Genomic DNA, 144179 nt, shown 5'->3' on the forward strand with positions numbered 1-144179 from the left:
TCAGGAGGTGGGTCCTTCTCTCTGCCTTCTCCAGGCATGTCTTAGCTTTCAATAAATAGCCCTGGTTGTTCTCGGCAAAGTGCACTGGATTTACTGCCTCGCTTGGTGCTTTTTTGTCATTTGTCTATTCCCACAAAGTGAATGTCTCTTCTGCGTCATTGTACATCATTGAGAGGAGAACATGAATCTCCCTAGGTGCCTCTGCTGATTGGCATGGTAAATTAATGAGAAGGGAAAGTTAATAGCATATTTATTTTTTGACCATAGGAATAAGGGTGTTAAATAGAGTCAAACTTTGAACCTAACAGGGAAATTGATGGAGAGAGGAGAATGGCTTACCTTAAAGGAAATGCCTCTCTTTAGCAAGAATATTAGACATAGAAATTAAACTACTAGATGAGGTCACTGTTCTTTCCAGTCCAAAAGGAAGGAGAAGTTACCCAATGGGACCCACACATTCACAAAAGAAATTTAAGAAAGGTACAACAAGCAACACACTCAAAAAAGGCATGGCAAGAGAACACTGAGAAAAAAGAAAGAATAAAAATGCAGAAATTTTGCAACATACAATAACTTAGAATTCAGGGAGAAATGGGCAAAAACGTTAAGAATTACTCTTTTTTTCTATCTATCTAATTAGATCATAGAATATAAGGGACTTCAAGAGGTCATTGAGTCCAACCCCCTGCTCAAGCAGGACCAATCCATAGAAAGATTTTTACCCCAGTTTGCTACATGGCCCCTTTAAGGTTGAACTCACAACCCTGAGTTTAGCAGACCAAGGCTCAAGCCACTGAGATATCCCTCCCCCTGTACCCATAGTATCTGAGATCTCAAAGTGCTTTACAAAGAAGAAAGTGTGGCGGGAATTAAACCTCCCAAAATCACATGACCGGTACAAGTCCATGCCACAGGTTTAGACCCCCACCCCTTTCTGGGATGTCACCTGATGTACTGGGGTTTCACTGAGCCACTTCTGATCCACCAGCCTGGATTCCCTCTCCCTGTTTTGCTGAATTAGGCTCTCTGGCCTCTTGCAGCACACACACAAAGGTAGGACCACACCCAGCTGCAGACGCAGACTGAAGTCAGCTCTGTGTGAGACGATTCACCCAGCACTCACGTGCACACCTCCTTTGGGGAATAAACCTAAAATAATACTGTACTGCGCTGTTTAGAAAGATCTGCACAGCACAAGCTCATAAAAAATTGCCTTCTCCCTCAATGTGAAGAGAAATATGCACAACTTCTTGCCCTCCCAGTCAGAAATTGCACAAACTGAGTTTCATAATAAAGAAAACAAATTTATTAACTATAAAAGGCAGATTTTAAGTGATTATAAGGGATAGCAAACAGACCAAAACAGATTACTGAGCAAATAAAACAAAACATGCTTGCTAAGCTTAATATTTTAAAGACTCTGGTTTCAAGAAGTAATTTCTCACCCTAAATGTTATTTTAGGCAATTTGCAGAGTTTAGGCAAGTAGCTTAGAGTTCCAGTTATTTCTTCTTACAAACTGGACTCTTGTCTCAGTCTGGACTCACCCCTGCTTTTCCCTTCAGGTTAGTTCCTTTGTCCCTTCAGGTACTTTCAGCAGTCTTTCTTCTTGGGAAGGCAATGGAGGAAAGCCAAGATTAACCCTCTCCCCAGCCTTAAAAAGGATTTACCTAAGGCAGGAAACCTTTGTTTGATCCCTATCCCCCTACAGAGGAAAAGCACCAGCAGTGTCCAAGGTGGTATTTTGTATCAGATGATCTTATCACCTGATCTTGCAGTGTCAAAATTACTATGAAACCAGGTTTATTTGCAATGTCCACAGGAAGGAAATCCAGGCAGATGGGAGATCCACATCATCAAAGATTCATTGTCTTTTTCTAATGGCCCCTTAAGGCTGTTTTATTACTGTCCAGTGGGCTTTTCCCAAGTATACACACAGATGTAATTATTACATAGTCAATATGCCTAACTTTAGATACAGAAATGGTAAATGCATACAAATTAGATAATCACATTCAGTAAATCATAACTTTTCCAATGATATCTTACATGAGCCATCTTGCATAAAATACATATTAGATATGCCATATTCATATCATAACAATATCTCTCTGAAGTATACAGAGCATCATGTCAGGGTTGTTGGTTCTTCACTGAATCCCTGCCCCAGATGACTGCTAAAAACACCTAAGACTGATCTGGGGAAGAAGGACAGAATCCAGGCTAGAAGGCGTATAGCCTGTAAAAGGAATACCTGGAGTTCTAAGTTGCAAGCAAGAGCAGTTTGTCTTCAAGAAACTCTTCAACCTGCTTAAAACAACATTTAGGGTGAGAAATTGATGCTTGTAGCCAGTTTCCTTAGTGTATTAAGGTTAGTTTCCATGTATCCTTTGTAGTTAATAAAGTGGTTTTCGTCTTTTCTAAACCAGTTTGTGCAATTCATAACTGGGGGGCAAAAACCTGTGCATATCTTTCTCCACATTCAGAGAGGGGGTGATTTTCATTAGCTTACACTGTACAGTTCTCTGTGCAATGCAAGACAATACGATTTTGTGTTTGCACCCCAGAGGGGGTGTGCACTTGATTGCTGGGCAATTCCTTAGCTGATTGTTCCCATGCAGAGCTGATTTCAGTGTCTGTGTCTTTCTGAAGCTGGGAGCATCCTTACCCTTGTGTGTGCTAGAGGAGGCTTGAGGGCCTGGCTCAACATAACAGAGCAAGGGAGTCCAGGCTGGTGGAACGGGCAGGCTCAGTGGTACCCCCAGTACATCAGGTGGCACCCCAGAGTGGGGCGGCAACACATCGCAATTCCCCCCTGAATTACTCTGAAGACCCAGTTTATCTTATAGATACAAGAATTCTTGTAGCGGGTCTTCCCACAGACTTAAGCTGTTTGGTGAAGTTGGAAGCTGAACATTTTGGTTACAAAGTATTTTTTGAAAAAGAAACAGTCTTTAGTGTGGTTCTTCTGATGCACCATTCCCGCACTAGCTTTCACTCACCATGTTAAAATAAAGTTAAAGGTTTAAACTCTGCTCTCATCCACCTTTGTGTAAATCTGGCATCCCAATGAATTCTCGTCTCACTCATCTCCATGTAAATTTGGAGTAACCCTTATTTAGGTCAGTGGGACTCATTCTACATACATATGCTCACCAGGGCATATGTAGCAGTCATCTGGGGCAGGGATGCTCACTGTGTTAATCAGGAGAAGCTGCACTGGGGATGATGGATTCTCTTTTCACTTAAACTAGTGTTAATTATTTTTTCTTGTACCTTCCTCTGACTCTTTGTCTGATACCCACCTCCTGAACTCTCACCATAGGGCCTTCACATAGAGAGGAGGATTCCGTGAGTGTAACTTTAAAGAGAGGGAGTTTCCTTCAAGTCCCCCAAAAAAGGAACTGAAGAAATGGAAAATAATCCAACAGACTGCTGCTCAGTGAAGCGCTGGAGATGGGTCCTTTCCACTCCCCCACTGCAAATCAGTAGCAACTCCACTGAACTCAGAGCACCTGATTTTCCTCTCCTTTAATCCCACGTAAACAGAAGTAAGTCAATATGGCTAATTATCTTTTTACTCACTCCAGTGTAAACCAGGAGTAACGCCACTGAAATCAAAATGGGCATCTTTAGTCTTGAGAAAATTCTCTGGCCTGTGCAATACAGAATGTCAGAGTAGGTGGTCATAATGGCTCCTTCTGTCCTTAGAAATTGATGAATTCTTCTTTAGTAGTTGTGTTGCTAGTTGTACAACTTTAGGCCTCAACTGTGTCCTAGGGTAGCTCTACACTACGAAATTACTCCAATTTTACAGAAGTCGATTTTTGGGAACAGATTGTATAAAGTCAAGTGCACGCATCCACACTAAGCACATTAATTAGGTGGTGTGCGTCCATAGAACAGAAGAAAGCATCAGCTTTCGGAGTGGTGCACTGTGGTAGCTATCTCACAGTTCCCACAGCCCCCGCTGCCCATTGGAATTCTGAGTTGAGCTCCCAATGCCTGATGGGGCCAAAAATTTGTCACGAGTGGTTATGGGTAAATGGCGTCAGTCACCACCCACCCCCTCCATGAAAGCAAAGGCAGACAATCATTTCACGCCGTTTTCCCTGGATTGCCTGACCAGACACCATGGCACGTCAAGCATGGAGCCCGTTCAGGCTTTTTTCACTGTCACCGTATGTCTACTGGATGCTGCTGACAGATGCGGTACTACAGTGTTACACAGCAGCACCTGCAGCTCCTTGCCTCTGCAAGTTAGCAAAGATGGTGTCATAGGTTTATTCCCCACTTTGAACTTTAGCGTTCACAAGATGGGGACCTGCATGGATTCCTCTAAACTAAAATCCTAGTTTAGATCTGGTTCTCGCTGCCACCAGTCAAGTTTTAAGTGTCTGACACACTCCCTGTTCCCCCAAAAACTTTCCCTGGGGAACACAGATCCCAACTTCCTTGGATCTTAACACAAAGGGAAATAATTCATTCCCCCCACCTTCTTCCCCCTCCCCTTGTCCTTGGGAGAGATATCTTGATTCAAACTCCTTGAATCAAAACAAAGAGGGATTCACTTTTCCCCCTCCCCTTCCCCTGAAAATCCAAACAAGGGAAGAAATCACTCAGGTTCTAAAAGAAAATATTTTATTAAAGAGAGAAAAAAAAGTACACTATCTCTGTATTACCAGGATGCAAAAATACAGGGTCTAACTTAGAAGCCTGGAGAGGCTTCCCCCCCCCCACCTTCCTCAGAAGAATCAAAGTAACAGCAAACAGCAATAAAGATATTTCTCCAGCAACCACACAATTGCAAATGCAGACATTAATTAGAAGATTAATTCGCCTTTCTAATACTCACTATACTGGATAGTAGGAAATACTCCAGGAGAACTTGGAGACATATCTGGCCTCTCTTAGATCCAAAGAGAGCACGGCAATTCAAACAAAGGACACAGACAAAAACTTCCCTCCACAGAGATTTGAAATTATCCTGTCCCTTGATTGGTCCTCTGGTCAGGTGTTCATCAGGTTACTGAGCTTGTTAACCCTTTACAGGTAAAAGAGACTTTAACCCTTAACTATCTGTTTATGACAGATGGTTACCAGTCATACTGTACCATCTGCTACTTTGCAAGTTGGCAAAGACAGTTACCAGTCATACTGTACCGTCTGCTGCTGTCATGGGTGCTGCTGGCCAGCCTCCGTGAGGTCGGTCGGGGGGCACCTAGGCAAAAATGGGAATGACTTCCCAGGTCATTCTCTTCTTTAAGTTTTGTCTAATGGAGATTCAGTGCTGCCTAGAATATCAGGCAAGCCTACTAAAGAACCACAGTGGCCGCTCCAGGTCAGAGCAAAGACATCCCGCAGAAATGATGAGCTGCATGCCATTCTAGGGTGTACAACAACCCCACCCATTGCTTCCCTCCTCCCCCACCCCTCCCAGGCTACCTTGGCAGTTATCCCCCCATTTGTGTGATGAAGTAATAAAGAATGCATGAATTTGAAACAACAACTTTATTGCCTCTGCAAACAGAGATCAAAGGGGGGAGGGGAGGGCGGTTGGCTTACAGGGAAGTAGAGTGAACCACCATTCTGCACTTGCTCAGCCTATAGTTAGACTGCTCCTTACTAATGTCCAGGCTTCATGAGCCATGGGAGCAAGGGGTAGGCGTGACTGCACGGTGCTGCTGACTGCGAGAGCAGCCTGAGGCAGAAGCCTCCAGCTCACATGATATTCCAGGCAGGACTGAATCTCCATTACACAGAAGTTAAAGAGAGAATGACCTGAAGTCATTCCCTTTTTTTTCCAGGCGCCCCTGACCAACCTTACCGAGGCCAGGCAGAAGCACCCATGGGACGACGATGACAGATACCAGTCGTACTGCACCATCTGCCGTCTGCAAGGCAAGGCAAAGGGATGCTGCAGTACCACGTCTGCCAGCAGCATCCAGTAGACATACAGTGACAGTGAAAAAAGGCGAGAAATGATTTTTTCCTGTTGCTTTCATGGGGCGGGGGTGACAACATGTACCCAGAACCACCCACAACAATGTTTTTGCCACATCAGGCATTGGGAGCTCAACCCAGAATTCAAAGGTTTGGTGGACACTGTGGGAACTGTTGGATAGCTACATCGTCAGTTGCCCCTCCTTCTGAAAAAGCAACTGCAGACAATCGTTTCGTGCCTTTTTTCCAGGCAGACGCCATAGCACGGCAAGCATGGAGCCTGTTCAGCTCACCGCAGCAGTTATGAGCATTGTAAACACCTCATGCAGTATCGTGCAGTTTATGCAGAACCAGAACCTGCCAAAGCAAAACCAGGCGAGGAGGCGATGGCCACGCGGTGACAAGAGTGATGAGGGCATGGACACAGACTTATCTCAAAGTGCGGACCCTGGCAATGTGGACATCATGGAACGCTGATTCTGGGCCCAGGAAACAAGCACAGACTGGTGGGACCGCATAGTGTTGCAGGTCTGGGACGATTCCCAGTGACTCCAAAACTTTCGCATGCGTAAGGGCACTTTCATGGAACTTTGTGACTTGCTTTCCCCTTCCCTGAAGCACAAGAATACCAAGATGAAAGCAGCCCTCACAGTTCACAAGCGAGTGGCCATAGCCCTCTGGAAGCTTGCATCACCTGACAGCTACCAAACTGGCTGCTTTCCTGTCCTGTGCTATTGTTTCCCTCCAGCTTTTCTGATGAGCTCTTTCAGTGCGGGTGGCCTGCATGAGCTCAGAGAACATTTCATCGCACGTGCATTTTTTGTCGCCTTATCTGAGATAGCCTTTGGGACAGAGGAGGGAGGCTTGAAACATTTGCAGCTGCAGGAGGAAAAAAAGGGAGAGAAGTATTTTAAAAGAAACATTTTACAGAACAATGAGTATACTCTTTCATGGTGAACAACACTATTCACATTACATAGCACTGTGATTTCAGTACAAATTCTCCCCCTCCCCATCCTTTTCTCTGGAATGACCACTTTAATCCTCCCCCCACCACACCGTGTGGCTGGTATCAGGGAAGATCCCTGCTAGCCAAATGTGAACAGCTCAGCATGAAGCGCCCCCGCCATCCTTTTCTCTGTGATAATCGCTTTAACCCTTCCCCAGCCACGTGGCTGGTATCAGGGAAGATCCCTGCTAACCAAACGCGAACAACTCAGCACCAATGCCTTCCGCCCCTCCCCCCCCAACAGCTTGGCTAACTGCGGGGAGGATTTCTTTCCAGCCACAGGCAAACAGCCCAGTAGGAACAGCCACCTATGAATGTCCCCTTAATTAAATTAACATATTTCAACCAGGTTACCATGAATGATATCACTCTCCTGAGGATAACATAGAGAGATAAGGAATGGATGTTGCTTGAATGCAAGCAAACACTGGGACTATACGCTGCCAGGCTTTGTCATGCAATGATATCAGATTACTTGCTACTAGCATGGCGTGGTCAAGTGTCCTACCATGGAGGACGGAATAAGGCTGCTCTCCCCAGAAACCTTCTGCAAAGGCTTTTAGAGTACCTCCAGGAGAGCTTCATGGAGGATTTCTGCTCCATCCCCAGACACGTTAACAGACTTTTCCAATAGCTGTACTGGCCGTGAATGCATCCCAAGTCCTCAGAGCAAATTAATCATTAAAAAATGCTTGCTTTTAAACCATGTTTTATATTTACAAAGGTACACTCACCAGAGGTCCCTTCTCCAGCATCATGGTCCGGGATACCACCTTGGGAGGGTTGGGAGGATATTTCAGTCAGGCTGAGAAAAAGATCCTGGCTGTTGGGGAGAATGGTGTGCTGTGTGGTCTCCTCAACCTCGTCCTCCTCATCATCATCAACTTCCCCATCCGCAAAATCCTCAGCCAGTCTCCTCCCTTTGACAGAGCCATATCCTCCTCCCCCGGTGGAGTGATAGCAATCCTCTGGAGCTGGATAGCATCCTCAGCCTTGGATGTCTCCGTGTGAATACTCTTGAGGAATTGCTTGTGGGCACGCATGTTCCTCAGCTTAGCCACCTCCTCCTGTAGCTCTCCCACTTGCTTCCTGAGAGATTGCATCAGGAGGCACCTTTCACACTGGAAGGTCCCCCCAGCCTGGCTTTTTGAGAGTAGGAAATGCAGGCCACAATCTCTGCAAATCCATACCAGGATCTGCAGAGAGCCATCCATGGTCAGGTTGTCTGTCTGGTGAAGATGCTGGTGGAGGAGACAGGAGCAGTGTTGGCATTGGCAATGCAGCCTTTCCTAACCATAGCGATTATATTAAAACTCCCTTTTACAAACCCCTTCTCAAACTCTCCTGTTTGTGGTCCACTCTTCACTAGTTCCCCTTTGTTGCTTAGCCTCTGGCTTTTAAGGCCTTCTCTCCTAGGTCAGCCTTACTCCTTCATTAATGACACAAGGGAGGATGGTCACAAGGCTGATCAAGGCAAAATGATATGCATAACCCTGTTATCTCAAGTGGAGGTTTCCAAAGACTTCAGTCCAACCACACTGGTTCAGATAAAACAATAAAATAAATGTATTAACTACAGAAAAATAGATTTTAAATGATCACAAGTAATGAGGCATAAAAGTCAAAATTGGTTACAAAGAAAAGAAAAAGATAAAACAAGAATGAATACCTAACTTAGCAAGGTACATGGATTCAAAGCAAAGATTTTTCTCATCACTTGCTCTTTACAGACTTTGCTGGCTGCCTTCAAACCACAATTCCTCCCTCAGTTTGGTGTTTTTTCAGGCATTGTTGCAGCCATCAGCAGAGAGGAGTGGAGGAGAGCAAGATGATCTTTGGTTTTTTCTCCATTCTTATACTATTCTCCACTCTTTGAGGATTATTTCCAGCTGGGGTTCAGCCAATAGCCAGTCTTTTTAAATAGGGACCCCCAGCTGTTTTCCATTGCCAATATAGAAAGTTCTTGCTTACCCCCTCCTTCATGCCAAAGAACAGCCAGTTAACTCAGTGATAGTCCACATGACTTTGTTGACCCCTGGCTTAGGTGTTGCTTTGTCTCTTGATTCTGAGAAACTGGTTTGTGCCTGCTTTTTTAAATGTGGAGCATGTTGCAGCAATGTTATGCAGCAGAATCTTGTAACTTTACACACAATGTAGACACATATATTTTACCAGGACAGTAATGTTCAGCAGATTATGAGTTTTCCCCAGCTAGAGATGTGTGTGCGTGTTGCCCCCTGCTGGAGGGCATGAGTACTGCTCAATGTGTGTGTGTGCATGCACGTGTGCCACTCTGTGGGAGGAAAAGGTGCAGACTCATGTCTGATTGCTGTATCCGTGTGTGTGATAGAACAAGCAGAGAGTTACCAATAAGCAAACACCCAGGCAAGACACAGATGTGTTGTCATGCAGGTGATTCCAGAAGGGAAAATAGGGACAAACACAAGAGTTTATAGCTGAATCTGGCCTGATCTGTACCAGTGCTGGCTGCCGACAAGCCCACTCTGGCTACTGGGAGCTGTGGGATCTTTCTTCAGTCACTCCAGGTCAGGACGGTGTAGCTATTGGGTTTAATTTTAAAACCAGGGGGTATGTTAGAATTTACCTTCAAAGACTTCCTAATTAAACCCAGAGAACCTAAGGGATTGTGTCCCAGGAGGCTCAGAATGCAGGTGAAATACCCCTACTCTACCACATACAAGGAATATACAGGCACCCTGGCTTGCTGCAAAGGTAAGTCTGTTGCTGTTTGAATTTCTTATATATGCAAGGGATCCGTTCTGCTCCTGGTTACATCTGTTTCACTTGGGTAGGATTTTGCTCTTCCCCCGTGGAACTGAGAGAATGCCATTGAAAACAAACAGAATTCAGACAAAAAGGGTCTTAGTTATTCCAAGGCAATTGTTGAGTAACAATGTTGAAATCAAATGTCTTCTTCCAGATTTACACGGCTGAACTCTGAATTGTGGTGTTCTGTTTGTATTTTATTTTTAAAATAGATTTGATAGATACAGGAATGTGTATGGAGATAGATAGATAGATAGATAGATAGATAGATAGATAGATAGATAGATAGATAGATAGATAGATAGATAGATAGATAGATAGATAGATAGATAGATGAGTGTGCATTTGGATGGATGGATGGATGGATATTGATGTGAATTGGCTAAGCTTAATTAAAGTCAGTGTGGCTACATCAACTCATACCAGCTGATGAAAATAAAAAGAGTAACAGAGCTTGTAGTTTTTAGCCTAGAAAAATGCAGGCTGAGAAGGATCTGGTTGCCCTCAATAAATACATCAAGAAGGTAAACTCCAGGGAGAGAGACAAGCTATTGAAGCTAAGGAACAAAGTTGCCGCAAGAACACATAGGCAGGGAACAGCTTCCCCATCAGAGGAGTGGGGGGCAGACAACCTATCCAGTTAGAAACTGGAGCTGGGTCAGTTTACGAATGGGATGATATGACAGGGCTGCCTGCAGTAACCAGGACTGGATTGGATTGGACTACACTGAATGACCCAGAGGGTCCCTTCCAGTCCTGTGTCCCTATGAGCTGGCCCATAATGCCCACATGCAAAATATTTTTTCCTCTTCCTTCTTCAGATGAGCTATATCAGTGAAACTGCACAGGGGAATCACAGCATGGTGACCCAATTCATTTTCCTCAGCTTCTCCCAGGATCCAGTGATGCGAGCAATACTTTGTGTAGGTTTCTCCATTATCTACACCATCTCCCTGATGGGCAACAGCATCATCATCCTCATTACAATGCTGGACTCGGCTCTCCACAGCCCCATGTATTTCTTCCTCTGGAATCTGTCCTTCCTGGAGAGCTGCTACATCTCTGTCACCATCCCCAAGATGCTGGTCAACTTTGTCTCTGAGGAGAGAACCATCTCCTTCACTGGGTGTGCCATCCAGATGCACTTCATCCTTTCTCTTGGGACAGCAGAGTGCTACCTGCTGGCTGCGATGGCCTATGACCGCTACAGGGCCATCTGCTCCCCTCTGCACTACCCCACCATTATGAATCCCAGAGCCTGTGCCAAGATGGCCACTGCCTGCTGGCTCTGTGGAATCCTGATGCCCATGGGCAAAGTGATTTGGATCTTCTCCTTGCCCTACTGTGGGCCCAACGAGATCAACCACTTCTTCTGCGACATCCACCCTGTGCTGAAGCTGGCCTGTGGGGACACCTCCAGGAGCGAGGTCTTCATTGTACTAATCAGCCTAATAATCACTGTCATCCCCTTCCTGATGGTGCTGGTGTCCTATGCCTGCATCCTCTACACCATCCTGAAGACGACTTCATCCGAGGGAAGGCACAAAGTTTTCTCCACCTGCTCCTCCCACCTCACTGTGGTCATCTTGTTCTACGGCTCAGCCTGCGCTATGTACCTGCGGCCCAAGTCCAGCCACATAGCGGACGTGGACAGAGTGGTGGCCCTGTTTTATACTGTCGTCACCCCCACGTTAAACCCCATGATCTACAGCCTAAGGAACCAGGAGGTGAAGGCTGCTCTGAGGAGACTAATGCGGAGGAAAAGGTTTTCATGAAAGATTTAAAATCTTTGGGGCTGTCCAGTTCAAATTAGGACTTTTTATCAAAATAAAGTATAATTACCAAACAGTTTCTTCTGCCTGGGTTTTCACATTGCAGCATCTTTTCTCTCCTCTCTTGTCTATGATTCTGTTATATGAGCACCTGTCTGAAAACTAAAGCCAGGCAGCTGAACAACTTTCTTTCTTTCTTTCTTTCATACAGATGCTTAGGAATAATTTACTGATGCCAATGTTGACACTCTGGGGGATTGTCCGCATGGGGATACTCAAGAAAGTTAATCCAAATTAACAAAAGGTGGAAATTAAAAGTAGATTAGCTAAACTGCATTAAACCCTTCTGTGGACACTTCCATTCAGAATTAAAGTGGCCTTACTTTGGTTTAGCTTAACTCACTTTGGAAATGGAATTAAACTGACCTAAATTCTGGCCATATTAATTTTGAATGAGAGTGTCCACACATGGGTTTAATGCAGTTTAACTAAACCTCTTTTAATACACATTTGGGCCTGCTCTATATGAAAAAGTTAGATTGACCTAGCTTTATTGGTTGGTTTTGGTGATCTGAGTGAAATGGAATGTTGGCTTGGAGGTGGAGGGGTTCTTATGGGCGGCTAGTTCAGAATAGAGCTGAGTGCAATTTTTTGGCTAACTAGTTTATTCACTGAAAAATGCTGTTTTGGGTCAACCTAAACTATTTGTGAATTTGGGCTGAATTTGCTGAATAGTTTTGTGCAAACCAACAGTCTTTTTTGTTCTGTTTTGACCTCCTGGCATTTTGACAAAAGCAAAGCAAAGGATTCCAACTCAGCCCAGAGAAGGGGGTGCACCATAATAACCTTTAGCCTACAGGTAGAGGACTTCCCTGAGTTGTGGGAGACCCAGGTTCAATTCCCCCTTCTGTCAGATGTGTAGTAGTGATTCAAACAGCAATCATTTGCACTGCCTGTGAATGCCCTGGCTGTGAGGATATTCTTGTATGGGTCTTTCACAATCTCTCCTCTTCTAGCTGTTCCTCTTTGTATAAATAATTAAATGGTCATTAGAGCAAGGACTTGAACTTGGGTATCAAAGATTAACATACCACAATGCAGAAAGAAAAGCACACTTCACCAGACACATTGCAACTGGTGATGCAATATCAGCTTGGTCTCTTCCTACTTAACTCCCCAAAACTCTTTCCTTTGATAGGGAGTAGGACTGTTGGGGACCAGACCATCTCGGAACAGTTGTTCCCTGAAAACTGTGCTGCTAGGCAACCAGTGAGCCCAGCTGCACTGCCTGCAAATTCAGAGTGGCCACAGCCCCTGACTGGCAGCTGGTTTAGCAATCCTGCTCATAAGCCTGGTCAACAGCAGATCAGTGGCTGCTCACTGAATACCATGCCTGCAGCTGTGCTCAACCTTGTCCTAGTCCCTGCTTCAGCCGGCTTCCAGCCCCAGCTCCTGCTTTGTTCATTTGTGGGAAAGAAAAAACCTGGCATTTGGCTTCTGTTTCTCCAATGCTGTCTGTAGCTCCACCTCTGGCTTATGAAACCAGTTTAACCCCCAGATCAGTCATTTGGCTTCTGTGCCTCCAGTACTGACCCTCAGCTGATTCCTTGGACTCTGCTCAACCTGGAGACAACTCTAACTGGTAAGCTGAACTCTCACTTCCATCACTAAGCCGGACCACCCACAGTCCAGTCAGCTACAGGGACAAAGAAATGGCTGTGTGGGGAAGGAGAAACTACCTTCCAACCACTGATCCCACTATGTGTTCTGTTTCCAGTATCCCAATTTACCTGTTTACTTATGGAACTTCCTTTATAGTATCTCATTTTACATGATTGATAAACTAAAGGGAGTTTTAACCCAGACATTATTACAAAGACCATCTGTGGCAACAAGCAATTCCCAATGAGTTAAAAACACCTTTTATCTCACAATCTACAGAAAATATCTGCAACAACCGATTTCCTGATAGCGCAAGGTATCAAGATGGAATGTGTTGGTGCTCCATTTGCCCCATTGCCCCCGTGCAGTATAGTGCCCTGCACCATCTCTTGTACGGGCATACTGCACATATATACCAACTAGTGATTCAGAGTCCCCATAGTGATGGACCGATAAAGTTGGGTCCGTGTTATCTGTTACACTTCGGTGGAAGGCCTATTATATTACTTATACGTTACAATTAGTGGTTGTGCTTTATGTATCTCTGCCCCCCTGAACCATCACACTATACATTGTAGGATTAGTATAGTCAATGATAAGCCAACAGCCACAATGACCCACAGTAACATTGACAGCCCTGACCACTGTCATATGGTCCAACATCTAGGACACCACCAAAAGCACTGCTTCTCTTCCTTCAACAGGGTTGAGATTCTTTTAACACCATTCTGGAGAATATATTTTAAATGTGTCCAATTGTAGGCAGTTACATCGAGCTGTTCCTGCAATTTTTGCATGTTTTTGTCCATATCATAAGTCCACTGGATATTCACAGAAAAATGGGGGATTGTCCAAACTAGTTCGACCACTTGGTATGAAATCTGGTAGTATCTGCTGGTTCGATCACTCACAATACTCAGTTCCACACATCCATTCATGCAACATAGTCCTGAAAGCAGTATATAGATGTGTGTAACTTGGCCATGTGCTGGTGTAATTGAGCCCCCTATGTATATACCCCATATACATTACATCAAACCACACTCCTTTGCCAAAAGCCACTAATCATGCTCTTCTATGGCCATGGGGGAGGGACACATTCAAATATTTTCCCTGGACAAACAATTGCTTAACTTAATAATTGACCAATTTACCCCATTCCACTCTCCCCTTTTATCTCCCAATGGTTCCCAGCAAACTCCTTCCTTTCTCATTATTCCCTTTGGACTCATGGGGAGCATCTTAGTTACCATCCCATTCCAAGGTACCACGGTAACTATTACACAGGTGCTAGCCCCACAGGTCAGGGATGTTATTTTCCATGTGAATGGATATGTTTTTGCAAATATGGATTAATATGGGTGAGCTTCACTATTTAAAGCCACACATAACATTTATTAACATGGTTAGTTGCGCACTGTGTATTCCCATACACACCTCCTCCCAGGTTAGCCTTCTGAAGCCATCCCCCACCCACATCACGAGGTTTCCTGTCCTTGGAGTTAGCCGTAGGTTCACCTCTGATGCCCTTTTCCACCCCCTCGTGATTGCAGACAGCTGCTGTGCCAGTAGTTTATTAACTTGTTGTTGAAGTTTCACATTTTGGCTTATCAATTCCTTAGTTACCCAACTGTCCCCCAGGTTCCATGCACCCAACCCTGTGTTCCCTGCTGCCCACAGATCCCTTTTCAGGTGACGATGCCATCGGTGTGCCCTCACCCACCAATTAAATTGTTGCTTCAAAGGGGATGGGGGGGGGGGGGGATCTTCGGGGAGCAGGGGGAGCCGCCCTGACTGCCCCTGTGCTGGTTCAGCAGCGGGTCAGTAATTCGGTGGGGTCCCCCGTCCGTGGTCCCTCGGGGGCGCGCGGGCGCGGTCCCCCGGCCGCCCCACCCCCCCCCCCAGGCGAGACCGGCGAGGGAAGCGAGGAGTTTCGGGGCCCCCTGGAGGAGTGAAGGACCCTGCCAGGGTCCCCAAAATTTTTGTGGGGCCCCTGTGGGTGGGGGGGTCTGGGGCAAATTGCCCCACTTTCCCCCCCCCCTCCCATGCGGCTCTGTGCTTCAACCCTTCTATGTATGAACTGTAGTTGGGATGTACTCGGTCCACCCACCATTCTTTGGGGTGTACCACCCTTGTAATAGACTGAAAGCACACACTGAAGAGTGCTGGTTGCACCTGCTCCCACAATGGCTCCCACATGTTCACCTTTTGGGGAATATTTCCAGCTCCAGGCTGCAGCCAACTCAAATTCGGATTTTCCCAGCTTGGCAACCTGTAGGGTTACCTTCTGCAAAGTGGTTAAATTATCATATACCCAGCGTCCCAGGTGAGATGTTATGCCCAACATGATATGTACATAACTGCACACTCAGGGATTTTCCTCTTTGTAGGTACCATTCTCATTACACTCGGTAACATCACATCCTAATTGTGGGACCCCATAACCCAAAGGAGGTTCATACACCCTAGGATACCAGAGGGTTATGTTTTTAGACCATCCACAACAAACCACATGTCTGGATGACTGTATTTCCACTGTCATTGACCATGGCATAGCCTAGGGAATACCACACAATATTTCCTGATAAATGTTATATTCTCCACCAAGCTGGGACCCTCGCTTCCAATCCGTGCACCACTTATATTGATACTGCCAAATTCCCATGGTAGGATCAGTGGTACAGTTTTCTATGAGTAAATCCTTTAAGTCCCCATTTGCCTCATTACCACAACTCGTGGGTTTAGTAGTTCATGTTTCCTCCTTTTGCCACCTCACATTGCAGGATCTGGGTAGGGCTTATGTAGCAGATCGAGCACTCACCGACCATGGTGCCTCCTGCTGGCCGCCTCAGAAATTAGCTCTTTCAGCCCCAGAGCACCCTCTGCAGGCCGGTGTCTCACCTGCCTCAGGCCCCCATGTTCCTCCCAGACCCTAGTGTCCTTGAGGTTCTGCTCCAGCAGTACCCCCACACTCTGGATCTCCCCTCCCAGGGGAACTCCCAACCCTCTATACCCACCTTGCCTCAGTGGCTACTGTCAGTGATCATCTGGCACCCTTTCTCAGGGGCAAACTGCAGTCTGTAATGGCCACTCATCATTGGCAAGGGGGTTGGACCAGCTGCCTCTGCCTATCCCCGGGCTGCACCTCTGCAGCCCCAGTGCCTCCTTAGGCACTTAACAAGGCCTCAGCCTGGGGAGATGCCAAGTTGGAGCTCCCCAGCTCTTCTTGCCTTTCCCCAGCACTGCTCTGCTTCAGGTACCATGTGCTCTCAGGCAGCTAAATCCTTTCAACTCCAAGGGGAGCAGGGTGACTGCCCTGCTACAGCTTACAATAGCAATAGTTGTGATTAGCATCAATGATTGTTCCCTTCCAGGTCAGGGGGTCTTTGGTTTCCTTCGTGGGAGCACCTATAAGATGCATGCAATACAATATATATGTCCTTTTTCTGAACTCCCATTCTGTGCCTTTTTATTTGTGTGCAATGAACCCAGTCCCACCCTCCATTCTCTGTTCCCGGCAGCAGCAGGCTGGGCTCTAATCAATCAAGGACTAGATAAGAGCTCCTTCCTTTAGGAGCTGGGAATGGATGGTGTTCTCTTGGAATCCGGTACATCACGTAATCTCCCACTTTGAGTAGATCATGCTCCCCAGGGGGGTCATATCCTGCTCTGACCTTTGCTGCTCCTTATTTATTTCACCAAGCCACTGCCTGCTGTACTTGCCTTAAATGGGTAGTCAGTGTCTTTAATTCCTTTTTAAATGGTATTACTTATGGAGCCCTACCAGGATTATTTTATTAAACAACACATATAATTTCATAATAAAATGTACATTGTGTATTATTACTTAACTTTTACCTTACATTAACTATAATAGTACATTCATTATACTAATTATTTATTACAAAAAATTATTTGAATTTAATATGTTAAACCAGGCTTCTTGTGCACTTCTCTCCTGCTGTTGTTTCAGAGTGCATGATCCTTTCCTTTGAGGAAACCTTTAGGGAGGTTGTTTGGCCCTGGCAGTATTACAGGTGACAAAGAGGTCTACATGTGTTAACTCTCCTTGTATAATATCCCCCAAAATAACAGTGATAACAAGACAAACACAAAACACACAACACAATCTTTGTCGTGGGAGTACACCCCCGATGTTCTGGATTGTTTTCCCGTTGGCGCCAGCTTCTCTATACTGTGTTTGAAAAACAAAATAAATATTTCCTAGCCCCCCGGTGGAGACAGATTATTGCTTAAAACATCCTTTCCATGATTTCAGCTGCGGGGAATGGAACCATTTTAGCTATGGCTTGTTTTGTTTGCCAGCCCTAATTGTACCTGATATACTGTTGGGCTGGCTCGTTTCATAATGGTCACTCAGCCTTTCCATACGAGCCTAATGGGGGAGAATCCTGCACCTTTTAATTCCTCGGCTCTTATTGGCATTAAGACAAATGGCAATAATGGTGACTAGTTTCTTCCCTGCCATTTCCACCCCCTTCTTTAGTTTACTTTTGATGCTGTGGCTCATGCACTCTACCTGCCCAGCAGCCTGCAGGTGATAGGCAATATGGAACAAATGTGTCATTCTGGTGAGCTCAGTGATGTCCCCCATCAGGATTGACCAGAAAGTGGCTCCTTGGTCACAGTCAATTACCTGTGGGACCCCCCAGCGAGTGATAACCTCATTTTCCAGTTAGGGTTTTACAAACCGGGAGTTTTGGTTTATGATTTTTTAAAAGGAACATTATATAATTACACACACATATATCCACATATACATTTAAAATAAAAAAATTACTTAATATCCCTTGCAATACTCCAATTAATTTTATAGAAGTGTACACAGATGACATTTCCATTTTATGCAATCAAGTCAAGTTCCAGTGGAAACCCCTTATATTCTTTTAGTCATTTTGATTAAATTGTCCAATTGTCAAATAATTTAAACCAGATTGTCTCGCGGAATTGATTAGCTACAGAGCACTTCAGTGGGGAAAGGGCCCATTTTCCTTCAGAATAGCTGTAAAGGCTTCTGGGGATAAAACTGAGTTGCGCTCGCAGTGGCTACCTGACCCCTTTGTATAATTTGTTTAGCTACCAGGTTCCACCCAATGTGAATGTACCGAGTTGCACATAGAGTTACATTTACATAACTGGGTTTTATTATCACACCAAGAATTCCCTTCTTATATTACCACAAGTGTTACCTTTTAACATTTCCATAACTCCCAAGTGTTTACTTCTCTCCAACCTCTGCAGTACTATTTTCTGCAAAAGCTGCTTTTAACTCTTCACTCTCTTTCTTTAAATCACTTACTTCCACATTCAGTTTATCACATCTGAGCTTTATTATATTAGCCTTTGCTGCCGTGGCTTTTAAAGTTTCACTGCCAGCATGGTTTTGTGAACTTAAACCCTCCAGTCTCTCACTCAGTGCTGTGTTTATCAGCTGCTGTTTCTGCAGCATCACTGAGTTCATTCTTATGCTTTTTGCTTAAAGTGGTGCAGTCTGCTGATAAAGACTAAGCCACCAAGTACAATCCCGGCAACACAGCTGCCTTAGTCTGTGCTTTCTTTACCTTGGGATTGTTCAAAACGGCAGAAAAACATTTGTCTCTATGGTCGCCCATGCGTCTTTTACTCTATTTCAGTGGAATACAGCAGATCCCTGTCATGCTTTGTCCACAAAACCATTTCACATAAGTATCCAAAGTACACTCCATTAAAATGTCAGAAAAACCAAAGTGCAAAAGGGGGGTGGGGTGGAAAGCGACCAATTAACCCAGTGAGGTTGTTTTAAAGTATAGGCTAACAAAGGCAAATTTAGCAAACTGAAAAGAAGAAGAAGAAAATAACCTATTTCTTTTGGGAGGTCAGCTTCAGTGGTAGGGGGATGTCACAGTAGAAATGGTTAATCTCATGGGATCTGCGGAAGTGTATGGTGAACACCATGCTGGTCAGACCAAAGCACAAGAGGAGACCAGTGAACCAGGATGTGGCACCCAGTCCCATGGACACCTTCCTGCTCATGTCCACTGGATAATGCAGCGGTTGCATATTGCAACATAGCGATTGTAGGCCATGGACTCCAGGAGAAAGCACTCTGACCACCAAGGAAGAAAGAGAAATAGTTTTTCACAGCACAGCCAATGAAAGAGATGGTCTGATCTTCCGAGAAAAGGATGGCCAACATTTTAGGAACGACATGTACCAGATCCAGAGGTGGAACTACAGGGGCCCTAGGGCCAGGCAGCCCAGCACCATCCAGCACCCCCTACAGGGCGGACTGCTGCCGGGGCAGAAGCTGTTGAGGAGAGCAGGGAGGGAGCTGTTTAAGAGCCGTGCTGGAGGCACAGCGTCCAGTCTGTTCTCCCGGCTGGTAAGCTGGGCTTCTGCTGCCTCCTGGGGCTCCTGCTGCTGGCTGGCGCTGGTGGCCAGGTGAGGCAGGTAGGTGAGGGGCTGGCTGGGGGTGTGCTGTAGGGGAGGCGTCCGTGTAAGCCTGTCTTGCTGCCCTGCTCCTCTGGATGCCGGGCAGCACAGGTGCATTCCCTGGCGTGCATTACTGCTGGTGGCGCCTGGAAAAAGGCCAGATGAAGGAAGCGGCAGGCCAGAGGGTCTCAGCTCTCACATGCTGCTGTCGCCACAGCTCCGTTTGGCAGTGAACAGGAGCAGTGGCGGGGCAGGGATGCATCCACCAGCCAGTTAGGTAAGGTAACCCAGCGGCCATGACTGCGACTGCCCCAGCCCCTCCCTTCTCCTCCTCCCGTGCACTGCCCCTTCACACACACCCGTCCCCAACTCCCTGCCCTGAGCCTGTCCTGTCTTTAAAAAGTTTCCATGCAGCGTTCTGGGATTTCACTTTTAGTGCTGTACCTTTTAATTTCACTAACATCCTCATTTTTGTGTAGTTCCCCTTTCTGAAATTAAATGCTTCAGTGTTGGGCCGCTGTGGTGTTTTCCCCACCACAGGGTTGTTAAATTTAATTATATTATGGTCACTATTACCAAGCGGGCCAGCTATAGTCACCTCTTGAACCAGACCCTGTGCTTCACTTAGGACTACATGAAGAATTTCCTCTCCTCTTGTGGATTCCAGCAGTAGCTGCTCCAAGCACAGGGGTGGCTCCAGGCACCAGTACGCCAAGCGCGTGCCTGGGGCGGCAAGCCACGGGGGGGGGCTCTGCCGATCGCCGCGAGGGCGGCAGGCAGGTTGCCTTCGGCGGCTTGCCTGCGGAGAGTCTGCTGGTCCTGCGGCTTTGGCGGACCTCCCGCAGGCTGCTGCCGAATCTGCGGGACCGGGGACCTCCCGCAGGCAAGTCGCCAAAGGCAGCCTGCCTGCCGTGCTTGGGGCGGCAAAATACCTAGAGCCGCCCCTGTCCAAGCAGCAGTTATTTAAGGGGTAAAGCAACTTCATCTCTGCATCTTGTCCTGAGGTGATATGTACCCAGTCAATATGGGGATAGTTGAAATCCCCCATGATTATTGAGTTTTTTTATTTTAATAACCTCTCTAATCTCCCTCAGCATTTCACAGTCACTATCACCATCCTGGTCAGGTGGTCAGTAATATATCCCTACTGCTATATTCTTATAACTTGGGCATGGAATTACTATCCATACAGATTCAATGGTACAGTTTGGTTCATTTAAGATTTTTACTTCATTTGATTCTATGCTTTGTTTCACATATAGTGCCACTCCCCCACCAGCACCACCTGTTCTGTCCTTTCGATATATTTTGTACCCTGGTATTACTGTGTCCTATTGATTAGCCTCATTCCACCAAGTTTCTATGATGCATGTTATATTAATATCCTCCTTTAATACAAGGCACTCTAGTTCACCCATCTTATTACTTAGACTTCTAGCACTGGTATTTAAGCACTTTAAAAACTTGTCACTAGTTAGCTGTCTGCCATTACCTGATGTAATTGAATGGGACTTTTTTTCATTTGACTGTTTCTTGTCAGATCCTACCTGTTTTTTATCATCTTTCATCCTCTCCTCCTTATTAGGACACAGAGAATCTCCATTAGTAGATTCTATTCTAAGGCTTGTCTCTATCCTAACCATGTGCTCCTCTGCACCAGTCAACTTTCTCCTAGCCCTTAATTTAAAAACTGCTCAACAACTTTTTTTTATTTTAAGTGCCAGCAATCTGGTTCCATTTTGGTTTAGGTGGAGCCCATCCTTCCTGTATAGGCTCCCCCTTTCCCAGAAGTTTCCCCAGTTCCTAATAAATCAAAAAACTCTTTCTCCCTGCACCATTGTCTCATCCACGCATTGAGACCCTGCAATTCTGCCTGTATAACTGGCCCTGCCTGTGGAACTGGAAGCATTTCAGAGAATGCCTCCATGGAGGTCCTGGACTTCATTCTCTTACCTAGCACCCTAAATTTTGCCTCCAGGACAGCTCTCCTATCCTACCCCATGCCATTGGTACCTAAATGTTCCATGACCACCGGATCCTCCCCAGCACTACACATAAGTCTATCTAGATGTCTCCAGAAATCCGTAACCTTCACACCAAGCACACAAGTCACCATGCAGTTATCTCAGTCATCGCAAACCCAGCTATCTATGTTTTTAATGATCAAATCACCCGTTATTAATACCTGTCTCTTCCTAATAACTGGAGTTCCCTCCTCTGGAGAGGTATCCTCAGTGCGAGAGGATCAGGGCCAGCTCAAGGCACCAGTGGAGGAAGCACGTTCCTGGGGCAGCACATGATAAGAGGCGGCATTCCATCCATTCTTGGGGCGACTCAGTCTGGGCGCTGTTGTTGTTTTTTTTGCTTCGGCAGTTTGGGCGTCTCTTTTTTTTTCCGCTTGGGGTGACCAAAATGGTAGAGCCAGCCCTGGAGAGGATACTACACCATCATCTGGAAGGAGGGGATCATTTTCCTCTGCTCCAGTTGGATGTTCTCCTTCCCTGAGGGTAGGTTTACACTTACCTTCCGGGTCAACGCGGTGAGTTCGACTTCTCGGAGTTCGAACTATTGCGTCTGATCTAGACGCGATAGTTCGAACTCCGGAAGCGCTGCGGTCGACTCCGGTACTCCACCACTGCAAACGGCGGTGGTGGAGTCGACGGGGGAGCCGCGGAGTTCGACCCCGCCGTGTCTGGACGGGTGAGTAGGTCGAACTAGGGTACTTCGAATTCAGCTACGCTATTCACGTAGCTGAATTTGCATACCCTAGTTCGACCCCCCATTCTTAGTGTAGACCAGGCCTGAGACTTTCATCCTCCTTAACAGTACAGAGGCTGTCAGACTGCGGGTGGGACCATTCTACTGTGTCCCGGAAAGTCTCATCTATGTACTTCTCTGTCTCCCTCAGCTCCTCCAGTTCAGCCACTCTGGTCTCCAAAGCCTGTACATGGTCTCTGAGGGACAGGAGCCCCTAGCAGCGAATGCACACATTCACCGCCTGCCCATAGGGCAGGTAATCATACATGCTGCATTGGGTGCAATAAACGGGGTAGCCCCCACTCTGTTGCTGATCTTCTGCCAGCATTCTCCTTTTACTCCTGCAGCTCGTTCCTTTGTTGATGTTTTGTTTTTATCGGGGGTGTTTGGGGCTTTCAGTTTAAATTATGCTAAGTGTATCTAGCCCCCCTCAGACTCATCCTCTAAATTCACTCGCAAAACTCCCCTGATAGCCACTCCTGTTCGCTAGCTCCTCTGGTCGCTTAGGAGTGGCCTTCTTAAAGCTGTTGACTTCCTGAGTAGCCTCGCCCCCTTGGTTAAAAGTTGATGGGTGCTAAAGGCCTAAACCACTCCAAACTCCTGAGGAGGAATAGTAAGGGGTATTTTGCAGTTTGGAGTGCTCTAGAACCTGCTGTTTTTGTGTGTGCTTGAGAGTAGATAAAGCAGTGACTAAGTACAGCCATTCTGTTGGGAGTACAAGGAATTAAATAAAGTACTGGCTTTAAGTGAAAGCACATGGTTTTAATTTTTTTGTGCCAGCCATATAGCAGATGGAAGTGCTGCATCTCCCTTGGTTTGTCGTGATACTGAATCTCAGAGAGTAAAGTTACCATGAGCTTGGGGTTCGGTGGAACCTCGGGTAACAAGGGTTACCAAGAGCTTTGGATTCAAGGGGAACCCCAGGTAACATCACAGTGCCTCATGGGAGTTGAAGTACAGGTGCCAGCCTCACACCCGGTCTCAGGTACGTTGCCTCATGAATTCCAGTTGCTTATCACCCTGCAGGCACAGCTGGGGAATCAGGCTTCTATGTTTGCTCCCTTTAGGAACCTGGGGCCAGTCATATCGTGGCCTAAACACAGACTTGATTTAATCTGATCTTACCTTTCACTACAAGCTGAGTTAGACTGACTTTAGAGTTGAGTGGAAAAACCACAAGATTCCACCCTGAGACAGGTCAGGGCGAAAGGCCCGAAGCGGTGCACCCAGAGAGATCAGAAATGGGACAGAGGTGCAGCTAGCCCTATAATGATGACACCCTAGCTGTTCTGTAGCACATACATTCTCCCGCAGCACCCTTGGTTCTCTGGCACTCAGGTGCATCAGGCCGGAGGGTTGAAAGTGAATCGATGTTTTTGGATTAACTATGGAGAATGAACAATGAAATCAGCACAGTATCCCAAATGTGATTTTCTTGGATATTAAACACAGTCTATTGAGTTCTAACCTCCAGATGTTCAGGTTTTAACATACAGGAGACTCATGTGTTGACAACGCAAAATTGCATTATAGAATATCTAGCCAGGTGTTCACTAGAGCATCTGAATATCTTGAACAGAGTTTTATCAATGGGATGGGATAACAATAGAAATCATCAATTTCATTCAGGCCACAGAATACTGACAATGACATGAAGAATATAAAGATAGTAACAGCTAAACAATCATTTATCCATGTTCCAGCTGCCAGTCAGCGGCAAAAGATGGTATTTATAAGAGCTGAATAATGAAAGGGTTTATATATCGCTAAATACAAATCTTAAGACATGGCTGCTAGGCGAGAGCATTCTGTAGCTGCCAGAACACCAAAGAAATAAATTTGTGTCATGCAGCCACTGACGGAGATGGTTCTGTCCCCAGTCAGGAGACTGGCCACTATCCTGGGCAGGATGATGGAGCTGTAGCAGGTCTCCAAGCAGGATAAATTCCCCAGGAAGAGGTAGATGTGCATGTGCGTGTGCTGATCAGTCACAATTAGCGCCATGATGAGGCTGTTCCCAGACACAGTTGCAGGAAGAGAAGAATTTGTAGGTCAGGGAGATCCCCGAATCCCAGGAGGATGAATTCTGTGAAGGTTTGGTTTCCCCAGTCTCTGTCTGCCATGGCTTGAGTCTAGGACCAAGAAAACAAGCTGTGCAATCAAATTGGTAGAACTTAGAGCTGAAAGTTAATCAAGTGTCAGGAATTCATTCCATATATTTTCAAAAACTCCTCTCCCTCTTCTGGTTACCCCCTTAAATATATAAGGCTAAATATAGATTTCAGAGCAAAGTGCCAGGAGTCTCAGTCTGAGAACAGATCTTTGGTATCCCTGCAGACTCACCCTCTGCTATATCAGAGCAATAAGTATGATAACAATAGCCCATTTCCCTGGTAGCCCAATTAGTGATGTGACTGATCAGACCCCTTCTTCATCCGCTGTCATATCTTGTCTGTTGACATACTGGGACTTAACAACAATACTTCAAAGCGGCATTGCACTGGTGGCCATGGACAGAATCATGTCATGTCTTAGGAGGAGTCAAAATCAATGAGTCCATAAACTCAAACCTTGGACTGAGATTTTCAATAACATCTAGTGTCCTTAGGCACCGATCTTCTGTTAGAATTTTTGGAAGTTAATTTAATAATCGATCTTGGTAAAATCAGAATTTTAGTGTCCTGCAAGGAAAAGGAATATTTATTTTCACACACACACACCCAAGATATCAGTTTATGTCATAAATTATGAAATGGAGTCAGTTGTTCCTTACTTCATGTAATGATAATGATGGTGGTGGTGGTGGTGGTGGTGACATGATGAGGGACTGGCAATGCCTTTTCTGTTTCACATTCGCATTTCCTGTGTTAACTCTCAAGCAATAATGACACACAGCTCTCTTCATGGTGGATTTTAGGAAAGGGCAAAACCAGGCTGATCTGCAACCCTAACTGGGGAGGGACTCTCCGCACTGCGTAACGACTGAGGGCTGATAACACAGGAATGAGCAGGGCACTGGGGAACAAAGATGCTGCCCCTGAACTCAGAAACAATCTGTCATGTGCTAAATGGGATCTAGGCTAGTAACATTTTATCACCACTTCTCCCCCAGGGGAACTCACGCTGAGCCAGACCCCCCATTGATGTCAATCGGCCATAGCTCAATTGGAGTCAATGGGCCAGTTCCCCAGCTGAGGACCGTTGAGAAGACATGATCTCCTTACTATATGGTCCATTCTATGCATCTGATGAAGTGGGCTGTAGCCCACAAAAGCTTAATCTCAAAAAAAATTGTTAGTTTCTAAGGTGCCACAAGTACTCCTGTTTTTTTTAAGGGAGGGAAGTGTCCTGTTGGAATTTTGTGGTTCCCAAATGAGTCAGATGCCGGGCAGAATGAAGGATCTTCGATTTGATTTGATTCAATTTGATTTGATTCAATTCAAATCAACAAGGCTTTATTCAATGTGCACAAAGGTAGAGCCCCTGGTACAAAAATCAGGCAGAGTCCCTCCAGCAACGAGCCCCTCCCATTGCTATTTTACAGCACATGGCAGTTACATAACAAGTTACATAACACAAACCTCTAACCAATCATATTTAACCTTTCTATATATGGATTTGTTCATCACATGCTTATACTTCTCCACTCCACATGTTGAGCTCACCCCTCTTCCCTTGGCCTTTTCTAGAATGTTCCTAGGGTGGTGAGCCACAGCAAGCTTCCCTATGCATAAGTACCTTCTAAATCACACAAGCATACCCTTCAGCTCCCCCATTTGGTTTTGGGGCTAAGAACAATTCTTAGATCCCACTAACACCACTTCCTTGTATTTATTAGGAGCAATAAGTAACCTTATTAACACTTAATTAACTGCAATTTTGGTAACAGAATTAAATAATGCATAATAACATAATAATAATAATTAATAATAAATGTCCATACCCATTGTGAGAACACAACCCAAATCCATCTCCATGGAATCTTTCTTCCCACAATAGCAAACCCTTTTATCCACTGAATCACTGTAATTGCCCTACCACGTCTTTTGTAATATTTTCTAATAGGCTTAACCCAATAGAAAGAACGAGATGTTTAAGCAAGGCTTGCCTGCCAAAGTTAATCACCCACATCCACACCAGATAGTGGTGTTGGTAGTGGCCAAGGGAATGCTGGGAAATGTAGTTCTTTCCCTGCTCCAGGGCTGGCTCTATAGGCAGGGAGCTAACCAAGGAACTACAGCTCCCAGGGCCCCCTGTTGGTTCTCAGCTCCCAGGCTCGATTCCTGCTAGCAGCCGCCCCTGCAAATGGGCTGCCCCAAGCAGCTGCTTGCCTTGCTGGTGCCTAGAGTCGCCCCTGTGAAGGAGTTACCAAGAGAACATTGTGAGGCCCAGTCCAGGCTGATTCAAAGGTTTATTTTCTCACCCGCATCCTCTTCGCTGGCCTTTGGGTCTGGTTCAGTTCGGGGGTCCTGTGAGACACACTGAGATAACAATTTGCAATATTCAGCAAGCTGGTCACCCATGACATACAATTCACCCCCTCCAATGCACAGATGTCCTGACATCCTCATCGCCCATCCTCATCGCCTGTCAGCAGTTCAAAAGGAGATAAAGAATGTGGATTAGTAGGACTGTCTCTCATAGACATGAGAACCACTTGTAGGTTGATGACCCACTCTTTCCCTGTAACAGAACACATCTGTTTGATTAGTTTGTTTTTAATGCTCTTTCTACTAATCCCGAACTCTGGGGATGGTAGGGACAGTGGAATTTCTGTTTGATCCCCAGTGCCCTGCATACTGTGGGAGAGGTAACAAGGGAGAGGTTGAAAAAGAATTGCGTTAAAGAGGATAGATACATTTATGGAACACCCTTTCCAATTGTCATCCCTACAATCTCTCAGGCACTTTGTGGGTACAGATTTCCGAACTCCTGAGCAACCCTTCAGGGGAACATTGGCCAAATCTAAGAGACCAGAAAACATAAGATATTTACTTTAAAACAGGGTTTCCCAAAAAGGGAGCACTGTGCATAACTCTGGTAACCTCAGGAGAATCCTGCACTTTTCCTTTCCCAGTTCAAATAATTTATTTTCTGTTCCTTTGGGAGAGGCAGGAATCTCTCCAAAATGAGAATCCAACAGAGAGAAATGATCAAGCAACCCATACGGCTCACTCCAGGAACAGCACTGGAACTAGAGGCTATCCCAATACCTATTAGCAAACTGACCACCAGAGGGCATCTCATCGGAAACATGTTGAACATTTAATTCAAACAACCTCATTAGAACTGAGCTTCCAGCTACACTCCTCAGGCAGGTGCCAGGCAATCCAGAGGCGAATCTTGCCTTGTCCTTGTCCAGCTTCCACTCACTGGGGATGACCCAACTTTCAACCTTAGTTTAGTATAGAAACTCCCCAATATAATAACCTCTTGAGATATCAATGATGTGAGATACTGACCTTGGCAAATAATGCATTTTAGAAATCTTGGCCTACTAAGAAACATATTTATATACGTTTGCCAGTCACAAATCTAGCATTCTCAAGCAAAGTCACTAAAACATAGTCCAATGCTCTAGCCACTGTTATTCGTCGTGCCCCCATTCACTCTACTGCTCCATCCTCAATGGCCCTGCACCGTCACCTTCTGCTGACACCTGCCACTGTGACCTCTGCAAGTCGGTCTCTCGAGGTTCCACCCAGCTCTCAGTGATTTCAGCTCTCAGTATGGGAACGACACTGCTAGCGCAGTGGGCTGTCTCCTCCACAGAAACACTGTCCAGTAGCAGGTGTAAGCACTTAGATCTGATTATCGGTGATTTCAGCTCTAGTGATCGCTTAACAAACCAAAAGACTATCTATGGAGCCTAATCACCTCTATCTTGAAACAGGCGAGAGGGACAGATCAAATAGTGCTTGTGACTCTTAGGCAGAGCCCACACCACCAAGCAAAACACCTGTGCCCCACCCTCTCTCTCTTCACTAGGATCTGGCAGCCAAACCTCCTGCTTAGCGAGTGCAGTTCAGTTGCAGGTGACCCATGCTTAATTTGTAATGAAAGAGGTGCCGAGGCTCAAGCAAGTTTGTTACTTTCATAACTGATGTGGCAAGTCCAGAGGTCCCAGGGCTATGAACTGTCGCGCCTAGAGGTGCTGGAGTAGTATAAGGGCCTTACCATCAATCAAGTATTAATTCCGCCCTTGACCCCTTAAGCGCTGCCCACAGGAAATCCCACCCCATGGGGTATTACTTCCAGGGTCAAGCTGGACACATGACTGGAAGCAAGGTGTGTCATGTGATCCCTCTAAGACCTCCTCCCACCGCGGTCTACCAATCAGGATGGCTTTTGCCCCAGTATGACAGCCCCAAGAGGAGATTTGACCAACTGGGGGGAGTTCTGGGGTGGAGTGACCCATCCAGAAGTGGGTCATGTGACCCCTCTAACAACTCCTCCCACTGCCCTCTACAAATCAGGATGGGTTTTGGCCTCAGAGGACCACCCCGAGAGGACATTTGACCAATCGGGGAGAGTTCGGGGATGGGGTGACCCATCCAGAAGTGGGTCATGTTACTCCTCTAAGAACTCCTCCCACCAACCTCTACCAATCGTGATGGGGTTTGGCTGCAGAGGACTGCCCTGAAAGAAGATGTGACCAAAATAGGGCAGGGTCTGGGATGGGATGAACTGCCCAGAAAAGGGTCATGTGACCCCTCTAAGAACTCCTCCCATTGCCCTTTGCCAATCAGAGTGCAGCACCATCACCCCATAAGTCCCAGCACTGGCCAGAAGAGGCACGCGTGTTTTAGAAATCATGGAAAGGCTGAGAGGAAACATGGACTCCTTCACCACCCCTGTGAGAACTTTGGACTTTGTTTTAGCCCCAAGAGTCTTTGACCATCCTCGGAGAAAGCACTATATCAGCGACAGTTCCAAGGAGGAGGAGGGAGTGGCAGAGGGGAACCCTTTGCCCAGCTGTTGATAGATATGCCAGAACCCAAACCTGATGAGTGTGGTGGACTCTCGTCGTCCACCTCCCTGGAGGAGGAAGGTGAACACAGCTTGGGGGAGTCACCGGTGGACAAGGTGAATGGAAAAGACATCACTCAGGTAAATGAATTATTCAGAAGTGACGGTCGATGATGGGGTGTAATGGGGTTAGGAACCAGGGTTGTGTAAATCTAAAAACAAGCAGTGGGAACTTGCACTTGTTTATTGTCTGAAAATCTCTCGACAGCTCAACGATGCCTTTCTAGAGGACCTGGAGGCCCAGGACAGCATTGCACCAAGCAGCGAAGATGAACCGAGCCAGCCTTGTTTTTCCTCAATGCCGATACAAATTGTTGAAGAGGACTCAGAGGATGATGGCTATGAGGAGTTTAGGAGGAGGCTTGGCATGGAACTAACTTGTTGCCAAGAAAGCTAATGGCATTTTGGGCTTTATAAGTAGGGGCATTGCCAGCAGATCGAGGGAAATGATCATTCCCCTCTATTCGGCATTGGTGAGGCCTCATTTGGAGTACTGAGTCCAGTTTTGGGCCCCACACTACAAGAAGGATGTGGAAAAATTGGAAAGAATCCAGCGGAGGGCAACAAAAATTATTAGGGGGCTGGAGCACATGACTTATGAGGAGAGGCTGAGGGAACTGAGATTTTTTTAGTCTGCAGAAGAGAAGAATGAGGGGGGATTTGATACCTGCTTTCAACTACCTGAAAGGGGGTCCAAAGAGGATAGATCTAGATAGTTCTCAGTGGTTGTAGATGACAGAACAATGAGTAAGGGTCTCAAGTTGCAGTGAGGGAGGTTTAGGTTGGCTATTAGGAAAATCTTTTTCACTAGGAGGGTGGTGAAGCACTGGAATGGGTTACCTAGGGAGGTGGTGGAATTTCCTTCCTTAGAGGTTTTTAAGGCCTGGCTTGACAAAGCACTGGCTGGGATGATTTAGTTGGGAATTAGTCCTGCTTTGAGCAGGGAGTTGGACTAGATGACCTCCTGAGGTCCCTTCCAACCCTGATATTCTATGATTCTATGATAACTGAGCCAGTGTTATGTCAAGAGTGTAAAGTCATGCAGCTATTGTATGCATTGCTGTTTATGCTGTCCTTAATCACTGTCTTAGGGAAAAGCTTTTCAAAGATTGTGAGGGCTATGTCATCAGATGTGCCAGCCCAATGGCACCATGACTGTGTGACTTGGACTTCAGTGGATATAAACTGCAAGCTCCGGGGCCTGTGTGCTGAGCTGTATTTGAAAGCTTATTATACACTGTTATTGCCATAGGTTATGCTATGCAATGTCTGTGCCTAACCCAAGAACATTTAGCACAACGGGTGACCTTGATAAATGTTGTGCAATTCAGTGGAGACCCTGACTGTGTTTTAAAGAAAATGACCAAACCGGAAGATGCCTGCTTACAGCGTTACATTGACTGTCTGGTCCGCACAAAACGTTACAGGACCCTGCTTAAGAAAAAGACTATTTGTAAGAAATCTAAAAGGATTAAGATAGAGAATGGTGAGGGGACAAAGAGGTAGATTTTAAGTGAGGACAAGTGTTTAAAGTCAATAATGTTTATAAGAGAAATGAAGATAAAATACTTTCTAGTAACCTAACAAACTAGACTTGGTTCAAGGTGACATTCTAACCAAATGTTTCCAGCAACAGAGTGGACCAAATTCTCAGCTTAGAACCCCTCCAAAGTCCAAAGCCTAGTTATAGCCCTGTCCACACCCCGGGTTTGTCATGTCTATTTAAATTGGATGCTCTCTGAGACTGTCTCTCATTCTGTGTTTAGACATGGCAGAGCACAATGGGGACAGGTTCCCGGATTGTTCTATTATGGAAAAAATAATTAAAACAACAATGTTGCTTTGTCAATATTCATGAAACTGCATTTAAGAGGGCATTTATCAGAATTACTGCTCCTCCCAAGTGCTCATTATACAGCATTGCCACCCCTTCCCCACCCCTTACCACCTGCTGTCCCTAGTGCCCATTATACAGTATAGCCAATCTTTTCCATCCCTCACCCTCCACCAGGGTAGCCATTATACAACACAGCATCCATCATCAGTTGCCTCGTTCACCATCCAATGGCTCTTGCAGAGAATAAATGACTGTTTCTCAACCTCTCCGTCTTGATCAGAAGGATGATGCTGTGATAGGACACTGGACCATGATGTAGGACTCCTAGATTCCATTCCCTGCTCAGCCACAGACCTTCTGTGTGGGTCTGGGAGTGTGACATAATCTGCCTTGCACAATATGGGGATACTCCTCCCCTACATTCTGCCAGTAATTGTGAGGTGTCCTGTCATTTTTTTTTTTGTGATTCAATTTTATAAATCTTTGGAGGGAAACAGCCAATAAACATTGTGGCAGCCTGTCCATCGTAACCACTACCATGCATTTCATAGAATAGGGAATAGAATTATGCCATTATGCAACTTTACCTCTTGTCAAAGACGCAAGAGAAGAGAATACAAAATTAGACAAACACTGCACATATGAGGGTGGGGGTAACAATACTAAAAAAAGACACAAATTGGCAATAAGAGGAGGTAGGAAAAATGGGGGATAAGTGCAAAGGAAAAAGCAGAGGTCGGGTGGAATGGAAGCCTGACATTATTTCCACATTCTTTCTACCAATGTTTCAAAAAACAGGGTCCGAATTTCTTCAAATTCACATAGTTGCTTTCTGTGTTGATAAGCTATTCTTTCTTGAGGTATCTCATTGTTAATGACTGTGGGTTGTTCAGTTAGTATTTTGGTGAGGACCTGGTACTGTAGCTAGATAGGGTGACATTAACATTTCTCACCATTGAAAACACAACAGGTTATGAAAATTCTGTGCACTCTGAAAAATCTTGGTGTATCAAGTGGGGCTACACAATCGCTGAGATATTGAAAAATAAATGTATACTTTCAAATATTTTGTCATTCAGCTGGATTTTCAAGGAATTTAAGGGAGTTGGGTAACTAAGTCCCATTGAAAACTGCACAACTAATCGTCTGAGAATCCTTTGAAAATCTGAGCATAAATAGTTCTTTTCTACTATATTCTCATATGGGCTTAATGTATGGAGGGGGCAGGCAAAAAAGTGCTTACAAACATTCTCAAAGTCAGCATGGAGAAGTGCTATGTTGACATAAACCCAAAGGAAACCCAAGCCCTTGATCGATCAAAATAGAAAAGGATTTTTGTGGTAAGGGTGCCAGTATTTTGAGATCCAATGGAGACAAAGAACCAGGAAATGAGGAAAGAACATGCTGCAGCCTGATTTACCAATCCAGATCCGCCCCTTCCATTGGGAACTGTCTGCCCCAACTCTGACAAGCTCTGTTAATCCTGGATAGCCCTCATTAGTCCACCATCAATAACCGGCTATCATTTTATTGGAAAACAATCATCCTCAAACTCCCAGGGATTGACGACGAGTATATGGAATTTCCTAACTCAAAACAGGTATTATAAAATAAAGATCCTGGCATTCACTGATATTACCATTCCAGATCATTGCATGTCCTAAAATATGACAGCAGCACATTCCCAAAGACCTAGCTAGCACTAGGGACCACACAGGATCTATCTCAATAAAACAATGAATCAGCTGTGCATCTCACCATTTTCACTTTCTACAGAAAGAAAAAAACCCTCGGGATTGCTGATTTCTTGTAAAATCTAGACATTTACTATTTTTCTTATACTCTCCTTCACTTCTGTGTTTCTCAGGCTGTATATGAATGGGTTGGCCATAGAAGTCAGAACTGTGTAGAAGACAGAGAACACTTTGTTAAGGGCTCTCAGTGTGTTGGTTTTTGATAACTTGTAGAGAATCATTATGGTCCCATAGAAAACTGTCAGTATGATGAGGTGAGAGGAGCAGGTGGAAAAGGCCTTTTGCCAACCAATCAGGATGCTGATGACGACACATACGTAGGGATTCCACCACCTCCCTAGGTAACCCATTCCAGTGCTTCACCACGCTCCTAGTGAAATAGTTTTCCTAGGGCATGTCTACACTTACCTCCAGAGCAATCGATCCAGCAGCACTCTCCCGTTGACTCTGGAACTCCACCGGAGCGATAGGCGCAGGCGGAGTTGAAGGGGGAGCATCAGCAGTCAACTTACCGCAGTGAAGACACCGCAATAAGTAGATCTAAGTATGTTGACTTACAGCTACATTATTTAAATAGCTGAAGTTGCGTAATTTAGATCGATCCCCCTCCCCAGTGTAGATCAGGCCCTAATATCCAACCTAGACCTCCCCCACTGCAACTTGAGACCATTGCTCCTTGTTCTGCCATCTGCCATCACTGAAAACAGCCGAGAGCCATCCTCTTTGGAAACCCCCTTCAGGTAGTTGAAGGCTGCTGTCAAATCTTCCCTCACTCTTTTTTTCTGCAGACTAAATAACCCCAGTTCCCTCTCCTCGTAAGTCATGTACCACAGCTCCCACAGCTTGAGTTGGTGAACTCCTGTTTCTCAGTGTTTGGGGGACAGGACTCAGGTTCCACTGAGGTTCTTGTCTTTCATCATTCTACAGAAACTGGATCTTCTCAGTAAAGAGACCAGCATCTACCATTGATGTCTTCATGCTTTTTACTAGGGTCCTGCTTCAGCCATTCTCCCACTTGGTTAATTTTGTTTCTCCAAAGCTTTGGGGCTAACAATGCCCAATGGGACCTGAATAATAGGACTTGCAGACAATGCTCCTTGTATAATTTCAGCTTATTTTAAGTCTATTGATCCTATGGGGAAAATATTTTAGATGATGATTAAACGCCAGCTTACATTTTTTGGAAGATACCTGTCCCAGGAGATGGGCTGTTCTACTGTACTTGCACTGCCCCTTTATTAAAAGTCAATAGATGCTGCCATCTAGTGGGCATTTCAGAGAATACTAGCCCACATTTAATTCTTGCACTATGCTGCCACCTAGTGAACATTTTATGGATGGTTTATTGGCTACTGAAATCCATTGGTCACTGTTTACTATTTCTGACCTCTCATTTTTGCTACTCAGCCACCATCTAGGGTTGATTTCACAACACGACAGCCTGTTACGCTCTTTTGACCATCTGCTCTCCTCAAGTGGATTCTTCTTCTTCTTCTTGTTATAGATGCCTCCTTCTAAATCTTCCCTCTCTTGTGCCCCCTCCTGCCCATTATTCAGTATAACAGCCCATTTCTCCTTCCTTAACATCTGCTACTATGCACCATTCATTAGTTAGCATCGAGGTCCTGTTGTCTTCAGGGCCTTTTCCTTGACACTTATACACCATTCTACAGCTTCACCTCCCTTTCCACTTCCCTCCATTGGTCATTAGGCAGCATGACTTCTCCAGTCTTACACTTCCATTTCAGTCGGTATCCATTGGGCAGCACCCTCACACCTATCCCATTCCTCTGCCCTCTAGTGGCCCTAGACAGCATAATCACATCTTTCCTCACTTCTTACCTACTGCTAGGTGTGTGCTGTTATAAAGTATAGCCACTGGAAATGAAATCACACACAACAGCATGATTGCAAAATATGGCCCCTGGACTTCAGAAAAGCAGACTTTGATTCCCTTAGGGAACTGATGGACAGGATCCCTTGAGAGGCTAATAGGAGGGGAAAAGGAGTCCAGGTGAGCTGGCTGTATTTTAAGGAAGCCTTATTGAGGGCGCAGGAACAAACCATCCCAGTGTGCAGAAAGAATAGCAAATATGGCAGGTGACCAGCTTGGCTTAACAGTGAAATCTTTGGTGAGCTTAAAGTAAAAAATGAAGGTTACAAGAAGTGGAAATTTGGAAAGATGACTAAGGATGAGAATAAAAATATTGCTAGAGCAGGCAGGGGTGTAATCAGGAAGGCCAAGGCACAATTGGAGTTGCAGCTAGCAAGAAATGTGAAGGGTAAAAATAAGGGTGTCTACAGGTATGTTAGCAAAAAGAAGAAGGTCAGGGAAAGTATGGGACCCTTACTGAATGGGGAAGGCAACCTAGGGTACGTCCATACTTACGGCCGGGTCGATGGGTAGCGTTCGACTTCTCGGAGTTCGAACCATCACGTCTAATCTAGACGTGATAGTTCAAACTCCGAACGCACTCCCGTCGACTCCGGAACTACAGCACCGCGAACGGCGGTGGCGGAGTCGACGGGGGAGCCGCGGACTTCGATCCCGCGGCGTCTGGACAGGTAAGAAGTTCGAACTAAGGTAGTTCGACTTCAGCTACGCTATTCGCGTAGCTGAAGTCGCGTACCTTAGTTCGACCCCCCACCCTAATGTAGACCAGGTCCTAGTGAGAGATGATGTACTCTGAAGTACTCAATGCTATTTTTGCCTCTGTCTTCACAGACAAGGTCAGCTCCCAGACTGTTGCACTGGGCAACACAGTATGGGGAGGAGGTGAGCAGCCCTCAGTGTTGAAAGAACAGGTTAAGGACTATTTAGAAAAGCTGGACACGCACAAGTCCATGGGTCCAGATCTAATGCATCCAAGTGTGCTGAGGGAGTTGTCTGATTTCATTGCAGAGCCATTGGCCATCTCTGAAAACTCGTGGCAATCGGGGGAGGTCCTCGACAATTGGAAAAAGGCAAATATAGTGCCCATATTTTAAAAAAGGAAGAAGAAGAACCTGGGGAACTACAGACTTGTCAGCCTCACTTCAGTCCACAGCAAAATCATGGAGCAGGTCCTCAAGGAATCCATTTCGAAGCACTTGGACGAGAGGAAAGTGATCAGGAACAGTCAACATGGATTCACCAAGGTCAAGTCATGCCTGACTAACCTGATTGCCTTCTATGATGAGATAACTGGCTCTGTGGATATGGGGAAAGTGGTGGATGTGATATATCTTGACTTTAGCAAAGCTTTCAATACTGTCTCCCACAGTATTCTTGCCAGCAAGTTGAAGAAGTATGGATTGGATGAATGGACTATAAGTAGGATTGAAAACTGGCTAGATTGTTGGGCTCAACGAATAATGATCAACAGCTCGATGTCTAGTTGGCAGCCAGTATTAAGCAGAGTGCCCCACAGGTCGGTCCTGGGGCCGGTTTTGTTCAACATGTTTATTAATGATCTTGATGATGTGATGAATTGCACTCTCAGCAAGTTTGCAGATGACACTAAGCTGGGGGGAGAGGTAGGTATGCTGGAGGGTAGGGATAGGGTCCAGAGTGACCTAGACAAATTGGAAAATTGGGCCAAAAGAAATCTGATGAGCTTCAACAAGGACAAGTGCAGAGTCCTGCACTTAGGAAGGAAGAATCCCATGCACTGTTACAGGCTGGGGACCGACTGGCTAAGCAGCAGTTCTGCAGAAAAGGACCTGGGGATTACAGAGGATGAGAAGCTGGATATGAGTCAGCAATGTGCCCTTGTTGCCAAGAAGGCCAATGGCATATTGGGCTGTATTAGTAGGACCATTGACAGCAGATCAAGGTAAGTGATTTTTCCCCTTTATTTGGCACTGGTGAGTCCACACCTGGAGTATTGCATCCAGTTTTGGTTCCCCCACTACAGAAGGGATGTGGATAAACTGGAGAGAGTCCAGCGGAGAGCAACGAAAATGATTAGGGAGCTGTGGTACATGACTTATGAGGAGAGGCTGAGGGAACTGGGGTTATTTAGTCTGCAGAAAAAAAGAGTGAGGGAAGATTTGACAGCAGCCTTCAACTACCTGAAGGGGGTTTCCAAAGAGGATGGATCTCGGCTGTTTTCAGTGATGGCAGATGGCAGAACAAGGAGCAATGGTCTCAAGTTGCAGTGGGGGAGGTCTAGGTTGGATATTAGGGCCTGATCTACACTGGGGAGGGGGATCGATCTAAATTACGCAACTTCAGCTATTTAAATAATGTAGCTGAAGTCAACGTACTTAGATCTACTTATTGCGGTGTCTTCACTGCGGTAAGTTGACTGCTGATGCTCCCCCTTCAACTCCGCCTGCGCCTATCGCTCCGGTGGAGTTCCAGAGTCAACGGGAGAGTGCTGCTGGATCGATTGCTCTGGAGGTAAGTGTAGACATGCCCTAGGAAATCTATTTCACTAGGAGCGTGGTGAAGCACTGGAATGGGTTACCTAGGGAGGTGGTGGAATCTCCATCCTTACAGGTTTTAAAGGCCCGGGTTGACAAAGCCCTGGCTGGGATGATTTAGTTGGTGTTGGTCCTGCTTAGAGCAGGAGGTTGGACTAGATGACCTCCTGAGGTCTCTTCCAACCCTAATCTTCTATGATTGCAACATTGGTGGCAACAACAGCAGATACAACAAGAGCAGCAGTTCTCAGACGTTTAGCCAGGATTTCCCATCAGTCTAGTGCATTCCTTATGATGAGGGGGTCTGTGTTAGTGATGGTAATATAGTATTTAGGCCTGTCTGTGAGCCTGAGATATAATTTGGGGGTTTGTTTGCCCATTCGACTTTTGATATTTTTTATATCCTTACTAACATGTGTGAACAAAGAACAAAGACACTGTGTTTTGCTTCTGCCCAGCCAGATGGGTTTTTTTAGAATAATGAGAAAAGATAAGAAATAGAGTTAAAATGTTGCTGGATATGGTAAGCGTTTGATATATGAATGTAAAACTCCTTTCCCAAGAGTAGGTCAAGCAACTAGTCAGGAGGAGAAAAGGGGGTCGGGTGTATAAGAAACACTAAAAGCCAAAGAAAAGGTGGCCTTGGCCTGAAGCAGCGATTGCTGCTCTGAGCCAATGGGAGCTGTTGGAAGCAGCAGCCAGTAAGTCCCTCAACCCGCACTATCCTCAGGTCCAGCCAATCGCGGCTCCCACTGGCTGCTGATCACTGCTCCGGGCCAATGGGAGCTGCTGGAAGGGGTGTGTGGGGTTTTCTTTGGGATGGAGGTGGGGCCTTGGGTTGCCCACGGTGATAGGGTTTTGTTTTGAGTTGCCCCTTCTTATATTCGCTCCAAGTGCTACCAGTTTTTTTCTTTTCTGCCACCTCCACCCATTTGGTTCCAATCTCCCCCTCCTCGATTACAGTTTTGGGCTTCCGATCTAGGATGTACCTTTCAATTTCCTCAGGAACACCCTCTAAGAATGGCTCCATTTTCATTAGGAAGGGCAACTCTTCTGGAGATTTAACACTTGCTCCTGATATCCAGGCATCCCAATTTTTCACAATGTGGTAGGCGTGTCGGGTAAATGACATGTCTGGTTTCCACCTTAGGGCTCTGAACTGCCAATGGGCATGCTCGAGTGTTAGGTTTCCCCAGCTTACCCCCGAACTGTGAAGGGGGATTCTGTGGACTCTGGCCGCTAGGCCGTGCTACCCCGCCTGTGAAGGGGGATTGTATGGACTCTGGCCCCTAGGCTGCACTACCCCACCTGTGAAGGGGGTGTGTATGGACTCTGGCCGCTAGGCCGTGCTACCCCGCCTGTGAAGGGGGATTGTATGGACTCTGGCCCCTAGGCCGCACTACCCCACCTGCAAAGGGGGTGTGTATGGACTCTGGCTCCTAGGCCACGCTACCCCGCCTGTGAAGGGGGATTGTATGCACTCTAGCCGCTAGGCCACGCTTCCCCACCAGACAGAGGTGGTAGAGAGGAAGAAGGACAAGGGGCTGTAACCGATCGCCCGTAGAGAGGCGAACGCAAGGACTGGAGAGTGGTGAGGCGCCGACACCCCATCCTACCCCTGCCACAAAGGGGCGCTGTGGTGCCAAGCCCGCCACAGGGGGTATAAGAAATAATTTGGAAAAACAAATCTTATGATACTGTCACTCTCTGTGTTTTATTTGTATTAGGCTGTCAGAATTTGATTACCAGATTTCATTGGCTAAAACAGAGAAACAATGAACAACAGGGGATCTACACAGAGATTTGCTTTGATATTTAGTGGAGTTTGTGCCTTACACAATGTGACAGCTCAGTATTATCAGATGTGATAAACCCTCCTCACCCGGGGTGAATGTGCAACTAACACCATGGAGAAAATATCAGCATCTTGTATGTATAAGTGCTGCACTGCTGAACAGTAGGTTAAAACAGGTTAAAGAACTGTACACAAAACTCATGTTCCTATATGTTACATGGACACAGTGCGGGACCATAAACACTCTGCCTCAGTCACTCCATGCAGATTATGTCCATTTCTTTTTCACATCAGTGCTGACATATTCAATGGGAATTTTCAACTTAGTTGCAGTGGGGGCTGTTTGCCTAAATCACTTGGGCAGCTGTGAACATCTCAGCCTCAGTGATTGATCTAGGAATCTCTGCAGATTTTTCTGAATGCCACACATTTACTGTATGTTTTGCTCAAGGCTTCCCTGACCTCTCTGTTTCTCAGGCTGTAGATGAGGGGGTTCACCAGGGGAGTCAGGACCGTGTAGCAAAGACAGAGCACTTTCTTTAGCACACTCAGTGTATCAAGTGTTGGTAGCATGGAGACACTCACTATGGTCCCATAGTAAATTGTCACCACAATGAGGTGAGAGGAGCAGGTGGAAAAGGCCTTCTGCCTCCCGGTGGTGGAAGAGATTCTCAGGATGGTGTTGATGATACAAACATAGGATGTCAGGGTTAGTAAGAACGGAGGCAGGGTGAATACACCTGCTAGGATAAAATCCAGCAACACCATCAGACGTGTGTCACTGCAGGCGAGTTTAATCACTGGGATGACATCACAGTAGAAATTGTCTATTTCATTCGGGCCACAGAATATTAACTGTGACATGAATAATATGAAGATGGTTGTAGCTAAACAACCATTTAACCAGGACCCAGCCACCAAGTGGAGGCAAAACCTGGCATTCATCAGAGCTGAATAGTGCAGGGGTTTACATATAGCTAAATACCGATCATAAGACATTGCTGCTAGCAGATAGCATTCTGTAGCTGCCAGAACACCAAAGAAGTAAATTTGTGTGATACAGCCACTGACTGAGATGGTTCTGTCCCCAGTCAGGAGATGGGCCAGCATCCTGGGCAGGATGGTGGAGCTGTAGCAAATCTCCAAGCAGGACAAGTTCCCCAGGAAGAAGTACATGGAGGTGTGAAGGTGCTGATCAGCCACAATGAGCACTGTGACAAGGATGTTTCCTGCCACCGTTGCAATGTAGATCACTAGGAACAGCAGGAAGAGAAAAAATTGCAGGTCAGGAATATCCCTGAATCCCAGGAGGATGAATATTGTGATGGCTGTTTGGTTTCCCCAGCCTGTGTCAGCCATGGGTTGAGTCTAGGAACAATAAAATGAACTGTGCAATCAAATCAGTAGAACATCAAGTGTCAGGAATTCATTTAATAAATTTTCAAAAACTCCTCCCCTGCTTCTGGTTACCCGCTGAAATGTTAAGGCTAAATAGAAACTCAAGAGCAAAGTGCCTGGAGTCTCAGTCCAAGAACAGAACTTTGGTCTCCCTGCTGACTCACCCTTGCTGTATCAGAGCAATAAATACGATAACAACAGCCCATTTCTCTGGTAGCCCAATTAGTGATGTGACTGGTCAGTCCTGTTCTTGATCTGCTGTCATATCCCATCTACTGACATACTGGGGTTTAACAATGATCCTTTAAAGCAGTGTTCCACTTATGGCCATGACCAGAATCATGTCATGTCTGGAGGAGTCAAAATCAAAAACTCCATCAGTGCAAATCTTGGAGTGTGGTTTTCAATACCATCTAGAGTCTGTTAGAATTTATGGGAGTTAATCTAATAATAGATCTTGGCATACTGAGCATTTCAGTGTCCTATAAGAAAAGGAATAACTATTTTCATCCCCGCACAAGAGATCAGTTTGTCATAAATTATGAAGTGGTGTCAGTTCTTCCTTACTTCATGTAATAATAATAATGAAGAGGAGGCAATGCAGAGGGACTGGCAATGCATTTTGTGTTTTCTATTCGAGTTCCCTGTGTTGCCTATGAAGCAATAATAATATACAGCTCTCTTCAGGGTGGCTTTCAGGACAGGGCAAACCAGGCTGATCTGCAGTTCTAACTGGGGAGTGACTCTCCGCACTGCATAAGGACTGAGGGCTGATAATACAGGAACAAGAAGGGCACTGGGCTAGAGAGATGCTGTCTCTGAACTCAGAAACCATCTGACATGTGCTACCCTGGGATCTTGGCTACTCACATTTTATCACCACTCGCCACCCCCACTCCACCATTGGGACTCACACTGAGCCAGATCCCAGCTGGAGTCAATTGGCTGTAGCTCCATTGGAGTCAATGGGCCAGATCCCTGGCTGAGGACCTTTCACAAGACATGTATCTCAATTTCCCCATTGTTAAATGGTTCTATTAACATGGACTGGCACTGCTGTGGGAAGTTAAGGCCAAAACTCTTAATATTTCACAAAACACATTCATGCCCCGGTTTCGAAGGTGATATAGAAAGGTAGTCAGGAAACTAACCTGGATGGCTCAAGCATGAAGCAATGAGCTCGTATGTCTCTAGGTTTAGCTGCCAGAACTCAGGTTCTTCAGCTGCGGTTTTTGTCTCATCATTCTGCAGAATCTGGATCTTCTCAGTCGAGAGACCTGCATGGACATGAACGGACAAACAGCTGCCGTGATCTGTCTTAGCACAGGCTCTTCCCCCTCAATGTACAAAATGCAGACGTCTCCTCAGACTTGTATCCTTCTCCATGGCAGGCTCCGTCTCCCTTGAGTCCACCTCTGAAGGGCTGAGCCTGGGGAGTTAGCTCTGTGTTTTCTGTGCAGACAGTACAAACAACTGTCCTGATGCAACCAACCTCCCACAACTCAGAATAATTGACTTTCTGCTTTCAGTCATTCAGAGATCATTGCTCTGAATGACTGAAATGTAACACAGAGCTCATGGTGTGCATGACCCTGCAGAGACTGACTCTGCTCTGTAATCTTTACTCATATCAGTTGTCCCATAACCTTCAATGGCAAAAAAGTGCATGAATAACAATGGCTAAAATCAGTCAGGTCTAGCAGACTGGGTGTTAAAGCTGTGAAGTTTAACGAAAGCACAGGAAACTGAATGTAAATTAAATTTAATCTGTAGTTTAAAATAGAAATATTTGGATGAAAGGAAATCTCTCGCTCTCGCTCTCATTCTATCACACACAGACAGACACACAAACGCAACTGAAATTTTTCTCCCAAGGAAGTAGGATGTGATTAGTAATTACTACTGTATACTTATTTATTTAACAATATTGTCTCCCTTCTGCTAAGAAGAAGTGGAATTCCAGGCCTTCCAGTGAATTATGGCCCATTGTCCATCACTTCTTGTTATAGGATACTAAAGTGAGCAAAAGTGCATTTCTGTTCGTCAATTACACTGTGACGTGTTATGTCTTTCAGTACATTATTATTAGTCTGGAGAAGAGAAGACAAAGAGGGGACATGATAATAGTTTTCAAGTCAGTAAAAGGTTGTTACGAGGAGGAGGGAGAAAAATTGTTCTCCTTAACCTCTGAGAACAGGAAAAGAAGCAATGGATTAAATTGCAGTAAGGGTGGTTTAGATTGGACATTAGGAAAAACACTGAAATAAATTTACCAAGGAGGTTGTGGAATCTCCATCATTTGAGATTTTTAAGAGCAGGTTAGACAAACACCTGTCAGGGATGGTCTAGATAATACTTAGTCCTGCCAAGAGTGCAGGGGATTGGACCAGATGACCTCTCAAGATCCCTTCCAGTCCTACACTTCTATGATTCTATGTTTTCTATATAGCCAGAAAAATAGTCCACTATCACCAGGTAATGATTTCCTCTGCATACACATAAACGTGCAGCTACAAGGGCTCTTTGGTAGAGATATTTGTACAGTGTCTTGTTCAGCATTGTTTCTCAATTTGATTTTTACTGGATTGCCTTTCAAAAGTCCAGTATCATTAAATCCTCTCTTGAGTTCTTCCACCTTTCTCACTAGGCCTGTCATGACTGCCTTGCTGCAGCTGACAAGGTTGTTGGTCCTTGATCCTTGATTACATGCACTCTGAATGCATAGGCTTCTGTCTTTGTGAGTTGTTTCTGTGGTAAATTGCCCATAAAGATCAGAATACCTCCAGGGCTAGTCAGAGCTGTGTCAGGTGACCTCTGTGACACTGCACACCATATTCGTCATAGTTGTATAGTTATGATATGATTATGACATAATTACGATACATCTTGTACAAAACATGTTTTGTGAGGTGTCTATGGAAAAGTTATAATTTGATGAGTATGAGTATCCTATTTGTGCGCATGTGTCATTTTAATATCTGGAGTTATGAGTATTGACTAGGTATCTGTATTTCAAATGTACTTATTCTGGGTAACATACATAGCTACACCTTCAGGTATAACAATGAAGAAGCTAGACAGTGTTGATGGCTAAGCATTAAAGACAATGGACCATGGAACAGCTTAGCCTTCCTGTAAATGTTTCAGCCAGCCGGTAAGTAATGGGTGCTATGAGCCAGCAAGGCATTCAAGGGCATGTGACCAAAGCACTTGACACTGAACTCCATTTTGGTACCTGTATTTTTCCACAAATTAGACTGGGAACTGAGTTTGAAACAAAGGGTTCCTGTCTTATGGAAAAGCTATGGAAGGTGGGTTGTGACATCGTCTCTTGGCCTCACTCCCAACACAAGAAGAACTCCTGGAAACATCTGAGGAACAAAGACTGAACTGGAGGAAGTGCTGGCCTATCTATCCTGGATTTCTATCCTGTATATGGAAACTTGGAGGACTGCTTGTATCATCAGTCAGGGTGAGAAATTGCTAATTCAAGCCCTATCCTTCTAGTATGTTATGCTTAGTTTGTATTTTTGTTTATTTGTTAGGTAATCTGCTTTGATCTGTTTGTTATCACTTATACTCACTTAAGATCTATCTTTCTGTAGTCAATAAACCTGTTTTATGTTTTTTCTTTACAAGTGAGTTTCAAGTGAAGTGTCTGGGGAAAATCTCACCTTGTTGTGCATATCTTTACCACATCAAGAGGAAAGCAAACTATATTAATGAGCTTACATTGTACAGATCCCTGTGCAGTGTAAAATGGTATAATTCTGGGTTTATACTCCAGTGGGAGTGCATGGCTGGGGAGCTGTGAAATTGGCTGTCTGTCCTTGAGTGGCTTAGGTAAAGCACTCAGGTATCTTAGTTGGGTTGTGGCACCATCTGCTGTTGTGATGGGTGATAGGGCTTGGAGAGGCTGTGTGTGTGTCACCAGAAGAGCAGTATAAGAGTGGCCAGCCCACCTGGATGGCTAGAGGGCACAGTGGTTCCACCAGCTCCTAGACTTCACTCCAAGGGTGAAAACCCACCACAACCTCATTCTGCAATGACTGTGGTGCTGACTCCTGAGTAATTTATAAAGTCATAGCCTTGCCTTGAATATTCATTTTCACTGTCCAGGCAGACTCTGTGTCATAACAGGTGACAGATCCCATAAACAATGGCTCATGATTGTCTGTGATATGAGTCAACTCCCTGACTGCCTGGGTGAGGCAAATGGCTGCAAAATGTACATATTTCATGCATTTATTACACCATTCCCTCAAGTTCCTGTTTACAGTTTATAACCTAAATACAGTTTTTTCAAATTGATCCTTGATACTGTTAAGTAAATAGGTATACATTAGCAGTTAGTAATCACATCAAGTTCCTTGGGATAAATATATTCATTGCGTTTGTGGGTTTCTGGGTGAGAAAGAGAGAGTGAGATGCAGAGAGCAATTTACTTCATCCAGATGTTTCAATTGCAAACTACAGCTTATATTTACTCTAAATTCAGTTTCCAGCGTCTTTGTTAAACTGCACATCTTCAACACCTAATCTGGTGAGCCTGACTCATCTTAGCTATTGCTATTCATGGAATTTTTCCATTGAAGGCAAAGGGAGAGTTGCAATGAGTAAAGATTACTGAGCAGACTCAGTCTCTGCAGGACACTGTGTTACATTTTAGCCATGCAGAACAATGACTTCATATAGCAGGGAGCAGAAAGGCAATTCCTCTGGGTGTGGAAGGTTGATTTCATCAGGACAGTTGTTTGTACTGTCTGCACAGAAACCACAGTGCTAACTCCCCAGGCGCAGCCTTTTCAGAGGTGGAATCAAGGGAGACGCAGCTTGCCATGGAGAAGGATACAAGTATGAGGAGGCACTTTGTAAACAGAGGACTAAAAAGGGGTTCAAAACAGATTGTGGCAGAAGTCCGTCCATTAAAATAAATACAGGTCTCCGTACTGATTAAATGTAGTTTCTGCAGAATGATGAGAGACAAGAAATTGAGCATTGGATCCTGGGACCTGGCAGGCAAACTCTGAGACATATGAGCTCATCGCTTCAAGCTTCTGCTGTGGTTACAGGTGAGCTCCATCTTCCTGACTGCATTTCTATAGCACCTTCCAGACAGGGCATGAGTGTGCTTTGTGAATATTAGCAAGGCAAGATGGGTGAGGTGATATCTTTAAGTTATCTAACTTCTGGCGATGAGACAGACAAGCTTTTGAGCCACAGAGAGCTCTTCTTCAGGTCTATTACCTCACCCACCTTGCATCTCTAATATCCTAAGACTGACATGGCTACAACAGCACTGCATACAAGTTTCTAATATTAGCAGTTTCTGCCTCACCATTCCACAGCAGAGCCAGTCAGGGTTAATAGCAACATTTAACATTGAGGAAATTTAGATACATGTCTTGTAAAAGGTCCTCAACTGGGGAACTGGCTCATTGACTCCAATTGAGCTATGGCCAATTGACATCAATGGGGGATCTGGCTCAGTGTGAGTCCTCATGGGGGGCAAGTGGTAATGAAATGTTACTAGCCTAGATCACATTTAGCACATGGTAGATTGTTTCTGAGATCAGAGGCAGCATCTTTCTTTCCCAGTGCTTTTCTTATTCCTGTATTATAAGCTCTCTGATATTATGCAGTGCAAAGAGTCACACCCCAATTAGAATTGCACATCAGCCTGGTTTTCCTCTTTCCTAAAATCCAGCCTCAAGAGAGCTGTATGTTATTATTGCTTAATAGTTAACACAGGAAATGCAAATCTGAAACAGAAAAGGCATTGCCATTCCCTCAGCATGTCACCACCACCACCATCAATCATCATCATCATTATCATTACATGAAGTAAGGAAGACCTGACTCCACTTCATAATTTATGACATAAACTGATCTCTTCTGGGAATGAGAATGTTCATTCCTTTCCCTGTAGGACCCTAAAATTCAGAATTTACCAAGATCTATTATTAGATTAACTCCCATAAATTCTAACAGAAGATCGGTGCCTAAGGAAACTAGATGTTACTGAAAAATCTCAGTCGAAGATTTGAGTTTATGGACTCGTTGATTTTGACTCATCCTAAGACAAAACATGATTCTGGCCATGGCCACCAGTGCAATGCTGCTTTGAAGAATCATTTTTAAGCCCCAGTGTGTCCGTAGATGAAATATGACAGCAGATCAAGAAGGGGTCTGATCAGTCACATCACTTATTGGGCTACCAGAGAAATGGGCTGTTGTAATCATAATGAGTGCTCTGATACAGCAGAAGGTGAATCTGCAGGGATACCAAAGATCTTTTCTCACACTGCGACTCTAGGGAATTTGCTCTGAAAGCTATATTTAGCCTTAACATTTCAGTGGGTAAGAGGAAGCGGCGGGGGGAGTTTTTGAAAATTTATGGAATGAATTCCTGACACTCGATTAACTTTCAGCTCTCTGTTCTACCAATTCGATTGCACAGCTTGTTTTGTGGTTCCTAGACTCAACCCATGGCAGACACGGACTGGGGAAACCAAATGGCCATCATAGAATTCATTCTCTTGGGATTTGAGGAGATTCCTGACCTGCAAATTCTTCTCTTTCTGCTATTCCTAGTGATCTACATGGCAACTGTGGCCAGGATCAGGCTCATCATGGTGCTAATAGTGGCTGATCAGCACCTGCACACCTCCATGATGTCCTTATTCACGGGGAACTTGTCCTGCTTGGAGATCTGCTACACATCCACAATCCTGCCCAGGATACTGGACAGCCTCCTGACTGAGGACAGAACCATCTCAGTCAGTGGCTGCATCACACAATGTACTTCTTTGGTGTTCTGGCAGCTACAGAATGCTATCTGCTAGCAGCAATGTCTTATGATCGGTATTTAGCGATATGTAAACCCCTGCACTATCCAGCATTTATGAATGCCAGGTTTTGCCTCCAAGTGGCTGCTGTAACCTGGATAAATGGCTGTTTGCCTGTTGCTATCTTTATATTCTTCATCTCACAGTTAGTATTCAGCTTGAAACTGGCATCAACATAATGGATAAAAATCAAAATATATATACACTTTAGGTGTATTTCAGGTGCCCAACACATTGGTAACTGAGCACTTTGATAGCTACCTGATGTAATGGCACTATGGACTTTTATTACAATAACATTATTGATCTGTAGTTTTTATCAATTGATCTCTTCAAAATGAAGCTCTGCTGATCAGCTAACAATGAAAGGATGTTCATGTTAATGGGTCCCATGGGGCATTATTAAAAAGTCTTTTACAATGATCATGAAAAATGTTCCAACTTCAAACAGGTTTCAGAGAGGATTGTTAAAATTCAGAGGGCTCAATTGGTGTAGCACCACTGGAGTGCACAATGTTACATTCAGGATGAATTTGGCCCATTGCACTAAATGCATAGAGATAGGAGGTGCTTACGGACTTCTCTAAGAGAAGTCTGCCACCACCTGGGACCCCCGATCAATTCAAGCTTCATGGAGTGATGAGAAACCATCTCTCTCTCTCTCTCTCTCTCTCTCTCTCTCTCTCTCTCTCGTTAAGGCTAAAATGAAATTGATGTTAATTTACAGCAATTAAATGAGACTGTGTGGTAGTGATCAAACAGGACGAACAAAACTTGCTGGGCCAGATTCTCAGCTGGTGTAAAAATTGGCCTCACCCCATACAAGTCAATGGAGCTATGTTGACTTTCATCACTGATGCGCTGGTTCCATTATGTGTAGCAGAATTGATGTATGACTTCATTCTAATGAAAGAAATATCCCCAACACTCATCCCCACTGGGCCCCAGAGAAGCAAATGGTAGAAATGTCTTTGGGGCTAAGGCAATGCTTCCTCAGGAGAGACAAAACAGCTATTAACTCCAAAGGGCATTGAGGTGAATCCAGCTAGTTCTATGTAAACATCAGGAGGTCAGATTTGACACCAGAGTAACTCCACTCTAGGCAGTGGAATTACACCATGGGTTTGCTTGGTCCATGTGCTATTAGCAGAACCATGAGAACAGTTAAGGGCTCCACAGCTCCGGGAATGGGATGCAGATTGTGTTTCAAGCTCATGTCACACTGGTTAAAATCTGGCACCTAGGGTGCTAGTGACCAGTGCTTGGCCATCTTACCCCCTTGGTCACATTAATGAATAGTTACACACACAAATAATCCCACTGAATTCAATGGAGCTATGAGTGACAGTAACTGATTTCCAGTATAAGGGAAGAAATCACAATCTAGACTTAACAAAGCACTCCAACCGCTGCCAATTTAAAGGCCCAATTCTTCCTTGCTCACTCACATGGGGCAGTACCTTATTCTATGACTAGTCCCCTTGATTTAGAATCATAGAAGATTAGGGTTGGAAGAGAACTCAGGAGGTCATCTAGTCAAACCCCCTGCTCAAAACAGGACCAACCCCAACTAAATCATCCCAGCCAGGGCTTTGTCAAGCTTGGCCTTAAAAGCCTCTAAGGAAGGAGATTCCACCACCTCCCTAGGTAACCCATTCCAGTGCTTCACCACTCTCCTAGTGAAATAGCTTTTCCTAATATCCAACCTAGACCTCCCCCACTGCAACTTGAGACCATTACTCCTTGTTCTGTCATCTGTCACCACTGAGAACAGCCGAGCTCCATCCTCTTTGGAACCTCCCTTCAGGTAGTTGAAGGCTGCTATCAAATCCTCCCCTCCCCCCAACTCTTCTCTTCTGCAGACTAAATAAGGCCAGTTCCCTCAGCCTCTCCTCCTAAGTCATGTGCTCCAGCCCCCTAACCATTTTCATTGCCCTCCACTAGAATCTCTTCAATTTATCCACATCCTTTCTGTAGTGGGGGCCCAAAACTGTATGCAATACTCCAGATGTGGCCTCACCAGTGCCGAATAGAGGGGCATAATCACTTCCCTCGATCTGCTGGCAATGCTCCTACTAATGCAGTCTAATATGCTGTTAGCCTTCTTGGCAACAAGGACACACTGCTGACTCGTATACAGCTTCTCATCCACTGTAATCACCAGGTCTTTTTCTTCAGAACTGCCGCTTATCCAGTCAGTCCCCAGCCTGTAGCAATGCAAGGGGTTCTTCTATCCTAAGTGCTAGACTCCGTACTTGTGCTTGTTGAACCTCATCAGATTTCTTTTGGCCCAGCCCTGCAATTTGTCTAGGTCACTCTGGACCCTATCCCTACCCTCCAGCGTATCTACATCTTCCCCCAGCTTAGTGTCATCTGCGAACTTGCTGAGGGTGCAATTTATCCCATCATCCAGATCATTAATGAAGAAATTGAACAAAACTGGCACCAGGACCGACTCTTGGGGCACTCCGCTTTAACTTACTGGCAAGAATACTGTGGGAGCCTTCATCGAAAGGTTTGCTAAAGTCAAGATATATCACATCCTCCGCTTTCCCCATATCCACAGAGCCAGTTATCTCATCATAGAAAGCAATCAGGTTGGTCAGGCATGATTTGACCTTGGTGAATACATGTTGACTGTTCCTGATCACTTTCCTCTCGTCCAAGTGCTTCAAAATGGATTCCTTGAGGACCTGCTCCATGATTTTGCTGTGGACTGAAGTGAGGCTGACAAGTCTGTAGTTCCCCAGGTTCTTCTTCTTCCTTTTTTAAAATATGGGCACTATATTTGCCTTTTTCCAATCATCAAGGACTTCCCCTGATTGCCACAAGTTTTCAAAGATAATGGCCAGTGGTGTACAATCACATCAACCAATTCCCTCAGCACCCTCGGATGCATTGCATCCAGCCTCATGGACTTGTACATGTCCAGCTTTTCTAAATAGTCTTTAACCTGTTCTTTCACCACTGAGTGCTGCGCACCTCCTCCCCATACTGTGCTGCCCAGTGCAGCAGTCTGGAAGCTGACCTTGTCTGTGAAGGCAGAGGCAAAAAAAGCATTGAGTACTTCAGCTTTTTCCAAATCATCTTTCACTAGGTTGCCTCCCCCATTCAGTAAGGGTCCCACACTTTCCCTGACCTTCTTCTTGTTGATAACATACCTGTAGAAACCCTTCTAGTTACCCTTCACATCCCTTGCTAGCTGCAACTCCAACTGTGCTTTGGCCTTCCTGATTACACCCCTGCATACTTGAGCAATATTTTATACCCCTCCCTAATCATATGTCCAAGTTTCCACTTCTTGTAAGATTCCTTTTTGTGTTTAAGCTCACCAAAGATTTCTCTCTTAAGTGTTACCTAGCAGCTCTGTGTTCTTGGGGAACCAGGGTGCAGTACCCAGCCTGTCTGACTCACGAAAGCCCCTTCCCCCCAGAGCCTCTGCTTGAACCAAATATGCATCAGAAGAAAGACTTACAAAAAGCAATGAAAAGGTAGTGGGAGACACAGCTAAACCCATGGGATAAGGATGATAATGAACCCACACCTGCACACACCCAGCTCAGTAGTTATCAGACCAATTCTAGTAATAAATCCTTTATTGGTATCCAAACTGATGAAGCTCCCTAATTGCATTGTGAGCTCCCTCCAAGGAACACCGTCCATAGCCAGGAATGAGCAGCTCCCATGGTCTAGCCTGAACAAAACAACTTTGGTATCTCCCTTGTTTACACATAAACAAATCTAGTGTTCTCCCTTGAACCATTGTTGTTTCTCTATAAAACTCCCTACTCATGTTCAAGTAAGTGTTCTGATGCCTGGATCCAAAATCTCCATCAGTTCCACTGGGCTGCATTGGTGGTATAATGGTGAGCATAGCTGATTGCCAAGCCATTAATCTGGGTTCATTTCCCAGTCAATGCAGTCATGTAACATTTGGGGTAGGAGGGATAGCACAGTGGTTTGCACATTGACCTGCTCAACCCAAGGCTCTGAGTTCAGCCCTTGATGGGGCCATTTAGGGAACTGGTGTAAAGATCTCTCTGGGGGTTGGCCCTGCTTTGAGCAAGGGATGGGACTCAAAGACTTCCTGAGGTCCCTTCCAGTTTTCATATTCTATTACTTCATCTTCTGATTGATCCTGCTGCCTGTTTCCAGACCTGCCCTGCTCTCTTCCCCCCTTGGGGATGTGTTTTTTGGTTTCCTCATTCACTCTGCAGCAACGCTCCTCATACCTAAGCTAAAAGATTCCTGCAGTGCCCGAAATTCCTGTGGGGTTTGCTCATCAAGTGGGTTACTAGCAGAGCAATTGTAACGTGAAAGCAGGGATAGGGACATGCTGAATCTGGGACATACGAGGGTGGCAGCTGTGAAGTGCTGCTCGACCAAATCTGTTGATTCCAGGGCCCTATGAGGGTGGCAGATTTAAACTGCTGCTCGACCTTGACTACTGAGTCCAGGGACACATAAGGGGTCAGCTTGGGAATGCTGATTAACCCAGTCCTCTCAGATGCATTCTGTTAATGTGTTCGTGTGTGTGCTCATCTGATTGTGGGACTGGAAGAACCCAGCCCTGGGGAACCTGGGTCCTGCAGGATAGCTCCATTGGGAGGGAACTTGCAGCAGGGAGAAGTAGAGCTCCACATGAGAACACACGTAACAGAAGCAGTACGTTGATAGAAGTACAGGAACCCCCACCCCCAAAAAAGTAACACTAATAAATGAGCATACCCCAAAGTAATGGGCAAAGCTGGTAACACTTTGGAACCCCCATTCAGGTAGCTGAAGGCTGCTATCAAATCACCCCCTCACTCTTCTCTTCTGCAGACTAAATAACCCCAGTTCCCTCAGCTTCTCCACATGCTCTACTCTGCGCTGGTTAGGCCCCAACTGGAGTATTGTGTCCAGTTCTGGGCACCGCATTTCAAGAAAGATGTGGAGAAATTGGAGAGGGTCCAGAGAAGAGCAACAAGAATGATTAACGGTCTTGAGAACATGACCTACGAAGGAAGGCTGAAAGAATTGGGTTTGTTTAGTTTGGAAAAGAGAAGACTGAGAGGGGACATGATAGCAGTTTTCAGGTATCTAAAAGGGTGTCATCAGGAGGAGGGAGAAAACTTGTTCACCTTAGCCTCTAATGATAGAACAAAAAGCAATGGCTTGAACTGCAGCAAGGGAGGTTTAGGTTGGACATTAGGAAAAAGTTCCTAACTGTCAGGGTAGTTAAACACTGGAATAAATTGCCTAGGGAGGTTGTGGAATCTCCATCTCTGGAGATATTTAAGAGTAGGTTAGATAAATGTATATCAGGGATGGTCTAGACAGTATTTGGTCCTGCCATGAGGGCAAGGGACTCGACTCGATGACCTCTCAAGGTCCCTTCCAGTACTAGAGTCTATGAATCTATGAATCTATGAAAGTCATATACTCCAGCCCCCTCATCATTTTCATTGCCCTCCAGTGGACTCTCTCCAATTTGTCCACATCCCTTCTGAAGTAGGGGGGCGGGGGGGTTAGGTGTGTCTCCCACTGCCTTTTCATTGCTTTTTGTAAGTCTTTCTTCTGATCATTTTTGGTTCAATCAGAGGCTGGCAGGGTGGCGGGGGAGTATTTTCTGAGTCAGACATGCCGGGTACTGCATCCTGGTTCCCCAAGAACACAGAGCTGATAGGTAACAAAAGAGGGTGAAGTTAGGGTGCTCTCAGTGGTGGCAGATGACAGAACAAGAAGCAGTGGTCTCAAGTTACAGTGGGGGAGGACAAGGTTGGATATTAGGAAATACTATTTCACTGCTTTGATCAAGGGGTTGGACTAGATGACCTCCAGAGGTCTCTTCCAACCCTAACCTTCTATGATTCTAAATCAATGGGACTAGTCACAGAATAAGGTACTGCCCCATGTGAGTGAGCAAGGAAGAATTGGGCCTTTAAATTGGCAGTGGCTGGAGTGCTTTGTAAAGGCTAGATTGTGATTTCTTCACAATATTTGAAAGCATGTATTTATTTTTGTGTGTCTCAGCCATTGGGTAGCCCAACTTAAGACAGCTAGATTTTTCAGAGTGCACAGAATTTTCATAACCTGTTGTATTTTCAATGGTGGGAAATGGTCAGTTAATGTCACCCTATCTAGCTCCATTACCAGGTCCTCACCAAAATACTAACTTAACAACCCACAGTCATTAATAATGGGATACCTCAAGAAAGAATAGTGCATTGTCGTACAGAGGAGCTATGTGAATATGAAGAAATTTGAACCCTGTTCTTGAAAATATTTGGATAAAGAATGCGGAAATAATTACAGACTTCCATTCCACCTGACCTCTGCTTTTTCCCTTGCACTTCTCTCCCATTTTCCCCACCTTCTCTTATTCACAATCTGTCTGTCTTTTTTTTTTTAGTATTGTTACCCCCCACCCTCACATGTGCAATATTTGTCTGATTTTGTATTCTCTCCTCTTGCATCTTTGACAAGAGGTAAAGCTGCATAATGGCATAATTCTATTCCCTATCCTAAGAAATCCGTGGTACTGGTTACCACAGACAGGTTATCACAATGTTTATTGCTTGTTTCCCTCTGAAAATTAATAAAATTGAATCACAAAAATTAAATGACAGGACACCTCACAATTACTGGCAGAAGGTAAGGGAGGAATATCACACATCTATTTTCTTCAAAAATGGGTTTGTGCTGAGAATAAAAAAATGGTGAAAATTATGTCTCCCTCCACCCCCAGTTAAAAACTCCATGATGCGACCATGATTATGGTCACCTCCTTCTCTGGCCCTTCCACTTAGATGGAAAACACTGACCTCCAGTCTGTCCTTGGGGGCACAAGAAATGATTTACAGCAACAAACCTTCTGATACTGTCACCCACACTGTTTTATTTGCATTAGGCTGCTGGAATTTAATTACCAGATGTTATTGTCGAACACAGAGTAACAATGAACAACAGGGAATATACACAGGGATTTGCACTTTTATTTAGTGGAGTTTGTGCCTTACATGACAAGACAGCTCTGTGCATTATCAGATGCCATCAACACTCCTCACATAAGGTGAATGTTAAGCCAACACCATGCAGGAAAAAAAGGAATCTTGTATGTGTCAGTGCTGCGCTGCTGGACATGAGAGGGGGATAGAATTCTCCACAACCTCATGTTCCTCTTTGTTACATGGACACAGCAGGGGACCATAAACACCCTGCCTCAGTAACTTCATGCAGATCGTCTCCATTGCTTCACCCCATCAGCCCTGACATATTCAATGGGAGTTTTCAACTTGATATCAGTGGGGGCTCTTTGCCTAAATCAGCAGGGCAGCTTTGAAAACCTCGGCTTCAGTAACAATCTAGGAGTCTCTGCATGTTTTTTTGAAAGCCACATATTGACTGAGTGCTTTGCTCAAGGCTTCCCTGACCTCTCTGTTTCTAAGGCTGTAGATGAGGGGGTTCACCAGGGGAGTCAGGACCGTGTAGCAAAGAGAGAGCACTTTCTTTAGCACTCTCAGTGTATCGAGTGTTGGTAGCATGGAGACACTCATTAGAGTTCCATAGAAAATTGTTACCACAATGAGGTGGGAGGAGCAGGTGGAAAAGGCTTTGTGCCTCCCAGTGGTGGAAGGGATTCTCAGGATGGTGGTGATGATGCACACGTAGGATGTCAGGGTTAGCAGGAACGGAGGCAGGGTGAATACACAGGCTAGGATGAAATTCAACAACATGATCAGGAGTGTGTCTCCACAGGAAAGTTTTATCAGTGGGACGGGATCACAATACAAATGGTCAATTTCATTCGGGCCACAGAATACTGACTGTAACATGAGTAATGTAACGATGGTAATAGCCAAACAACCGTTGAACCATGACCCAGCTGCCAACTGGAGGCAAAACCTGGTATTCATCAGAGTTGAATAGTGCAGGGGGTTACATATCGCTAAATACCGATCATAAGACATCACTGCTAGCAGATAGCATTCCGTACCTACCAGACCACCAAAGAAATACAGTTGTGTGATGCAGCCACTGACTGAGATAGTTTTGTCCCCAGTCAGGAGACTGGCCAGGATCCTGGGCAGGATGGTGGAGGAATAGCAGATCTCTAAGCAGGATAGGTTCCCCAGGAAGAAGTACATGGGGGTGTGAAGGTGCTGATCAGCCACAACTAGCACAACCATGAGGGTGTTTCCAGCCACAGTTGCGATGTAGATCACTAGGAACAGCAGGAAGAGAAGAATTTGCAGCTCAGGGAGATCCCCGAATCCCAGGAGGATGAATTCTGTGATGGCCGTTTGGTTTCCCCGGTCTCTGTCTGCCATGGGTTGAGTTTAGGAACCAGAAAACAAGCCGTGCCAGTGAATTGGAAGAACATAGAGCTGAAAGTTAATCAAGTGTCAGGAATTCATTCCATGAACTTTCAAAAACTCCTCCCCCACTTCCAGTTACCCACTGAAATGTTAAGGCTAAATATAGATTTCAGAGTAAAGTGCCAGGAGTCTCAGTCTGAGAACAGAACTGTGGTATCCCTGCAGACTCACCCTCTGCTATATCAGAGCCATAACTACGATAACAACAGCCTATTTCTCTGGTAGCCCAATTAGTGATGTGACTGATCAGACCCCTTCTTGATCTGCTGTCATATCTTGTCCACTGACACACTACAGCTTAACAATGATACTTCAAAGCAGCATTGCACTGGTGGCCATGGCCAGAATTATGTCATGTCTTAGGAGAAGTCAAAATCAATGAGTCCATAAACTCAAACCTTCAAATGAGATTTTCAATACTTCCCAGTATCCTTAGGCTCCGGTCTCCTGTTAGAATTTATGGGAGTTAATTTAATAATCGACCTCGATAAAATCAGAATTTTAGTGTCCTACAGGAAAAGGAATAATTATTTTTACCTCCACAAGAGATCAGTTTATGTCATAAATTATGAAATGGAGTCAGTTCTTCCTTACTTCATGTAATGATGATGGTGGTGGTGGTGGTGGTGACATGATGAGGGACTGGCAATGCCTTTTCTGTTTCATAGTCACATTCCCTGTGTTGACTCTGAAGCAATAATGACACACAGCTCTCTTCAGGGTGGATTTTAGGAAAGGGCAAAACCAGGCTGATCTGCAACCCTAACTGGGGTGTGACTCTCGCGCTGCGTAATGATTGAGGGCTGATAATACAGGAACGAGAAGGGAACTGGGGAACAAAGATGCTGCCCCTGAAGTCAGAGCGCATCTGGCATGTGCTAAATGTGATCTGGGGACTCACACTGTCCCAGATCCCAGTCAATCGACCCTAGCTCCATTGGAGTCAATGGGCCAGATCCCCAGCTGAGGACCTTTCACAAGACATATATCTTAATTTCCCCATTGTTAAATGGCGCGGTTAACATCAACTGGCTCTGCCATGAGAAGCTGCAGCCAAAAGGGCTAAAATTCAAAAGTTGTATGCAGGTTTATTGTCGCCAGTTCAGTCCTAGGATATTAGAAATGCAAGGTGGGTGAAGTAATGGAGCTGAAGGAGAGCTCTGTTTGCCTCAAAAGCTTGTCTCTCTCACCACCAGAAGTTGGTCCAAGAAAAGATATCACCTCACCCGCCTTGTCTTGCTAATATTCACAAAGCACACACATGCCCTGTCTGGAAGGTGCTATAGAAATGCTGTCAGGAAGATGGAGCTCACCTGTAACCACAGGAGAAGCTTGAAGGATGAGTTCTGATATCTCAGGGTTCAGCCGCCAGGACTCAGGCTGGATCTTCTCAGTAAATAGACCTGCACCTACCTGAATGGACGAACAGCTGCCATGACCTGTCTTAGAACATGCTCTTCCCCCTTCGTTTACAAAGTGCAGATGTCTCCTTATACTTGTATCCTTCTCCATGGCAGGCTGCATCTCCCTTGAGTCCACCTCCGAAGGGGCTGAGACTGGGGAGTTAATGCTATGTTTTCTGCGCAGACAGTACAAACAACTTTCCTGATGCAACCAACCTCCCACAGCCAGAGGAATTGCCTTTCTGCTCCCTGCTCTATGAGGTCATTGCTGTTCATGTCAGAAATATAACACAGTGCCCATGAAGTGTATGGCCCTGCAGAGACTGCCTCTGCTCAGTAACCTTCACTCATGTAAATTGTCCCATTGCTTTCAACAGAACAAGTGCATGAATAATAATGGATGAAATCAGACAGGTGTGCCAGATTGGGTGTTGAAGCTGTGCAGTTTAACAAACACACAGAAGACTGAATGTAAAGTAAATTTAATCCGTACTTTGCAAATGAAAGATTTGCATGACAGGAAATCTTTCTCTCCCGCTCTCTTTTCCTCTTTCACACACAGACACACACACACAAACCTAATGGAAATATTTCTCCCCCAGAACTTGGATGTGATTAGTGCCTGCTAACGTTTGTTTATTTATTTCCCAATATTGTCTCCCTTTTGCTGAGCAGCAGCAGAAATCAGGGCCTTGCAGATTGGTTTGCCATGGGAGGAGAATCTAGTGATCTGGAGTCTGGTAATTCCTTAGTGTAACTTGTTTATTGACACTATGTGCACCAGTCCTGGAGCAGAGATGGTCACAAAATACCATGCAGGGAATCCCATCTTTAAGGAATCTCATCTCCATGCTTCAGGAGCAGGGCTAGCCTGCAGGACCTTCCCCAACACAATAAGTTCAGCCAAGAACCATAAGGGTGAATGCTGGGTCATCCCAATAAGTGGGAGCTGGACAAGGGCAGGGTACAATCCCCCTCTGGATTGCACAGCACCTGCCTGAGGAGTAGCTTAAAGCTCAGCTCTAATGCTGTTGCTTGAACTAAATGTTTACATACAGAAGTACCTCAGAGTTACGAACACCAGAGTTATGGACTGACCAGTCAACTGCACACCTCATTTGGAATCGGAAGTACGCAATCAGGTAGAAGTAGATTTTAGATGTGCAGATTCACCCCTGTGGCGCCTCCTGCTGGTGACTTCCAGGAATTAGCTCATTCCAGCCCTGGAGCACCCTCTGCAGGCCGGTGATCCGCCTGTCCTCTGGCCCCCCTGTCCCTCCCTGGAGCCCAGTGCCTCTTTAACTGAGGTGCTGCCCCCTGGCAGTACCCCACCAATCTGTGTCTCCCCTCCATGGGTAACCCCCAACCCACTATCCCCACTTCGCCTCAGTTTTGGCTACTGCCCAGTCTCCATCTAGCCCCCATTCACTGGGGCTGACTGCAGTATCAGCCACTCATCATAGGCAAAGGGGTCTGGACTGGCTGCCTTTACCCACCCTCAGGCTGCCCTTCTGCAAGCCCAATGCCTAGGTGAGCCTAGAACTAGGCCCTGCATCCTGGGGAGTTGCTGGCCTAGGGCTTCCCAGCTCCCAAGGCCTTTCCCCAGCCCTGCCTCACTCTAGGGCTCCTGGGTGAGTTCCCCAGCAGCCAGGCCTGTCTCCCTCTCCAGTCAGAGAGAGACTGAGGGCTTGGCTACACTTACAAATTTGCAGCGCGCAGCAGCAGGGTGAAAACACACCCTGCAGCGCTGCAAAACGCGCGCAAAGCGCGCCAGTGTAGTCAGCCCCCCGCGCTGGAGCGCGCCGCCGCCAGCCGCTCCCGCCCCCCGCCCAGGAGGAGAGCTGGAGAGACGCTGAGAGGTTTTCCCTTTGCGCTGCTGGCACTTGACTACACTTAGCGCGGCAGCGCTGCGCGCAGCAGCGCTGCATTGCTGATTCTTCTGGCATCCCAGGCCTTCTTATAAGGCCCTGCTGCTCAGTTTGGGGCATGGCCCCAGCTGCAGCCACTTCCCCCAATCAGCCAGGGTTTTACCTTGCCCAGCCCTGGCCCTCGGCAGGGCTTTTCCAACCCCTTCCGGGCTGGAGCGGGTGGTCACCTTGCTACACAGATACAATAAATAAATAATGCAGTACTAAAGTACCGTGTTAAACAAAAACTACTTAAAAATAAAGGGAGACTTGAAAAACAGATTTGACAAGGTAAGGAAACCTGTTTCTGTGCTTGTTTCATTTAAATCAAGATGGTTAAAAGCAGCATTTTTCTTCTGCATAATAAAGCTTCAAAGCTGTATCTAGTCAATGTTCAGTTGTAAACTTTTGAAACAACAATAATATTTTGTTCAGTGTTATGAACAACCTCTATTCCTGAGGTGTTCTAACTCTGAGGTTCTACTGTATTTCTGATGGGACGGTATGTGGTGAACAGTTTGCTAATTGCTATTCCAATCGCCTTTGTAGTTCCCATGTAGTTCCTGGCGTGAGTTGTATGGGTTGCTTGTCCATTTCTCTCTATTGGATTCTCATTTTGGAGACGTTGCTGCCTCTCCCAAAGGAACAGAAAATAAATCATTTGAAATGGGAAATAAAATTTCTGGGATTCAGTCCTGTGGCAAGTGCCCCCAAATGGAAATATTTTGTTTCAGAAATGCTGCCACTATAGAGGGACAAAATAAGAAAAACTAAATGCCTAAGCCACTGCCAACTATTGGGATAGTCTATCAATTACTTTGCTTATTGCTAGGAACAGTTATTTAGAAGATCTTTGCAGTAACTTAGGTTAGTTAAGGCGAATTCAGAAGAGAGGAGGGGTGAACCTGACCCTCTGTGCTCTGAACCTAACCTTCTGGGCTGTTTTCTTGGAGTCGGGGGTTCAACTCTGAAAAACAGGCAGTCTGGAAATATGTACATCTGCCAGACAAATGACCCAAAAACCACAAACCCGCATCCTGTTTTGGCATGCCTTCTCACCTTTGCTTTTGCTCCATTTGACTAGCTATGCAATACTCTTGATTGACATGTTTTTGTAATTTGTGGGGTACAAAAGGGGAATTAGAAGTCTGGGTCACTTTGTAGACACATCAAGAAGATCTCCAGACAGACAGGTGGCCACTGGAACTCTATGGCTGAAATTACCTAAACATAAGAACGGCCATAATGGGTCAGATCAAAGGTCCATCTAGCTCAGTATCCTGTCATCTGACAGTGGCCAATGCCAGGTGCCCCAGAGGTAAAGAACAGAACAGGCAATCATCAAGTGATCCATTTCCTGTCACTCATTCCCAGCTTTTGGCAAACAGAGGCTAGGGACACCATCCCTGCTCATCCTGGCTAACAGCCATTGGTGGACCTATCCTCCATGCATTTATCTAGTTCTTTTTTGAACCTGTTATAGTCTTGGCCTTCACAACATACTCAGGCCATGGGTACTTTCTTTTGTTTGTTTTAAACCTGCTGCCTATTAATTTCATGTCGTGACCCCTAGTTCTTGTGTTATGAGGAGTGAATAACACTTCCTTATTTATTTTCTACACACCGGTCGTGATTTTTATAGACCTAAATCATATCACCGCTTTACTCATCTCTTTTCTAAGCTGAAAAGTCACATTTTTGTTAATCTCTCCTCATACTGAAGCTGTTCCATACCCCTAATCATTTTCTTGCCTTTTCTGTACCTTTTCCAATTCCGATACGTCTTTTATTTATTTTATTTTTTTTGGTGGAGTAACCACATCTCCATGTAGTATTCAAGATGAGGGCATACCATGGATTTATATAGAGGCAATATGATATTTTCTTTCTAATTATCTATCCCTTTGTTAATGATGCCCAACATTCTGTTTGCTTTTTTGACTGACACTGCATATTGAGTGGATGTTTTCAGAGAACTATCTACAATTACTTCAAGATCTCTTTCTTGAGTGGTAACAGCTAATTTAGACCACATCATTTCATATGTATAGTTGGGATTATGTTTTCCAATGTGCATTACTTTGCATTTATCGACACTTAATTTCATCTGCCATTTTGTTGTCCAGTCACCTAGTTTTTAGAGATTCCTTTGTAGCTTCTCACAGTCTGCCTGGGACTTAACTAGCCTGAGTAGTTTTGAATCATCTGCAAATTTTGTCATCTCACTGTTTACCCCTTTTTCCAGATCATTTATGAATATGTTGAATAGGACTGGGTGCAATACAGACCCCTGTGGGACACCACTATTTACCTCTCTCCATTCTGAACACTGACCATTTATTCCTACCCTTTGTTTCCTATCTTTTAACCAGTTAACAATCCAGGAGAGGACCTTCCCTCTTATCCTATGACAGCTTACTTTGCTTAAGAGCCTTTGGTGAGGGACCTTTTCAAAGGTTTTCTGAAACTCTAAGTACACTATATCCACTGGATCCCCCTTGTCCACATGCTTGTTGACTCCCCTCAGAGAATTCTAGTAGATTGGTGAGGCATGATTTTCCTTTACAAAAACAATGTTGACTCTTCCCCAACAAATTATGTTCATCTATGTACCTAACAATTTTGTTCTCTACTATAGTTTCAACCAGTTTGCCCGGTACTGAAGTCAGGCTTACCAGCCTGTAATTGCCAGGATCACCTTTGGAGCCCTTTTTTAAAATTGGCGTCATATTAGCTATCCTCCAATCAGTTGGCACAGAAGCTGATTTGAATGATAGGTTACAGAGTACAGTTAGTAGTTCTGCAATTTCACATTTGAGTTCCTTCAGAACTCTTAGGTGAATACCATCTGGTCCTGGTGACTTATTACTGTTTAATTAAAAAAATTGTTCCAAAACCTCCTCTAATGACACCTCAATCTGGGACAGTTCCTCAGATCTGTCGCCTAAAAAGAATGGCTCACATTTGGGAATCTCCCTCAAATCCTCAGCCATGAAGACTGATGCACTGAATTCATTTAGTTTCTCCACAATGTGCTCATCATCCTTGAGTGCTCCTTTAGCATCTCGATTGTCCAGTGGCCCCACTGACTGTTTAGCAGGCTTCTTGCTTCTGATGTACTTAAAAAAAAATTTGCTATTACTTTCTGAGTCTTTGGCTAGTTGTTGTTCAAATTATTTTTTGACCTTCCTAATTATATTTTTACACATCATTTGCCAGAGTTTATGCTCCTTTCTATTTTCCTCACTAGGGTTTAACTTCCACGTGTTAAATGATGCCTTTTTGCCTCTCACTGCTTCTTTTACTTTGTTCTTTAGCCACAGTGGCACTTTTTTGGTTCTCTTACAATGTTATTTTAATTTGGGGTATACACTTAATTTGAGCCTCTATTATGGTGTCTTTAAAAAGTTTCCATGCACCTTGCAGAGATTTCACTTTTGGCCCTGTACCTTTTAATTTCACTAACATCCTCATTTTTGTGTAGTTCCCCCTGTCTGAAATTAAATGCTTCAGTGTGGGCAGCTGCGGTGTTTTCCCCACCACAGGGATGTTAAATTTAATTATATTATGGTCACAATTACCAAGCAGTCCAGCTATATTCACCTCTTGAACCAGACTCTGTGCTTCACTTAGGACTACATCAAGAATTCCCTCGCCTCTTGTGGGTTCCAGGACTAGCTGCTCTAAGCAGCAGGCCTTTAAGGTGTCAAGCAACTTTATCTTTACAGTCGTGAGATGATATGTACCCAGTCAATATGGGGATAGTTAAAATCCCACATTAGTATTGAGTTTTTTATTTTAATAACCTCTCTAATCTCCCGCAGCATTTCACAGTCACTGTCATCATCCTGGTCAGGTAGTCAGTAATATATCCCTACTGCTATATTCTTATAATTTGAGCATGGAATTACTATCCATACAGATTCAATGGTACAGTTTGGTTCATTTAAGATTTGATTCTGTACTTTCTTTCACAGATAGTGCCACTCCCCCATCAGCACAACCTGTTCTGTCCTTCCAATATATTTTGTACCCTGATATTACTGTGTCCCATTGATTAGCCTCATTCCACCAAGTTTCTGTTATATCAATGTCCTCCTTTAATACGAGGCACTCTAGTTCACCCATCTTATTATTTAGGCTTCTAACATTGGTATTTAAGCACTTTAAAAACTTGTCACTAGTTAGCTATCTGCCATTACATGATGTAATTGAATGGGACTTTTTTTTCATTTGACTGTTTCTCCTCAGATCCTACCTGTTTTTTATCTTCTTCCATCCTCTCCTCCTTATTAGGACACAGAGAATCTCCATTAGTAGATCTTGCCATAAGGGATGTCTCTGTCTGAACCATGTGCTCCTCCTCACAGGTCAGCTTCCTCCCAGACCTTAGTTTAAAAACTGCTCAACAACTTTTTTTATTTTAAGTGCCAGCAATCTGGTTCCATTTTCATAAAATATCAGGGTTGGAAGAGACCTCAGCAGGTCATCTAGCCCAACCCTCTGCTCAAAGCAGGACCAATCCCCAACTAAATCATCCCAGCCAGGGCTTTGTCAAGCCTCACCTTAAAAATCTCTAAGGAAGGAGATTCCACCACCTCCCTAAGTAACTCATTCCAGTGCTTCACCACCCTCCTAGTGAAAAAGTTTTTCCTATTATGCAACCTAAACCTCCCCCACTGCAACTTGAGACCCTCACTCCTTGTTCTGTCATCTGCTACCACTGAGAACAGTCTAGATCCATCCTCTTTGGAACCCCCTTTCAGGTAGTTGAAAGCAGCTATCAAATCCCCCCTCATTCTTCTCTTCTGCAGACTAAACAATCCCAGTTCCCTCAGCCTCTCCTCATAAGTCATGTGCTCCAGCTCCCTAATCATTTTTGTTGCCCTCCACTGGACTCTTTCCAATTTTTACACATCCTTCTTGTAGTGTGGAGTCCAAAACTGGACACAGTACTCCAGATGAGGCCTCACCAATGTTGAATAGAGGGGAATGATTACGTCCCTCGATCTGTTGGCAATGCCCCTACTTATACAGACCAAAATGCCATTAGCCTTCTTGGCAACAAGGGCACACTGTTGACTCATATCCAGCTTCTCATCCACTGTAACCCCTAGGTCCTTTTCTGCAGAACGGCTGCCTAGCCATTCAGTCCCTAGTCTGTAGCAGTGCATGGGATTCTTCCGACCTAAGTGCAGAACTCTGCACTTGTCTTTGTTGAATCTCATCAGGTTTCTTTTGGCCCAGTCCTCTAATTTGTTTAGGTCCCTCTGTATCCTATCCCTACCCTCCAGCGTATCTACCACTCCTCCAAGTTTAGTGTCATCTGCAAACTTGTTGAGAGTGCAGTCCACACCATCTTCCAGATCATTAATGAAGATACTGAAGAAAACCGGCCCCAGGACCGACCCTTGGGCACTCCACTTGAAACCGGCTGCCAACTAGACATGGAGCCGTTGATCACTACCCATTGAGCCTGACGATCTAGCCAGTTTTCTATCCACCATATAGTCCATTCATCCAGCCCATACTTCTTTAATTTGCTGTCAAGAATACTGTGGGAGACCGTATCAAAAGCTTTGCTAAAGTCAAAGAATAACACATCCACTGCTTTCCCCTCATCCACAGACCCAGTTATCTCCTCATAGAAGGCAATTAGGTTAGTCAGGCATGACTTGCCCTTGGTGAATCCATGCTGACTGTTCCTGATCACTTTCCTCTCCTCTAAGTGCTTCAGAATTGATTCCTTGAGGACCTGCTTCATGATTTTTCCAGGGACTGAGGTGAGGCTGACTGGCCTCTAGTTCCCTGGATCCTCCTTCTTCCCTTTTTTAAAAGATGGGCACTACAGTAGCCTTTTTCCAGTCATCTGGGACCTCCCCTGTTCGCCATGAGTTTTCAAAGATAATGGCCAATGGTTCTGCAATCACATCCGCCAACTCCTTTAGCACCCTTGGATGCAGCGCATCTGGCCTCATGGACTTGTGCTTGTCCAGTTTTTCTAAATAGTCCTGAACCACTTCTTTCTCCACAGAGGGCTGGTCACCTTCTCCCCCTAGTGTGCTGCCCAGTGCAGCAGTCTGGGAGCTGACCTTGTTTGTGAAGACAGAGGCAAAAAAATCATTGAGTACATTAGCTTTTTCCACATCCTCTGTCACTAGGTTGCCTCCCTCATTCAGTAAGGGGCCCACACTTTCCTTGACTTTCTTCTTGCTGCTAACATACCTTAAGAAACCCTTCTTGTTACTCTTAACATCTCTTGCTAGCTGCAACTCCAAGTGTGATTTGGCCTTCCTAATTTCACTCCTGCATGCCTGAGCAATATTTTTATACTCCTTCCTGGTCATTTGTCCAATCTTCCACTTCTTGTAAGCTTCTTTTTTGAATTTAAGATCAGCAAGGATTTCACTGTTAAGCCAAGCTGGTCGCCTGCCATATTTATTATTCTTCCTACACATTGGGATGTTTTTTTCCTGCAACCTCAATAAGGATTCTTTAAAATACAGCCAGCTCTCCTGGACTCCTTTCCCCCTCATGTTATTTTCCCAGGGGATCCCATCCATCAGCTCCCTGAGGGACTCAAAGTCTGCTTTTCTGAAGTCCAGGGTCTGTATTCTGCTGCTCTCCTTTCTTCCTTGTATCAGGATCCTGAACTCGACCATCCCATGGTCACTGTCTCCCAGGTTCCCATCTACTTTTGCTTCCCCTACTAACTCTTCTCTATTTGTGAGCAGCAGGTCAAGAACAGCTCTTCCCCTAGTTGGTTCCTCCAGCACTTGCACCAGGAAATTGTCCCCTACACTTTCCAAAAACTTCCTGGATTGTCTGTGCACCGCTGTATTGCTCTCCCAGCAGATATCAGGGTGATTAAAGTCTCCCATGAGAGCCAGGGCCTGCGATCTAGAAACTTCTGCTAGTTGCCGGAAGAAAGCCTCCTCCACCTCATCCCCCTGGTCTAGTGGTCTATAGCAGACTGCCACCACGACATCACCCTTGTTGCTACACTTCTAAACTTAATCCAAAGACTCTCAGGTTTTTCTGCAGTTTCATACCAGAGCTCTGAGCATTCATACTGCTCTCTTACATAAAATGCAACTCCCCCACCTTTTCTGCCCTGCCTGTCCTTCCTGAACAGTTTATATCCATCCATTACAGTACTTCAGTCATGTGAGTTATCCCACCAAGTCTCTGTTATTCCAATCACATCATAGTTCCTTGACTGTGCCAGGACTTCCAGTTCTGCCTGCTTGTTTCCCAGGCTTCTTTCATTTGTGTATAGGCACTTAAGATAACTCGCTGATTGTCCCGCTTTCTCGGTCTGAGACAGGAGTCCTCCCCTCTTGCACTCTCCTGTTTGTGTATCCCATTTCCCCACTTACCTCAGGGCTTTGGTCTCTTTCCCCTGGTGAATCTAGTTTAAAGCCCTCCTCACTAGGGGGGTGGATGACTAGAGGCTGTCATGCTTGTTGATCTTCCTCAGAAGCGGTTGGGTTTCAGGGTTGGGTTCCGACGTATCCATCAATGGCTGAGCAAAAGGGTTTCCCTCAGCTGCTCCCTCCTCTTCCTCGGAACTGTCGCTGATGTAGTGCTTTCTCCGCAGGTGGTTGAAGGCTCTCGGAGCTAAAATAAAATCTGAAGTTCTCATGGGGGTGGTGAAGGAGTCCATGTTCCCTCTCACTCTTTCCACGATTTCTAAAATATGTGTTCTTGGAACAACATGGACTCTTTCATACAGCACTGGGACTTCCCAGGGCAGTGCTGCTCTCTGATTGATAGAGGGCAGAAGGGGAAACTCTTAGAGGGGGTCACATGACCCTCTTCTGGGCAGGTCACCACCCACCCCAGAACTTCCCCCAATTGGTCAAATCCACTCCTGGGGAGGCCCTGTGGGGGTGAAAACCATCCTGATTGGTAGAGGGTGGTGGGATGAGGTCTTAGAGGGGTCACATGACACGCTTTGCTTCCAGTCATGTGTCCATCTTGACCTCGGAAGTAATACCCTAGGGAACGTGTCTTAGGGTTTCAGGTGGGTGGGGCCTGATGGGTCATGGGGCAGGGCTACATTTGATTGATGATAAGCCCTGTCATAGGGTCCACACAGGTTTCTGCCTTCTCACACTGTGCCCTGTGCATAGGCTGGTAAAGTAAGAGTCCTCACGCCTTCTTCTGATGTTCACCCTTGTGCTTTATCTTGCAGTGCCACCGTGCAGTCCCCTTTATCCCCCAACAGTTATCCCCTTTCCAACCCGTTCCAGGGTCTCTTGGCCCTTGAGGCTCCCTTCCTGTGGTGAGGAGACAGAGCTGTAGCCTCCTGACTGAGTTTGGTTCAGGGCTTTTATAGCCCGCCCAGCCTTCAGCTCAGCTGTCACTGCTTAGCTCAGTCTATTGCAGTGAGCCAGCCCTCATTAGGGCCCGCAGCTAGGCTCCCTGCTGGCTGCTTTGCACCCCTGCCCCGGCCTCTGCCCGAAAGCAGGGCTTAACCAGCATTTTAGCAGGGCAGTCAAGGGGTTTTACCCCTGCCCTGCCACAGGCCCCTTATTATGTCTTTTAGTACATTATTATTAGTCTAGAGAAGAGAAAACAAAATGGGGACATAACAGTTTTCAAGTCCAGAAAAGGTTGTTATGAGGAGGAGGGAGAAAAATTGTTCTCCTTAGCCTCTGAGAACAGGAAGAGAAGCAATGGGATTAAATTGCAGTAAGGGTGGTTTAGATTGGACATTAAGAAAAACACTGATATAAATTTACCAAGGAGGTTGTGGAATCTCCATCATTTGAGATTTTTAAGAGCAGGTTAGACAAACACCTGTCAGGAATGGTCTAGATAGTACTTAGTCCTGCCACGAATGAAGGGGACTGGACTAGGTGACCTCTCAAGATCCCTTCCAGTCCTACACTTCTATGATTCTGTGTTTTCTATATACCTGGAAAAATAGTCCACTATCACCTGGTAATGATGTCCTCTGCATACACATAAATGTGCAGCTACAAGGGCTCTTTGGTAGAGATATTTGTACAGTATCTCGTTAAGCATTGTTTCTTAAGTTGACTTGTACTGGATCACCTTTCAAAAGTCCAATATCATCAAATCCTCTCTTGAGTTCTTGAACCTTTCTCACTAGGCCCGTCATGACTGCCTTGCTGCAGCTGACAAGGTTGTTGGTCTTTGATCCTTGATTACATGCACTCTGAATGCATAGGCTTCTGTCTTTGTAAGCTGTTTCTGTGGTAAATGGCCCATGAAATTCAGAATACCTTGAGGGCTAGTCAGAGCTGAGTCAGGTAACCTCTGTGACACTGCACACCATATTCATCATAGTTGTATGATTATGATATGATTATGACGTAATTATGATACACCTTGAACAAGACATATCTTGTGAGGTGTCTATAGAAAAGTTATGATTTGCTGAATAAAGTATCCTATTTGTGCACGAGTCATTTTTATATCTGGAGTTATGAGTATTGACTAGGTATCTGTAGTTCAAATGTGTTTACTCTGGGTAACACACATAGCCACACATTGTTCAGGTACAACAATGAAGAAGCTGGACAGTGCTGATGGCTAAGCATTAAAGACAATGGACCATGGAAGAGCTTAGCCTTCCTGTAAATGTTTCAGCTGCCTGTAAGTAATGGGTGCTACGAGCCAGCAAGGCATTCAAGGGCATGTGACCAAACCACATGACACTGAACTCCATTTTGGTACCTGTATTTTTCCACAAATTGGACTGGGAACTGATTTTGAAACAAAGGGTTCCTGTCTTATGGAAAAGCTAGGGAAGGTGGGTTGTGACATCATCTCCTCGTCCCACTCCCCACACAAGAGAACTCATGGAAACATCTGAGGAACAAAGACTGAACTGGGGGAAGTGCTAAAGGGATATCTAGCCTGTGTATGGAAACTTGGTGGACTGCTTGTATCATCAGTCAGGGTGAGAAATTGGTAATACAAACCCTATCCATGTAGTATGTTAGGCTTAGCTTGTATTTTTGTTAATTTGCTAGGTAATCTGCTTTGATCTGTTTGTTATCACTTATAATCACTTAAAATCTATCTTTCTGTAGTTAATAAACTTGTTTTATGCTTTATCTTTACCAGTGAGTTTCAAGTGAAGTGTCTGGGGAAAATCTCACCTTGTTGTGCATATCTTTCCCACATCCACACCCATCCTTTGTGGGTGTCTGCTTGAGAAACTTTTTTCAGCATGGTAGCCATGTTAGGCTGTATCAGCATCTTCATCATCTGGACCCATGGAAAAGAAGCCCTTGAGGAATTCCACCATAAGTTTAACAATTTCCATCCCATCAACAACCTCAGCCTGGATCAGTCCACACAAGAGATCCACTTCCTGAACACTACTGTGCTAATAAGTGATGGTCACATAAACACCACCCTATACTGGAAACCTACTGACCACTATACTTACTTACATACCTCGAGCTTTCATCAAGACCACATCACACGATCCATTGTCTACAGCCAAGCTCTAAGATACAACTGCATTTGCTCCAGTCCCTCCGATGGAGACAAACACCTACAAGATCTCTATCAAGCGTACTTAAAACTACAATACCCACCTGCTGAAGTGAAGAAACAGATTGACAGAGCCAGAAGAAAACCCAGAAGTCACCTACACAGGACAGGCCCAACAAATAAAGTAACAGAACACCACTAGCCATCACCTTCAGCCCCCAACTAAAACCTCTCGAGTGCATCATCAAAGATCTACATCCTATCCTGAAGGACGATCTCTCACTCTCACAGATCTTGGGAGACAGACCAGTCCTCGCTTACAGACAGCCCCCCAACCTGAAGCAAATATTCACCAGCAACTACACACCACACAGCAAAAACACTAACCTAGGAACCAATCTCTGCAACAAACCCTGTTGCCAACTCTGTCCACATATCTATTCAAGGGACACTATCATTGGACCTAATCACATCAGCCACGCCATCAGAGGCTTGTTCACCTGCACATCTACCAAAGTGATATCTGCCATCATGTGCCAGCAATGCCCCTCTGCCATGTACATTGCCCACACCGGACAGTCTCTACGCAAAAGAATAAATGGACACAAATCAGACGTCAAGAATTATAACATTCTAAAACCAGTTGGACAACACTTCAACCTCCCTGGTCACTCAATTACACACCTAAAAGTTGCAATTCTGCAACAAAAAAACTTCAGAAACAGACTCCAACAAGAAACTGCAGAACTGGAATTAATTTCCACACTGGACACCACTAAATTAGGCTTGAATGAGGACTGGGAGTGGATGGGTCATTACACAAAGTAAAAACTATTACCCTGTGCTAATTTCCCCCCTACTGTTACTCACGCCTTCTTGTCAACTGTTTGAAATGGGCCAGCCTGATTATCACTACAAACATTTTTTTCTCCTGCTGATAATAGCCCACCTTAATTGATTAGTCTCATTTTAGTTAGTATGGCAACACCCATTTTTCATGTCCTCTGTGTATATATATCTTCCTACTGTATTTTCCACTGCATGCATCTGATGAAGTGGGCTTTAGCCCTCAAAAGCTTATGCACAAATAAATTTGTTAGTCTCTAAGGTGCCACAAGTACTTCTCTTTTTTTTTGGTGTGAGAAAGAGAGCATGAGATGCAGAGAGCAATTTATTTTCATCCAAATGTTTCAATTGCAAAGTACAGATTATATTTACTTTAAATTTGGTTTCCAGAGTCTTTGTTAAACTGCATGGCTTCAACTCCAAATCTGGCGAGCCCAACTCAGCTATTGTTACTCATGGAATTGTTCCACTGAAGGCAATGGGAGAATTGCAATGAGTAAAGATTAACAAGCAGTGTCAGTATCTGCAGGGTCATGCACTCCATGGGCACTTGGTTACATTTCAGCCATGCATAGCAATGACCGCAGACAGCAGGGAGCAGACAGATGATTCCTCTGGCTGTGGGAGGTTGGTTGCATCAGGACAGTTGTTTGTACTGTCTGCACAGAAAACACAGTGCTAACTGCCTGGGCTCAGCCCTTTCGGAGGTGGACTCAAGGGAGACGCAGCCTGCCATGGAGAAGGATACAAATATGAGGAGCTGTTGGCACTTTATAAACAGAGGGAGAAGAGCGTGTTCAAAGCAGATTGTGGCAGCATTTCATCCATTCAGGTAGATGCAGGTTACTATACTGATTAAATGCAGTTTCTGCAGAATGATGAGAGACAAGAACCTGAGCGGTGGAACCTGAGACCTGGCAGCCAAACTCTGAGACATATGAGCTCATCACTTCAAGCTTCTCCTGTGGTTACAGGTGAGCTCCATCTTCCTGACTGCATTTCTACAGCATCTTCCAGAGAGGGCATGAGTGTGCTTTGTGAATATTAGTAAGATGAGGTGGGTGAGGTGATATCTTTAATTTGGCTAACTTCTGGTGGTGAGAGAGACAAGCTTTCAAGCCACAGAGAGCTCTTCTTCAGGTCTATTACGTCGCCCACCTTGCATCTCTAATATCCTAAGACTGACATGGCTACAGCAGCACTGCATACAACTTTCTAATATTACCAGTTTTCACGTCACAATCCCACAGCAGAGCCCATCAAGGTTAATAGTGCCATTTAACAATGGGTAAATTGAGGTACATCTTGTAAAAGGACCTCAACTGAGGATCAGGCCCATTGACTCTAACTGAGCTATGGCCGATTGACATCAATGGGGGATCTGGCTCAGTGTGAGTCCCCATGGGGGACAAGTGGTGATAAAATGTTACTGGCCAAGATCCCATTTAGCACATGACAGATTGTTTCTGAGTTCAGGGGCAGCATCTTTCTTCCCCAGTGCCTTTCTTGTTCCTGTATTATCAGCTTTCAGTTATTAAACAGTTCGCAGAGTCAGTCCCCAAGTAGGATTGCACATCAGCCTTGTTTTCCCCTTCCCTAATATCCACCCTGAAGAGAGACAATGTGTTATATTTGTTTCATAGTTAACACAGGAAATGCGAAAAAGAAAAGCCATTGCCAGTCCCTCATCATGTCACCACCATCATCATTACATGAAGTAAGGAAGAACTGACTCCACTTCATAATTTATAACATAAACTGATCTCTTGTGGGGGTGAAAATGTTTATTCCTTTTCCTGTAGGACCCTAAAATTCTGAATTTGCCAAGATCTATTATTAGATTAACTCCCATAAATTCTAACAGAAGATGGCTGCCTAAGGACACCAGATGTTATTGAAAATTTCAGTCCAAGATTTGAGTTGATGTATTTATTGATTTTGACTCCTCCTAAGACATGACATGATTCTGGCCATAGCCACCAGTACAATGCTGCTTTGAAGTATCATTGTTAAGCCCCAGTGCGTCAGCAGACGGGATCAGCAGATCAAGAAGGGGTCTGATCAGTCACATCACTAATTGGGCTACCAGAGAAATGGACTGTTGTTATCATAATTATTGCTCTGACATGGCAGAGGGTGAGTCTGCAGGGATACCAAAGTTGTGTTCTCAGACTGAGACTCCTGGCACTTTGCTCTGAAATTTATATTTAGCTTTAACATTTCAGCAGGTAACCAGAAGCGGGGGAGGAGTTTTTGAAAATTTATGGAATGAATTCCTGATGGTTAACTTTCAGCTCTATGAACATTCCAATTCAATTGCACAGTTCATTTTATTGTTCCTAGACTCAACCCATGGCAGACTCGTCCTGGGGAAACCAAACAGCTGTCACGGAATTCATCCTCCTGGGATTCGGGGATCTCCCTGACCTACAAATTCTTCTCTTCCTGCTGTTCCTAGTGATCTACATGGCAACCGTGGCCGGGAACAGCCTCGTCATGGTGCTAATTGTAGCTGATCAGCACTTTCACACCCCCATGTATTTCTTCCTGGGGAACTTGTCCTGCTTGGAGACCTGCTACAGCTCCAGCATCCTGCCCAGGATACTGGTCAATCTCCTGACTGGAGACAGAACCATCTCAGTCAGTGGCTGCATCACACAACTGTATTTCTTTGGTGGTCTGGTAGGTACAGAATGCTCTCTCCTAGCAGTCATGTCTTATGATCGTTATTTAGCAATATGTAAACCCCTGCACTATTCAGCACTTATGAATACCAGATTTTGCATCCAACTGGCGACCGGGACCTGGATAAATGGTTTTTTTGCTGTTACTATCTTTATATTCTTCATGTCACAGTCAGTATTCTGTGGCCTGAATGAAATTGACCATTTCTATTGTGATCCCATCCCATTGATAAAACTCTCCTGTGCAGACACACACCTGATCATATTGTTGGATTTCATGTTCTCCTTTATATTCACTCTGCCTCCATTTCTACTAACCCTAACATCTTATGTTTGTATCATTTCCACCATCCTGAGAATCCCTTCCACCAGAGGGAGGCAGAAGACCTTTTCCACCTGCTCCTCTCACCTCATTGTGGTGACAATTTTCTATGGGACCATAATGATTGTCTACATGCTACCAAAACGTGATACACTGAGAGCGCTAAAGAAAGTGCTGTCTCTTTGGTACACAGTCCTGACTCCCCTGGTAAACCCCCTTATCTACAGCCTGAGAAACAGAGAGGTCAGAGAAGCCTCGAGTAAAGCACTCAGTCAATATGTGACTTTCAAAAAAACATGCAGAGACTCCTAGATCATTATTGAGGCTGAGGGTTTCAAAGCGGCCTGGGTGACTTAGATAATCAGCCCCCACTGAAATTAAGTTGGAAACTCCCATTGAATATATTAGTGGTAATGTGGAAAAGCATAGAGTTACTGACGCAGGGTGCTTATGGATCCCTGCTGTGTCCATATAACAAAGAGGAACATGAGGCTGTGGAGTATCAGAGGGGTAGCCGTGTTAGTCTGGTTCTGTAAAAGCAGCAAAGAATCCTGAGGCTGTGGAGAATTCTATCCCACTCTCATGTCCAGCAGCGCAGCACTGACACATACAAGATGCTGGTATTTTTTCTCCGTGGTGTTGGCTTAACATTCACCTTATGTGAGGAGCATTGATGGTATCTGATAATGCACAGAGCTGTCTTGTCATGTAAGGAACAAACTCCACTAAATAAAAGTGCAAATTGCTGTGTATATTCCCTGTTGTTCATTGTTTCTCTGTGTTAGACAATGACATCTGGTAACCAAATTCTGACAGCCTAGTGATGGGACTTTCCACTGCCCGCTAGACCAGACAATGGGTTAAGGTAAGGTATCCCAACATTTATAGGCTGAGACAAATAGCCTGGGATAAACAACTTACGCGTCGCTTTATGCGTTTCATGATGTGTTTGTTACCTCCCCTTGTACATTTCTTCTGATGTTTCAGATAAAATACCACTCTTTATCACTTCTGTCAAACCATTATACCATGATCTAGGTTAGGGGGTTCTTGTGCTGGCCTGCTGTGTGTTTTAGCAATGCATAGTCCGTATGTTTTAGTAATGCTAGAAACACTGGTGCCAAGTTCATGTACCAGACGCTGACTTGCCAGCAAGCACCTGCTTTTGACAGGGCCTGACTGTTGCTCATAGCATAACTTCTGCTGACTTTGGTTCAGGTTTCAGGTCTTGCACCAGGCCCATGCTTCAGGCTGTCTCTTTCTACTACAGCATGCAAAATGGACACAGTGAGAAGTACTCCCAGACACACACAGTGCCTACATTATAAAAATATAACGTTAGCATGGAACTCTAGTGTTAGGAAATTGTACAATTAACTTTTTTTCTGATAGTTAATTTCCTCCCCTGGCTTCTTTCAAAGGAAACAGAAAAGCCAAAGGAAACCCTCTAACCTGTGCCACAGAACACAGGCCACCAGCAGAGGCCTCTTATTTGCCCATTTTCAAAAGTGACATATAGCCAGGTTTTTTTAAGTATTTAAGCTCCCTGCTGGCAAGTCAGCCAGGGGAACACCTACCTTCCCCAGGTTTGCATTACTCTGGGGCTTCAGCATCTGGATGCCTGGTGTGGAGCTGCAGAGGGCATGTCCAGAAGTAGAATCATAGGTGCCTATGGCACATTTAACACAAACATTTAGGTATCTACAGAGTTTGCCGGCAGCTGGATGGGGGTTTTGTGAATCTGGGGGTGAGGGGTGGGGGTAGATTCTATGATTCACATGCCTAACATGGAAGCTTTGTGACTCTAGCCCTAGCTCCACATCCTTATCCTCGTGTTATAGTGTTCTCCTGGAATTTGATATTCCTGCGTGTACCCCAGAACTTGACAGCACTGCAGTCAGCCATTTTGTATGTGCAGCCACTGCCGGCTGAAAACCAAACATCACATAGCTAGGAATAATCTTGGGCCTTTGTGAGACCAGGTCAGATAGCTGCACATTTGCAGTTTGTTAATCAGAATGGGAGGATGGAATAGAAAGTTATGAAGGAAAGCGAGTGAAGAGCGACCTTGGTTTTAGGTGCCCCAAACATATTGTTGTTATGGCTAGAAATACTAGAAATGTTTTGAGATAATGAGTAGTTTGTTGAGATTAGGAGAATTGGTGAACCAGCAGAGGTTATTATGCTGACCCACTAGGAGTCTCTATCGGTTATGTGCTTTGTTAGCATTAGCTATAAAAGATTAGGTAAAAGTAAATACCTCAGAGCAATCCGAGGGAGCTTTTCTTCAGGAAAGGAGCTGACATCTAAATTCCCCATCAGTTGGAGGGAAAGAGGGCCCCTGGAAGTCTGGCTGGTGATCACTCAAAACCATCTCAGACTGTGGGAAAGTATATCTGGGATGTCCTAAACCTATTGCTTATGTCTGTGTGTGCTTATCATCTAATAAATCGTAGTTTTAGATAGAGCACACTTACTTGCATTAATCATTTATGAGATGGAATTGCTGTGTTCCCACTGATTTATTCCTGACACTGCCTAAAGTGAAACAATTAAGTTACCACTGTTTTGGGTTCTGAAAATCCTGGGTAACAATAGCTGGGGAAACTAAGGCAGAATGAGGTGATGTTACCTGCCCAGAGTCACTCAGCATGTTAGTGGCAGGAACAGGCATAGAAACAAACTGTCCAGAGTCCCAGTCAAGTGCACTCTCCGCTCCACCATAATTGACAATGGGACCTAAGGGTGTTAGGTGCCCAACTCCCATTTACTGTCCATAGGATTTAGGTGCTTAATATTAGTCTCTTATGGGAAAACCCAGCATGTACCTTTATAGCCAAACCAGTATCCTGAGAATTCCTTCCACTCCAGGTGATGTTTTCTACCAGTTCCTTCTCATGTTTTACCATTTTCTAGGATATCCTAATAGCTGTGTATCTGTTACCAATAAAAGAACTAATCTAAGTCTTCTCTTTCTTTCTTCTTTGTTTTCATGCTTCCCCTTATCTGTCCCCTTCATATGCAGTGTGAGGAATAAGTGCACCAAGACTTGTCTACACATAGAAGCTGCACCACTTTAACTATACTGGCCTATCCCTGCCTGTGACAGGGCTACATGCCACTGGACTGGAAAGCCAGGGCCCAAGCCAGCCCTGGTTAGAGAAGGGTCCCCACCTGAGGGGAATCAGGCCATTTCCAATAAAGGGCAGAAGGGGGCTAGAATAAAAGGCAAGCTCAGGAGGCTGAAGTGAAACTTCAGAGAGTGAATGAGGGGAAACCCTGCAGCCATGGGAATTGCTCCAGCTAGGAAGAGCTGGGAGTAATCTGCTAAGGCAGGAAGGACTCAGACCAGATGGGGGGAGTTTGGGGTGTAGGCAGCTGGAGGGAAGATGTCTGTGTGTAGTTTTGAACATTAAGTTAATAAATGAAACCTAAATTGGGGGCTATTTTGATTGGACTGGAAAAAACTGGGTGTAGTTTATTTGAGGAATGAAGAACGGAAACTGAGGTGAGGGGCTGAGTTCTGGCCCTGAGGCCTGCAGGGGGCACCATTAGATGCTCACATTGACACAGAGCAGATGCAATTATACTGGTGTAAAGCTGCTTCTATCTGTGTAGTTCATCCCATATGGGAAGGGGAATAAGCTATACCAGGGATCGGCAACCCTTGGCTCTCGGCTCACCAGGGTAAGCACCCCCAGTTTGTTTACCTGCCGCATCCACAGGTTCGACCAATCGCGGCTCCCACTGGCCATTGTTCACCGCTCCAGGCCAATGGGGGCTGCGGGAAGTGGCGCGGGCCAAACTCTGATAATCCAAGAAAAATGACTTCTTGCATTAAAATGGAATGCTGAGAATCGACACTGATTTTCCAAGTCAAAAGGCATTGACTGATGGAAAGTCTGTTCTTTAAAAAATACAATTATGTGAGCAACAAATATTCAACACTGGGCATTATGAAAAAAAATTTTGGCAACACAAAATTACTCACATAGGTGATAAACTGGACTGAGTCCTTATTACATGGTTAGGGAGCCAATGATGCTAGAAGAGGACTGTGGATAACAACATTCTAGTTTGTTTTGCATTCAGAAATAAGTGGATATTTGTATTCTTCTGTAAAGGCTGGAACAAACCTTTCCTTCAGGGGTAGAAGTGGCTGTATGTTAAAAATGTTGTGCTGAAAAAGCCCAGTTTTTAATCAAATTGCAGAATATGCTGTAATACACACAAATGGAATGATCGCAGTCACTGTATCCAAAAAGGATCATGAACTGGCTGGTGGGAATATATAACCAATCCAGTAGAAGAGAGTAATCAATAATGTTCTGATGGTTATCATACACTCCAGTAGACCAGCAAGGTGCCTATAATTTTGGTACAAGATTCTCTAATTTGTGTAATTGCCATGACACTGAAGATCCCTGAAACTTTTCTGGGATATGTGAAGAAACCATTTGCACTTTATAAATCTCAGGTGGTTAACAATTCAGTGGGAGCTGGGTGTTTATTGTATTTATTACCCCTCCCCCTTTGAAAATCCCAAGCTATATTTGTAAATCACTTTGTTACACCTGCATTTTATCTGAGCAACAATCTTCATTTGCTCTTTTCAGCAATGTCTGACCAGGAGGCTTTGAACTAAGGATAACATTTTGAAAAAACACTTGAGCGAATTTCAAAAGGGGTTTAGGAGCCTAAGACGCATTGACTTTCAGTGAGATTTGGCTGCTAAGGCTAGGTAACAGAGATACTATTGAATGTTGTATTCTTAATGGCTGCATCCTTTTCACTGGGGTATTTAGGTTCCTCATGGGTGTTTCTAAAGCACCGAGGCTCCTCAAACGCACTGATTTCCAGGGCCGCCCAGAGGATTCAGGGGACCTGGGGCAGGGCCGGGTCTTAGGCGGCAATTCAGCGGCCGGTCCCTCTAGGAGGGAAAGACCCACCGCCGAAGAATGAAGCGGCAGCAGTAGAGCTGCCACTGATCACGGCTTTTTTCTTTTTCTTTTTTTTTTCTGCCTCCTATTCACTAGGCAGCGCTCCAAGGCTTCGGCAGCACTTCAGCGGCGGGTGCTTCACTCACTCCGAGTCTTCCGCTGCACTGAAGGACCCTCCACCAAAGACCTGGAGTGAGTGAAGGGCCAGCTGCTGAAGTGCCACCGAAAACCCGGAGCGGCTCACGGGGCTCCTGCGGGGCCTGGGGCCTGGGGCAAATTGTCCCACTCCCTCCCCCCCGCCCCCCCTCGGGCAGCCCTGCTGATTTCAAAGGGTGTTTGGCACTTTGAAACTTTCAGAAATCCTGCCACAGGCTGGCTTCCACAAAGGGTCTGGGGTAATTATCTCAATCTGCAATATTTTCTCCAGAGATTAATTGAAAAATATAAACCAAAAAAAAATAGAATCTCTTTGTGAAAAATGCAATGATGTGCGACACAAATATTCAACATTAGGGATTATGCTTTGGAGACACAAGATTGCTCACTTGATGGTAAACTGGAATGAGATCTTATTGTATGTTTGAGAGCTAATTATGTTAGAAGAGTCCAGAGAATACCAATCTTCTCGTTTGTTTTGCATTCAGAAATAAGTGGATATTTGTATTCTTCTGTAAAGTCCAGAACAACCCTTTCCTCAGGGGGAAGAAGTAGCAGTATGTGAAAACACATCATGCTGAAGAAGCAGCTTTTGGAATCAAGTTGCAGAATATATTGTCATATATACAAATGAAATGGTTATATTGATAGTACCCAAATAGAAGAATGAACTGGCTAGTGTAAATGTATAACACTGACCTCTGCAGGACAGGATGAGAACAGTTCTGTTGCTTATCATACTGCCCTATAGACTACTAAGGAGCCTGAAGTTCTACTATAAGATTATAGACTCATATAAATCAGAAGGGACCATCATGATCATCTAGTGTGAACTGCACATTGCAGGACACAGAACCTCACCCACCCACTCCTGTAAAAGACCTCTAACCTCTGGCTGAGTTACTGAAGTCTTCAAATCAAGGTTTAGAGACATCAAGTTACAGAGAATCCACCATTACACTAGTTTAAACCTGCAAGCGATCCGTGCCCCATGCTGCAGAGGAAGGCAAAACATCCCAAGGTCTCTGCCAATCTGACATGCACGCATCTGACGAAGTGGGTATTCACCCACGAAAGCTCATGCTCCAAAACTTCTGTTAGTCTATAAGGTGCCACAGGACTCTTTGCTTCTGACCTGGGGGGAAATTCCTTCTTGACCCCAAATATGATGACCAATTAGCCCCTGAGCATGTGGGCAAGACCCATCAGGCAGTTACTTGTACAATTTCTGTGGCACTGAAGATCCATATGACCCTGAAACTTTTCAGGATTTGAGAAGAAACTATTCACACTTTATAATCTCAGGTCTCTGGCCTCAATACTTGCACGCTCTGGGCATTTCCAAGAAGCCTAAGGGAATTAGGTGCCAAACTCTCATAGCAACTCAGTTGGAGTTGGATGCTTGTTGTGTACATTACATCGCTTTGAAAAATCCAGCCCAAATGTATCAACCAGCTTGTTGCACCTGCATTTTATTTGAGCAACAACCAGCATTTGCTCTTCTTGGGAATGATTGACCAGGAGGCCTTGAACTGAGAGTAACATTTTCAAAAGCACTCGAGAAAAATTTCAAAAGTGACTTAGGAGCCTAAGTCTGATTGACTTTGGATGGGGACTGGGTGCATGTTTTGTTCCTATTGAGGTCAACGGGACATTTGGTTGGTGAAATTGTAGGCTCAGCTAACTATGCTGAGATTTTCAAAGCTGCTCAGGGGAGTTGGGTAGGAACTCAGTGTCTAAATCACTTAGGCAGCTCTGACAATCCCATACGTAAACTTTATTTTTTAGAATTAGTGAGTTATTTCTTCACAGTTGATGCAGCATTCACTCAAGAAACAGAGAAAATCGTTTTAGGATTAGAAGTGTCTTCCCTCTCCAGGACTTTCCCTTTCAGATTAGAAGTTTGACTCTACTGACACAGAGTGAAATTAAAGATGATATTAACTTTTCCTTGCCTGTTATGTTCCCCTGCACCTTCCCTCAGAAAGAAATATAATGAATCAGAAAAGATGTTCCCCATTTAGTGGAGGGTACGATGCACAGGATACGTTGCCAGACACGGCAACAGAGCCATGCTAGCCCGTCTGGGATATCACATTCTATCTGCTACGAAAACAGAAGTAAGTGAGGTGGGGAGAGAATGAGGTGGGGAGAGAAAATGGACAGAATAACCAGGACTCTGGGCCCTGAAATCCTGAGTAAGGAGGTGACATCACAGACTCTGGCTTGTAATGGACCTACTGTAAAGGTTCCTTGAAGGCCCCAGTTTTTGAAGCAATGTACATTTGTTAGGTAACTAAATTCCATGGAATTCAAGGAGAATTTGACAATGATCTCTCTCAAACTCCCAACCCAAGGCAAAATGATTGAATTTGAAAAACCTGTCAGGTCACCTCTATCCTCCTAGCTCCTTCTCTGGCCCTCATCTCTATGCTATCTGAGCACCTCTCTGTCTTTCATGTATCTATATCCCCAACACTACTGTGAGTTGCTATTATTCCTTCTTTACTGATGAGGCACTGATACACAGAGGTACAGATTTACAGAGGTACTTTGTTACCTAAAGACACACAACCCCCCGCGCCCCTCCCCTCAGCAGGATTTGAAATCAATGCACGTCAGATACTGAACCTACCCTGGTACCAGTCTGCATTTTTAAATTCTTACAGACCTTTGAAAATCTGGCCAAACTCACACAAGAGACCTGTGACAAACTACAATATTGAACCATCTTCTACCAATTCCAAAGAAAACTTTTTAAGTGCTGAAAGAGTATTGTGCCACTTTAAACTTTCCTCCCTGCTACAGGAAAGATTGTACTCTTGATAGTGTCTATGGAGAATCTATTCTGTGATCCACACAAAGTCCTTCAGAGTAGTAAGTATAGCAGCTGGGTCACGTTTGTCCATTGAGAATTTTGATTTTGACTGAAAAGTTCAGTTTTCATACTGGGATCAAGCCATGACATGACTACCTCACTGCTAATGGATTTCTTTAGTTCCTCAAACGCATTTTTATGTTCATCTGTCCAAGCCCATATTCAATCCTTCCTGGTTAGATTTCTCAGCTATAGCAGCTAACCTCAGAATAAATCTGCCACACTAATTTGCAAGCCCTAGCAGGCTCTAAACTTCAGTGGGACTGTAGGCATGGAGGCATTGTGAACATCCTTCACTTTCTTAGGCTCTCCTGAGACACCATCTTTGGGGATGTAAAGGCCAAGACTATAACAAGGTTCAAAACAGAACTAGGTAAGTTCATGGAGGATAGGTCCACCAGTGGCTATTAGCCAGGATGGGCAGGAGTGGTGTCCCTAGCCTCTGTTCGCCGGGAGCTGGGAATGGGTGACAGGGGATGGATCACTTGATGATTACCTGTTCTGTTCATTCCCTCTGGGGCACCTGGTATCAGCCAGACAGGATACTGGGCTAGATGGACCTTTGGTCTGACCCACTATGACCGTTCTTATATTTTTCTGTTCTTATGGGAATATGCATCCAAAAAATTCTAAATGATAAAGCTTTGCATTTTTGAATCTCAACATCTACAGTCATTAAATAATTATTGTCTAGCCCCCCCTTTTGTCTGCCTCTCCATAATTTCCTGCAACTGTGAAAATTTAAATTCATAAAAATAAAAAAGCTGAATACCCATAATTCTGTGCAACTGTGAACATTTAAATAGATACAAATTGCACAAAAATGTTTAAAAATAAACATCAATATTATCTACCAAAATTATTAAAAAAAGGAAAATAAATTCTGCCAAGCCTATACATAAAGTGTGTTGTGTTTTGTTGTATATAAATGGTACTCAATATTTTAAGAGTTAATCCAATTAAATTTAAATGATTGTAAAATTTTCCATTGTGGTCATCAAGTCTGACCTCCTGTATAATTCAGGGCAAAGCACTTCCCCAAAATAATTCCAGTTTCAATTTCTATTGAACCATCTTTTGTCTTGAAATTTGTTTTCTGCTCTCAATCTGTTATTCTGTAGCAGGGTGGTTACCACGCTTCTGCCCTGCAGGAGTTAAAAGCAGCCCTAGGGAGGGCTGTGGTGGGGAGAAAGCAGCGGCGGCTGTGTTATGCCCCAGTCAGGCCACAGCTGGCCCTATAAAAGGCCAGTGAGCCAGGAGCTGACACAGTCTCTCTCTGCTTTCAGAGAGATGGGGGCCTGGCTGCTGGGAAGCTCAGGGTGCCTAGAGTGAGGCAGGGCTGGGGAAAGGCCAGAGGGGCTGGGGAGCTCCAGGCTGGCAACTCCCCAGGCTGCAGGGCCTTGTCCAAGGTCCCATAGAGGTACTGGGTTGCAGAGAAAAGCAGCAGGTCCAAAAACCCTCTTGCCTGTGACGAGTGGCTTATACTGCAGTCTGCCCCAGGGAGTGGGGGCTAGTTGGTGACTGGCAGTAGCCTATGACTGAGGCGAGAGGGGGATATAGGGTGGGGGGAGGGGAGACCCAGATCTGTGGGGTATTGCCTGGAGGGGAAGCACCCCAGGTAAAAGGGCACCAGGGTCCTGGGAGGGACATGGGGGTCAGCGGCAGCAGGACACTGGCCTGCAGAGGGCGCTCGGTGTTGGAAAGAGCTAATTCCCTGAGATGACCAGCAGGAGGCACTGCAGCAGCGAGCCCCACACTGTCACACATTCCTTACTTGTTCTTTGTTTTGCCTTTTCCTTTCAACTGGACTTTTTAAGTGTCTTCTTTGGGTTTGTCAGTGGAGCCTAGCTGCTTTTGGCACCTTTGAATATCCAGTGAGAATTCATAGACATCAGGAGGTCTAGTCCACCCCCCATGTTGAGGCAGGACCAAGTAAACCTTGACTATCCCTGACAGGTGTTTGTCCAACCTGTTATCAAAAACCTCCAGTGATGGGGATTCCAGCCCCTCCCTTGGAAGCCTGTTCCAGAGCTTATCTACCCTGAGAGTGAGAAATGGTTTTTTAACATGTAACCTAAATATCCCTTGCGGCAGATTAAACCCATTACTTCTTGTCCTGTCTCCAGTAGACACAGATCAACTGAGCCTCGTCCTCTTTATAAGAGCCCTTAACATATTTGAAAACTGTTATCAGCTCTTCCCCCACCCCCAGGTCAGGTTTTCTAACCCTTTTAACAGTTTTGTTACTCTCCTCTGGACTTTCTCCAATTTCTCCAAATCTTTCCTAAAGTGTGGGGCCCAGAACTGGACATAGTACTCCAGCTGAGGCCTCAGGAGTACTGAGTAAAGTGAGACGATTACCTCCTATGTCTGACATACAACTATCCTGTTAATAAACCCCAGCATGATATTTGCCTTTTTCATTCAAGCTGTGATCCACTATAACCCCAGATCCCTTTCAGCAGTACGACCACCTAGCCAGTTTTTCCTGTTTTTGTAGTTGTTTTTGTAGTTGTAGTTTTGTAGTTGCAGTTTCCTGTTTTTGCAGTTAATTTTTCCTTTCTAAGTGTCATACATTGCACTTGTCTTAGTTGAATTTCATCTTGTTGATTTCAGGCCAATTCTCCAATTTGTCAAGGCCATTTTGAATTCTAACCCTGTCCTCTCCCAGCTTGATGTCATTCACACTCCATTCTCCAAGTCACTGATGAAAATATTGAATAGTACCGAACCCAGGATCCCTGTGAGATCCAACTAGAGGAGCCCTCCCAACTGGACAGTGCATGACTCATGTGAGAAAACCTATAGAATGACCCTACTGCTGCGCTGATGAGAAAGCACATGGAATAGCATGTCCTGTTCTGGTGTCCAGACTCAAAAAAGAACATTGAATATTTGGCGATGGTTCAGAGAAGAGTTGCGAGAATGATTGGTGGCCTGGAGAACCTGCCAACATGGAGTTAGGAGGCATGGAAAGCACAGCCAGCCTTCCACCAACAGTCCTAGTAGCTGCTAAATCAGGGCCATGCCTCCAATCCTCAACTCTCTCTGCTGGTGCTGTGGTAGAAGACAAAATCTATGTACAGTGTTTATCTGTCCTGCATTCTCATTATATCTAACCATCTCACAGCCTTTCATGTACATATCCTCACAACATCCCTGCATGGTAGGAATGTGCAGTCATCCCCATGATACACTTGGGCCATGGAGGCATAGTTCCACGAAGGAACTTAGGTGCCAAACTCCTATGTGAGGTGCCTAAGTCCTATATTTGGGTACCACTAAGCCCTGCACAGCCACCTCCTAATTCTGGAGGTACTTAACATCCCTCAGTGCCTTAATGGTCACCGTAAAATTCCCCAGCATACCCAAGTTTCTGCCTCTGGGCACGTGTGCTACACTAGGAGGCCTATTTCACACCTAAGCCCCGGTGCGATCCTGAAACCAGGTGAACCTAGGCACTGCTCCGCCTATCTTGCCCACAGGGTCTGATCTGATAACCCCACCCAAAATAGCCATGAGAGAAGAGGCCTCCCTTATAACCTTTAGCTCAGTGGTTGGAGCATTCACCTGGGATGTGGGAGACCCCAGGTCAATTTCTCTCTCTGCCTGAAGGGAGAAGGGATTTGAACACAGACTTCCCACCTCTCTGGTGAGTATGACTGTGCAATTCGGCTCTGAGCATCTCTCATTTTCTGACATTGATGTTGTTCCACTGTGTTTAACAATTAAACAATTAATATGAATTAGGTCAGAGATGCTTCGGATTTTCAAAGGAACCTAACCGAGTTTGGTGACCAAATTCCATTAAATTCAGTGAAAGCTGAGTGTCTAATTCCCTTGGGCTACTTAGAAAACCTTACTCTCCTGTTCTCCAGGGCCAATCTCATCCATATTGGTGACAGGTACTGCCTACAAAAATCTTGCTAATGTTGATTTAAAATTGGCAGTATATTTCACTGCATTTGCTCTTTTCCCGGGTGACGGACATGGAGTAGCTGGAGGACACTTGACATCTGAAATTAGTAGCCTGGGGAAGGGATTCATTTTTTATGGCAACTGACAACATCAGGTTTAATTGCACAAAGGATACAGACCTTTAAACTTTATCCCTGGACCTGTTGGGTTATTATGTTACTCTTAATATATTATCTCCCCTGATACAGACTTGATAATGAGAGAGAAACAAACAGAAACCAGAGAGAAGAGATTTCCTTTGAGGTTAGACATTCTCCTCTCCCCATTTCTTTCCCTGTCAGGTTAGGAGTTTGAGTCTCTTAACAATGTCTAAACTTTTCCTTGGATGCTAATTGAAAATTCCCATCTGCAGAAATGCCCAGAGAGATTTATCTTCCTGCATGAAGGATAAATAATGAGACAGTGGGGAGAGCCACTTTTATACACGGCACAGTGCGCACCAAGCAGGGCAGCAGAACCAGGACATCCTATGCGCAGGTTACTTTGCCGAAGGGAATCAAATACAATGAGAGATTGTGTTAGAACCTGCATCCTAACCCCTGAACCTGAAGTTCAGAGAGAAGGGGTCATATTGAATGATTCCAGCTTGAAATAGGCCTGAGATAAAGGTAAATCAATCTTCATTATGCTTTTCAGTTAAATGAGAGCTACAGACAGACAGGAGCCGGAAGCTGATAATGTCCATTTGCTCTGCTCGGTGCTTGATTTTACCTTTCAGGATGGGATCTGCCTCACTGGGATGTTAAGAAGATAGATAGATAGATAGATAGATAGATAGATAGATAGATAGATAGATAGATAGATAGATAGATAGATAGATAAAAATTGTTAACATCCATCTAACTATAGAGGCTGAATCTTTCCAGCTCCCCTAGGAAGGTTTGGCTGTCTCTTGGACCCACAGAAATGGCTCTGTTGGATCAGGGCATTGGTCCATCCAGTGTCTTGTTGTCAATAGTTACATGCACAAGCTGATTGAGAGGGAGGTATTCTAGGTAATGTAACTCTGGCTGTTCTAGCTATCCATATAAATGCTCAGTCCTTTTTTGCATCATTGCCTCATTGCTTGTGGCAGTGAGTCCTGCAGGCTAATATTTCTTTACAGGGCTGTTGGAGGCGGGGGAATGGTACCGAGGCTCCAAGCAATGGGCCTGCTGCCTTATGTGTGAGAAATCATTTCTGTCTTGTCCATTTTAGATCCTGCATTTCATTTCTGTGCCATGCCTCCTCTGCTGTTTCATCCATTACGGTGTTTGCCTTTGTCAGAGCCCTTCTCATTTTTTTCTGGGCTGGGAATTTCGAAGGCCCTAGCAGAGGAGGGCTTTGAATTTCAGAGAGACTTGGGTTACTAAGGAATTCAGGCACTTCAAGAAGCAGATAGACAGTTAGAGGGATTTTGGTTTCAATGAAAGTTTGGCATGTTTCTGAAAATCCTCATAGGTGCTTATGTCAGTTATCTGCTTCTTTAGATCACTAGATGCCTTTAAAAATCCATCCCTAACGCCTTTGAAAATCTGCCCCTTCTCTCTAATCTGTATGGTACGACTCTAGTACAGAACTGTGTGACAGCCCACTGGCAACACTTCCAATAATGGAAACTGCCTATTTATTCCCATCCTTTGCATTCTGTCTCTGAACTAGACTGCTGATCCCTTATTTCTTAGTGTTGAGGGAGTGAATTCTCACAGGAAATCAAATCAATGCACAGGAAAAAGGCAAATATAGTGCCCATCTATAAAAAGGGAAATAAAGACAACCCAGGAAATTACAGACCAGTCAGCTTATTTTCTGTACCTGGAAAGATAATGGAGCAAATAATTAAGCAATCAATTTGCAAACACCTAGAAGATAATAAGGGGTTAAATACCAGTCAGCATGGATTTGTCAAACCAAACTGAAAGCTTTCTTTGACAGGGTAACAAGCCTTGTGAATGGGGGGAAGTGGTAGATGTGGTATATCTTGACTTTAGTAAGGCTTTTGATACTGTCTCACATAACCTTCTCATTAACAAACTAGGGAAACGCAACCTAGGTGGAGCTACTATGAAGTGGGTGCAAAAGTGGTTGGAAAACCGTTCCCAGAGAGTAGTTATCAGTGGTTCACAGTCATGCTGGGAGGGCATAATGAGTGGGGTCCCGCAGGGATCAGTTTTGGGTCAGGTTCTGTTCAACCTAACCTAACTGCCTTCTATAAGGAGATAACTGGGTCTGTTGATGAGCGGAAAGAAGTGGATGTGTTATTCCTTGACTTTAGCAAAGCTTTTGATGCAGTCTCCTACAATATTCTTGCCAGCAAGTTAAAGAAGCGTGGGCTGGATCATTGGACTATAAGGTGGATAGAAAGCTGGCTAGATCGTCAGGCTCAACAGTTAGTGATCAACGGCTCCATGTCTAGCTGGCAGCCGGTTTCAAGTGGAGTGCCCCAAGGGTCGGTCCTGGGGCTGGTTTTGTTCAATATCTTCATTAATGATCTGGAGGATGGCGTGGACTGCACTCTCAGCAAGTTTGCAGATGACACGAAACTTGGAGGAGTGGTACATACGCTGGAGGGTAGGGATAGGATACGGAGGGACTTAGACAAATTAGAGGACTGGGCCAAAAGAAACCTGATGAGGTTCAACAAAGACAAGTGCAGAGTCCTGCACTTAGGACGGAAGAATCCCATTCACTCTTACAGACTAGGAACCGAATGGCTAGGAAGCAGTTCTGCAGAAAAGGATCTAGGGGTTACAGTGGGCGACAAGCTGGATATGAGTCAACAGTGTGCCCTTGTTGCCAAGAAGGCTAACAACATTTTGGGCTGTATAAGTAGGGGCATTGCCAGCAGATCGAGGGATGTAATCATTCCCCTCTACTCAGCACTGGTGAGGCCTCATTTAGAGTACTGTGTCCAGTTTTGGGCCCCACACTACAAGAAGGATGTGGACAAATTGGAGAGAGTCCAGCGGAGGGCAACAAAAATGATTAGGGGGCTGGAGCACATGACTTATGAGGAAAGGCTGAGGGAACTGGGATTGTTTAGTCTGCAGAAGAGAAGAATGAGGGGGGGATTTGATAGCTGCTTTCAACTACCTGAAAGGGGGTTCCAAAGAGGATAGATCTAGACTGTTCTCAGTGGTACCTGATGACAGAACAAGGAGTAATGGTCTCAAGTTGCAGTGGGGGAGGCTTAGGTTGGATTTTAGGAAAAACTTTTTCACTCAGAGAGTGGTGAAGCACTGGAATGTGTTACCTAGGGAGGTGGTGGAATCTCCTTCCTTAGAGGTTTTGAAGGTCAGGCTTGACAAAGCCCTGGCTGGGATGATTTAGTTGGGAATTGGATCTGCTTTGAGCAGGGGGTTGGACTAGATGACCTCCTGAGGTCCCTTCCAACCCTGATATTCTATGATTCTATGAATATCTTCATCAATGATTTAGATAATGGCGTAGAGAGTACACTTATAAAGTTTGCAGATGATACCAACCTGGGAAAGTGCTTTGCAAGTGCTTTGGAAGATAGGATTAAAATTCAAAATGATCTGGACAAACTGGAGAAATGATCTGAAGTAAATAGGATGAAATTCAATAAGGACAAATGTAAAATACTCCATTTTAGGAAGGAACAATCAGTTCACGCATACAAAATGGGAAATGACTGCCTAGGAAGGAGTACTGTGGAAAGGAATCTGGGGGTCATAGTGGACCACATGCTAAATATAAGTCAACAGTGTAACACTGTTGCAAAAAAACGAACATCATTCTGGGATATATTAGCAGCAGTGTTGTAAGCAAGACATGGGAAGTAATTCTTCTGCTCTACTCTGCACTGATTAGTCCTAAAGTGCAGTATTGTGTCCAGTTCTGGGTGCCACATTCAGGAAAGATGTTCACAAATTGGCGAAAGTCCAGAGGAGATCACCAAAAGCTATTAAGGATCTAGAAAACATGATCTATGGGGAAAAGATTGAAAAAACTGGGCTTGTTTAGTCTGAAAATGACCAAAGCTGGAAATTGTTGTGGAAAGTATAACAAACAAACAAAAACCCCGACCAGAATATGTGTACGGCTCATTCCCAAAACATCAGTGTTCTACAATATCAAATATTCATGCAGATCCACCAAGGGGACCAATTTACTTATTTTTTAAAAGGAAGAAATTCTTTCTTATAATCCAATGTCTGTCTACATAACTATCGCTCTGTCTTTCTCTTCATCTGTCTAAATACTTACTGGTACAGGTGTAGCTTGTAACTAATAAATGTATCTGTTATAAGACCTGGATATATGAGACTAAAACATGATAGGTAATGGGTAAAAGAGTTTAAGGCCGGGGGCTGAAAACTGGGGGTCACAACCCCTCAGAGAATCGCAAGTTTTTTACAGTAACAGTGCAGAAGTAACTTTTTGGGGGGCTTGTCACAGCCTGAAAAGTTTGAGCACCCCTGTCAGGTTTAAAGCTGAAATGTTTAGCTTAGCCAAATGAAGACTTAGTACTGAGGATACGTTACCTATGTTATAAAGACAATTTAGCATAAGTAAGTTAATAATAAGCCCAATGAGTTTGTGTCTATGTTTGTACTCTGATGTTTTGGAAATAACTGCTGAGTTTGGAGGGGCTCCAGAGATCAGTCGACACCACAAGATGACTTGATAGTCAGGGCAAAATGTGAGAGTATGTCTATACTGTGATAAAATATCCACAGCACTGAGTCTCAGGCTCTGGGTCAGCTGATTCAGATCCACAGAGCTTGGGCTGCAGGGCTACAAATTGCAGTGCACATGCTCAGAATCGGGCTGGAGCCCGGGCTCTGAGACCCGCCCCCTCCTCACAGTGATGCAGTGACATAAATGCTGAGGAGTAAATAGGAGCACTGTCCAATTGTCCTATCAAGTGAAAAGCCCCCTGATAAATCCCAAAGATGGACACATGGGATTCAACCCTCATGCCTATTAATAACCTTTTGTGGGTGTATGCGTAACTTATTATAAATGGGGCCCAGCTGCTGGCTAGAGCGCCTCACTTCCTAGAGGTCATTTTGTTCCCTGATCTTCAACAGGAGCCAGGATTCCACACCGAGATGTGAGTATGAAAGAATTAGAAAGACTGGCGGTGGACACCTTGTCCTACCCATTGCAATCTATGTGGCAGTTATAGGGGAGGTTTCTGCATGAAAAAGGTACATCCAATTAAATGTGAGTGTGCTTACTGTTTCTTACCTGCTCCTCAAGTCTCTAATCCCTGCCATGATGCTATCCCACATAATGGTGTTAGCACTAATTTTTAAAATAACGGAGAAGCTATGGAGACCAGATCTTCGACTAATACTAGAGTTTAAATGGGTTATCAATATCATTCAATACTATACTCAATAAAGGCTATAGAGAAATACCCTTTAAAAAAAGAGAGATGCCTGTATATATTTAAATAATTAGTAATAGCTAAGGTGCTAGGTCATTGAGTAAAAGATTAGGCAGCATTTTTTCCTGGGTTTGCGGCTCCAATACAATGTTATTCTGCATTGCATCTCTTTGCATGCAGCTATTAACATGTGTACATAACTAGGACAACCAGAACATCTCGCCTCATGTCATGCCTTGAATCTGACTATAATAGGATTAAAAAAAGAACTAGATACGTTTATGGAGGATAGGTCCATCAATAGCTATTAGCCAGGATGGGCAGGGACGGTGTCCCTAGATTCTGTTGCCAGAAGCTGGGAATGGGCAACAGAGGATGGATCACTTGATGATTACCTATTCTGTTCAGTTCCTCTGAAGCACCTGGCATTGGCCACTGTTGGAAGACAGGATACTGGGCTAGATGGACCATTGGTCTAACACAGTATGGCTGTTCTTATGTTCTCATCCATAAACAATGATAATTTGTTGAAATATTTTAGAAGAAATGAATAATCTGTTACAGGAATGCAGATTCCTCACAATTGCCAAACCCAATAATTCATTTCATAACCAGAAGGGAAGAATTTTTAAAAAGGAAATGTCTATAGGTTCACAAATTCCAAGGGCAAAAGGGACCATCTCTTCTGAGCACAGACAGCTCATAGAACTTCCCTAAAATAGTTCACATTTGAACTAGAGCAGATCTTTAAAAGAACATACCAGTCTTGATTTTAAAACTTATGGAATGATTTGCTGACAGTGCACTAAACTTGAAGTAGATTTTCTCTGTATTTGCTTCTAGGGTTTGTTGGATACATCTCATGGCAAAGGCAAGCTGGGATAATAAAACGTCTGTCACGGAATTCATCCTCCTGGGATTCGGAGATCTCCCTGAGCTGCAGACCCTTCTCTTCCTCCTGTTTCTGGTGATCTACATTGTCACCATGGCTGGGAACATCCTCATCTTTGTGCTTGTTGTGACTGATCAGCACCTTCACACCCTCATGTACTACTTCCTGGGGAACCTGTCCTGCTTGGAGACCTGCTACACCTCCACCATCCTGCCCAGGGTGCTGGCCAGTTTCTCAACAAAGACAACTGAAATGTCATTTACTGGTTGTTTCATGCAATTATATGTCTTTGCTTCTCTGACAGGTGTAGAGTGTTATCTCCTCTCTGTGATGTCTTATGATCGGTATCTAGCGATATGCAAACCCCTGCACTATGGAGCCCGTATGAATGGCAGGTTCTGCCTCCAGCTAGCAGCTGGGTCTTGGCTAAGTGGATTTCTAGCTAGTTCCATCATAATATCATTGGCTTCCAAACTAATTTTCTGTGGCCCCAACAAAATTGACCATTTCTTCTGTGATTTCACCCCAATAGTCAAACTCTCTTGCAGCAACACCCACCTTGTCACACTTTTGGATATGGTGCTGTCATCTGTATTCACTTTGCTGCCATTTCTTTTGACCCTGACATCCTACATTTGTATCATCACCACCATCTCGAGAATCCCTTCCACTGCCGGGAGGCAAAAGGCCTTTTCCACCTGCTCCTCCCACCTCATTGTGGTGACAATTTTCTACGGGACCCTGATGATTGTCTATATGTTACCAAACACCAAGAGACTGAGAGATCTGCACAAATTTTTCTCCCTTTCCTACACAGTCTTGACTCCCATGATCAACCCGCTCATCTACAGCCTGAGAAACAAAGAGGTCCAGGAGGCCCTTGGAAAAGGGATGTGGAAATGTGTCTCACACATGACAACATGGGATCCAAGATTTTTTTTGTTCAATAAAATGAAATGGGGAGAGGGTATAGTTGCATATATAAAACAAAGCCCCTAATATCGGGATGGTCCCAATAATATTGAGACATCTGGTCTCCCTAGCTGAGCTATGGAAAATTCAGGACTTCCAGGTGTCCAATGTCCATAAATCTGCCTTTGCCTGACAGCAAAAGTCTGGTCAGTTTCCCAGCTTATAGTCAGTTGTGAAACTGACAAGACTCATGTCAAATTCATGTGCCAGGTCACAATGTGGGGAGCTGGGTCCAGCATCACGAGACAGGAGCTGCAGTTGTGGGCACAGTAGGGCGGGCTTGCTCTTTACCCCACCCCCACCCTACAGGGCCTCCCGTCTTCACTGGGGACATGACTCACCCTCTCCTTGGGCCTCCCACAATAAATTGAAACAAACCAAAATTCCAAAAAACAAAAGAAACAATTATAAATAGAATTTCCTGAGAATCTACTCATCGTATCTTAATGAGGCATGATTGAGGCTGGAACTTTGCAAAGCCCCTTAGGAGATTCAGGCACCGATTCCCATTACACTTACTCAGAATTGGGTATCTAAATACCTTTGGCTTTCAAAGTCTCAGCCTGAAAGCTTCGTGCCTCTCATAGAGTTAAAATGCATGCTCTTTGATCCCAACTGCTACTCTGATTTCTCCTACAGTTAGACCTAGAAGCCACTTCTGAGGCTGCACAAATATTTGCTGGTCTGAAGAGCTTCTACTTCAAAAAGAGATAGAGGATAGGAGGGCAAGCAGAGGCTCAGAGAGGGAAAGTACTTTTCCCTATGTAGCAAGTGTACCAGGCTTGCATCCTCAGCACTCTCATGTATGGTGGGGAAACACGGACAAGTTTGCACTCATCAGGAGAAAAGGTTAAACAGTTTCCACCTACATTGTTTATGCCAACACCAAATGGCAAGATAAAGTTACCAGCACAGAGATTCTTCAAAGGGCAAATTTACCAAATGTGACAACCCTGCTCAAGCAAAGATGACTGTGTGGGCTGGGCCACCTGAGTAGGTTGAAAGATGGACACAATCCCAAGGACATGCTATACAGGGAGATATCAGAGGGAACAAGAACAACAGGACGTCCCAAATTTCACTATAAAGACACATGCAAATGAGATATGAAGAAATTTTGAATTGAACCTGACCAATGGGAAAAGTTGGCAAATGATCTTAAGAAGCGGCACCATTGTCTCTATCAGAGGTTTCAAAGTCCATGGCAGGAGCTGGCTCCTACAGCTTGAAGAGAAAAGAGACCATAGGAAGCACGCAGCTCCCAACCAAGATACCTACATTTGCAATAACTGCCAAAGATCATGCAAATCTTGGATTGGACTATTCAGTCACATGAGACATTGCAAACCTTCTACCTCATAGGATGCAATTCCCACTGTCTCTCATAGATGAAAGGATGCCAACAACATATGTAGCATGGCTGAGAATAAAAGCCAGGTTTTCTAACACCAGCCAAGGTCTCTATTCTCTAGGTCAGAGGGGATTTCTAGGTATAGCAAACAAATGGGCGTCCAATATTGGCAGCACTGGTGAAGAACAGGACACGGGAGCATGGACACTTGACCAGAGAAAGGAATGGATATTTAAGGAGGCACAGAGTTCTGAGTCTTAGAAGTGAGGGCACTCTTCTGTTTAAAGCAAAAAGCTTCAACAAAATAAGAGAGAAATCCCAATATTTTCAATATAGCTAGGCTTGGAAGAATTCATTTTTTTCATATATGTAATGTTGACTGGCAATACTGGTGTTTATTCTTTAGTATTTTTTCTATATTTAATCTATTTAAATTCACAAGTGTGGGACATTATGGGGGGGGGTCAGACAATGGGGAGAGGAGACAAATTTAATAACAGCTGACATCAAGATGGAAAAAGTTACAGCTTTATAACCATTAGAATACAAATTGTCAAACTCACACGTCCACATATACATGGCAAATAGCCTCAAATCAAATTATAATGAGTTCTCAGGCCACACGTTTCTTATTTTGATGCTCTGTAAATTTTGATTATTATTGAGGGAAGTATTTTTTTTCATTGGTTTGTGTGTGTGAATGGTAAGATTGACATTTACCAATAAAAATCTAATCCTTCCAAACCTAAATATAGCAAAACAAGTGAAGAAAAGGTTGAAATGGGAAACGACCGATATTAACCTATAGCTTCAACTAGAGGGTGACAGAGTGCAATAGATCATAAAAAAAAGCTTCCTGTCTAGCAGAACACGGCAAGAGAGCTGGAGTAAACAAAGGATTAGAGTAGGACTTAGGAAGGAGGAATCCCATGCACTGCTATAGGCTGGGGACTGAGTGGCTAGGCAGCAGTTCTGCAGAAAAGGACCTGGGGATTACAGTGGATGAGAAGCTGGATATGAGTCAGCAGTGTGCCCTTGTTGCCAAGAAGGCCAACGGCATATTGGGCTGCATTAGTAGGAGCATTGCCAGCAGATCAGGGAAGTGATTATTCCCCTCTATTCGGCGCTGGTGAGGCCACATCTGGAGTACTGCATCCAGTCTTCCCCACTTTACCCCTCCCCCCGCCCAAGTACAGAAATAATGTGGACAAATTGGAGAGAGTCCAGCAGAGGGCAACAAAATTGATTAGCAGGCTGGGGCACATGACTTATGACGAGAGACTTATGAGGAGAGGCTGAGGGAACTGGGCGTATTTAGTCTGCAGAAGAGAAGAGTGAGGGGGGATTTGATAGCAGCCTTCAACTCCCAGAATGGGGGGTTCCAAAGAGGATGGAGCTCGGCTGCTCTCAGTAGTGGCAGATGACAGAACAAGGAGCAATGCTCTCAAGTTGATGTGGGGGAGGTTTAGGTTGGATATTAGGAAACACTATTTCACTAGGAGGGTGGTGAAGCACTGGAATGGGTTACCTAGGGAGGTGATGGAATCTCCAGCCTTAGAGGTTTTCAAGGCCTGGCTTGACAAAGCCCTGGCTGAGATGATTTAGTTGGGGTTGGTCCAGCTTTGAGCAGGGGGTTAGACTAGATGACCTCCTGAGGTCTCGTCCAACCCTGATATTCTATGACACTGTGATTCTATGATCCCTGGAGAATTTTCTGATGGAGGGGGAATCTCCAGCCACGGCAGTGCTAATAGAGGCAGCCTCCTCCACCATCACCATCTTAAAGGTCCATCAATGGCTGTTAGCCAAGATGGCTAAGCCCCTGATGGACAGATGCTGGGACTGGATGACAAGGGATGGATCACTCAATAATTGCCCTGTTCTGTCCCTTCTCCCTGAAGCATTTAGCTCTAGACAGGATACTTGGCTATATGATCATTGGCCTGACCCTTTATGGCCATTCTTATGTTCTTAAATAAGGCACATTTTTAACAATGACCATAATTCATTATTGGAATAATGTATCTAGAGACGTGGTGAATTCGCCCTCACTTCGAGTCTTTAAATCAAGAGTGAATATCTTTCTTAAAGATACACTCTTGCTCAAACAAAATGTACAGATTGATTGAACAATCAGTGGGAGAAGATCTTGGCCCTGTGTTCTGCAGGAAGTCAGATTTTTTATTTGATAATGGGCCCTTCTCCCCTTAAAAGCTATGAATTTATGAATGAGCCATTCACAGCCTGCAATAAGTGTGTCCACACTGGAATTTGCACCAGTCTGACAACTGGTTTAATGGAAATGGTGCACATTTGTGTGTTGAAAAGGCATCTGTTTAAAAACAACAATTCAAGTTAAACCTAGTGCTATCTCTATGCATGCAGAAGGCTCAGAAAACAGAGAGAGAGAACATGTGAGCTCCTAAAAAACATTTGACGTCAATACATCTAGGAACAATTCTCTCCAGCTCCCATGAAACATGAAGATCATTTAATGAGCTCATTGGAGATCCAGCGCTCTGAGCAATTTTAGGCACTCTGTCCTCAATTGCCTTGATTTCAGATATAAAGAGCATACCTTGCAAACCTCATACATTGTTGAAACAGAATACATCTGCACACCAGAGTGTTAGACTTTTATCTCTCCCACAGATAGTAGGTTTGGTAACAATAGCCTACAACAGGGCTGGTTCTAGAAGCTGGAACTAGCACTGATTTCAATCAGATCCATTTGTTCAATGAAATTAGATCTCATTAAAAGGCTGGCTACTGGTATTCATACCTGAATTGGTTTCTTTTTTTTTTTCTTTTTCTTTTTCTTTTTTTTTCTGTTTTGAATAAAATGAGACCCAGTGATGCCAAGACCCTGAAATCTGCCTGGTAAGTGCATGCTATTTATATTATATCTCACCATGTGGGAGAGGCAAGAAGAAAATTACTGCAAAATTGACTGTTCCAAAATTTTGCCATTTTCCAAAGTGGCCTATAATGTTGGTTTCCTTGCTTTTTGGTTGCCCAGTTATAGACCAATGTCAAGGTGGATTAACTCCATCTGACCTAAAATTGTCTAACTGAGGAACCAATGCAAAATATGAGTGCGTAGATTATTTCCTGAATTATAATAGACTCTAATTCTGATCTTAATTTCACCAGTTTTACGTTACTATCATCTCATCCTTGGTCACTGCAACACCTTTGACTCTGACTCCCAGACACACACTGTGACCCCCGTCATTCCATACAAAAAGCAGACCCTAAACTCCTCTTTCTTGCCCATCACTTTGATCATGTAATTCCCCTTGGAATCCTTCCGTTGTCTTTCCAACCAATATTGTATCATATTGAATCTTTGTGTCACTGCCTTCATTGCTCTACATAGCTTTGTCCCTCCTTCATGATCTGTTCTTTGTCAAACCTCCCGCCCCTTCACCAATGCACTTACCCATCCTCTTGTCAGATTCTCACCCATTCACCTCTGTGCCGTCTTCCATGCAGCCACCTCTTCATAGTCCAGCCTCTCTGAGCTCTTCCGACCCTCACCACATGTGACTCCCTCTTAAACACCCAGTCCTGCCACTCTGTGTATGCTGAATCTTGCTGATTTATCTACATACAGGACTTTAAATCGTATATATGTAGCCTCTGGTTATTCCCCTTCGCCTGACTTCTGTCTACTTGTCTGTCCTCAAATTGTGAGTTCCTCATAGCAGGGATTGTCCTTCTTAAGTGTTTGGAAAGTGCCTAACACATAGAGAGGAATATTCTTCTTAGAAGAAGAAGAAAGTGTATATATTATTATATATTAGTGTATTCCAACTGTTATAGTAATTATTATAACAACAATGACTTCAAAGGACTTACTCCTGTGGCTTGATCTAGTGTAGGTCTGCATAATTCCAGTGACTTCACAAGAACTACACTGATTTATACCAGCTAAGGATACACCTCTCCTATCTATCTATCTATCTATCTATCTATCTATCTATCTATCTATCTATCTATCTATCTATCATACCACACCTTTCAATATCTGTGCGGCTACATTAGCTTGAGATCAAAATCTGGTCCAGAACACTTTCTCTTAAACTATATTTTCTAGAGAAAAAACAGTCTGGTCCTGCTCATGTTGAGTCAACAGGAGTTTTGTAACGAACATCAGTGGGAACAGGAGAGAGTCCAAATATTGATTAATGACAGAATGTCCATCTCCTGTACTTGTTGATTCAAGTTGCTGCGGGAGGATGGGCAGAAATCTGTCAATCTTGGGATAACATTAAATAAAACAGATTCCTTCAGCCCTGTGAGCACCTCCTTGCAGTTTGACAGTAATTTCCATTTGATCTATTGACTAGCTATAAGGGCCCTGATTCTCCTCTGCCTTGCACCTTGTCTCATCATTAATTCTTGCACAATGAGAGTGCAAAAAATAATTGATAATGGCTATTATTTCCAAGGTGCCTATCTACATCTGTAGAGACCTAAAGACCTTTGAAAATCTGGCCATTAGTTGCTTTTTGAATATTTCACCCTCTCTCTAGACACCTGAGTTCAACACAGATGTCAACTGCAATCTTCTCTGGTCCACCTCTCTATTGTTTCTCCTGTTTAGAATCTACATCATCCCTCCACCAGAGTTGTACACTGCTCCACAGCAGAGGAAAGTGTTGATAGAGGTATGTTTGATGGGAGTGTTGGGGAGGGGTTTTAAAAGGAAATGAAGAGAGCTTGGCATCCAAATCCCATTGATTTGGGCTCCTCAATCCCTTCTGCTTCTGTTGAAACCCAAAACTTCATTTCTCCAACTTCCCCACTAGCTTATTTCTGTATTTCATTTTAAAGAACCGTATCACAAACTAAGAGCACCTGCAGCAACGAAAGAGGAACGAAGAGCTAAAATAATTTGCTCTTCTGGTTGTCATATGTTTGTCAATTTTAAGGCCAGCTAGGATGATGAGGATTGTCTAATCCGACATCCTCCATTGCACAGATTTGGCTGGAGGTGCCCAGGACTGTTCATTTTTGTACCAATCAAAATAAGTTACCAAGACATAAAATAATGGTGAAGAATCAGTATTAAATATAGGACAAGACCCTGAGCTGGGGTGAATGTGTGTGGACCCAGTTACAGCATAATGGAGCTGTGGTACAAAACTGGAAGATCATGGGGTCCCAGCACAAATCTGTGTGATGCAGCCCACCAACCTCAGCCATGGAATTTGGAGTAGCTCTTGGATGTAGAATCATAGAATCATAGGACAGGAAAGGACTTTGAGAGGTCATCTAGTCCAGTCCCCTGCACTCATAGCAGGATTAAGTATTATCAGGACCATCCCTGACAGGTGTTTGTCCAACCTGCTCTTAAAAACGTCCAATGACGGCGATTCCACAATCTCCCTAGGCAATTTATTCCAGTGCTTAACTACCCTGACAGTTAGGAAGTTTTTCCTAGTATCCAACCTTCTTGCTGCTTGTCCTGTCCTCAGAGGTTAAAGAGAACAATTTGTCTCCCTCCTCCTTGTAACAACCTTTTATGTACTTGAAAATTGTTATCATGTCCCCTCTCAGCCTTTACCCCTCTTCCCAAAGCTTTCATACAATCATAGACATGTAGGACTGGAAGGGACCTCGAGAGGTCTAGTCCAGCCCCCTGTACACAAGGCAGGACTAAGGCACATGGGAAACTAGGGATGGGATTAAAGGTTTTCATTAAATGTTCTCTCAGCGTCCCCCCGTCCAGTTCTTAACACCTCAACAGGAAATCCCTTCGGAATCCCTCTGTGTCACCTCTTTCCCTTGGCCGATACGTTCATTCCTGACTTTAAAGTTCTGTCCTGAACTCGTGTGGTCTGGCGACCACAGGCTGTTTTAGCTCCAGCTCTGAATGCTGAAAGGAATCACAATTTCAATTTAGTGAGACCTCATCAGCATGGAACAAACAGATCCTCGTCTTCCTCACTTCATTTCTGCTGTGAAAAGGGGTCATTTTAAAACAGTTCCTTTAGAACAGTGTTTCTCAAATTGGGGTCCATACCAGGATCTGCAACCAATGGGAGCTGCGGGGGCAGCGCCTGCAGGAGTGAGGGCAGCAGACAGAGCCTCACTGGCCACTCCTGTGCCTAGGAGTTGCAGGGTCCTAGTGGCCACTTACAGGAGCCGTGGTAAGCACCATTGGGACCTTGCACTCCTCACCCCACCCCCCGTACCTCAACCCCCTGCCCCAGCCAAGAGTTCCCTCCTGCACCTAAAATCCCTCCCAGAATCTGCACCCCCCAACCACCCCAGCCAGGAGCCCCCTCCTGCAACCCAAACACCTCATTCCTGGCCCCAGGCCAGAGCCCGCACCCCCAGCTGGAGCCCTCACCCCCCCAACACACAACTCCCTGCCCAAGTCTGGAGCCCCCTCCTGCACCCCAGATCCATCATCCCTGGCCCCAGCCCAGAGCCCACACTCCCAGCCAGAGCCCTCATCCCCCTACACCCCAAACTCCTGCCCCAGCCTGGTGAAAGTGAATGAGAGTGGGGAAAAGTGAGCAACAAAGAGAGGGGGGATGGAGTGAGTGGGGGTGAGGGCTCAGAGAAGGGGAGGGGCAGGAGGTCTCCGAATTTTTTTAAATCAAAATGGGGTTCCTCGGGTTGCTAAAGTTTGAGAACCACTGCTTTAGAACATAAGAACGGCCATACTGGGTCAGACATAATGGTCCATCTAGCCCAGTATCCTGTCTTCCAACAGTGGCCAATGCCAGGTGCCCCAGAAGGAATTAACAGAACAGGGAATCATCAAGTGATCATCGATTTTCAGAGCTGAGCTAATTTAGTTACTGGGGCAGATCTTTTAATGTTTTTAGGCTCCTAGCGATTCAGATAGGTGCTGATTGAGATTTTCTAAAGTGCCTAGGCACCTTTCATTGATTCCAATGGGAGTTAGGGACTCAAACTGCTTATATACTGTTGTCAATCCCACTAGGCAACGATCTGCATCTTTAGGTGCCTTTGGAAATCTGACCCCCACTTTTTTTATTTAAGACAAGGAGTAACATTGACTGTTCGAATTCTATTCTTAGATAACTATTAAAAGAGTGGGTGGCAACTAATGAAAAGGTCTGGGGAACCAGCAGAACTGAGATGCAGATCTTAATACTCAATGAGTAACAGCTGGGATTTTTGTAGTGTAATTGGAGTTGCATGCCAAACCTCCATATGCCAACAACAGGTAAACATATAGGAAGAATATTCAAAGCCCCCTGATAGACTTGGATGCTCAATTCCCATTACAATTAATGGAAATTTGGCATCCAAATCCCGACGGCAGATTTTGAATCTCATCCATTGTTTCTGTGAGAGTTCCATGAGCGGTTGGTCCTATCAGTTCATTCAGTTTGACCCATCTTTCCTTGAATAGGTACAGGAGTAATCTAATGCAGGCAGTAAGACCTTCCCGTTCTTTCTCTTCTTTGTGAGTGGTCAACCATCTTTCAGCAAAGGGTGTTTTCAACCGTAGGGATAAAAGATATTTATTGAGCTTTAAAAGCTGGGTCTAGTCCCTGAATTGTTCTGGTTTATTGTCTGTCTGTGCTTGACTGGTGCACTGTGCTTTCTCTAGACACTGCGCACATGGCAGATGTTGAGAGAGGAAACCAAAGCAACGTTACAGAATTCATCCTCCGAGGGTTCAGGATCTTCTACCCATTCCAGATCGCTCCCTTTGTGCTGGTTCTGCTAATGTACCTCACCACCATGGCTGGGAACACCCTGATCATTGTCACCGTTCTGGTTGACCGAGGCCTTCACACCCCCATGTATTTCTTCCTGGGTAACTTGTCCTTCTTGGAGATCTGGTACACATCCAACATCGTCCCCAAAATGCTGCAAGGTTTCCTGGCTGAGAAGGGTGTGGCGATCTCCTTCAGTGGCTGTGTCACGCAGCTTTATATCTTTGGCTCCCAGGCAGCCACCGAAAGCTTCCTGCTAACGGTGATGGCCTATGATCGCTACTTGGCAATATGCAACCCGCTGCGTTACACGGCCGTCATGAATGCAAGAGTGTGCGTCGAGCTGGCTTCTTGCTCTTGGCTGGGTGGCTTCCTCTTCAACCCGGTGATAATGGCCTGGATTTACAGACTACATTTCTGTGGCCCTAATGAAATTGACCATTTCTTCTGTGACTTCATGCCCCTGGTCAAGCTGTCGTGCAGTGACACCCACCTGATCACCTTAGCAGCATTCTTGCTCTCCGCTACAGCCACCCTGATCCCCTTCCTGCTAACCCTCATATCCTACGCATTCATCATAACAGCGATAGTAAAAAACCCTTCCAGCATTGGGAGGCGGAAGGCCTTCTCCACCTGTACCTCTCACCTTACTGTGGTCAGCACTTTCTATGGGGCACTGGCCATTGTCTATGTGGTGCCGACAGCCAATTCTGCTGTCAACCTAAACAAAACATTCTCCCTTCTCTACAGCCTGGTCACCCCATTGCTCAACCCCCTGATCTACTCCTTGAGGAACAAGGATGTGAATGACGCCCTGAGGACAATGGCTGCTAGACTGATGGATTTTCTAAGGAAGTAGAGAAAAAAAGGGAAGTTTTAAAATGAAAAACATTGGGTCACATTCAGATGGTGCAAACTGGCATAACTCCGTCTAAATCAGTGGAGATGTGCAAGTTTGTACAAGCTGCAGATGCGGTCCAGGCCCCACCAGATTTAGCAGCCAAGGAAATCCCATGTTGTACTCCCAACTGCATCCATAGCATGGCCTCCTTGTGCATGAGTTATTGGTCTAGATCTGCCCCGTACCTATTTCTCCATGTGCTGCATTTGCCATCAGAAGCTGTATCCTAGCTGGTGCCCTCCATGGACCACAGTAACCTGGGGTTTGCTGTCCACCAGGACATGCTCCAAGGGATGGTTACAGGACAGATTTTTAAAAGTATTTAGGTGCCTAAGGATGGAGATGAAACACCTAGTGGGGGTTTTCCAAACCACCACGGAGCCTAATGTCTATTAATTTCAAAGGCAGTTAGACATCTAGGCACTTCTGACAATCCCATAGTATGTCCCAGTATGGACAAGCCCTTACGGTTGAGTTCAGCACCTAAAGCAAGGATTCAGCTGCTTCTGTTTGCATGAACAGTACGATGTATACTCCCCAAAATGTGCTCTTTGGATAGCATTGAGGTGCTACATTCCCAGCATAGCTCCATTTCAATTGATGACCCAGATCTCCTACTGGTATAAATCGGCATCGCTATGCTGAAATAAGCATAATGATACCGAATTACAACAACTGAGGATCTGGCTCATAATTTACATTCTCGCGATGGTTTCCAAGCTGTGGCAAGGATCTTGATGCCCAATTTATATATATATATATATATACACACACACACACACACACACAATGTAACTGAACTGATACCCAGATTCATCCATTTATTAATAGATCAGGATAAATAACATAAACCATTTCCCAGAACCCTTTCCTCAAAAATTAAATTAAATTCACATCCTGAATAAAGATTCATTTGGAATGAATTGTTGTTGTTTTTCTTTATTCTTGTGGTAGGGAACCAAAGTTGCAGCCGGAACTGGGGCCTCGTTCTGCTTAGAGTTTTACACCATCCCTGCCCCCAGAGATGATACAAACTAAAAAGATTTGAATTTGCCCTTTAACAGCTGGGTGGAAGGATGGTACAGTGGTTAAAGCACCAGGTGTGGGAGACCCAGCTTCAATTTGTCTCTGTGTGCTGGGTGTTCAGCGGTATTTAGGTGCCTACCCTGCTTAAATGCTTTTCTGAATCCCAGCAGGAGCTAGATTCACAAAGGGATTTAGGTGCTAACCCCTAATTTAAAAGCTTAAATTCCATAATCAGACTGAGGGGGCCTTGCATTGGAATAGCCTATAGCCCAACGATGAGGGCACCCACCTGAGACATGACAAATCCTTTCTCTCCATCAGCTGATGGATGACTTTTTCAGCCAGGGGTCCCCCACATCCCAGGTGCACCCTGTACCCATTCGGCTAAAAGTGAGGCGGGGGCTCCACATCCTCATTTTGTGCGAGTTCACCTACAGGCCCCCATCTGCATGTTCTGAGCTTCTTTCTCAGACCAGGCCTGCAGGGGACTCAGGCGGAGGAACATCTTTCTCCCCCTACTTCGTGCATCGCGCTCGGGCTTAGGCGTCTGGGTGCCCAGAGTAGAGCAGCAGCATGTGAGCTCAGAGACCGAAACACCCGTACCGAGGGAACTTTTACTGCAAAAATGTAGGCACTGACTCCAAGCGAGTTTAGGCACCTACAGGCTTCGGAGGCAGCTGAGTGAGGAGGTTGTGAATCGCGGTGATATCTGATTCTGGGATTTAGGAGCCTAGAGTGGCAGTTAGGCACCTAAGCTATAGAACTGGTTCATGCTTCTTCTTCAGAGCAAACGAAGAACCTAAGAACAAAATTGTCCTTGGACTGTGCAACTACTCACAGCCCCTTCACAGGGCTCCTGCCAAAGTCCTTCGTGTGAGTTCACTTCCATAGATGTTTCCTTTCCTTGAATGTCTCTTTGCAGGTTTTTCATCAAGGATGTTCCACAAACAGCAAACTCAGTGCAAATCTGCACAGCGTTCAGAACACTGAGCACACCCAGCAGTAAGTGTAGGCCAACACCTACACTCAGCCAATCAGGAAAGAGAATTATGCCATGTGGTTTGTGCACCCAATGAAAACAACTCAAGTTCTGGATGTCACATAGCCTGAAAATGAATGTTAGCCCATGGAATGTACAAATAATATTCTTGGTGAATAAACCTGACAGTCCTCCTCAGCTGATCAACCGTTTCGGAACAAAAAATATTTCATAGAAAAATGATTATTTTTCACCCAAACTGAACATTGGCAAAAAGTATAGCCACACTGTAGAAATTTTTAATTTGGGAGAAAAATTATATGGCATTTTGTGTTCTGTTCAATACAGACTTGGTAAGTGAAATTATTAATTCACCCAACAGCAGTAAATAGATTTTTAAAAAAATTAAAATCAACATGTTCCATATTTGCAAAATTCAGTAACTGCCTTCCATGTGTTTTTCATAAAATATTTTTAAAAATACTCTGTGAAAAAACTTAGACCCTTGAAAAATGGCTCAGATCCCAACTCCTCCAAATGAGAACAACTTTGAAATAACACTTTTTAAATTCAGCTAGGGTTTTTTTTTCTTTTTTTCATTTCTGACCAACTTTTGCCCAGGGACAATGCGCAAACAGAGAAAGATTTTATTTATTAAAGAAATTGTTCTGTACCAGTTAGTCACTCCTTCCCACCTGGGATGAGTTAAAAGGCCATGGACAGGGGCAACCCAAACTGTGGCTCTTGGATCCATTTTGTTTTGGCCTATCTAACTTAGCTTGGATCACTGGAATGCTTTTGAAAGCCATAAATTTACTGAGAGCTTTTCTCAGGGACTCCATGATCTCTTATTTTGGGGCCATGGCATAAGGGCCGTGGAGAAACCAGAGCAGGTCTTCAAATTGAATACAGTAATGAGATTCTCTTAGATAAAATCATAATCACAGAACAATGCATGACAGCCTAAACCCAACAGCAATACTGAAATCCTAGGCATGGAATAAAACCATCTCCACCATCTTTTCATGCACAGTTTGGAACAATGTGACTGTCCCCATCCCTAAATTGCCCTGCCATAGAATGAGTGCATTTAGGAGATGACTACCACAGAATCTGGATTGAATCCTTTTTCCTAAGAGTCTAACTCTGGCTTTGCCCTTCCCAAGACAGTGTTCTCGGGAATTCTTTCTAGGCACTTTCCTAGCATCACGGTCCACAGACACCCACTGCAAATGACACAAGTTGAGTACAGGGCTCTGTCACAGACAAGCAAGGTTGCATTCATCCCTGCTGTGTACCAGTGTCGGGTAGCTGTTTTTGATGGAAAATTGGGTTTTCAATTAAACACATTTTGGGGGGAGTGGGATGGGATTTCTGCTTTCTGTGAAAAATGTCCTTATTTTGGTCAAAAGATTTCAGCAATAAAATGATTAACATCCTGAAACAATTCCTTCAGACATGTTCAGTAAGATACATTTCATATTCCTCAAGATATAGCTTAATTTTCATGTTGAACTCCATTATGTATAGTTTAAGGAGTGGAGGAAAAAATATTCTCTTGAGGGAAATGTCATATACAAAGCAATTCCTTCATGTAGAGTTCACATTTTTACACATCTGCTTTCTTGTAAATATAAAATGTGATGTAACTTTAATAAAGTGAACATATCTAATGGAAGAATATATCCTGATAATATAAATTCTTTTTTCTTTCTTTTATTTTCTGGACAGCTGCATTCAAATCTGAAATGTTATCCATCCTCAAATGTAAGCCAAAATGAAATATATTTTAAAATGCCAATTTTTGCCTTCTATATTAAAAATGTATATATTTGGACTGAGGTTGAGATGGAAATAGGAGACAGACTTGTTGAAAATCTCTGGGTAAGGATAAAAGGGGTAAAAAACAAGGGTGAGGTCATGGTAGGGGTCTACTACAGACCACCAAACCAAGAAGAAGAGGTGGATGAGGTTTTTTTTAAACAACTAACAAAATCATCCAAAGCACAGGACTGGGTGGTGATGGGGAACATCAGCTACTCAGACATCTTTTGGGAAAACAACACAGCAAGGCACAGATTATCCAACAAGTTCTTGGAATGTATTGGAGACAATTTTTTATTCGAGAAGGTGGAGAAAGCTACTATGAGACAGGGTGTTCTAGATTTGATTTTGACAAATAGGGAGGAACTGGTTAAGAATTTGAAAGCTGAAGGCAGCTTGGGTGAAAGTGATCATGAAATGATAGAGTTCATGATTCTAAGGAATGGTAGGAGGGAGAACAGCACAATAAAGACAATGGATTTCAAGAGGACAGACATTAGCAAACGCAGGGAGTTGGTAGGTAAGATCCCATGGGAAGCAAGTCTAAGGGGAAAAACAATTGAAGACAGTTGGCAGTTTTTCAAAGAGACATTATTAAGGGCACTAGAGGAAACTATCCCACGCATAGGAAAGATAGAAAATATGGCAAGAGACCACCTTGGTTTAACCAGGAGATCTTCAACGATCTAAAAAAAAAGAGTCCTACAAAAAGTGGAAACTCGGTCAGATTACAAAGGATTCATATAAACAAATAACACAAGAATGTAGGGACAAAATTAGAAAGGCCAAGGCACAAACGAGATCAGACTAGCTAGAGACATAAAGCGTAACAAGAAAACATTCTACAAATACATAAGAAGCAAGAAGAAGACCAAGGACAGGGTACGACCTTTACTCAATGAAAGGGGGAAAACAATAACAGAAAATGTGGAAATGTCAGAGGTGCTTAATGGCTTCTTTATTTCAGTTTTCACCAAGAAGGTTGGTGGCGATTGGACATCTAACATAGTGAATCCCAGTGAAAATGAGGTAGGATCAGAAGAGGCTAAAATAGGGAAAGAACAAGTTAAAAAGTTAAAAATTACTTAGACAAATTAGATGTCTTCAAGTCACCAGGGCCTGATGAAATGCATCCTAGAATACTCAAGAAGCTGACTGAGGAGATACCTGAGCCATTAGCAAGTATCTTTGAAAAGTCATGGAAGATGCTTGTAAGTGGTTATCCACTTGCCAGTTAAACGGGATACTAGTTGAAATTTCAAGACCATCAGCAACTATTCAACCAAATGAAATTCTAAACATAGAAATTATTTTATTACTGAAATATCAATTTAACCCAAAGTTATCTTCATAGATAATTACAAAAGGAAAGGAAAGGGAAGTTGAAATGAAACATTTTGACAATAAAACAAAACAAGAAAGCTGAAACAAATTGCTTCCAAATTTCTCATCTAACATTTTGTAAAAATTGGCCCATTCCCATAAAACATTTCATTTTCTCAAAGCAGCGTTTCCTGACAGAAGACGGTTTTGTTAAACAAAAAGTTTCAACTAGCTCTAAAAATAACTATAGGTGTGAATTCCAACTGATTTATTATTTCAGTAGCAGTTTGTATGTGGACTAGACTGCATGTGTGTGTGTGTGTGTGTGTGTGTGTGTGTGTGTGTGTGCGCGTGTTCACATGCTCATACTTGCTTATTGGAGATGATAAATTGCAATTGTGGACCAGAAAATAGGAATCAAATTTCTTTAGCTACAGCACTGAATATAGCCCTGAATCAGTTTAAGAACAAACCTGAGTGAACATCAATCTGGGGCCAGAAGTATTTCATACAATAAACGCCCAGGCACTTCACATGAACCAGGGGCTGTCAGCGTGAAGATAGAGAGCAAACAAGAGAAGATTCTTCTCTGACGTGCCAAGTATCCCAAGGAATCAAAGCAGGAGTGAAAAAAAAAGCCCTCTCTAGAAATATGAGGTTGTTCTTTTATTGTAAAAATAATCCCGGGACACCAATTGGCTTTAACATACTATATACTGTGCTTAAATATAATGGTCTTTCTGGCCTTAGCAATTCTTGGTGTTAATTACACCACCTGAGTCTTGGATTGTGGTGAGGTTAAAGCAGATAAGAAAATGCTGCCAATATTTTTATTGGACACAAATTGGCTTTTTTAACTAAGAGGAAACTGACAGTCACAAAAATAAGTTTTTGTCCAAAACAGCGATATTCTTTTTTGCTGAAGCATAAAACTGGCACCAGTAAATGGATATTTTTTCTGGATTTAAGTGGAACATTTTGGTTTTCATTTGCCAAAACTGAATATACATTCATATACATACATATTAGTTTGGGGGGGTTCAGTTTTTCAATGAAAATCTGTTTCTCTCCCCACCCCTGTTTTCTGGGCAGCTCAAATCGGATGTTCTGGCTCTACACTGACACTGCACCAACCTAAGTACATCAACCTTGACTCTACACCTCGGTGGAGGTGAAGTCATTAAGTTGGCATAATGGGCGACTTACATCAGCGGGAGCGAAGTTTTAGTGTAGACACTGATGTAGAGAGGTCGACGTGAGCTGCCTTGTCTCGGCCTAACTCTGCAGTGTAGACCGGGTTCCAAATGGTTTTAGAAAATGCTGGAAATGAGCATCGACTTACACCCTGATGTCCTATAAATAAGAATCACCCAAGTTCAGGGTCCACATAATTCCTTTAACTCCAAACCTTAAGAAGTTACTAAATAGAAAGGACATTCACATTATCCAAATCAGTACCAGTATGGCCCAGTCCGAGGAACAACTAGCTGGATGATCTAGTTCATGATGGCAGGCCTGCAGTATCAGTGACTCGTGTGATTAGAGGTAGGATTTAGGTTTTTCTTGTACTAATGCCATTAGTTGTATTAATTCTGTTTGTCATTTACAGTTTTTAATTCCCAACTTTAAATCTCGTCTTGAAGCACTCTCTGTGGCTACATATGTGAGTGTTTCTAATGGAAGGTTAATCAGATAAGGTGTTACCATAATTAATTGTTAGTTGAAGCTTTGCAATGTTCGTCTAAGAAAGACAATAAAGAATTGTTAGCCAGCAGATTTTACATGGTCTACCAAGAAGAAAATATATCTAAAGGTCATGAGCCAGTGGTGCAGCTGTTTCAAATTGGTGTGTGCTTTATGATTGGCTATGCTACCTAACAGGTTATGGTTGGTGCAATCTCTGTGGAGGTGCAGAACGGGAATGGGACCTGGAGACTGGACTTCCCTTTGCACCATTCAGATGGGCTTCGCAGATCAGAGCCAACTTATTGGTCCTTCAGAAGGACCAATCAGCCGGTTGGTGATCATTAGTGACAGTGGGTGGAAATCATGAAATCAATGGGAGTTAGGCATATTTGAGGACCCTGCTAGGCACCTATCTGAATATTTAGGTGTCTAAATGCCTTTAACACTTGGCCGTTAGGCACTTTTCAACATTTCACTCCTCTTCTCCTCCGCTGCCCAGCAGAGGTTTATGTCAGGACATGTCATCGTTCCCCAGGACACCTTGTCAAGCATTCCGTGTGCCCATGTTTAAATCCTGCAGAGTGTGGCAAGGCTGTAATGTCAACCCGGGGATTCAGTTGTCAATAGGAAGTGGAGCACCCGGGACACGTGGAGAATTCACACTGTCCACTGGGAATGCAGAGCTGTGATTATCCCCAGTTGGCATTGCAGGAATTCAGTAGAAAACCACTTGAGACTGGGCCAAATTCATCTGGTGTGAGTCCACTGGATTCCAGGGAGTTACACCAGGAATTGAAATACTGTGGGAGTTGGGTGCCTAAACCCCTTATAGGCTCATTTGAAAACTCCACCTGAAGTTATCTGTTTTTCAAAAGAACACATAGAAGCAGAGTTTGTGGCTAGATACAGTTCCTCCAGTCCCTGCTCCTGGTCAATGTGCTTCAACCTCCTCTGCAGGAACCCCTTTTGTGGGTGACAGGAAAATCCATTCTCCAATGTCCATGGCTCCAGTCTCATTATCAGCAAGAGAAGAAACTAGTGAGTTTTGTTTGCACAATCCCCAGTCTCTTCTTTGTGCATGAATGAGGGAGGGGACCAATGACTTCCCATGGTTATTCTTGCTGAGGGCAGATAATGGAGCACTAAACCTTCTGATTAATTTCTGTCTATGCTGCAATCACAAGTAAAACTGATTGAAAAATTCCTGTCCAATCTGTTTTTCCATGGATAATTTGGTTTTCAACCAAAGGAATCATTTGGCAAAAAAATGTCTGCTATCTGGGGAAAACAAACACCCCAACATTTTTTGTCTGAAAACTGAAAACTTTCAGGTCTCTGCTCTGAAATGCAGCCTCAGCATCTAATGGGAGCTGTACTTCAGTTGGATCATGATCATATTCTCCTTTATGGGCTGGACTCCCTAGCCAGACTACATCCCCCATGAAGCACTGCAGCCATAGGATTTCCATGATGCACCACAGTAGCTCAGGAAGAAGGAATCCCATGGCACAGATGTTGTCAAGCGAGGAAACCTGTCCCATAGAGGTGAATGGAGGGTGGGTTTTTTTGTCATAAAGTCCAAATTTTCCACTTCTACTTTTTTCATTTAAAAAAAGGATATTTTAAAACCAAACAAATTTTTGTTTCAACAAAACCATTTTTTTAATGAGGTGAAAAAAATCCCGAAACAAACACATTTTTGAATGAAGGAAATTACACCAATGAGGCAGCGGTCCCAGTACAGAAGTGAACTACACAAAAATAAAACAAGACAATGGTGTCCTGGATCTTAGAACCAGGCAAGTCTCTCACCTAGCAGAAAAGGCCTCCTGAGAACAGGTAACTGAGCCTGGTCTTGCAGCCAGCCCTAGACATGAGATCTGGTTCCCAATGAGCAGCCCAGACTGTAACCCCAGCAAAATGCAGGCAGAACAATGCATTGCACACCAGTGCAGCTCAGTGACCTAAGCCCGCTAACTGGGCCCTGCCAGGGATTCACTGATGACAAAGCCAAGATTTGCCACCACACACTAGCTGCAACTTGTGTCATCATCAGTGAGTGGGTGCTGAGCAGAGCTCAGGTGTGTTTGTTAGACCGCTCATTCCGCACTGCATGTCTTCATCTCCGTCGCTGCTGCATTCACTCACGGGACGCAAATTTCTGCAGCAACATCCCATTCCATTGCAACAGCCTCTTGCTAAATGAGACATGCTGGTATCACTCACTGGGCACCCTTGGCTTGATCACATCTGCGTGTCAGGATTCTCATTCCCCAGCTGCTCCTGCCTCTACCAAACGCACATAAAGGAAATTGTTGGAAGGATCTCAGGATTGAGTCCAGTTGATCATTCACAGTGCCCCTTATGAGGGTAGCCTACCACCTCAATTGGACTTGTTAACAATCTCTTTGATTGAACTTCTGAAAATCCTGAGAAGTTTTGGGCAGGAAAGGACTTCTATAACTGGGGGCTTTCTTGTCCTGTTGTGTTTGAAGTCCTTTGGCCTGTTTACAAAAATAAATTAAACATGGGTCACTTAAAAACATCTAAGCTCTCAGGCCACGTCTACACTATAAAATTACATCAACCTAATTTACATCGGCATACAGCCGCCACAGTAATTACATCCCTTGTGCATGTCTGCACTTTGTGCCTTGTGTTGGCAGTGCATGTCTGAACCACGAGGGCTTGTATCGATTGTACTGTCAGTGCAGGGCATTGTGTGACATCTCCTGAAAGCCAGTAACAGTCGACATGAGCAACGCAGTGTCTATGCTGACACTGCGTCAACCTAATTATATCAACCTTGACTCTATGCCACTCCTGGAGGTGGAGTTATTCAGTTGGCGTAGTGGGACAGTTACATTGGCGGGAGTGAAATTTAAGTGAAGACACTTCCATACTTAGATAGATATAAGCTGCCTTGCATTGACCTACTTCTATAGTGTAAACCAAGCCTGAGATTTCTTCCTCAAACTTTTCTCCATAAAAACAAAACAGATCTTTCCTCTTCCTTCACTTGCACACAACCCCGCACCAAAACTAAGAATATTGAGACAAACACCTTGTGTGTGACCAAGAGTTCATGGTCAGAGGGAAGATCAAACACCCATGAAGAAGTGTTTGAATTGATTCCCATGTCTCAACCCCTAAACATCATGGTGGCACCACATAGGTGAGGCTCAAACATTGGAACTGATTCTTGACCACATATGAATTTTGGATGAAATCTAAAGGAATCAGGCACCCATGTCCAGCTGGGGTTTGGTGCTTAATTCCCTTAGGTTCCTTTGGAAAACCTGGCTTTCCTGGTTGGCAGACACCAAGGCTATCCCAGATTTGGAAGTACTGGCTCTAACTTGAGCTCAAGAGAACATGCTCTCCAAGATGTAGAAAAGAGCAAACTTGAGAAGATCTAAGACCAGGAAGAAGAGGACAGTGGTTTCTGCAGATGGACACACATGCACATATGTGTGTACAGACACACCAATTAACGTAAACAGTCTTCCATAGTCTATGTAACCACTGCATTGTGCATCACCCTGTATTGTCCACATCTGATATTTTCATTAGTAAATTTCCTGTCCTACATTGATCTGAATTATACCATTGTTTTGGGGGAAGAATAAAACTATCCACTTATTTCTGACAGCAAAAGTACATCAGAGATTTATATTCACTGTCCAATTCCCAAAATTTTTGAGTCCCAAAACTTTTTAATCACGTCTCACTTCAACCTGTCACCATTATGGACAATTTGGTGTCTCCGAAGCTTTGTTCTTAACCATGCCTGGTGTGACTTGACTTCTGTTTCCTCAAAAGTAATTGCAATTATTGAAACAGACTCAATCTGTCTCTGGGGGGAAATGTTTCCCATCATGATGAAACACCAGTTTATCTATCTGAGAGGTGCCTGTCTGATATGATGGACCACTACAAGGTAGTGTCTCTTTGCTATTCATTCTCTGCTGCCTTTCAATGGTTAATTTCCTGAAATAACTGCCCAGTGCACATTCCTGACACATTTCTTCCAACTAGTGGTTCTCTTGCAGAATAAATCTCCCCTTCCCAACAGGTATCCTCTACTGGCAGTTAATGGCCAATATATACCGGAGGCCACTTTTTTTGGTGGTGCGGGGGGAGATAGACAAGATGGGTGATGTAATATATTTTATTAGACCAACTCCCCTGGGGAGAAAGACAAGCTTTAGAGCTACACAGAGCTCTTCTTCAGGTCTTGAGAACTTAACCAGAGTGCTGCAGCTAAATACAAAGTGGGACAAACCATTCATCTTAAGGGGTTAACACATGTTGAAGGAGACCATTTAAAATGAACTCAGGAATGAGCATCTCTGTAGTCATAGGACACTGTTGGGCAGCAGGGTGTGCTACAGATTGTGGTAATGGACCATAAAACCAATAAAGCTACATGTGAAGAAAACGAATCTCCCAAACCTCCCCCCATCATTTTTGACCAGATCAATCAAGAATAAGCCACACGTTCATGTCATTAGCATTCTTTTATTTTCATTGCTAATCAAATTCGCAATCAAAATATTTGAAGATGACAGCGCTAGTCAAAGTAGTTAAAATTCCGTTTTCATTGGCTGTTTAAGATACATTGATCCTGGAGTTTTTTTCTGTCCGTGGTTTTTCTGTCAACACAGTCTCACAAGTCACTTAATCTTTGCATCCTGCATTGCAAAAGCTTTAATAGAAGCCCCCAGAATCTTAAAAACTGTGAAAATTTCTGTGAACATTTTTGGAAAGAAAACAACCAGCTCTCACTTTGTCTGACATTTTGACTGTTCCAAGGAATATTTGTAACTGGTTTTAATTTGGGGAAATTCCTCCCTCCCTCCCTTTTCTCTCACATTCTAATTTTTCCATTTTTTTCTAATTAACCCCCTCTCCCACTCCCACTCACACACTTTACCTCAGTTTTCACTTCTTCATTCTTCTTGTTTTAAAGGCAGGGAGGGCAGGGTTGTAGAAAGTGTTATTTCATCTCCATTTTAAATTTTCACATTAAAGAAAATTACTTTTCTCCTCTGAGAAAGAAAGAAAGAAAGAAAGAAAGAAAGAAAGAAAGAAAGAAAGAAAGAAAAAGAAACTCAGTAGGGGAGGGAATTAAAATATATAAGAAAGTCGGGGGAGGTTCCCCCATTTTCTCTCTAAGATGAAACAATTATAGATTGTATACAAGACGGGCTTTCAGCGGGAAGTTAATATGCAATCGCTAGGGTGTGCATTTAGAGTGCATTACCTATTCTGAACTGACACCACCATTCCACACCAAGTTATTTGCACTAACTATGCTGGGCCTTTTCCCTATCTACAAAAGCCCTTAGTTTGAAATGTGTCAATTCCTGTACACATTAAAAAGGCATTGACAGCTCTTTTCAGGGCCTCCTTGACCTCTCTGTTCCTCAGGCTGTAGATGAGGGGGTTAACCATAGGAGTCACAATCGTATAGAAGATGGAGAACACTTTGTTAAGGACCTTCAGTGTGTCGGTATCTGGGAGCATGTAGACAATCATCAGCGTCCCATAGAAAAGTGTCACCACGATGAGGTGGGAGGAGCAGGTGGAAAAGGCCTTTTGCCTCCTGGTGGTGGAAGGGATTCTCAGGATGGTGGCAATGATGCAAACATAGGATGCCAGGGTCAATAGAAATGGGGGCAGGGTGAATATTGAAGCCAGAATGAAAGCCAAAAGATCCATCAGCCTGGTGTCACCGCAGGACAGTTTTTTTACTGGAGCAAAATCACAAAAAAAATGGTCAACTTCATTGGGGCCACAAAAAGATAACTGTGACATCAAGGATGTCAGTATATTACTAGCCAGAAGCCCATTTATCCAAGACCCAGCTGCTAGCTGGAGGCAGAACCTGCCATTCATGAGGGCTGTATAATGCAGCGGTTTGCATATCGCTAAATACCGATCGTAAGACATCGCAGACAAGAGGCAACACTCAACACCTGCCAAAAAACTAAAGAAATAATATTGCATGATACAGATTCTTACTGAGATGGTTCTGTCCCCAGTCAGGAGACTGGCCAGCATCCTGGGCAGGATGGTGGAGCTGTAGCAGGTTTCCAAGCAGGACAAGTTCCCCAGGAAGAAGTACATGGGGGTGTGAAGGTGCTGATCAGTCACAACCAGTGCAACAATGAGGATGTTCCCAGCCACAGTCACCATGTAGATCGCTAGAAACAGCAGAAAGAGAAGAAGCTGCAGTTCTGGAAGATTTCCAAATCCCAGAAGGATGAATTCTGAGATGGACGTTTGATTTCTGCCTTCTGTGTTAGCCATCAGGTGTGTCTATGGGAAAGGAAACACATTGTAGGTTGTCATCATGGTGAGAGTCTCATATGGACCAGCAAAGCAGGAATGGAAGGTGGATGAGGCATTTCTAGAACAAATAACACAACTGTTCAAAACACAAGACCTGGTACTAATAGGAGACTTTAACTACCCAGACATCAGTTGGAAAAGTAATATGGCAAAACACAACGTTTCCAATAAGGTCATAGAACATGTTGAGGACAAATTTTTGTTTCAGAAAGTCAATAAAGTACCAGGGGAAAACGATTTTAGATCTGATTCTCACAAACCTCTCAGGGAGGAATTGCTTGTGAATCAGAAGGAGGAAGGCAATTTGGGTGAAAATTATAGTGAAAAGCTAGATTTCCTAATTCTAAGGAAAGGAAGGAGAGGGAGCCGCAGAATAAAGATGACGGATATCCAAAAGCCAGACTTTAACGAACTCAGAGGACTGGTAGGTGAGTTCCCCCGGGAAGAAAATCTAAGAGCTAAAGGAGTTCAGGAGAGTTGGAAGTTTCAGAAGGAGACAATACTAAAGGCACAACTGCCAGTTATTGTGATCGAAGGAAAAACAGGAAGAAGAGCAACAGGCCAATATGTCTCCATCGGGAGCTCTTTAATTACCTGAAAATCAGAAAGGAAGCCTACAAAAAGTGGACACACGGATAAATTACTAAGGAGGAATATAAAAAACAGCACAAGCACGTAGGGACAAAATCAGAAAGGCTAAGGCAGAAAATGAGTTACACCTGGCGAAGGACATAAAGGCAATAAGAAGAGAGGTTTTTTTTAAAATACACTAGGAGCAAGACAAAGGAAAGTGTAGGTCTTCTACTTGGTGGGGAAGGTGGAGTGTTTAATGCCTACTTTGCTTCATTTTTCACTAAAAAGGTTAATGGTGACCAGATACTCAACACAATTAGTATTAACAACAAAGCGGAAGGAACACTAACCAAAATCAACAAAGAACAGTTAAAGCATAAGAAAATGAGGTGGGATTTTCAAAAATGCCTTGGGGGTTAGATGCACCAAACCTTATGAAAGTCCTTTGAAAGTCCCAGCCACCTTTCAGTTTTCAGTACTTTTGTAAATCTCACTCTTAATTTTCCCCCCCTATTTAATGTATATTATATCAGGCACTTTTTGTATCTACCTGAATGTGAGATCCTCAGTTAATGTGTAGAACTCACTGGTGCAGAAAAGCAAGGATTGGGGGAAAAGGCTTAGAGAATTATTTTGAATAATAAGAAGAATGGCCACAGCTCTAGTAGCATGGACCGAAATGTAAAAGGGGAATAAATGCTGATATTTGAGCTCATAACCAGACATCGGCAACCAGGAGTTATGAAGACACTTCCATTACTGGATTATTAATTCCTAGTTGTCCATTTCAGGGATTTTATACTTTTTCTGTCCATCACAGGAGCCAGGATAGCAAAATTCATGCACTGAGGATGTAAAGGGTTGAACAGCCAAATGGCAACATTTGAAAGCTTCTCCAAGCTCAATTTCTCTAACACCCTTCTAGCATTATGGATTGTGAACAAAGGGCATTGACGACCTTGTGTTTGCTCATCCATGGAGTTATCAATGACATCCTCATATTCCCAGGTTAGCCAAGTGCTTAGTTACACTGACCATTTTCACAAAAGTCTTTTTTATGCTCTTTAGATATATCCGTCTTATTAGCCAACATGTGAGACAAACAAGTGATACCTGAATGTCTCATTTCCAGAATCATGGAATATACATTATTGACATGTGCCGTACAACTCCCAGAAGCACAGACAATGAGGCTTACCCAAAACTCTGGTACATTTCTAGCTTGGAATGGTGGTCTCTGATTTCTCTGGGATTCGGGTTCGACTCTCTCAGTCACCTCTCAAATTTAATGACTCACTAAAGAGAAATGCTGGAGCCACAATTTATCCTGGAACGTGTTCTTTCCCTGCTAGTCTGAAAAGTAGACACCTCATTCACCAGGGAAGATGGGATGTCCCCTGTCACCATTGAAGAAGATTTGGAATGACTGAGCTGGGAAAGGTCCTGGGTTTTCTGTGTAGATGGCACAAATAATGATCCCAAAGCAATCAGCCTTTCCCTCTCCAAGGACATCTCTCCTCTGATACCTGATCAACGGGGTAATTGCTCTGCATGATGCATGTAAAGTCTGGCTCATCTTAATATGACCCAGGGGAGGCTTCTCTGAGGTGACATGCATGAGGTCAGAGATGCAGGCAGGGCAGTAAAAATAGAGAAGCTGTCAAGTGAGCTGAGTGCAGGAGTCAAAGGGAAAACAGAGACTCGGGGCCGGTCTATACTACAAAGTGAGGTCATCTTAACTACATGGGCTGTGTGATGTAAATAAGACAACTTAAACCCTGCTGTAGACATTGCTGGGTTCATGAAAGAACTCCTTCCATCGCTGTAGTAAATGTCTATGTGAGGCTACTTCAGAGCCACAGCTGTGCCACTTTAGCATTTCTACTGTAGACACCCAAAGACAGCCCCACCTGAAAACTAGTGAGAATTCAGGATTTGCTGCCATATCTTTCCCTCTTTCTTAAATGAACTCACATGGAAAACTAATAAAAGACGAGGACACCCTCTCCTGTAAGGAGCTGTGGGATGAGAACGTGGTTTTGTGGAGCCAGGGTTAGCTGACAGCACCACATCACCATCAGAGGTTGTACAGCAGTATAGACAAGGAGCAAGGCAGAGATTAAGCAGTGCAGGAAGTACAGTCCAAAGGGTCCAGAGTGACAGCACCCTGAGGCCCTCTGATTGCCCCATGTTCACTATTAAACCCTGGAGGGTGGCCCACAAAGATGTCTGCGTAACCACACAAACTTCCGGCCTGCTGTGACTCCAGACCTAACCTGGCTTTCCGACCTCTGGACACTGACTCTTGCTTATCAATCCCATCTCTAGCAACTAGTCCAATCCCTGCCTGCTCACCAGCACCATGTGACTGACCTTGACCTGTGGATGCCAGCCCAGCTGTGACTGGTAGGCCAGACAGCCTGCGCCCTGGTCCCTTACAAGATAGTCTGTGGGCGAACACTTTTCACAAAGTTGTCATTCCATGTCAGACCTCTCAGGCCTCATCCTCAGAGCAAACTTCCCCAACAGCTTTGAAAGGAGAGCCTGGGAGCTTAAATTCACAACCTCCCTAGAGACTAAAAACAATGAATGTAATAAAGAAACTAGGTGTATGGCTAATTGCAACAATCTTGTTATCCACAAAACCCTTTTTTTGTTTTAAGACTACAGAGGAGTTAACTGGCCACTTCTCCTCGAATGCTTTCTTATGATATGTGCTAACTCCTTATGTTAAAGCACCTGTTCCACTGTGTGTTTAGCTATGAAACTCTGAGTGTGTTTCCTAGAAGAGCTCTCTGTAGCCCAAAAGATTATCTGTCTCACCAACAGAAGCTGGTCCAATAAACAATATGACCTCACCTACTTTTGAATTTCTCAGCTAATACAATATGTAGCCATCTACTGGACATGACACACTATAACTATCTGACATTCATAACAACCCCTAATGACATCTAGTGCCCCTTCTACAGAATAGCGGCCACTTCCCAGCCCCACCCTCTGCTGCCCCCTAGTGCCCATTATACAGTATAGCCACCCCACCCTCTACTGCCCCCTAGTGCCCATTATACAGTATAGCCGCCTCTTCCCCGCCCCCATCCTCTGCTGCCCCCTAGTGCCCATTATACAGTATAGCCGCCCCTTCCCCGCCCCATCCTCTGCTGCCCCCTAGTGCCCATTATACAGTATAGCTCCCCTTCCCCACCCCCACCCTCTGCTGCCCCCTAGTGCCCATTATACAGTACAGCTGCTCCTTCCCCACCCCCATCCTCTGCTGCCCCCTAGTGCCCATTATAAAGTACAGCCAATCTTTTCCATCTCTCACTCTCTACCAGGGTAGCCATTATACAACACAGCATCCGTCATCAGTTGCCTCGTTCACCGTCCAATGGCTCTTACAGGGAATAAATGACTGTGTCTCAACCTCGCCGTCTGCTTGTGGGGTCAGTATTTTGTGGCCAGTAGACAGCATAGGAGGTTAAACAATGAGAATAGGCAGGCTGTGCCCTCTCCAGATCAGAAGGATGATGCTGTGATAGGACACTGGACCATGATGTAGGACTCCTAGATTCCATTCCCTGCTCAGCCACAGACCTTCTGTGTGGGTCTGGGTGTGTGACATAATCTGCCTTGTGCAATATGGGGATACTCCTCCCCTACATTCTGCCAGTAATTGTGAGGTGTCCTGTCATTTTATTTTTGTGATTCAATTTTATAAATCTTTGTAGGGAAACAACCAATAAACATTGTGGTAGCCTGGTTGTGGTAACCAGTGCCACACATTTCTTAGGATAGGGAATAGAATTATGCCATTATGCAACTTGATCTCTTCTCAAAGACAAGAGAGAATACAAAATCAGACAAACATTACACATGTGAGGGTGGGGGTAACAATACTGAAAAAAGACATACAAATTGGCAATAAGAGGAGGCGGGGAAAACGAGGGATAACTGCAAAGGAAAAAAAAGAGGTCGGGTGGAATGGAAGCCTGGCATTATTTCCGCATTATTTCTACCAATGTTTCAAAAAACAGGGTCCAAATTTTTTCAAATTCATATAGCTGCTCTCTGTGTCGACAAGCGATTCTTTCTTGAGGTATCCCATTGTTAATCACTGTGGGTTGTTCAGTTAGTATTTTCGTGAGCACCTGGTTAATGTAGCTAGATAGGGTGACATGAACCGACCCTTTCCCACCATTGAAAATAAAACAGGTTATGAAAATTCTGTGCGGTCTGAAAAATCTTGCTGTCTCAAGTGGGGCTACCCAATCACTGAGACACCCAAAAATAAATGTATGCTTTCAAATATTTTGTAATTCAGCTGGATTTTCAATGGGGTAACTAAGTCCCATTGAAAGCTGGACACCTAATCCTCTTAGAATGCTTTGAAAATTTGAGCGTAAATAGTTTTTTCTACTGTATTCTTATATGGACTTAGTGTATGGAGGGGGCAAGCAAAAAAGTGCTTAAAAACACTCTCAAAGTCAGCATGGAGAAGTGCAATGTTGACATAAACCCAAAGGAAACCCAAGGCCTTGATCAACCAAAATAGAAAAGGATTTTGTGGGAAGGGTGCCTGTATTTTGATATCCAATGGAGACAACAGGAAACAGAGAACCAGGAAACAAGGAAAGAATGTGCTGCAGCCTGATTTAACAATACAGATCCACCCCTTCCAATGGAAAATGTCTGCCCCAACTCTGACAAGCTCTGTTAATCCTGGATAGGCCTCATTAGTCACCGGCGGGTCCACCATCGATAACCGGCTATTATTTTATAGGAAAACCATCCTCAAAGTCCCAGGAATTGATGATGACGGTGTATGGAATTTCCTAACTCAAAACATGTATTATAAAATAAAGATCCTGGCATTCACTGATCTTACCATTTCAGATCATTGCAGGTCCTAAAATATGACAGCAGCACATTCCCAAAGACCTAGCCAGCACTAGGGACCACACAGGATCTATCCCAATAAAACAATGAATCGGCTGTGCATCTCACCATTTTTGCTTTATACAGAAAGAAAAAAACCACGTGATCGCTGATTTCTTGTAAAATCTAGACATTTGCTCACCATTTTTCCTATAGTGTCCTTCACCTCTGTGTTTCTCAGGCTGTATATGAAGGGATTGGCCATAGGAGTCAGAACTGTGTAGAAGACAGAGAACACTTTGTTCAGGGCTCTCAGTGAGTTCGTTTTTGGTAGCATGTAGAGAATCATTATGGCCCCATAGAAAATTGTCACTACAGTGAGGTGAGAGGAGCAGGTGGAAAAGGCTTTCTGCCTCCCAGTGGTGGAAGGAATTCTCAGGATGGTGATGATGATACATACGTAGGATGCCATGGTTAATACAAATGGGGGCAGAGTGAATATAGCAGCCAGGAAGGTAATGACAAGATCTATCTGGTTGGTGTCACTACAGTAAAGATTAAGTATTTCTGTGGATTCACAGTAGAAATGATCAATTTCATTGGGGCCACAGAAAATTAATTGTAACATAAGAACTATTACTATGGTCATGGCCAGAAATCCATTTATCCAAGACCCTGCTGCTAGCTGCAGGCAGAACCTGCCGTTCATGAGGACTGCATAACGCAGAGGTTTGCATATCGCCAAGAACCGATCATAAGACATCACCGCTAGCAGATAGCATTCTGCACCTGCAAAGAAACCAATAAAATAATATTGTGTTAAACAACCACTGATGGAAATGGTCTTGTCCCCAGTCAGAAGACTGGCCAGAACTCTGGGCAGGATGGTGGAGGTGTAGCAGGTCTCCAGGCAGGACAAGTTCCCCAGGAAGAAGTACATGGGGGTGTGAAGGTTTCGCTCAGTGATAGCTAGCACAATGATGAGGACATTCCCAGACACAGTCACAATGTAGATCAGTAGAAACAGTAGGAAGAGGAAGATTTCCAGCTCAGGGATATCCCCAAATCCTAGGAGGATGAATTCTGTGATGGACGTTTGATTTCCCCAATCTGTGTTTGCCATGGGGTGTATCTAGGAAGAATAAAAATCATAGAAGAAAAAAAATACCAATATTTGGTTTTGTAATCTCATCTCTTCTCATGACAAAATCATCCAAATGTGAGCTAATATTACTGAGAATAACCTGATATTTTTGTATAATCCAAAATAATCAACCTACACATCTAGTCTTGGAGGCCAGGCTAGAGGATCTAATGGATCTTTGTGGCCTTCCAATCTATAAATCTATAAATGTTCCTCTACAGAACTCTCACACAATTCCAGAATATCAAAAATTCCCAACAGATATAATCACATATACCACCTGTAGGAAATATTAATAAGTGTTGAAAACCTTTTTCATTATGTAAGTTATGTAACCTAATGAGGAGAGCTTTAAACTAGGTTCATTGGGAGAAGGAGACCAAAGCCCTGAGGTAAGTGGAGAAGTGGGATACCAGGAGGAAGCATGAGCAGGAGACCACAAGAGGGGAGGACTCCTGCCTCATATTGAGAAAGCAGAATGTAGCGGGGTGGTTACCCGTTCCTGCCCTGAGGGGTTTAAAAAGCAGCCTGGCAGGGCTTGAAAGCTGCAGCTCTAAAAGCTGGGCTGATTGGGGAAGTGGCTGCAGCTGGGCCACACCCTAACCAGGCCACAGCTGGCCTGTATAAAAAGGCCAGGGAAGCCACAAACAGTCTCCCTCTGCCTGTAGATGGAGAAGGGCCTGGCTGTAGGGAGCTAGACACAAGGTACCTGAGGGAAGCAGGGCTGGGGAAAGGCTGAGGAGCTAGAGAGCTCTAGCCTGGAAAGCCTCAGGCTGCGGCCCAGTGGAAGGCCAAGGGGTACTGGGGGTTGCAGAGGGCAGCCCGGGGGTAGGCTAAGGCAGCAGGTTCAAACCCACCCTTGCCAGTGATGAGTAGGCTGATACTGCAGTCTGCCCCAGGACGTGGGGCTTGATGAAGACTGGCAGTAGCCTGAGACTGAGGCAAGGTGGGGATAGTGGGTGGGGGTTCCCCTGGGAGGGGGAGGCCCAGTTAAAGGGGCACCGGGGTCCTGGGAGGGACATGGGGGCCAGTATCCGGAAGGCGGAGCACTGGCCTGCAGAGGGCGCTCTGGGCTGGACTGAGCTAATTCCCAGGATAACCAGCAGGAGGCGCCTCAGGCGTGAGTCCGCACCTCTACACAGAATAACCAGCAAGTTATCTTAAGTGCCTATACACAAATGCAAGAAGCCTGGGAAACAAGAAGGGAGAACTGGAAGTCCTGGCACAGTCACGGAATTATGATGTGACTGGAATAACAGAGACTTGGTGGGATAACTCACATGACTGGAGTACTGTCATGGATGGATATAAACTGTTCAGGAGGGACAGGCAGGGCAGAAAAGGTGGGGAAGTTGCATTGTATGTAAGAGAGCAGTATGACTGCTCAGAGCTCCAGTATGAAACTGCAGAAAAACCTGAGAGTCTCTGGATTAAGTTTAGAAGTGTGAGCAATAAGGGTGAGGTCGTGGTGGGAGTCTGCTATAGACCACCAGACCAGGGGATGAGGTGGATGAGGCAACTAGCAGAAGTTACTAGATCGCAGGGCCTGGTTCTCATGGGGGACTTCAATCACCCTGATATCTGCTGGGAGACCAATACAGCAGTGCACAGACAATCCAGGAAGTTTTTGCAAAGCGTAGAGGAAAATGTCCTGGTGCAAGTGCTGGAGAAACCAACTAGGGGCAGAGATCTTCTTGACCTGCTGCTCACAAACCGGGAAGAATTAGTAGGGGAAGAAAAAGTGAATGGGAACCTGGGAGGCAGTGACCATGAGATGGTCGAGTTCAGGATCCTGACACAAGGAAGAAAGGAAAGCAGCAGAATACAGACCCTGGACTTCAGAAACACAGACTTTGACTCCATCCGGGAACTAATAGGCAGGATCCACTGGGAGAATAACATGAGGGGGAAAGGAGTCCAGGCGAGCTGGCTGCATTTTAAAGAACCCTTATTGAGGTTGCAGGAACAAACCATCCCAATGTGTAGAAAGAATAGTAAATATGGCAGGCAACCAGCTTGGCTTAACAATGAAATCCTTGCTGATCTTAAACACAAAAAAAGAAGCTTACAAGAAGTGGAAGCTTGGACAAATGACCAGGGAGGAGTATAAAAATATTGCTCAGGCATGCAGGAGTGAAATCAGGAAGGCCAAATCACACTTGGAGTTGCAGCTAGCAAGAGATGTTAAGAGTAATAGGAAGGGTTTCTTCAGATATGTTAGCAATAAGAAGAAAGTCAAGGAAACTGTGGGCCCCTTACTGAATGAGGGAGGCAACCTAGTGACAGAGGATGTGGAAAAAGCTAATGTACTCAATGCTTTTTTTGCCTCTGTCTTCATGAACAGGGTCAGCTCCCAGACTACTGCACTGGGCAGCTCAGTATGAGAAGGAGGTAAGCAGCCCTCTGTGGAGAAAGAAGTGGTTCCAAACTATTTAGAAAAGCTGGACGAGCACAAGTCCATGGGGCCAGATGCGCTGCATCGAGGATTCTAAAGGAGTTGGCCGATGAGATTGCAGAGCCATTGGCCATTATCTTTGAAAACTCATGGCAATAGGGGGAGGTCCCGGAAGACTGGAAAAAGGCTAACGTAGTGCCCATCCTTAAAAAAGCGAAGAAGGAGGATCCGGGGAATTACAGGCCAGTCAGCCTCACCTCAGTCCCTGGAAAAATCATGGAGCAGGTCCTCAAGGAATCAATCCTGAACCACTTAAAGGAGGGAAAAGTGATCAGGAACAGTCAGCATGGATTCACCAAGGGCAAGTCATGCCTGACTAACCTAACTGCCTTCTATGAGGAGATAACTGGGTCTGTGGATGAGGGGAAATTCCTTGTGTTATTCCTTGACTTTAGCAAAGCTTTTGATACGGTCTCCCACAGTATTCTTGCCAGCAAGTTAAAGAAGTATGGGCTGAATGAATGGACTATAAGGTGGACAGAAAGCTGGCTAGATCATCAGGCTCAACGGGTAGTGATCAATGTCTCCATGTCTAGTTGGCAGCTGGTATCAAGCGGAGTGCCCCAAGGGTTGGTCCTGGGACTGGTTTTGTTCAATATCTTCATTAATGATTTGGAGGATGGTATGGACTGCACCCTCAGCAAGTTTGCAGATGACACTAAACTTGGAGGAGAGGTAGATACACTGGAGGGTAGGGATAGGGTACAGAGGGACCTGGACAAATTAGAGGATTGGGCCAAAAGAAATCTGATGGGGTTCAACAAGGACAAGTGCAGAGTCCTGCACTTAGGACAGAAGAATCCCATGCACTGCTACAGACTAGGGACCGAATGGCTAGGCACCAGTTCTGCAGAAAAGGACCTAGGGGTTACAGTGGATGGGAAGCTGGATATGAGTCAACAGTGCGCCCATGTTACCAAGAAAACTAATGGCATTTTGGGCAATATAAGTAGGGGCATTGCCAGCAGATTGAGGAACGTGATCACTCCCCTCTATTCGGCATTGGTGAGGCCTCATCTGGAGTACTGTGTCCAGTTTTGGGCCCCACACTACAAGAAGTATGTGGATAAATTGGAGAGAGTCCAGCGGAGGGAAACAAAAATGATTAGGGGGCTAGAGTACATGACTTATGAGGAGAGGCTGTGGGAACTGGGACTGTTAATCTGCAGAAGAGAAGAATGAGGGGTGATTTGATAGCTGCTTTCAACTACCTGAAAGGGGGTTCCAAAGAGGATGGATCTAGATTGTTCTCAGTGGTAGCAGATGACAGAACAAGCAGTCTCATGTTGCAGTGTGGATGGTCTAGGTTGGATATTAGGAAACACTATTTCACTAGGAGGGTGGTGAAGCACTGGAATAGGTTACCTAGGGACCTTCTTTAGAAGTTTTTAAGGCCCGTCTTGACAAAGCCCTTGCTGGGATGAGTTAGTTGGAGATAGGTCCTGCTTTGAGCAGTGGGTTGAACTAGATGACCTCCTGAGGTCCCTTCCAAACCTGATATTCTATGATTCTATTATTCTAAGTTGTGGAAGCTGGAAAGGTTATTAAAATTGTGCTAGGTATTCACTGTCAGTAACATGAAGATGTAGACTATGTAAGCTGAGACTTTCATAGCACTCTAAAAGAGTTAGGTACCCAAATCCTTTCTGATGAGTTGGCTCCTAAATCCATTAAGGCAATTTGTAAATTTCAAACTATATTGCTAAGAAAATTAATAACTTTTATTTCACAGCGACTTAGGAAGGCTTCATCAAAAAAACAAGTGTGATTGATTGGTCCACAGAAATGTAACCAGCAGAGGGAAGGAGGGTTAAAACAATAATATTCTATGTGCACAGGGCCAGCTCCAGACACCGGCCCAGCAAGCAGGTGCTTGGCGTGGCCAACGGAGAGGGGTGGCACGTCCGGCTCTTCAGGAGCAATTCGGTGGCAGGTCCCTCACTCCCTCTCGGAGCGAAGGACCAGCCGCCGAAGACTGAAGTGGCAGCGGTAGAGCCGTGATCATGGCTTTTGTTTTGTTTTGTTTTTTGCTGCTTGGGGCATCAAAAACCCTGGAGCCGGCCCCGTATGTGCATAATGTCTTACCTAAAAATAACCTTTCATTGTACGCAGTGTAGAAGAAAGCCATGTGGGTCCCAGGATATTGGAGAGACAAAGTGGGTGAGGTGATATGTTTTATTGGACCAGCTTCTGTTGGTGAGAGACCAGCTTTCGATCCACACAGAGGTCCATTACCTCACCCACCTTGTCTCTCTAATCACCCTTCATTGCCAGTTCATGCAGGTTCCACTTAACCCAGGCACCACCCAAGTCCAGTCAGATGGTTTTTCCCCACAGCCATGATCTTTCGGACAGTCTGACACCCCAGTTAGAATCTGGGGAGAATCCACCACAACCCTCTGATAAATTGTTCCAATGATTAATTACCTTCATTGGTCAATATGTGTGTCTCATTTCCAGAGCCTGACTGGGTTCATGCATTTCTCCAGAGGAAGTCAGAGGGATTTTCCTCATATTGGTTTCCTGGAATTTTCCCTTTGAGCAACAGGCCATAGCGTTCTGTCTATTGCTACTGGTTTAGAGTTTTTACCCTTAGCTACCTTTTAGCAATCACAGAAGGAGAAGCTTCAATTGCTAATGCTCCACTGCTAAAGCACTTTGATATCCCTGTTTGGCTGCTGATATATAAATGCAAAGTAACAGCATTTTGGGAGTGGATGCCTACCTCTATCCACAGGACAGCTCAAGCTTGAGTTGATGAACTCCTGTTTCTCAGTGTTTGGGGGACAGGACTCAGGTTCCACTGAGGTTCTTGTCTTTCATCATTCTACAGAAATTGGATCTTCTCAGTAAAGAGATCGGCATCTACTGCTGATGTCTTTATGCTTTTTAGTATCGTCCCACTTCAGCCATTCTCCCACTTGGTTAATTTTGCTTCTCCAAAGCTTTGGGGCTAACAATGCCCAATGGGGCTTGTATAATAGGATTTGCAGACAATGCTCCTTGTATAATTACATCTTATTTTAAATCTAATGAGCCTATGGGGAAAATATTTTAGATGATGATTAAACGCCAGCTTACATTTTTTGGAAGAAACCTGTCCCAGGAGATGGGCTATTATAATGTACTTGCACTGCCCCTTTATTAAAAGTCCATAGATGTTGCCATCCAATGGGCATTTCAGAGAATTCTATCCCATATTTCATTCTTGCACTATGCTGCCAACTAGTGAACACTTTATAACATCACTGCCTTTTTTCCGATCATTTATTGACTCCTGAAATCCATTGGTCGCTATTTACTATTTCTGGCCTCTCATTTCTGCCACACTCAGCCACCATCTAGAGTTGATTTCACAGCACGACAGCCTATTACTCTCTTTTAACCCTCTGCTCTCCTCAAGCGGATTCTTCTTCTTCTAGCTATAGCTGCCTCTTTCCAATGCTTGACTCTCTTGTGCCCCCTGCTGCCCATTATTCAGTATAACAGCCCATTTCTCCTTCCTTAATGTCTGCTACTAGACACAGTTAATTAGTTAGCATCGAGGTCCTTTTCTCTTCAGAGCCTTTTCCTCACCACTCATACACTGTTCTACAGCTTCACCTCCCTTTCCACTTCCCTCCATTTCTCATCAGGCAACATAACTCCTCCTGTCTTACACTTCCATTTCAAGAACAGGAGTACTTGTGGCACCTTAGAGACTAACACATTTATTTCAGCATGAGCTTTCGTGAGCTACAGCTCACTTCTTCGGTGAGCTGTAGCTCACGAAAGCTCATGCTGAAATAAATGTGTTAGTCTCTAAGGTGCCACAAGTACTCCTGTTCTTTTTGCGGATACAGACTAACACGGCTGCTACTCTGAAACTTCCATTTCAGTCGGTATCCACTGGGCAGCACCCTCACACCTATCCCATTCCTCTGCCCTCTAGTGGCCCTAGACAGCACGATCTCATCTTTCCTCACTTCTTACCTACTGCCAGGTGTCCGCTGTTATAAAGTATAGCCACTGGGAACGAAATCACACACAACAGCGTGATTGCAACATTGGTGGCAACAACAGCGGCTACAACAAGAGCAGCAGCTCTCAGATGTTCAGCCAGGATTTCCCATCAGTCCAGTGCATTCCTTATGGTGAGGGGTCTGTATTAGTGATGGTAATATAGTATTTAGGCCTGTCTGTGAGCCTGAGATATAATTTGGGGTTTTGTTTGCCCATTTGACTTTTGATATTTTTATATCCTTACTAACATATGTGAACAAAGAACAAGACACTGTGTGTTGCTTCCAGGGCAGGCGCTTGGCAGGTCCACCGAGCCCAGAACGTTGAGCGGTCCGCTGCAGGAGCTCAAGATTTGTAGAGCCGCCCCTGGTTGCTTCTGACTAGCCCAATGGGGTTTTTTAGAATAATGAGAAAAGATAAGAAATAGAAAAGTGCTGCAGGATATGGTGGGAGTTTGATATACGAATGTAAAACTCCTTTCCCAAGTCAAGGTCAAACAACTAGTGGGGAGAAGATAGTGGGTGGGGGGTAATAAGAAACACTCAAATCCAAAGAAAAGGTGGCCTTGGCCAGTACGAACCTCGCTCCTTACCCCTCTCATGGGATACAAAAGAGGTGGCACCGAAGCCCCCAGACTCACGACCCTCCAAAACAGAACATGACCATAAGTTTTAAGGGGTGGGACCAGGGGCGTGAAATACAGATACAATGAAGCCTGCTAAAAGGAGGGGGGAGGAGGAAGGAAAAGCTCTACTGGTTACAGGGCTATGGTTATACTGGCTTGTTAACCCCAATAAACATTTCACTGCCTGAACTTTGGACTCTGGGCTTCTGCTCTCTTTCTGTGTGATAAGAACCAAGAGAGGGCAGGGGAGCCCTAACCGTCTGTTTCCAGTCAAAATGCATAGGTTGAACCTCAGAGGGGTCAAATGAATTCTAGTGCCCTACTCCCATTTCCAAGGGATTTGGGTGCCTAACTCCACTAGGCACCTTGGGAAATCCCTTCTGAAGAGTTGAGGCTTCACAATTCTCACCAGTGCCCAGCTCCCTTGGGTCTGGCCAAGCCCTGACATGTTCCCAGTGACTGAGTCAGCACTGCTGTGTTTGGCATCACAGGAGTTCTGCCTGTCGGTAGGTGGTAGCCACTTCCTATGGCCATAAGTTGCCTCATGCCCTGAGGAGGGGGACCTGTGTGGAGCGGAGCTGTTTGAGGTACCTGGACCTGGCTGGACACCATGCCTGAGAACTAGCCTCTTCGGGACATGCCCCTGTTGCAGTCAGTTTCAGGAACACTCCTTGTTGCAGCTCCCTGCCTTTGAACTGCTCTGTGAGCTGGCAGCAGCCGAGCAGCTTCTGCCCTGCAGTGCCACATGCTAAGTCCCTTCTCAGAGACCGTTTGACAGGCCCGGACTCACGACCAGCCTTGGTTCTACATGTGCGCATCTCCTAGTGCCCTGGAACACCCCAGCTGGGTCAGGACTGTCCCCATTGACCCGGGCTTCTAATCTGCTTCTCTGTGGTTGCCCAAACTCCCTGCACCCATGGGCCCGGTAAGCCCAGTGCTGTTGCTTTGCTGGAGGTGGAGGAGGCTTAGCCCACATAAGAGCCAAGAAGCTGTTCCTGGTGAAGAGCCCAGAGGTCACTGCTGTTTGCCTCCAGGCTATGAGAGAGCAATAGAGTCGCTGGTTTGCAGGGGCGATATGGTGGAGGATGCAATAGGCACCAATTCAGGGGTGGCAGGTTTCCAGGCTTACATCCCCATATGCTGCACCAGAGATTGGTATTATTATTATTATTATTCAAACATTTATCTGGATCAAAAACAATTTATGGTAGTAAAAAAACTGGTGAAAATTTTCTTTCCACTCGACATAGTTAAAAACTCCATGATGGAACGTAGTTATGGCCACCTCCCCTCCTTCCAGGAACGGCTAACAGGGGAGTTTTTGAGGGAGTTCTCCAGGTAAAGGAGGAGCGATTCCATGACCCTTGGGGTAAGTGTGTTGTTTGTTGGTGTTTGTTGTGTGCTTGCTGCTTGACTGAAATACACTGTGTGGTCTGGTTGTTTGGGGACTGTGTGCTGACCGTGTGTGTGCTGAGCCTAGCAGCCTTCTAGGCAAGGCTGAGAACTTCTTAATGAGGCTTTGACCCATTAACCAGGGGGCAGGGCTACTCGGGAAGACTGGGGCTTTACAAAGCCTGATCTTAAGTGACTAGAGGATGGTGTGGCTGATGTGGATGGGTCCTACGATGGTGTCACTAGAGTAGATATGGGGACAGAGAAGGCAACAGGGTTTGTTACAGGGATTTGTTCCTGGGTTAGTGTTTCTGTGGCGTGTAGTTGCTGGTGAATATTTGTTTCAGGTTGGGAGGGCTGTCTGTAAGCGAGGACTGCCCTGTTTCCCAAGGCCTGTGAGAGTGGGGGATCATTTTCCAGGATAGGTTGTAGATCGTTGATGATGTGCTGGAGAGGTTTTAGTTGGGGGCTGTACGTGATGGCCAGTGGTGTTCTGTTATTTTGCTTGTTGGGCCTGTCCTGTTGTAGGGGACTTCTGGGTACCCATCTTCTTCTGTCAGTCTGTTTCCTCACTTCCTCAGGTGGGTATTGTAGTTTTAAGAATGCTTGATAGAGATCTTGTAGGTGTTTGTTTCTGTCTGAGGGATTGGAGCAAATGCGGTTGTATCTTAGGGCTTGGCTGTAGACAATGGATCATATGACGTGTCCTGGATGGAAGCTGGAGGCATGTAGGTAAGTATAAGAGCCAGTAGGTTTCCGGTATAGGGTGGTGGTTATGTGACTGTAGCTGGGTGGTCACCCTGCTCATGTCCTGAAGGGCTTAGAACAGCCCTGGGAGAGGGCTGGGGCGGGGGGAAAGCTAGGCTGATTGGGGGAAAGCAGCCACAGGTGGGGCCCTGCCCCAATCAAGCCATGGCTGGCCCTATAAGAGGGCTGAGGGCCAGAGACTGGGAGACACTCTCTCTCTAGCTTCTTGAGAGAGAAGGGCCTGGCTGCCTGGGAGCTGAGCAGGGTACCTGAGGTGGAACAGGGCTGTGGAAGGGAAGAGGGAGCTGGGGAGCTCCAGCCAGGAAAAACCCCAGGCTGCAGCCCTTGCCAGAAGGGCCACATTTGTACTGGGGCTGCAGAGAGGCAGCCCAGAGGTAGGCAAAGGCAGCGAGTCCTAACCCCCTTGCTGATGATGAGTGGTTTATAGACTGCAGTCGGCCCCAGGGAGTGGGGCTAGGTGATGACTGGCAGTAGCCACTGAGGCAAGGTGGGTTTAGAAGGTTGGGGGTTCCCCTGGAAGGGGAGATCCAGAGCGAGGGGGTACTGTGCTGGGCAGAGGGCACCGGGCAAAGGGCACTGGGATCTGGGAGGGACACGGGGCCATCAGCAGGTGAGACACCGGCCTGCAGAGGGCACTCTGGGCTGGAAAGAGCTAATTTCAAAGACGACCAGCAGGAGGCGCCGCGCAGGTGAGTCGTCGCCCTGCTGTAGTGATCATCACTTATTTTCACTCATTAATTGTTCGCCCTCTATAACACTGATAGAGAGAGATGCACAGCTGTTTGCTCCCCCAGGTATTAATACATACTCGGAGTTAATTAATAAGTAAAAAGTGATTTTATTAAATACAGAAAGTAGGATTTAAGTGGTTCCAAGTAGTAACAGACAGAACAAAGTAAGTCACCAAGCAAAATAAAATAAAATGTGCAAATCTATGTCTAATCAAACTGAATACAGATAAGATCCTCACCAGTTCCAGAATGCTGCTTTTACAGACTCCTCCTCCAGCTGGGCTTTGTTCGGGGCCTGACCTGGCATTTATATCAGTTCCTTGGGCAAGTCTTCCCTCTAAATCTCACCATTTCAGATAACATTGCTTGTGATGATCACCGACTTCATGAGCAGACAATTTATCATACAATTTGTGCCATGACAATTGGTTTTTCCAGCCGTTGTCACTTGCCAAAACCAATTTGCAAGAAACGGCATCTGAACTAAATAAGCTACCAGGGAAACAAAAGAGCAGTTCTTCCCTTTCCCTCCACAGAAGCCGATCCTTGTCAGAAACCTCACCGGGTTTTTTGGTTAATTTTAATATAGAATTCGGAAACTTTCTTTTTCCGTCACCGGGAAATGTGTTGGGATGCCTCTGTTGCCCTTTTGGAACAGCAGTTTTGATCAGAGTTGCAGGTAGCACCCTAAGAATCCAAGGTCAAATCCACATCCTTCATTCTCTTGGAATGCAAGATGACTTTCAGCCGTGCTCACTTTTTCAGTCTCGTTTGTATCGAGTGTTTCCTCCTATGCAAGAACACTAGCTCGGACTGGTTTTGTACTGAAATCGCACGTTTTAACAGAATCATCACAGGCTTTTTCATCACAGGCTTGCTCTGAACTATGAAGCCCACTACTAGCTGTACTGACTAGCGATTCTGCCTGATCGTCTTTTGGCCTAACCTCACAACCAAACAAAGTACCACTCCCCTTCCTGCTTTTGAAAAGTCGGGCGTCTTTTTCTTGTTTTTCTCTCCATTTCTGACCTCCAGACCTATGTTTGTTCTCCGTAATGACACTCTGCCACACTGCCAGTCACACCAGCGGGGTGCAGCAGTGCTCTGGCAAACTATTACTGTCCAAATGGGCTATTTTTAACCAACAGTTTTGGGGGGGGAGGGGTAGCAGTTATGATGCGAATTGTGCTATTCTGGGCTTGGGCTATTTTGCTGACCCTCACTCCAAAATATATTGTCTGCCTGAGAAACCTGGCTGGGATGATTTAGTTGGGGTTGGTCCTGCTCTGAGCAGGGGGTGGGACTAGATACCTCCTGAGGTCCCTTCCAACCCTGAGATTCTATGATTCTAAGTGCTGCACTTCTGCCTTTCGCCCACCAGAGGGTGCTGTGGCTTGGCACCAAAGACAGCGGGGTGGGGTGTGTGGTGGACGTGTGCACAGCAGAGGTGGGTCGCTGGGGAAGGGAGCCCCTGCCACTGCGCTTCATGCAGGACGGGCGGGAGCTGGGACCCACGCTGCTGCTGGCCGGGCGTGGCATCGCCACATGGGCACAGACCTGGACCACGGGCGGCGTCTGGACGGTGCACACACCACAAGCCACGCCCGCGCGAACACGGTCCGCTGAGATTTGCGGGGAGCGGGGTGTGCTGTGCCTGCCTTTTAAATTGCCTGGGCCCCTGGGCAATTGCCTCCCCCTGTCAGAGGGCCTGGCCTGAAATATTTTCAAGGGGGGGTCCCAGCAAAATAAGTGAGAATTCCTGTTATGGAACCACCACCTGAATCCTCTGCAGTGTTGGAGCCTTAGCGTTTCAGATCCACATCCCTGCCTTTGGGGCACCGGGGTCAGTGCTGGGCACAGGTTCCTCTCCCCCCTGAATTTCGCCCCTGTAACTTTGATGTTGCTAGAACTATTTCTGAGGCTGCTCGGGTGCAGTTAATGAGACCAAGTCCCCCGGTAGCATCCGGAGTCAGTTTCTACCGTCGCTAACAATGCCCTTTGGAAAATCAGCGAGCAGCAATGTAACCAACGCCCTCTGCTCTGCCGCTCTGTATGGTGACTGGCTACAAGTATATAGGCAAGTAGGGAGAGACTCGTGCAAAGTCTGATGTAAGTTCTTCAGCGGAGGATAGTCAAGTGTTTTCCGAAAGCAGGAGAGCCGAAGAATGTCTCTTACAGGGATCATGGACTAAAGGGCCTCACCCCTCTTGCATCTTTGTTCTTGACACAGGTAAATACCCTTTCATTTAGTTCACTGATCTTTTCCCCTGCTAGCTCTAGGGGAAAAAATATGCATATCATTTGACTGTCTCAGAACAGGCTGAACAACCCCACAGGGCATGGGCAGAAACTTCCCTTGCACATTATCAGCCTCGGTCAATCTTCGGCTGTGTTTGGCCGTTACTTACCCAGCCTGCCATATCTGACTTAGCCTCAGTAGTCATCTTCTGTGGTCCAAGCGTACGAAACCAATGCCCACGAGTCTCTTCGCTCCTGTGCGTAACCCCTTTGAGCTCATGTGAATGGGGTTACCCATGTGTGTCAATGTTACATCTTCTAGTGCAGCCATGACATGCCATGGCAGATCGGTGGGTAAGCCTGGACTAGAGAGGGTCAGGACTTTCTCTGTGGCAAGTTTTTTCATTTGAAAAAGCCAATTTTTCAAAACTGAATTTTTTTGTGCGGAAATTTAGTAGTATTGACTGAGCTTTTGTCTGGAAGCTTTAATAATTGCAGCCTGAAACCAAATTTTGAAACATTGAAACTATTCACAAAATGCAATTCTTCTTTTCCACCCAGTCCGAGTATGGGCAAAGCTGAAAGAAAGAAAGAAAGAAAGAAAGAAAGAAAGAAAGAAAGAAAGAAAGACCAATATTATCTGTGAAAATAAAACAATATTGAGTAGAATCTCTCAGAAATTTTTAACTTGAAAAATTACTTTGGAAGATTGAGAATTTCAAAAGCACTTAAGGGAATTAGGAACATAAGTTGATTTGAAAGTCAGTACTCCTAACTCCCTAACACACTTTTGAAGATTCTCCCAGAAAACCGTTCACTTAGTTATTTATTGTCCAACATTTCATGATTTTTTTTCTCACCCATTTTCTGACCAGTTTCATTTATCACTAATATCTTAGGCTGGGATTTTCAATGGTGCCTAGGGGAGTTAGGCACCCAATTCCCATTGACTATCAATGGGAACTGCTAATCACCTCATTCACTTAAAAACTCTTCCCTTAAACTGTTTCCAGCCCCAAACCTTTGTTAATGCAGAGTCAAGGTGCCAAGTACAGCCTCACCCTTCCAGAATGTGGCGCTTGGCTGAACTTCAATCTCTGAAAAGCAGGGAACAAAGAATTAAGGTACTTGCCACCCCCGCAATGTAACCTTAACTCTGCCCCTTTGGAGTGTGCACTAGCGTCTGGGAATGCATGGATTTAAACTGATGGATGGCTATCAGAGCAGATAACACCCTACCTGATGTTTAGAGGGACAGAGGGGGCAAGTGACAGAACAGCTGGCTTGGAGATGTTTAATTTGGGGCATTTTCAAAACTTACTTTTAAAAGAGACAAGTCTAGTCAGAAAATGAAGTGATCTTGGAAGATTTTCCCTTCAGCTGGAGTAGCACAGTCTCTGATTAACTTCCCTTTTGTGGAGTATCTATTCATTCAAGGCAATGCTCTGGTCGGCCATCTAAATAATTCATTTTATTGTAGGTTATTAAAAAAAATAAACTATAACAAAAGAAATGAATGACTTTCCTCCACAGAAGTAACATCAGGTACATAAATTTTAATTGTGAGTTTGTGCACAGGTGTTTGTTGGGAAGGCCACGTGCGTATTTCACAGTAATTAATCTTTGTGTTGTTGTAATCTGTAAGGGTTTTTAAAGTTCCCTGTGTAAGTGTATGTTCACAAAAATAAGAGTTGCATTTGCAGTGGTGAGTATTTTGGCTCTCTGTGATTGTGTTACAGGGTCTATGATTGTGTGTTTGCACCAGTGTCTGTGGCTATTTGTTAGGGATTTCTTTATGCATTGGCTCCAGTGGGTGTGTGTGTGTTTAGTCTCTGGTTCGTTGTACACGTATGTTTTAATGTCCATCGGTAGCATGTTTGCTTTGTTTCTGTGAGAGTAAAACCACATTTATGCTTATATCTTTGTGTCTATGAGTATGCAACTATGCCTTCCTGTTGTGTATTTGTGTGCGTGCACGCAGAGGTGTATTTTTGCCCTTGTGTCTGAGCTTTTGCAAATATCAGCCAGAATGAACAACAGAGACAGAGAAACAAGAAAACCAGGAAGAGAACTTGAGTGACACGGGACCCAATTCAACGCACGGGGCAACTTCATTTTCAGTGAAGCTAGTTTCGATTTACACCAGAATAACTGAACCCATCTCATTAAGTTTCAATGGACGGTCATTTTCCTTCTAGTCATAAAACAACAAAAACCAAGTGGTTGTTGATATTTCAGGAGTCAATCAGACTGCTTAGGTAAATAATGTTGGTATTGACAGGATTGGATTCGGGGGGTAGATAAAACAAAGATTTGTTTCCCTATGTCCATATTCAATTTAAAAAAAAACCAATCTGGAATTAGTGAAAAAGACAAAAATTTCTCAGGATTTTTTTTCAGTTTTGTCTTTATTGGCAAATATTTCCCACTTTTGAAAAATATCCACAATTCTATTATTAGGCAAAAAGATTCTTCTCCCCAAGAATCAGGCAGGCACAGACAATACTGAGGCGGGGTTATTCACAGTACCAGGAAGACTGACAAGAAGCTTCAAAAATATGGTGCCACCGGGGCCAGTTATATACATTCTCTTATCAGTTCATCTGCATTTATCTGTACATACAGAGACAGACATTATTATAAAGCAAGAGAGACTTCAGCGGTGATGAAACACTACTGAGTAGCGAATACCTGTACAGCAACTTCACCATCTGCAAGAGGAAGGACATCCACAACAACAGGAGAGGACGAGGTCAGAGGGTGAAGGGTAGAACAGAAACACGCAATGTAATTGTCTGTTTCTGTGCAAGAGTCCGAGGTTGTCGTCAGTGTAGCATTGTCATGGGATGGTGTCAGGTATCCAGACAGCCCTACTTTGCACACCTTATTATTAGCCACATATTCAATAGACTTGAAGTGGAAAGAAGAAGGAAACACATGAGTAGGAATGACAGAAATATACATAAGAAGGAAATTGAAGGTGAAGAGTGAGTCTGGAGGAAGTAGAGAGTCTACTATTAGTTGTGTAGGAATGCCTGCAATTTGGGCAAGGGTGGGGGAGGAAAGGGTATGAGACAGGGGGAAACCCAGGCATACATCTAACATATATATATATTTGCAATGCTAAACAGATTGCGAGCCAGCATATCACAAGCACGACCTTTAGCTTGTGACTTGGCCAGGTTAACTATAGCATCTGAGGTTTTCTTAATGATTTTGTAAAAATCCTCAATTGCAGTCAAAGCATAAGATAACCCAGTGTTGGTATGTCTACGGGCTTGGGTGGTTTGGCCTTTGACCCAACATTTTGTGATCTTGCATTTTGAAATTGGGGGTCCTATGTGTGTGTGCCCACCTCCCCTGAAGCTAAATACCCACTTCCAGTCCAGATCCAGTGAAATACAGGGAGGGAGCTGAAGACTGCTCCCACATTTTGGTAATCGGATTGAGACCTTGGAGCCTGGATGTTTTTGGAGGCGAGCTGTAACCACGATAGGTCCCAGGTGGTCCGGTCTGGGGGCAAGCCAAGTGTTTGGTTCTGTATCCATTTGCCGCTGCCTCCTGTAGGGAGTTGCACATACTGGCCAGCTTTGAAACAGGTATCTTGTGTAACATGTACCAAGGGCAGATCCCAGGAGGCTGCATCAGGTATGTTTGCCAGGAGGATTAATGTGGGGAGTCACATTTGTTACCTAAAAGAATACAATATAAACAAAATGAATTTATATATACATTTTAATTCTGGTTTTATGAACCCATGTTGGGATTTCTTGCACTTTCACAGAGGTATTTGTGTGGGCCAATACCATGACCTGATTTCCCTCCTTTACGTCCGCCCAAGAGGGGGTCTCTGGGGGGTCCTGGGCTTACGAGGGTGCACTTCTACATGGAACCAGTATGCCTTGCTGAAGTAAAGAGTAAATATTACCTACCACGTCCATGGCCTCAGTTTGAGGGGGTATCGCTTGGTAGGTAGAGGAAATTGACTGGTAACCTGGATGGGTGGGCAAAGATGAGCAGGCATCGAACTGCAAGACAGATTATTTTCTGCCCAAACAGAGGGGAACTTGGAACATAATTCTTGAAAAAGGGTTAGATGGATCCCAAGTAAGAGCCACAGATTTGCCAGTGCAACAGAAGAGAGAAATGAATCATTGCGGCGGGGGATGGTATGAGTATGCATACGTTTATCAGTAACTGGACTCTGAGCGAGGTTAAGAGTTGCTGCAAGGTCGCAGAGGACGTCCATGCCCAAAATAGTCCCCTCTGCATCTGGAGCTACCTAAAAAAGACGGAGTCCAGAAGAATAGATTTGTTCACAAGAACAGGGCAGCTTTTATAAGCCATGAGTTGTGCACCTCCTACCCCTGAAATAGTACTATACTGTTCAGTAGTGGGGAGGGGGAGGTCAGTCATGGAAACAGACGCTTCCGTGTCTGTGAGAATTGTGCATGGCCGACCCCTTATCCATGCCTGTAAGTGTGGCCTCAAGGGATTTATATCTGCATCGGCAGTACTGACAGGCAAGGGGGGGTTGCTGGATCCTAGCGGGTCATGGAATTTCAAAGCCTGGCCATTTCCTCTTTACTCAGGTGTGAGTACGGGTTGGCAGTCGGTCGAGACACCGGGTGGGGCTGTAGTTGGTTACCCAGAGTTATTCGGCTTGCGCACCCGGCTGCCCAATGTCTGCTCTCGCCGCACATAAAACACTGGGAGGCAGGGGTGGAGGCAGAAGCAGGACCAGGTCGAAAAGGCAGAGAAGTATTGCAGGGATTCAGCTGGCCGTGATTCCGTCCCTGACTAGGCCTTTGGGTTTTTGCATTTGCAGTTCTTTTGGGTATGCCTGAGACACCCACCGTTATGGCAGGCTACGTTATCTTTTGCTGCTACCACAGCAATGCGAGCAGCCTTGCTCCTTTGCTGTCTGGCTTCACATTGAGAGGCCTACATCCAGATGGATTCATAATCGGAGCCTGGGGTCACTCCCAAATTAAGAGCAATTTGCAGGTGGGAGTTAAAACCTTCCTTTAACATCTTTAAAAATGCCTGATCCGTTTTCTTTGGGTCCGCAATCCCTGCATGGCCGGAATACAGCTCCCACTTTCTCCCACAGTGTTGAGCCGCAGGCTCGTCCTTGCCCACGATCAGTCCCCAGTTACCAGCTCCGTTTCCCAAGGCTTCTTGGACGGCTTCCTTAAACTCAGTGCAGACAAGGGTCATATCATTTTCAGATTCAAATTTAACCGAGGCCCAAATGCCGCTTCAGGGTCCTTCTGTGGGGATCTTGGCCCATGATAGATCAGGGCACTTAGCTTTTGTTAAAATATAAAGATCCCTGGGATGTAATGTATAGGTGGTAACTACCTGGCTTATTCTTTTCCAGAATATCAAATTTGGGTCTTTGGGCTTTAAATCAGGGAGATCTTTTAGTGAGCCCCTCGTTTTCTCTGTGCTGAGAGGAGTGTGCTATGAGCCACTCTGTTTTCACCTGCCCCTGACCACCGGGTGGTCACTTGGAGAGGGGCCGAGGGAGCACTGGCACTTAATTTTGGGTTAAAAGGGGAGGGAGGAAGAGGGGGCCAATTATCTTGATCTTTCCCCGTGTGTGCCAGGTTCCAATTCTGAATTTGTTTCTCAAGGTGTTTCCAATTCATTTCATTTTGGTCTTTATCAATTTCGCTGCTTGAGTCAGGGTCAGCAAAATTACCCTTCTGTTGTATGCTAGTAACAATACGACGTGCAGAGAAGTGGGTTTTTTTCAGTTTTGCTTTTAGAGCCTTGTTTTCTGCTTTAAGCTCACTTAGCTTGTGGTTGAAATCTGTCTTTTGATTCAGCTCTGATGTAGGAGCCTTTTGGAGTGTTTCCAACTCCTGTAATTGCCTTTCTTATTCGCAATACATTATTACGATCCCTTTCCCTAGTCTTCCTTTTGTCTGACCAGAGTCCAGACCACCACAACACACTATCCATCATACTCCGACCCTCATTCCAGCCATCTTTTGCCATTAGCTTTTGAACCTTCTCGTGTTTCCCTTTCATAAAATCAATGAGTCTCCCTCCCATGGAGGGCATCACTGATGTTCCCCAGGGCCAGTCAATGAGTCTCCCTCCTGTCGAGGGTATCACTGGTGCACCCTGGGGCACGGCAGTGAGTCCCCCACCCCCATGGAGGGTATCGATGCCGCATTCTGGAGCAATTCATAAGACATTGTATCCCGGCTTCATGAAACCCACTTAAGCAGTGCTTCAGGGGAGGCGGACTGAGCACACCCTTGTACTGAGTTTACTGCAGCACACGCCCTGGTGCTCAGTACCTGGCAGTGCAGCCTTCGCCTCCAGCGATCCCGGCACCCCAACAATCACTGCAGCACACGCCCTGGTGCTCAGTACTTGGCAGTGCAGCCTTCGCCTCCAGCGATCCCAGCACCCCAACAATCACTGCAGCACACGCCCTGGTGCTCAGTACCTGGCAGTGCAGCCTTCGCCTCCAGCGATCCCGGCACCCCAACAATCACTGCAGCACACGCCCTGGTGCTCAGTACTTGGCAGTGCAGCCTTCGCCTCCAGCGATCCCGGCACCCCAACAATCACTGCAGCACACGCCCGGGTGCTCAGTACCTGGCAGTGCAGCCTTCGCCTCCAGCGATCCCGGCACCCCAACAATCACTGCAGCACACGCCCGGGTGCTCAGTACCTGGCAGTGCAGCCTTCGCCTCCAGCGATCCTGGCACCCCAACAACCCTAGCCACAAACACAGTCCCATTCAGTCCTCTTGCCAGTGCGTCCTATATGTGGTTTGCATTAAAAAGGGGTGTGGAGGGATGCCTCGGGGAATCCCAAAGCAAGGTGTGCGCTAGAGGCGGTAAGTAAAAAGGTCCTCACCTCTATCCCTGGTTGTGAGAAACACGCCGAGGATTCCCAATCACACCCTGCTCGCTGCACCAAAACTGTTATGCAAAAAGAGTCTTTTCCCCAAGAATCAGGCAGGCACAGGCAACACTAAAGGGGGTTTATTCACAGCACCGGGAAGACTGACAAGCAGCTTAAAAAATATGGTGCCACCGTGGCCAGTTATATACATTCTCTTATCAATTCATTTGCATTTATCTGTACATACAGAGACAGACATTGGTACAAGTCAAGAGAGAACCCTGAACAAAGATAAAGATAAGAACAGTACGTACATGTAGAGCCCATCCTGATTGCATCAAACATCTCTGACTACCTAGCGGAGGAAGGAGGGTGTAGGGATGAATGCTTGCAGATATCCGGTGGGCTGTGAAGGGAGGGTTTATTCATTCTAAGAACTAAGTTACTGGCGAAAAGAACAGGAGTACTTGTGGCACCTTAGGGCAGGTCTACACTAAGGGCGGGGGTCGAACTAGGGTATGCAAGTTCAGCTACGTGAATAGCGTAGCTGAACTCGAAGTACCCTAGTTCGAACTACTTACCCGTCCAGACGCCGTGGGATCGAAGTCCGCGGCTCCAAGGTCGACTCTGCCACCGCTGTTTGCAGTGGTGGAGTATTGGAGTCGACCGGAGCGCGCGGGCAGTTCGAACTATCGCGTCCAGATTAGACGCGATAGTTCGAACTCCGAGAAGTCAAACTCGCCGCGTCGACCCAGCAGGTAAGTGTAGACTAGCTGTCATAAACAAATAGTTAAGGGTTAAGGTCTCTTTTACCTGTAAAGGGTTAACATGCAGAACCTGAGAAACACCTGACCAGAGAACCAATCAAGGAACAGGATAATTTCAAATCTCTGTGGAGGGAAGCCTTTGTCTGTGTTCTTTGTTAGAGCTCTCTTTGGATCTAAGAGAGGTCAGTCATGTCTCCAAGTTCTCCTGGAGTCGTTTCTACTATTTAATAGTGAGTATTAATTAGAAAGGCGGATTAGTCTTTTGAGTTGCTTTCTATATTTGCAATTGTGTGTTTGCTAAAGGAAATTCTTTATTCCTGTTTGCTGATATTGCTTTTACTGAGAAAGGGGGAGGGGGAATTCTCTCCAGAGATTGATAAATTTAGACCCTGTGTATTGTTCCAGCTTGGTATCACAGAGACAGTTACTTTCTTTTTATTCTTTAATAAATTCTTTTCTTTTCTTTGGACTTGGTTAATTCCTTCTTTTGTGGAGATTCAAGGGAAGGGGAGGGGGAGGGGAGTCCCTCTTTGTGTTGAGTCAAGGATTTGACTCGGGGTAATCTCTCCAGAGCAGGCTGGAGAGAGGGAAGGGGGGAGGGGAACTTGCTGTTTCTCTCTCTCTCTGGTGAGATTCAAGGTGTTTGGATCTGTGTTCCCCAGGGGAAGTTCTTGGGGGAACAGGGAGTGTGTCAGACACTTAAAAACTGACTGGTGGCAGCTTTTACTAGATCTAAACTAGGATTTTAGTTTAGAGGGAAACCAAGGCAGGTCCCCACATTGGAAGCCAACAGCTCCAAGTGGGGGTGAGACCTATGACACTAGCCCTTAGAGACTAACAAATTTATTTCAGCATGAGCTTTCGTGAGCTACAGCTCACTTCTTCGGATGCATAGAATGGAACACACAGACAGGAGATATTTATACATACAGAGAACATGAAAAGGTGGAAGTATGCATACCAATAGGAAGAGCCTAATCAATTGAGATGAGCTATCATCAGCAGGAGAAAAAAAACTTTTGAAGTGATAATTAAGATGACCCATAGAAGGTGTGAGGAGAACTTAACATAGGGAAATAGATTCAATTACTGTAATGACCCAACCATTCCCAGTCTCTGTTTAGGCCTGAGTTAATTGTGTCTAATTTGCATATTAATTGAAGTTCAGCAGTCTCTCTTTGGAGTCTGTTTTTGAAGTTTTTTTGTTGCAAAATTGCCACCTTCAAGTCTGTCACTGAATGGCCAGAGAGGTTGAAGTGTTCTCCTACTGGTTTTTGAATGTTATGATTCCTGATGTCAGATTTGTGTCCATTTATTCTTTTGCATAGAGACTGTCCAGTTTGGCCAATGTACATGGCAGAGGGGCATTGCTGGCACATGACGGCGGGCATTGACCATATAAGCTTATCAATGGTTTATAATGGTCACTGCCATTTGTGCTATTGAAATATTCCTGCTTGCTTGTCTGGGCCCGATCCTGCTTACCTCGCTAAACTGTCCCTTTCCATGGACACGAGCTTTGTTCCTTCTTACCGTTAAGCTGAACTAAGTTATCATGTATTGACAGAAACGATGTTCTTGCTTCTCATCAGTTTCTGTCTTTTCTGCTGGCTGAATTTTAACTCTTTCCTGACACTATAAACCAGTCAAAAAAGAGCAAAGGCTTAATACAAAATTTCTGTGAAAAACGTAGATACTATTTAAAAAATCCATTTTTAAAAAAAATCTATTTCCCTTCATTGTTTTTTTCCCTAGAGAATGTGGCTGCACTATTTGGCTTTGCCTCTAATGTTCTTGCTCTTATCCCTTTGCTTTGTGATTTGCAGCTTGTCTGGAGCACTTAAATAACATTTTAATTTTTATGTATCGAACTCTCTCTTATTTTCAGCTGCAATTCATTAATTTCAGCAAAGACTGTTCTACTTTAAATTCATCAAGGGCCAGAATCTGCCTTTCTCCCTCTCCTGGAGTTTGTTAAGGGTTTAAAATGTGAGAGAAAGCA

The 144179-nt window shown here is 44.8% G+C and overlaps 5 protein-coding genes across 5 annotated transcripts; 3 read left to right on the forward strand and 2 right to left on the reverse strand.

Annotated features, from left to right (window-relative positions):
• The first annotated feature begins 10559 nt into the window (after positions 1-10559).
• LOC120381005 (olfactory receptor 10A7-like) lies at positions 10560-11513 on the forward strand. Its single transcript, XM_039499008.1, has one exon. It carries the CDS (start codon positions 10560-10562, stop codon positions 11511-11513), a length of 954 nt encoding a protein of 317 aa, XP_039354942.1.
• A 61543-nt stretch (positions 11514-73056) lies between these two features.
• On the forward strand, positions 73057-93295 carry LOC120380037 (olfactory receptor 11A1-like). The gene is made up of 3 exons (XM_039497541.1): positions 73057-73103; positions 91561-92476; positions 93221-93295. Exons 2-3 carry the CDS (start codon positions 91580-91582, stop codon positions 93293-93295), a joined length of 972 nt encoding a protein of 323 aa, XP_039353475.1. The 5' UTR covers positions 73057-73103; positions 91561-91579.
• An 8248-nt stretch (positions 93296-101543) lies between these two features.
• On the forward strand, positions 101544-102500 carry LOC120380038 (olfactory receptor 11A1-like). Its single transcript, XM_039497542.1, has one exon. It carries the CDS (start codon positions 101544-101546, stop codon positions 102498-102500), a length of 957 nt encoding a protein of 318 aa, XP_039353476.1.
• Positions 102501-114711: 12211 nt separating this feature from the next.
• On the reverse strand, positions 114712-115695 carry LOC120380039 (olfactory receptor 10A7-like). The gene has a single exon (XM_039497543.1). It carries the CDS (start codon positions 115693-115695, stop codon positions 114712-114714), a length of 984 nt encoding a protein of 327 aa, XP_039353477.1.
• A 5629-nt stretch (positions 115696-121324) lies between these two features.
• LOC120380040 (olfactory receptor 10A7-like) lies at positions 121325-122308 on the reverse strand. The gene has a single exon (XM_039497544.1). The coding sequence runs from the start codon at positions 122306-122308 to the stop codon at positions 121325-121327; it is 984 nt and encodes a 327-aa protein (XP_039353478.1).
• Between the last annotated feature and the right edge of the window lie 21871 nt (positions 122309-144179).

This window comes from Mauremys reevesii, linkage group 13 (assembly GCF_016161935.1).
Source record: "Mauremys reevesii isolate NIE-2019 linkage group 13, ASM1616193v1, whole genome shotgun sequence".
In the NCBI taxonomy this organism is placed as follows: Eukaryota; Metazoa; Chordata; order Testudines; family Geoemydidae; genus Mauremys; species Mauremys reevesii.

What these genes read in the sequence shown, in the direction of transcription:
- LOC120380040 (XM_039497544.1), bottom strand. Translation starts at nt 122,308, where the DNA reads ATGGCAAACACAGATTGGGGAAATCAAACGTCCATCACAGAATTCATC.
- LOC120380039 (XM_039497543.1), bottom strand. Translation starts at nt 115,695, where the DNA reads ATGGCTAACACAGAAGGCAGAAATCAAACGTCCATCTCAGAATTCATC.
- LOC120380037 (XM_039497541.1), top strand. Translation starts at nt 91,580, where the DNA reads ATGGCAAAGGCAAGCTGGGATAATAAAACGTCTGTCACGGAATTCATC. An exon ending in ACAGCCTGAGAAACAAAGAG is followed by an intron (nt 92,477 to 93,220) that starts GTCCAGGAGGCC and finishes TTTCTCCTACAG; the next exon opens with TTAGACCTAGAAGCCACTTC.
- LOC120380038 (XM_039497542.1), top strand. Translation starts at nt 101,544, where the DNA reads ATGGCAGATGTTGAGAGAGGAAACCAAAGCAACGTTACAGAATTCATC.
- LOC120381005 (XM_039499008.1), top strand. Translation starts at nt 10,560, where the DNA reads ATGAGCTATATCAGTGAAACTGCACAGGGGAATCACAGCATGGTGACC.